The following is a 144179-nucleotide window of genomic DNA, read 5'->3' as shown; positions in this document are numbered from 1 at the left end:
ACTGCACATTTTGCATGACCTCTACCATATACTGTATATATACCTAGTGATGGAAAGCAGAAAAAGCATCCACTCAGATACCACTATGAAGACCCATATGGTGTTAGAGACTTCACTTCAAGCTGAACCTCTTCACAGCTACCAGATGGCATGAGCAGCCATATCAGCACTGACACACAAAAAGCAGGCTGCCTCTAGCCCAACGGCAGCTGTGCAAACAAGAAGTATACAAAAATGTTAGCTATGCAAGTCACCCTGGAGAAGGTCCCAGCTCAGGAAGAAAAAAAATTATCAATAAGCAAAACTTGCAGCAATATGGCTAACTGCAATAGGAAAGTAATGCATATTTTGCTCATTAGGCTGGTTGTGTGTGATTACAGGCCATGGGAAAGATGGTGACACTAACCTCTATGTAGTTCCAATGAGAGGTCATGCACCTCACACAGACACAAACACATGCACACTCAAACATGCACATGTTACAGGCCAATCTTTCTAACACACACACACACACACACACACACTCACACTCACACAGAGAGAGAGAGAGAGAGAGAGAGAGAGAGAGAGAAAAGCCATTTCAGTAATTACAGTGCCCCACATGACATCAAGTCATCACAGTTGCTAAGAGAGGATAGTGAAGCCGTCATGTTTCTGGGGAAACAATGCTTTGCTTCAAGTCTTCCCACTTCCAGCATTCCTTATTGCACTGTAATTATAAAGTCCTTAGTGAGCTTGATCTTTAGGTTTGCAGCTGAAACTTCCTGTGCATTGACCCCACTCTTTACAACAAATACACCTACCTGCATATTTCTAATTTAGCTCATATGCAACATTAATAAAGCTTAAAAGACACAGTCAGTCAGAGTATCTTAAGATCAGGCAACAGCATATTCTTTAAACCCTGGCTTATTTTGAAAGGACTAGCCCTAACAACAAACAACCAATAAAAATAAGAAAATCGTTCTTGATGCAGTCACTGCAAATATTACCCGCATCTACTGAACAAAAGAGTTTAGTCACAGTGTTGACAAGTCCATTGAATTTCCATGACACTCAAATTTAGGCAGTGGTCTCTGTTTCTGTTTACAAGCTGGATCCCAACATTTAAATCCTTGTCAAACAAAGTGCTCATTTTTTTAAATGCTGGTTTTGCAAAAAATTAATTATAGTATCCATCCTTTCAATGTATCACAAGGGTTTTTTTTTCTGCACTTCTTTCCATAACTCAGACCACTTGAGAATGCTCAAGGCCTGGAAGAGTTTTTTTTTTTTTTTTTTTTTGCTTGGCACAGATTCATCAGGCGGGAAAATAATGGAAACAAAGAAAGAAAAAAATTGAACTTTTCCAAAGACAATATTTATCAGAGAAGCTTCAGTTCTGATCGTATAGTGTTTGTAAAAAAAAAATAAATAAAAAAAAAATAAAAAGGATTAAATAAATAAATAAATAAATAAATAAATAATAATAACTACCCTACAATTTCTGCCACTTTTTAGTGAGTTGGGTTCAGGCTGAGTATTTCTTCCCATCCTTCATGTCTGTGGTGAACGAGTAATTAAAGTATATCACCTACTGAAGAGATGAACTGTATCTGGACAGCCAGACCACCATAAAAAGATTTTGTCATTTTCCACTTGATGATAATGATGTTGATTTTAAGATGGACAGATAGAAGGTTTTGTAAATAAAATCAAAGCTAAAATCCCACTGTTAAACAGATATTTGAAAACTCAGAGTATTCTACACATGTCCAGATTTTATTCTTTGGAAGGAAAGCTGATTTAAATAATAATAATAAAAATAATACTTTGTCAACCAATGTCGCTCAGCACAGAAATCTTCCTACAGTCTATATTTAGCTGTGCTTTTTCAGTCAGAATATAAATGTGGAACGTGGCTGAGCTCCTCTGATTTCCAACACCTGCACATTTCAGCTGCAGAAAGGCAGAGATAAAGCTTCATGCTGTAAACTACATCTAGGTCAGCATACTGCACCAACCACACTTCCCCAAGCATGCACAATAAGTCAGGAAACACCCCTCCTCTTTCAGAAGGCAAGTAGCTCAATGTTTTATGCATGTACACTATCTGCAACAAGTCAGCAGTGTATGCTGCAAAAAGGTTTTGTGTTTATTTATATACATGTGCCACTTGTATGTGTTTTTCTCATGTGTTACTCTTATGAGCTCATCGATAAATATACACACTCACACTTCTTTGTGTGACAAGTTTGGAGGCTAAATATTTATGGAGTTGTGTAGATTGGCCCAAACATGGTTGGTCCCTGCTTATTTAGCAACAAATTTTAATTTGAGGTACTTTTTTCTTCACTCAGACATCATGAGGTACACAAACTTTTGCACTGAACTGTAACTGGACAAAGGAATTTTATCTGTTGCAATATTTAGACATTAGACAGTTTTTTCTAATAATTAAGACTAAATAACTAGCAATCAACTTACAATTCTAATAAACAATATTATTTTCTGTTTGTAAGGTTTATAATTCCATTTTTTTTCGTCTGATAACTGCACAAAACTGCACAAAAACGAAGCATTTATACTTAAGGGGAAATTTTTTAAGGGAGTTGTATTTCTTTAAGACATACAACAAGTATATAGTTTGTAATCCAAATTGGACTTGAACCTGACTATTTATTGGGGTCCCTATGTAGTAAACAGTCCAACACGTGTCATGTGGCTGAAGGAGGCGAAACAGGAACTGCAATTTGACCCAGATCTGAGAGTTCACTTCCTGTTATGCCTAATCACAGTGCGAGATGTTTGTGAAATGAGACACCAACACTTTGCTAATGACTAGAAGACTTTTGTCACAATGGCATGTAATGAATAGCAACAATACAGCTTCATCCAACACATAGAGTGTCCCTTTTGGTCCAGAGATTTTGTGCATACAGAGAGTCAGGCATGGTGTAATTTTGACTGCCTGTCAGCACCACACTTTTGAAAATCAAAGTGGTGTGAATTGTGGCCGTCATGCTTTTCTTTTTAAAGTCAGCCAGTGTTCCACGTACACACCAAATGACCTCAGGGGCTCCACTGGTGAGAAAACAGAATTCAGCCATTATTTAAAAAACATTCATTCTGGTGTCTGCATTAGTGAAGTGAAATGTTGTGTGTAATGTTAATAGAAAATGAATGGAGGGCTCTCTGGGTTTCTTTCCAGCACATTAGCTTGCAGGAAGCAGCTCATTCTAAAGTCAGGGGTATAAAAATCAACTCATGCTAGAACTCCCATTGCCATCCATTTCAAATATAAACTCATGTTGCGTTGATGCATAGCAAAGTAATTATCTCATGATGCATAAAACAAACATATTTCTGTCCTAGGGCAAGATTTTTTGCACAACACTGGCTGCTGCGTTCACTTTTAGTTTGGGGTTATTGAAATGTGAAAGTCTATAAAAAAAATTTACTCACTTGCAATCTCAGAAGCTATGTTTGTTAAAACAAAAATTATATTTAATTTATTTAATTAATTGCTCCCTTTGGCACATCTAAATCCATTGCTTGTCTTGTTTAATGGAAAACAAAAATAAGAATTTGCCAGCATTATATCTTCTCATTAATATTAATTATATTCCAATTATTTACGACTGATTAATCTGATTGGACAAGAGTCATTACACGAGTGGTGATAATGGAATAAAACAGCACTGGATATTTCACTATACATATCATTCTGCATCAGAGGCGTTCTAGCAATCAGTAATTACAGTAACTGTCAGTCACCAGCATGGGTGAATGTAGGTCAATATCCAAGCACTTTTAGCAAGAAAACACATATGATTGTGATATGATATGATTTATGGCAATTGTACAAATTCATATAAATGCAAAATTACACTTAAAATCGAGCTGTTATACTGAATATCAGCATGACTGTAAAGCAGCAGGTGTACCCTCATGCCTACGTCTGCATCACAAGCAGCTGGTCAGTGACTCACCTGCCCTTCATTTCACAATATCACTCGCAATCTTTCACTTGCTGGTCTAGACATATTTTTCTGTGTAAGACGAGATAGGTTGATAGGCTTATTAACAGACTATAGTAGCAATATCTTTAGTTGTTGTCACATACATTAATTTCTCATTTAATAAATAAATACATAAATAAGATATCTTAAGCATAAGCTACATTAAAGGCCTTTATGGTATTTGTTTGTGGCTTAGTTACACAAATCACTTAGCAGCATGACTAGGTTTTGTGGGAACACAGTCTCGAATAATGGCTGTATAAAAGCACCCCCAAATAAAACAGCAGAACAAGGAACAAATGGAACCATTTTCCTATCAGCCCGAATGGGGCAATCAACACTCTGGTTACTTCGTTTGTTGAATGCATTGTAGTGTCAGCCTTAGCATGAGCATAAAAATATAGAACTGTAGATTTGCTTTATCTTGTTTCTATGCCTCCTAAAAAAAATTCTCTATCCTGTGCAAGCCTGATTGTTCCCAAGCAGATCAACTTCCACTGTTTGGTAGGTTCTACATTAGTCAAACTGTCTCATTAGATTTTCCTGTTCACATAGCACAGGACTGCTGCACTATCTGACTGTATCTGTCCAAGAAGAAGTCAACATGCATTTGTCAACTTCCAGGGTTTAATTACACAACACTAGCCACACAGCTTTCATTTTAAAGAAGGTTAAGGTGACTGTTAAGCTAACCCTTACCCCTCTCCACCCTTTTGGGAAGAGCTTAATTTATTAATAACTCATTTAGAAAGAAACAATCATCCTTGTTATACTAATTTGAGTCCACTTATTCTATTTCTAAACAAAAGGAGAATAGGAAAAAAGTCAAAGGTGGCACAGGACAAAAATGATAAGTTAGCTTTAATAGTTATAAGATTTGCATTTTGCACATGACATAGAAAAAACATGCATGTTCTGAGGGAAAACCGGTGGCCTGAAACAAAAGAAGGTAAAATTGTATACAACTGTTGTTTTTATAATTTAAGTGTTGCTCTGTGAATTTACACAAAGTGTAATTTGATTTAGCCACATATGTGTCTCATGCCATACATCTCACCACACCATAAAGTATAATAGTAAAAAAATAAGCTGTGTTTATGTTTTAATGTTTTAAGTTCTAATATTACTGTATGTAGGCTGAATCTCTTTTTAGGCAAAGGAAGTAGGTTTAATGCGCATCGCTGAAAGAGCGAATAAAGCCCCGCTGTTTAACACCTGTGTGCTAAAAGCCTGTGTTTATTAGTTCACTTTAATGAGAGCTGACATGCTCTCTGCCCATGTGTCACAGATCAGCTGGTATCTAACGAGGGATAAAACAGAGAGTAGTGAAACCGCTTCTGAAGGCCATCGAGTAGCAAACATCCACAAAATTTAATTTGCCAAAACAAAAGCCCTTTGGAGTTTCCCAACATGTTTGACTCTTACTCAAGATGGATTATATGAATTAATTTTAAATCCATTATATGGCTTAAGATTAATCTTATAACATATTTTAACATATCTTTATTTTGGCCATGTTTGTATATATGTTTCTGTGTAAACACTATACAAACATATATATATATATATATATATATATATATATATATATATATATATATATATATTCACTTTTCTCCCTGGATATTATTATTATTATTATTATTATTATTATTATTATTATTATTATTATTGTTGTTGTTGTTGTTGTTATTATTATTATTAAAATATCTTTAGGCCTATTGGGTCAAGGGGAAGTTTTCCTTTTGTTATAATGCAGTGAGAACAGCTGACCAGTAATTAAAAATCATAGTATAGGACTAAAGCAAAGAGGGATTCAAAGTCTGTGTTTGCCAAGGCTGTATATTTTAACAGTAACCTGCAGGTCACAGGGGTAGGATTTGGCAGGAGCAGGAGTTGAGCTACTGCTCACAGATGTGTAGCAGGTCATCTGCAAAGAGACAGAAAGCTCCATATAGTGTCTGCTTTCCTCACTGATAGTTAGAGTGCTCAGATTTACCCAAATATTGCAAAAGGGCAGGACAGCAGAAGCCTAAGCCTAGCTTTCCTTAAGCTAAGAGAAATAAAAACTTTTACAACAACATGATGTCAACACACACACACACACACACACGCACACGCACACACACACACGGGGGTAAATTTCCCCCTCTCTAATACTGTTTAAAGTTTCTTAATATTTACATATTTATAGTAGGAACTTTTTTTAAGCAAATGCTTTCTTAAATCTTTAGTTTCCTGAGTTGTCTATTGAGTCACACACACAACCCTAACTGTTTTACTAAGTGAGCAATACGTTCATCACTTAAAATAAATGCACACAACATATGGTGTACTTTTTCACATTTTTTTAATTTTCATTGTTTAAATAAACTTCATTTTTTTGCAAGATAATGAAGACAATAATTACACCTATGTGTGTGTGTGTGTGTGTGTGTGTGTTTGTGTGAGTGTTCACAAAATGTAAAAAGAAAAAGAAAAAAAGAAAAAAAACAACAAAAAACACAGAAAATATAAGTAAATATCAAAGAACCAATAACTAAATAAATAATGTTACAACAACAGGAACAGTACAGTTTATTAGAGTTAATTTACTTTAAAAAGTAACAAATTACACTATGCATGGTTTATGTGATATAACTTCAGCTTTAGATTTTAATGAAATTTTAAAATAATGTGATATTTGTCATATCTAATTATTTAATGTTATGTACATTATAAAATAACAATTATAAATACAATTTAACTAATTAAATTAATATTTAAAATAAAAATATTATCTCTCTCTCTCTCACACACACACACACACACACACACTAGCACACAAGCACACCTTGTTAGCTTACACAATTAAAAGGCCATACTTTTATGTTTTTTGGTCATGTGTACAAACTACAGTGTTCTGTGTACAAAATACAGTCAGTGCAGTCACAGACAGACAATTACACATTACTGTATCCGCCCTAAAATCTCTATCTTATACCTCCACCTGTAAAACCCCTTCAGAATATGAAAGTGTCAGACAACAGTTTTCACTAATCATGAAAAAAAAAATAATAAAGAGGGTTCTTTATTAGGGCAAATCATTAATTATAAAGAATTTTAGTCAGTATGCCAATAAGGATGCAACAAAAGCTCAACACAAGCGCTCCCTTGTGGTATGTAAGTAAAAGGGAAAAGGGAAAGTACTTTTTTTAAAGCAGTCAGGACAGATACAGTATATACTGTACCTTCCTCTGTTATCTTAGATTTCAGGCATGGTAGTTAAACGTTGCCAAGTTTAATCATAAATAATATTTCATTGTATTACAGATCTGCTTTAAGATGCTGTTAAGAGGGTTGTTGTAGAGCTACATAACTAATGTACCTGTTAGTCCAAATAAGACTCTGAACTCACAGCTGGATCTAATGGTAATAAAACTTGCTGAGGCATGTGTTGCCCCCACACAACCTCTTGCTTATCTTTTGCTGTCTCTTATAAACACAGCCCAGCCTGTAGCACATGCTGAAATTCACAAACACCTACCTCCTTTTTCTTGGTCTAGTTACATCATGAAAAAGGTGCTGTACATAGGTGATCACATCACTCTGTTTAAACCAGTTTCTTCAGACTGTAGACTAAACAAACCGACAACTCATCCTACACAGATAAATAATGGTGACAAAAATGCTTCTAATGGGAATGCAACTAACTAACTGACAGGAACCTGCATCCAGTACAGATGCCTGGAATAACTGGGCGGGTATGTTTGTACAAGTGGCTTGAGCTGGACATTTTTCTCAATGAAAACGGCACCTTTAAAAATCACATGGCCCAACCCTTCGTTCACTGACTCTGACCCAGCTTTCTAGAACCACAAAATGTTCTAATAGTCCACTGCCTCATCCCGCAGGAATGCTCATAAAAAAAAAAAAACATGGCACAGGTGCATCTGCTCTCGCCACTGTGGGTAACTGCACTTTATCACTTTGTGCAGTAAACACTGATGACAAATTATATGTACCTTTATATAATGATTTTTTGTTCTGTTTGGTTTTGCGTCGATAGCCATGTAAAACGACAGATGATTATGCAAATTCACCTATAAAATGATATTTATGATTGATTAACCAGTCATATAGGGCTTCAATCTATTTTCCTCATATTAAATTTCAAGTTTCCAATAACCAGATGTTATTGTGGGACTCTGCTACTCATATGGAAATTTTGCTCTGTGGAACTTTTCCAGCAGAGGAAAATAGAGTAAATGATATGGCACAGATAATTTTCCATCTTGCTTTTCCATATTTATTGATGACTACAAAACACTACAACCAACAAAAACTATTCCTTAACCTTTAGAATAGTGGAGGAAACCTGACGCTCTGGCTCATGTCAGAAACACTCTGCACCTGCTGGAGCTGGAGACAGGGTCTGCCTCAGCCTTGGCACAAATCAGTCAGCCGATGAGGTTCAGATGAGGACACTGGCAGCCGCTCCCCCACAAGCTCGCGTGCTGAAAAGCCTGGGTTCAGCTGAGGAACCTAAACTCTCTGCCAGCTCTTCCACAACTAAATCAGACTCAGGCACCCAGAGTTGGGAGAATGATTAGGTTTCACTCGCTGCTGTGTGTATTCAGCGTGATATTTTGAGTCCTATGGCTCTTTTTGAATTAGTGGCAAAGAGCATACTGTAGTTGTCTGATTATTACGGTACTGAGTACTTGAGGCCAGTACTACACCTCTGCACATTTCTCTTTAGTGAACAGCACAATGTAAATCAAAATAATTCAGTTTAATTGAACAAATCTTGCTTCTATTTGCTAAAAATGTTTTTATAAATGTGCCATGGAAGTATGTACTGTTTTGTATTTTAAAACAAGCACAGGGGCATGCAAGACTTATATAGATTATATAGATTTTTGACTACGAGTCACTAAAAGTCATTATCAGTTCTCTGTGTGGGGTCACCCATTCTAGGGATCAAACCCAGGCTGCTGGAATGTGGAAGGGAGTGTTATACAAACAAAGGACAAGGTCCCTCAGGACTGAATGAAGCTATAGGAAAATGGCAGGGCTTTTAAACCAATTAGGCAGGTGATGAGAACCAGTTCTGTCTATTTATTGTTCTCTAATTGAATGATATGGGCTTTGAGGGTTGGTGATTTTTCTCTCTGTGGTGGCAAGATAATAATAATCCTATAACCCATCCAGTCAACCAGGTACTGCAATGCTCTTCAAAACCAAGTCCAAGAGTCCAAGAGTCAACAGACTGTATACTGTACACATTGTGTCCATTAATGACTTGCACCGGTAAATAGAGATCATCCTTTTACATGCTCTTGTTGTGAACCTCATTGCAGGATTGAATGCACTAGCATTATGACTCACAAGCATTGCTGAACAAAGGCCTAAGCTGAAAGGATCCCCACTAGAAGGTGAACTAGGCCATGATCCGAGACAGTATCCTGTGGTAGGCCCTAAATTCTGAAGACACATTGAGACAAGATCTCAGCAGTCTCTTGGGCTGTAAAAAGTTTAAACCAATCAACGACCAAGATGAGGGAAGGCAGGTATGTTTGCATGATATTTAACTGAACACCCAATGTGGTCAGAAGTTAAGCTACTCCTGTGCACTTAACTAAATCGGACACATGAACTGGCCTAGCCACTCAGTGCATGCTCCTTGCGATAGGCTTTGACCCAAAAGTTGTCAAAATGTGAATGTGATGTGTAACCCTTGACACATCAGTTTTCTTTAGTCCACCAAAACCTCTACCTCTAATGATATAGTTCCTCTGGGTGAGGGTTAGATGGTAGGAGAAGAAAATGCTAGGATGAAGTTTTTGTTTATCAATTCATTGAGAGAAAATCACCCCTACCCAAACATCTGAAGCATCATCTGCAACAAGAAATGGGAGGGATGTATTAGGTAGGGCTGGAGCAGGAGCAAATGTGAACTGCAACTTGATCTTGAAAAGCTTTCTCAAAGAGTTCAAAAGAAAAGAGAACCCATCTTTTTAGTCAGGCCTGTAAGAGTTGCAATAATGGTGCTAAATTTGCATAGAACCACACTTTAAAAGTTTAGCTAAACCTTGTTGCTGGAAGAGGGTTGGGGCCAGTTTCTAACTCCCTGGGTCTTCCTGGGATTCATCTGGAGTTGGAGTTTGAAATTAAGTAACCCAAGAAGGGTACTTCAGAGACATGAAACATCAGGTTGGACAAAATATGTGTTCAAGAAGGAACTGAAGTTTGTCCCTTAAATGGTGGATATGCTCATGCAAAGACTTATAAATCATGTAGGTAGACTCTTTAAATCTCATTCATCAAAATGAATGAATCTTTTTTTTTTGAGTCATTTAGTTCATTTCGTTCTTTTGATCAGAAATAAAATAAAATGTTACATTTTCAATAAACAGACCCCCAACACATCTACATACACAAATTTTGGCTATAGTTTTAGTAATAAAAATATTACAAATTTTTGTAATACATATTATGATAAACAGAATGTGACACTTGCCATCATATCTTCTGGTCTGAGTCGTTCGTTCTTTTGACTCTATTGCGCTGTATAGCGTCTATAGGAGTCATGAAACTACTCATTCTTCTGAGTACGTTAAAGACTCGTCCAAAAAGAACGAATCATTCATGAACGATCCATCACTAGCAGCGAGTCAGGGAAAACCCCAACATGATAGAACCATCTGTGACATTTATCAGATAAAACTATATTATAGCATTGTGCTAATAACAGATTGTGATGTGCAGGGGCGCACAAGGGATTGGACACTGCCACTGCCAAGGGGTCTACCATCCAACAAGGGCCTACCAGCTTGAGGGACCAAGTTGACTATAAGGATGTAAAGCTTCTGGGTTAAAGATATTTTGGCCTATTCCTCCATGCAGATCTCCTCCAAAGCAGTGATGGTTTATTGCTGTCGCTGGGCAACACGGACTTTCAACTCCCTCCAAAGATTTGCTATAGGGTTGAGATCTGGAGACTGGCTAGGCCACTCCAGTACCTTGAAATACTCCTTATGAAGCCATTTCTTTGTTGCCTGGGTGGTGTGTTTGGGATCATTGTCATGCTGAAAGACCCAGCCACGTTTCATCTTCAATGCCCTTGCTGATGGAAGGAGGTTTTCACTCAAAATCTCCTGATACATGGCCCCATTTATTCTTTCCTTTACATAGATCAGTCGTCCTGGTTTCTTTGCAGAAAAACAGCCCCAAAGCATAATGTTTTCACCCCCATGCTTCACAGTAGGTATGGTGTTCTTTGGATGCAACTCAGCATTCTTTTTCCTCAAAATAGAAGTTCCATTTTGGTTTTATCTGACCATATGACATTTTCACAGTCCTCTTCTGGATCATTCAAATGCTCTCTAGCAAACTTCAGACCGGCCTGGACATGTACTGGCTTAAGCAGGGGGACATGTCTGGCACTGCAGGATTTGAGTTCCTGGTGGCGCAGTGTGTTACTGATGGTAGCCTTTGTTACATTGGTCCCAGCTCCCTGAGGGCATTCACTAGGTCACCCCTTTGTGGTTCTGGGACTTTTGCTCACAGTTCTTGTGATCTTTGTTACCCCATGGGGTGAGATGTTGCGTGGAGCCCCAGATCGAGGAAGATTATTAGTGGTCTTGTATGTCTTCCATTTTCTAAAAATTGCTCCCACAGTTCTTCACACCAAGCTGTTTAAGGTTGTGGACAGATGTCTTTTATACTGAAAGCAGATGCCATTAATCCAGGTAACAAGTGGAAGACAGAGGAGATTCAAGTTACAGGTCTGTGGGAGCCAGAAATCTTGCTTGTTTGTAGGTGACCAAATACTTATTTTCCACCATAATTTGCAAATAAATTCTTTAAAAGACCTACAATGTGATTTTCTGGTTTTTTTCCCTTATTTTGTTTCTCATGGTCAAGGTATACCTATGAAGAAAATTACAGGCCTCTCTTATCTTTTTAAGTGGGAGAAGTAAGAGAACTTGCACAATTGGTGGCTGACTAAATACTTTTTTGCCCCACTGTAGTGGCCTGGTTTAATGCAGTAAGGGCAACACTTCTCCATCATGACATGAATGGATACTGGGAAAACTTCTGGGATGGTTAAGCAGGTACAAGTACATTGAGCCCTGTGTCTGTGCTGGGCTTGGTATGTCCCCTCTGGCACTGGCAAAAAGGTTATCAGCCATGTGGTTAGGTCTATGGTTGACTCCAGATCACCAGCTGGCTCTATGGAAACTGGATGCAAGGGTCCATGAGGAGATGGCATAATCTATGACACTGAAATTCAATGGAAGGTAAACCACTTATTTATTAGTGCAGGAGTGTGTTAATCCCAGACTGCTATGGCCTTAGGGTTTCCAGAAAGCAGGGTGATGATGTAAGCAATGCTTGAGTGGTCCAAGTGAACTGTGGTTGGCTGGTGTTTAAATTGAGAGAGCACTGGGTAGGAAATTAGAACACTTCACTGGATTGTCATAATATCCTTGGGAATCTGGCAGGCAAGGTTTACTTGCTGATACATGCAATAAGGGTGTAAGTTACCCTGTAATGAAATTACCTACACAGCTGGTACTTCAGTCTTGAACTGCTAGATTAGACCCGAGTGGAGTTCCTCCAGAACTTTTGTTATCCTCTCGCTATCCTGACTCAAAGGTTCTGCAAAAAAAACAGCTCTATCTGGTTGCTTTCTTAACATTGGCTGAACAAAATTATGACGTAAGCAACAGAAGACTACTCACAAAAAAGATATCTTTCAAGAGGCCAGTTTTGTGGGTATAATTACATAAGATCAGGACAAAGAGATTTGAGAATTTTCAAACATTTGCCTATGCGATGACCCTCAGTACCACCATACATCACAGACCATCTTTTAACTTTGGCTCATATTTACGACTCCAGCCACGGTCCACCTCAACACCCACAGGGCCTATTAACTTAAACCTTAAACTACAGGGAAAATACAGGTGGCCAAGTCTGCATCAACCACATCAATCAGGTGCAACAAGTTCATCTGCTCCTGTGTAGCATGCACCCAACCCACCTACATGATAAAAGGGGCCAGGGGTAGCTCAGTGGGTCAAGGCATTGGATTACGGTTCGGAAGATCCCAGGTTCAAACCCCACAACCACCAAGTTGCCACTGTTGGGCCCTTGAGCAAGGCCCTTAACCCTCAACTGCTCAGATGTATAATGAGATAAAAATGTAAGTCGCTCTGGATAAGAGCGTCTGCCAAATGCCTAAATGTAAATGTATGTAAATAAAAGTAACCTTAGACAAAACAGTGTAGAAATGTCAGGCTTCAGTACCTTGTCGACTATGATGGCTAGGGACCTAAAGAGAGGTGCTGGGTTCCAGCTCACAATGTGCTTCATAGCTGGCTGTGCCAGCTCAGAACGCACCCAGTCTACAAACATGGCTGCCATAGACTACAACACACCTCCAACACAGACTCTCAGCCATTTACATTCATCTGATCTGCAAACTTGTTACCCATTTCACATATTTTCACAACCACAATATAAAAGGACATACACATCTCACATTCTGTAAAGTACTGTATATGTTCAGTGCCCCTTTAACCGTTTATCAATACTATGCCTTCAGATTCAGATTATTAGAGGTTTGATTCTGTTTCTGATTTTCTTGGTTTTTGTCCTGCCTGCCCTATATTGTTTGCTGTTAGTTTGATAATCTGTTTTTACGATTCTAATTCAAGAATTATTAAGTTGCTTCTGTAAATCATGTTGTCTCCATGCTCTCTGACACAAGGGTGGTCTATAGAACTGTTACCCTCGCTTGTTTTATCTGGCAACCTTTGATTGGTAAAAAGTGACATTAATTATCCAATAATAATAATGCTTGCATACAGGCTACAACCCCCAGAAATTGAAATCATAATGTATAGAAATTACAGTGTATAAAACCAGAATATCCCTAAGTCTAAGTAGATACAGGCTTAATTCTATCAAAAAAGGTCACACACATCACTGGAAGTGTGTTTCACTAGAACACCCAATTTCACTAGAAATCTGCTGCATTGATTACAGCACACATCTGCCAGGGCTTTATTTTAACAACTTCATGCAATTTCAGGGGATTTGTTTTTATCCAGAATTTCAGTATTTTCAACTGAGGTCTTTTAGGGGTCTGATGGGAATGTCCCAAAGACTTTCATTGGGACTAAGGTGAGGACTCTCTGGTGTCTAGTTCATGCATGAAAATGAGTCCTTGTGCTTCCAGAATCTTTCACTGTTTGAATCTAACAAATATTGGCATCATTGTCCTGAAATATGCCTGTACTATCAGGAAGAACACAAATTCATTTTTGGGATAATCTAGTCATTTAGTACATTCAGATAGTCAACTGGCTTCATTTTATTGCCATATAAAATTTCAGAGACCTGCCCAATTGAAGCAACAGTAGTCATTATGCAAGAAGGGTGTATAACTTGAAAAATACGGTCTGGAGTAGGATAAATCTGGACTTGTTCAATTTAATTAAATTCTATTTCATTTGAATAGTGTTTTTAACAGTTGTCATTGTCACAAAGCAGCTTTACACAAAGAAAAAAATTATGAAAATTAGAAAAATGAAAAAAAATTTATGGAAATGTGAAAAATGTGTATGAATCAAAATTATTAGATGAGCAAGCCGAGGGCGAAGGAGGCAAGGAAAAACTCAGCTGAGGCCAGGACTGTCTTCATAATAAGGTGGAACCATCCACAGTCACCACATGCATCCCAAGCAGACAACATAGGGCCTTCATGCAATGACATCTCCAACCAGAAGCGGGGCACCAGGACTAGTCAGACAAGTCCAGAGGGCAAAGGGGGTCTGGTTCATCAGCAGCTCAGGAGCGATGTGTGTAGCGCAACAGAGAGAGAGGAAGAGAGAAGAGAAGGGAAAGAAGAGGAGAAAGGAAGGAGAGATAACAATTAGTAATGTCATGTAATGTATAAGGCCACTGTATATTTAATGCGGAGTGCAAGCAGGGACTCTGGCAGGACTAGCTATGACAGCATAACCAAAAGGGAGTGCCAGAAGAAAATGGATCGTAAGACACTAGCAATTCACTCAAAGACTGTGGTGTGAGATCAATTTATGCTTTATGCTTCAAAAGTAGTTTTTAAAATCAATTCAAAATTTCACTAAGAGCCAGTGCAATGTGGATAAGATAGGAGTGATGTGCTCATATCTTCTGGTTCTAGTGATGATCTTGCTGCTGCATTCTGAAATAACTGAAGCTTGTTTATGCACATATTTGAACAAACAGGGTCACGGCGTGCGCCTGTGATGAACGTGCACCCAAATCTTGTTTCGCCCTTCGCTCAGTCCGAAGCTTACTAGTTGGGAGGCCTCACCTTCTGCTTGTGTGTGAAGGGGCGGGGGCGTCGGCAATAGGCACTAGCTGGTGAGCAATCTCTACTAATGAATCCCGGGCTTCTCCCCCAGCTATAAAACACAGCAGGGAGTTTAGGTTCGGGTCCGTTGGGCTGCCGAGGATCTACTGAACCGAGCTGTGTGGCGGGCATGCAGTAAAACGCGGAAGAGCAGCATGCGAGTGGGGCAATGTAACGTGCCCCAGAGACTTCAAAGAGGCGAGTGGAATACGCCTTTGATTGTCGCAATAAGGACAGCCGCGGGGTCACTGCCAGAGCTTCCACAGCTCTTTAACTTTTAAACAGAGCCCAATTTTGTTACCCTGTTGCCGAGGAGGAAAAGGCCGCTAGGAGAGGCCGCCATTTCGTGGCGTCACAGAAGACTTCCATCTGAGGCCACGCCTCAGAGAAAGCTGGAAGGGGCCAGTCCGGACATTTCACAAGAGGAGAGACATTACAAGTGTACCACACAGGAGCTGCCCATGCTGCCACACTGCCCGCCACCACTGATCACCTGCCTGTGCCTGCATGCCAGCAGGACACTGCCCACAGACCTGCATGTGCACACCTTCACCTTTTCTTCACTTTTTTCCTTTCTCCCTCCTTTTAACCCTTTCCCTCCCCATTATTTAAAATTAAAAAAAATCCTTTTTCATAAGACCTCACCTTGTGTTTGTGGTGCCATCCGTGTGCCAAACACATTACACCAGACAATAAGACAATAGTCCAATCAAAAGGTAATAAAAGCATGAACTAATTTTTCTGCATTGTTTAGTGACAATATATTCCTTATCTTGGCAATGTTTCTTTAATGAAAGAATGCTATACTGGTAGTATCTACATGAGCCTCAAATAAAAGACTGGAATCTATAATCACACCAAGTTACTGTTGCACTTGATGGAACAGAAAGGCCATCCATGTCAGGATTAACCTGAATAAACATCCAGTTAAGTCACATTGCTTAACTTTATTACGCTGGTTTTTCTCATCTGTTTTTGCTGAGACATATAACTGTGTGTCATTAGCATAACAGTGAAAACTAATACCATGCTTGAATTATGTTGCCCAGAGGAAGCAAGTAAAGAAAATAAAAGTAGTGGGCCTAAAACCAAACCCTGTTGCACACCTAAGTTTACTTAAGAACAGGCAGAATAGTCACCATTTAAATCTACAAACTGAAAACAATCAGTCAAAAAGAATCTAAGCCAGGAGAGGGCTGTTTTCTTAATTCCTACTATATTTTCTAATCTGTAAAAGAGAATACTATGACCAATTGTGTCAAAAGCTGCACTGAGGTCGAGTAACACAAGCATAGATCAGAGGCCAATAGTAGGTTATTTACTACTTTGTGATGTCTCTGTGCTGTGATGAGGCCTAAATCCTGACTGATACAGGATGTGTATGCTATTTCTATGTAAACATGAACATAGCTTCTACTGTTTTTTACTTTCTTTTCCAGAATCTTAGAAATGAAGGGAAGGTTTGATAGCCTGTAATTGGATAGCTGGCAGTGGTTGAGGTCAGATTTCTTAATAGTGGTTTAATAACTGCAAATTTAAAAGATTTTGGAACATACCCACCGTTAAGTAAAGAATTGATTATTTTTAGGAGGGGTTCCATTATTTACTGGTACTACTGTATCTTCTTGAGAAAATGTGTATAGGATCTAATACACAGGTTGATGATTTTGCAGAGGAGATGAGTAAAATTACTTCATACTTCTCAAGGGGAGTCAAGTATTATAGGTTCTGGTCTTATATGATTAGTTTATCATTTGCATCAATTACATTGTCTGGTTTCAAAGTCCTCACTACTGCATGTTGTTTTTTGTGATCTTATTCCTAGTTCATATGTATGAAATAAAAATCTTTTTTATTTTCTATAAGAATGGAGAGATACATCTCTAGCAACACTAGAAGAGGTTTTTTTTTCTTGTAACTGGAGCTACTGTACATTATACAAGGAATAACGGAATGTTAACTCTAAATATTCAGTTACCTGAATTTTGTGGGGTAAGTCAAAGTTGATAACTTTGGGAGATAACTGATAAAGCTCTGTGTGGTAGTTGATGTTAATCTACTGTATGTAATAAGAGGTCCTGGCTGTGTATGAGTGTGCTCTGAATTTGTGGTCTCTACATTCATTAAATTACCAATACAGATTTTCTGGGTCTGTCCACGTTTAGCTCTGGGATTGCAGGACCTTTTCCATTGCTCCCAAGTGAAATCTTTATTTGCTCCCTCAATAGCAAGTGGTTTTCTTATGACTAACAGGTGTTAGTCCCAGTCCTTACACTGTGCATGTGGAATTCCTTTTACTTTCAGTGTGAAACGAATCTAAGATCTACTGTTGATTCATTACTTTACAACTTCACCAAGCATTATGTGATCTTTGATCACAGTCATTCATTACTTTTTTTAAATCACATAACTTTGAAGGTTAATGGTTCAGGACTGTCTTTTCAGGTTCATATAATGTTTTATTTACTTGATGCAGACCAATAAATTGACCTTTCTGAAACTTAGTAATATCTTTTTAATATCCACAGAATATGTTTCTACATGGTTGTTTAAGAAAAGAGAAGCTACTCACTGCGTCAGTTAAGGTTAGAAGAATTGTTGCCAGCTGAAACATATTAATCATGGCAGTAATTATCCAATCAAAGGCTCTTAAATATTTCCTTATTTATATTCAAATGCCAATTTTTTTGGCCAGTATTAAATTGAGGAAAAATTTATACAGTGTGAAAAATTATCTACAAATACTAAAGGATATCAAATTTCTCAACAAGCATCCATCATCTATTTAAACATGGTAAGTCAGTAAATGTAATATACACTTTTGTTAACACACAGCTCTTTCTCCTTAAAGAAATAAATGATAAATAATAATAAAGAAAGAAATAGGTGATGGGACTTTATCTGTTAATCATGTAAATTCAACTCCTGTCACTCTCAACCTAACCAGTCTCATTGACATATACTGTATCAGACCGTCATACTGCTCCAAAAGAAACATTTACCAGACAGACCTTGTTAAGTTTCATTTTACTTTCAACTTCCCCTTTGTCCATACATGCCTAACACTCTAGGTCCAGACAATGCTAGAAACAATGACTGACAAATACTGACAAATCCAGGATCATAAGACACATCCATGGTGACACAAGGAAAGCGAAATCACTAAGGTACTGGAGCAGCCCAAAATACTACAACTACAAATATAGAGTGTCCAAATGTATAATCAGAGAGTACAATTAAATCTGACACAAATAAAACACAGAACTCTTTTCCTAATAATACTGAGGATTTTTTGCAGTGTATTATGCTTGGAGTTGAATGTTGAAGCAGCAGAATAAAATTTACAGACACTGAAGAGTCTGCACAAAATAATGTACAATTGTAAACCGCAATGCCCTATGAGTCTGTTACCTAATGTCTCATTCCTCCTTGTAGGACTAGTAATAAAAAGAAAATTCCACAACATGGCTTGAAGCAGACAAACTTTCACTTTTTATTTTTTTGTGTCTCAGATTCCCCAGTATGTGCCAGATATGTGTAATTTTGTTATATTCAATATCACGGGGCGTCATGCAGTGAAGTAACATTGAAATTCTTTTGGAAAATAATTTAATCTTGAAAAAGACATTACCAAAAATAATTATTGTTAACAGGTGGTCACATTTGAGTATCATGAATTCCCCCTTTTCAAAATGCAATGCAGTTCCCAGTTTGACACCTACTGGTCACGTGATTTTGTTTGTTTGTTTGTTTGTTTGTTTACATTGCCAGATGTCTTGATTTTTTTGGTCCTGGCCACACCCCCGTCTTGTCATTGGATTGTAGCCTTATTGTGTTCTTTGTGTCATCGCAGTCTTGTTGAATGCCTTATATACATATTTCCAAGCCAAAGTATCTTGTGTTCAATTTTACATTTTCATTGTTTTGACTTGTGCCTGTTGATTTAACTATGGATTTAAACATGTAAGTAAAGAACCTGCTTGCATGTTCCTTGTCCCCAGGTATTTCATGACCATAATTTAGTTTCTGACTTCATGTAATAAAATGCACAACAAGTTTAAGCCGCTTACTAGCATTAATTACAGAAGCATAGTATATCAAAAGATAATTCTTACATAGTGCCTACTAGAATGCATATTGCTAGCACTACTTCTTCTACTACTACTAATAAGAATAATATTATTTTCCTTGTGCTGTAGGTCATGGACCCATTCATAATCATAACATTGATTATTAATAAACAAATTAAATATGTCTAATAAGTTGTTTATGGCATGCTCCTAATCTTGTGGAATAAATACCTGTGGCCAAATAGTTAATCATTTGCCTATATCAGGGGGTTAATGTAATCAGTGGCTTGGGTTTAAACCCCACCACACTCCCAACCTGTACTTGAATGTTTTTGCCACGTGCCGGTGGTTTGAACTAGCCACATTTTATCCCATTTCCTCCTCTCCTTTCCTTAAAACTGTCAGTGTTCATAAGGAAAAACATATTGAACAGATGCTATTTTCTTTCACCTCATCTTTTTATATAGGGGTTGATGGATTTTTAATCTACAGAGAATTTTGTGCATGACATCATCCAAGGTACTTTAAACATAATATTTCACCAGATGCAGCTCTGTGGAGAATCATGGTTTCATTACTATCATAATTCATTCTTTACAACAGTCTCTTCTCTACAGAATATAGCTGGTTAAATCTACAGGAGCATGACCCTGTCTTTTCTTCTGGCAAAGAAAGTCATGCTTTTTTCCCTTGTGTTGCTTTAGATGAAGTAGACATGGCCGAGTACTGCTGCTTGTAGCATAGGAGAAGCTTGTGTGCAAATTCTTGTAACCACTGACTTTGCCAGATGAATGTTGGACAAAGCAAGGGATTTTACACAAATGAAGAAAAGTTGTTTTTAGCCAAGCAAACCACTAATGTGTATAGTGATTAGTATGAACAAATAGATAAGTTGACAGAGATCTTGCAGCATTGTTTGTTTTATTTAATGCACAGAAACTGCAAATTATCCGCTATGTATTTCCAGGTAGCTGTAGTTTTCAATATTTAGTAAACCAATGTTTTTACTTTTTACCTTGTGCCTTGTTTTTCCATAACAAAACCAGTTTAAAATACAAGAACAACCAAAGACAGCCAAAAGTGGTGACAATAGGAAGAAGTGTTTTAGTAGGACGATCACATGCCATAAGGCATAAATAAGATGGGCCAAGATTGGAGTACATCTGCTGCAAAAACTATAAAAGATGATGGATAACAACTGTTTGTAATGGGATCTCTACGAGATTCTCCTTTCTGCTCATCAGGAAATTGAAAAGTGTAATGTCATCTTCTCCGGTCAGTTTATTACAGTATATCTCCAGGCATGTCAAAGTGGCAGTTTTATGATTTGGAAAAACAGTATTACAAGAAATGAGCAAGTTGTGAATTATTTTTAGACTTACCAGAAATTACATTAGGTACAAGTAACCTTTACCCAGCAGCCCTTCTGTGTTTAACTCTGGAGGCGGTGAGCAGTATTTTTAGGAATGAGAGGTATTAGGATTTGCTACCAAACTTCCCTCAGCTACAGCCGTCTCAGTAAACACTTGTATTTGAGTAATTGCAGTGTTATCACATGCTGGACTGTGAATGCATGAGCAGTACTGTAGACACAACAACACACTCAAAATAAACAGCTCTACTCTGGTATGTTGGCTATTAGGAGTGTGGCTAACAGTGCACTGAGAGATGAAGCTAATTTAACTCCAGGCAACACAATTATGCCTAGAGACAAACTGTAGAATGTCCACAGTCGATTTGTCATAAGACTTTTTTTCTTAAACCAAGTAAGACTGAATTTTTCCTATCACCAATATTATAACCGATAGTGATCCTGCAATTAATAAACTACTTAGTAATGAAGGGTGGGGTGGAACATGGTTTTAGCACTGTTAGCATAGGCTGCTACCATGTTTAGTTAGCAACAAACTCCTTGTAATAACTTTTTTTATTTTTAAAATGTTAAAATGTTTAATTTTTTTTTTTTTTTTTTTTTTACTAGACTACAAGGCCAGTCAAAATTAATGTAAATTACACACATACACACACACTGTGAAAAAGACAGAACTTTAATTCCGCAAACAATGCCATTGGAGTCAAAATGCAATTCAATTTACATTCATATATATATATATATATATATATATATATATATATATATATATATATATATATATATATATATATGAATGTCAAATGCCATTGGAGTCAAAATGCAATTCAATTTACATTCATATATATATATATATTCAATTTACATTCATATATATATATATTCAATTTACATTCATATATATATATATATATATATATATATATATATATATATATATATATATATATGAATGTAAATTGAATTGCATTTTGACTCCAATGGCATTTGACATTCATATATATATATATATATATATATATATATATATATATATATATATATATATGAATGTAAATTGAATTGCATTTTGACTCCAATGGCATTGTTTGCGAAGTATAACACAATAGTATAGCGTGAGACCGATGGCAGCATGTGTGTTGGTGCAACATTTATTATCCATGAATTGAGAACATAATACAAAATCAAGGTGCTAGTAGTCTTGTGTTAAATAGTTTATTCAGTTTGAGTTATGGACTTTTCAGGCAGTCATAAACATTTCTGTTGGAATTTCTTGTTGACAAAGAACCGACAGGGGCCCTAGCAATCAATCAAAATATCTATATATTTTAGTCAGATGTTGACCAGATGTCACTGTATAACTGTATTTTACTGGTACCAGAGTCTTGTGCTGAAATTAAATTGAGGTTAACTCTAAATAAAATCAGTGCTAGCAATCAATGAAAACTTTGGACACTGTGGAAAACCAATCTCTCTTTACTCCTATACCATCACAGATGGATGAAACACATGTGGAACTTGTAACAAGAGAAAGCAAACATGGGTGCTAAGGGATCTGGCCTGCACTCTGACAGAGAAATAGAAGTAATGACTGACTGATGTCCCTGATAAAACTCCAATGTTTTTGTAAGTATTGTGTCCACAAGGTCTTGGGCGTCTGGTTCTAGTTAACCAGCTTATACATAGTACACACAAATTACATGCATCAATTCATCATTCAGAGTCAAATTAGCTAATGAGGTATTAGCATTCTTGGTGCACACTCTAGATCTATTGGAAGTAATTATAATTATAAAAATGACTACATACAGTAAAATAATGAACACATGCACTAAGACGAAATTGCATTTTTAGATTTAATTTCACCACTTTTATGCCCTTCTATTTTTTGTAATGTGTTCCTGGGGTTTTAATCTAAAATAAAATAGCTAATCCATTGCCTTATAAATTATGAATCTTATGTTAAATGTCCAGATGGCATGGTAGTGTAGTGGTTAGCACTGTTGCCTTGCACCTGCAGGGTCCTTGTTTAATTCCCGGCCAGGTTCGATTTCCATCTCTGTGTGCATGGAGTTGGCATGTTTTCCCTGTGGTTGGTGGGTGTCCTCCAGGTACTCTGGTTTCCTCCCACAGTCCAAAGATATGCAGGTTAGGCTAATTGGTGTTCCCAAATTGCACGTAGTGTCTGAATGAGTGTGTATGTGTGTGTGCCCTGCGATGGGTTGGTGCCCTAAGGTTACTGGGATAGGCTCCAGGTCCCCGTGACCCTAAATACAGGATAAAGCGGTATAGAAGATGAGTGAGTGAGAGCCTTATGTCTTATGTCCAGTAAGTTCATTCCTAATTTAAAGTTGTCACTTACTTTTTTAACAACTTATTTTGCTTGTATATCATTAATTATTGCTTATACTACACATATCACATACAGTACACTAATCAGACATTACATTTAGGCCAATACTGTAGCATTAAACCACTTAGGTTTTAGGTTCTTCTTGTGGCACCAGAGTGGCTCTAAACCGCCCAAGGCAGGGCTCCACAGGACCTCTAGGGTGTTCTGTTGTGTTTGGCATTGGACTATTAGCAGCAGTTACTTTGATCATAGTACATTCTGAGGTTTGTTTGTCCAGTGCATCATATGGATACTCAGTCAGATTGGGATCTGGGAACTGTACAGCCTGGATTGGCAGGATTGAGCTTTTTGCCTGCTATTGGAGGCTGTGGTGTGCTGAGCACCGAGTCTTCCCTGCAGATTGTCCTGTGTCAGATTTTCTGTGGGATGGGGCAAGGTGGGCTGTCCATTGGTACCCAAAGGTGTAGGTAGGCCTTGGTTGCCCATGATCCTATCAAAATTTGGCTGTTATATAAATGATAATCAATGCTATTCAGTTCAAATCTTGCAGTGATATTACTGTTGTTTGTACTGATAATATCTCTATAACCAAAATGACTGCATTGTGGACAGTGATTTGCACTGTGTCTTTGTATATCTATGCCGAATGAGTGTATAATTATGGCTATTTTATTAACCAAATCCTTTATATCTAATTTTTAACCTCCTGGCAAAGGTTACCTAATATAAACATTAAATATCCAGTACAATTTGTTTCTTTGTATTAAAGTTGCAATACAGTTCTTTCTTTTTTACAATGTTATGTAAATTAATATACCACTTTAGTGATGTGTAAATTACATTTTATTTGTACTTGCTTATATTGCATGTGCTTACAGTATTTACAAATAAATATATATTTTCGAAAATTATTTGACTGATATACAGTACTTGAATCATCGTGTTTAATGTATAGTCCATACAGGCATTTCACGGTAAACCCAGATGTAGGAGTAGTGTGAAATCTAAGTTCAAACATGTCATGAAAAATATCAGGTTAGACACAGAATTCACTTTAGGAGGAAAGAATTCTACCATTATAATATTACCCTATACGAGTAACATCCTACTACGTTACCTGCTGCACACTCAAACGGTGAATCATTCAGACAAGCAAAGAGAGCTTTCACAGGCTTATCTTGTTCAAAAGCCTTTGAGTGAAACAGGATATCCTTGTATGCATAAATAGTTTTGTAATTGTGTGTGTGTTTGTGAAAATGTAGATACAAGCCCATTTGCATGCATACAAACATACACACAGACACATATACGTTGTTGTCTACGTTGTGTTATCTAAATGTTACCCATCTAGAGATGATACTGATCTCACATGTTTGGTTATGTTTTTGCAGCTCCAGTTAACATTTGCCTTGGGAGGGGTAAGCCGAAACACAAACCTCGCTCCTCGTTTTTCAGAAAACACCTGTGGAGGTTTGATGTGTATCAGCTGTATATATGTCCAAAAACACTGTCCAGAACTCTGCCACATCTTTGCATAACCCTGACTCATTATTTTGCTCTATGTGTGCGGTCTAGTTGTCTATTTTTGCTTCCTTTTTATATTTTCTTTTATCACTTTGGTTCTGTGTGGGCCGTGTGCGTCAGTGTATATGGACAGTATGACAGCAATGACAGCCAGAGATGAGTCAGGACTAGAAAAACATTTACTCAGGTGGTGTGAACTCAGCAGTAAGAGAGTGAATTTTGCTGCCCTCCCTTACAGCACATCACATAATGTTGCTTTTTTTCTAAGCACCCTGCTTATAGGAGCCATGGTAAGAATCCAGATAAAACATGGCTCCTACCCTTTACTTTCATGTCATCAATATGCTTTTATTATGCTGCTCTGAAAGAGCGGAAAATGATTCATGCTGCTGTGGTACGTGGCAGAGTTGCAGCTGCAGGCTGCACCTGCAGCAGAAGTAGGGTGGGGAAACAAGCTGCCAGGCACATGCAAGGACAAATAGACCCACCCTCTCTCTCCCCCTCTCTCTCTCTCTCTCTCTCTCTTACACACATACCCACACACACACACACACACACATATACACACGCGTACTTCCCCACCCACTATTACAAGCTCAACTGAATTCCATAAACACAAGACTAGTTCAAGCTTTCTGTGCTTTACAAGTCTCAAGTCCACAAATTCTACAAAGAGGGAACAAAGGCGACTAACAGGACAAGGACCCTCATTTGTTTTCTGTTAGCTGGAAAGGCCCAGTGTCATGCTGGGATGGGCATCAGAGCCTCCTGAACCTTTATGACCTACCACAATAAAATCGTTGTCATCCAGCTGCTAAAAGCCTTAATTAAAGTGACACTTTACTGCAAAAAGGTCCAGCAAGCACCTTTCAGCTAAAGATCAGAGGGAGCAGAGTTTATTGTTGGTTTTGGTGATGGTGGCTGTGGGTAAATGTGTCTGCTCTTCATTATGAGAGTACTTGTTGGACTAGGCTGTTTAATTAACTGAACTGGAAACTCAAAACAGTATTGGATCAAAAGGCCACACTACAAGAGGTCTGTACTGGCATTTTGCTCATAGGCTTTAATGCTTTCACTGGCATTTAAAGATACTCCAGACACAGAAGCTTATGCAGGATGCAGGATCACTTGCACTGGGGATTTCAAAACTATAAAATAACACATTTGGAATTAGGGAATTATGTTGTCAGCCTTTCTGGAAAAGTTCTTGCAAAAACAGCATTGTCAAGTGCATTTGCAAAACCCATCAAGCACCATGATGAAACTGGCTCTCATAAAGACCTTCCCATGACGGCAAGACCAAAACCTACCTCTGCCTCTAAATGAAGTTCATTTAGAGTTACCAGCCTCAAAAATTACCAAACAGCACCTCTGATTGGAGCCATGATAAAGGTTTCACGAATCATGAGTAGCAGATACATCTCAACATGTTCAAGTGAGATTATTATATAAATAAACTAAACTCAGATTGATCACATTATTATTCTTTATCTCATGAAAACAGCTGCCAAGCATGCCACATCACTAAGTGCTACTTTCTTCACAATGCAACTTTATGGACATAAAGTTCTTTCCCATATGTAGCAGAAATATGTTGCGATATAAGCAAAATAAGTTCATAGTGTGGATTTGAAGTTGATTTTATTACAGTAACAGCTTTATTTTAAATGGATATCAATTGTCTGGCTCCTTATCTGGTTCCCCATCACATGCTGCCAAGAGAAGGAATCTGAGAATACAGTGGGCTTCATTCCCCAAATCTAGACAGTTGGTTATATTATATTATATTATATTATATTATATTATATTATATTATATTATATTATATTATATTATATTATATTATATTATCAATCTTCAATTGATGTTTATATTTTATTATTATATTGAAACATTTATACATGTTTCTATAATAATGTATTTAATAGTAATATACTGTCATGTGTGTTTGATGTTCATGTTTCTGTGAATAGACAACAGTTAACAGTCAAAAATATTATAATAAACATTTAAACTGATCATATAAAAATAGCGGAAAAGCAAGAATGTGGACTTACATTTTTAAAAAATAATAAAGAGGAAAACACAACCTGTGGTTTGTACAGCTTGACAGACCATATAGTCAGTTTTCAAAGGTTTATCAAATGGAACGATCTTTTGAGAAGCGGGTGGTTATTTAGAATTTTTTGGCAATGTGTTGACAGAAGTAAAACAGAATTGCTTCAAGGTCTTGTGCACATTTCTTGTGACACTTCACTGCAGAAAGTTATCTGATGATGGGGAATTTTGCACTAATGTGGTTTTCACAGCCATGCATCTGAAGGACCAGAGCTACACCCACATATATGCTCTCCTGACTGCTGCCGCTCTGAATACACAGCATAATGTCAGTAGTTCTCTGAACAAATCCTTATCATTGCCCAGGAACTCAGGAACTAAAATAGTATAAATACTATAAGTAGTGAATTTGTTGTATAACAGACTCATTATTCATTGTCCTGACAGTTTTGTGTTGCAAACAGGTGAGAGGCAGAGAAGCTGATGATATATTTTGCAGCCCAAATGGGAGTGTTTGTAAAATCAAGCAATCAGTAGGTGAAAGCAACAGGAAATGAAGCCCTCCCTAAATTTGTGCTCAACATGAGGGAGTATATATTGTACCATATTGGTTCTGCTGTGTACCAAAATGATGGGAGTATCATAGAGTGACAGCTTATGGATGTCTCAATAGCTATTGCTGCAGGCTAGGTTTACTTTGGCAAGTCCACTGTAAGCCAAACATCCTCCTGAACTTACGTTCTTCTGCATGCCATCCAAAGCAAGCAGAGCCCTGTAATATGTAAAACATCCAACATAAAACCTGTGAGGTAGTCTACAGATCAGGTAGGGAGGAAAGGAAGGAAAAACTGCAAGTAATTAAAACACAGTATATATTTGTTCCCTGCACATCAACCATTTATTGTTCTATAGATAATAAAAAGCATAAGTATAGCTAAGTGGAAGTAAGCAACCAAGAAAATGCAGACTACTTATTCATACATGCTATGACTGTAAGTGTGTGGAATAAATAACTGCATTAAATTCGTGCATGGTTTTGTGTGGTCTCCTGATTGGGGCTTTAGGGAAATTTACCCATGACCACCCATTTTTTAAACCATACAGGCTATGCATAGTTCGTAATGCATATTCAGGCAGTAAACTGATGTGCTTTCCCAATGCATGTTTTCAAATGCATAGTTCCCTATGCCTTCCTTAAAGATCATTAAATATAAAATTAGGCACTTTGTACTGTAGTGCATTATTTTCAGTATGATATTCCTGCCTACATTGTGCTCTTGGCACCTCTGTGACTAAGAAATTTACTGAGGCTCTTTTCATAGGTTTGATTTATTTCAGCATCCCTCCTAAAAATCCAATGCAATTTGTCCAGGGACCAGCTGCCAAAACAGAGGCTGAGCTGGTCAAGTTGGTAGACATTTTTTGGTAGCTGGTACATATAAGTAAATGGAAACTTTATGAATTTGTTTATTCGTTTTCACTACCTGCTTTGCAGTGCCTATTCTGGGAACACTGGGTCTTTGGTGGGGTGGGAACACACCTCGAATGGAAAACCGGTCAATCACAGGAGATCATGAATGTGCGCATTCGCAGTTAGGGCAATTTACAGTAAGTCTTCAACCTATTGGGATGGTTTTGGGAGCGCAAGTGCCACTAGATATTTTGTGCCCCTTAAAAACCTAATAGACTACAAGACGGGACAAAACCTGAGGTCTCCCCACAGGAGCCTAACTGTGAGAAGAGAAGGAAAAAGCACACATCTAACTTTATAAAGAAATGCAATTAGTAGAATGAACCGCACTATGACGAGCTACCAAATAAACTGCAGATCATTCATTATGCTATAAAAATATACTGTATATTTTCACAAGCATATTTAATTTGTATGTTTTGGGTAAAATTTTTAAGAATAGTACATATATAAACAGTCTACACCCAGGTGAAATGACACAATCTTGACCATTAATTGGGGGTGTGTAATGTCCTGATGATCATCAAATTAAAATAATTATATAAATAAGAAAATGTCAAAGCCATTAGGTGTCCAGTTTAAAAAAAAAAAGAAAGGGACAAAAGACTAAGGTATGCAGTTTTTATCTCTTTATGAGTATAATATTATGTATGTTATAAATAGGACATTAACACTTAATGTTTGTTAACTTCCTATATTGTTAGCTTACATAACATTTGGTATAATTATACTGTATATCCAGGGTAATTAAATAATAGTGTAATAACCTTAGCATAGTTAAAGTAAAAAGCTTTCCAGTGAGCTTGTGCTCCTGTGTCGTCTCCCATGGTGTCTCCTGTGGTGCTTACTCTCATCTTTTAAGCAAGAAGTAGCATTGAGACTTTCATCAACTGATCCAGAAAAAACAGATTGAAGCTGATCTCTACTGAGAGCACACTTATCGCACATCTCAATTTAAAATCTCAATAATTGAGCACTCAAAAGATGCAACACATAAAACACCCCAATGTCAGTCAAAATACACAGCAACATGGTCTAAGACATGGCATGGTCTGACTTCAATCAGCTGCCACACAAAAAATGGCGACGCTGAACCTTTCTTAGCATATTTGAATTGTGACATTGTCACCTCAATTTTGCAAAAAATTAGTAGCAAACAATTTGGCTATTTTAATTATAATAATACATACTATACTGTACATATATAAAATATTCAAAATGCCATGCAAAACATAGCCATTTCCACATTTTATCACGTTGCAACCACAAACATGTATGTATTTTATGGGGGTTTTAAAGTGCCACATAATTGTGAAGTGTAAGAAAAAAGATAAATGTTAAAAAAAGAAAAAGAAATATCCAGAGTTTCAGTAGCGAGCGGTACAGTGATGTAGTAGTTAGCACTGTCGTCTTGCACCTCCAGGGTCTGGGTTCGATTCCCGACCAGGGTCAATTCCCATCTTTGAGTGCATGGTGGGTTTCCTCTGGGTACTCTGGTTTCCTCCCACAGTTCAGAGACATGCATATTAGGCTCATTCGCATTCCCAAATTGCCCGTAGTGTATGAATGGGTGCGTGAGTATCGTGCCCTAAGCCTCCTGGGATAGGCTCCAGGCACCCTGAATACAGGAAAAAGCAGTATAGAAGACGAGTGAGTGTGTGTTTGTGTGTGTGTGTGTATGTAGGGTATGTGCCCTGCAATGGACTGGCACTCTGTGTAGGGTCTATCCTGCCTCGTGCCCTAAGCCTCCTGGGATAGGCGCCAGGCCCCCTGTGACCCTGAATACAGGATAAACCAGTTTAGACAATGAGTGAGCGAGATGAGAGTGAGAGCTGAGCTTATTTCCGTTTTTGTTGCAGATGACGCTGCCTACTGTTATATTTAATGAGGAATGCCTGTGACACAATGACAGTAGGACGTAAAAGTTGATGATGATGCTGCCTACGCTAAGATTTATTGAGGTATGCCTGTAACACGCTTATATTATGACATAAAATCTGATGATTGCCTGTGACATGCCCACATACTCTCTTACACTACATACACTATTTAACTCTACATGCTTTCTTTTTGTATAATTTTGTGGGTTTTTTTTTGTCTATTCAATGTATGTATACTGTATATACAGAACATATATACAAACATATATCCTGTAAATTGTTATGGAATCCTGTTATATTTTTGCTTTTATCTTTTTTGCACATCATAGCATTACCTACACTGTAGGTAGACATGTTGCACAATATTTGCTGTATATAAAACAATCAGCACCTTATAATTTGCACAATGACTATATTGCACTGCTAAACTGCATTTTATCCAGAAAAATATATACACACTTGAGAAAAAGAAAAACTTAATGCTAAATTTATTGCTATATGTTATATATTGATATGATAATCATATGATAATATGATAATATTAAAGATATTATATATATATATATATATATATATATATATATATATACTCAGCAAAAAAAGAAACGTCAACTGTTTCAACTGTTTTTACTTTCAATGAAGGGAGGCTCAAAATCAAAAGTACCAGTCAGTCTCTGGTGTGGCCACCAGCTGCTTGAAGTACTGCAGTGCATCTCCTCCTCATGGACTGCCTATTGCGGACAGTCTGAGCACTGATGGAGGGATTGTGTGTTCCTGGTGTGATTTGGGCAGTTGTTGTGGCCATCCTGTACCTGTCACGCAGGTGTGATATTCGGATGTACCGATCCTGTGCAGGTGTTGTTACACGTGGTCTTCCACTGCGAGGATGATCAGCTGTCCTTCCTGTCTCCCTGTAGCGCCGTCTTAGGCGTCTCACAGTGCGGACATGGCGATTTATTGCCCTAGCCACATCAGCAGTCATCATGCCTCCCTGCAGCATGCCTAATGCACGTTCACGCAGATGAGCAGGGACCCTGGGCATCTTTTTTCCTTGGGTGTTTTTCACAGTCGGTAGACAAGTCTCTTTAGTGTCCTGCGTTTTTAGAACTGTGACCTTAAATGCCTACTTTCTCTAAGCTGTTAAGGTCTTAACGACCATTCCACAGGTGCATGTTAATTAATTGATTATGGTTAATTGAACATGCATGGAAAACATTGTTTAAACACTTTACAATGAAGATCTGTAAAGTTATTTGGATTTTTACATTATTGTTGAAATACACAGTCCTGAAAAAGGGACGTTTCTTTTTTTGCTGAGTATATATAATATATATACTATATATATATATATATATATATATATATATATATATATATATACATACATACACTATTTTTTACCCTGAAATTTGTTCAGGGTCTATTTTTTTATAGATCTCAACACCGTCAAGTCAACACATTTACATTTACATTTAAGCATTTGGCAGACGCTCTTATCCAGAGCGACTTACTTTTTTTTTTTTATTATCTCATTACACATCTAAGCAGTTGAGGGTTAAGGGCCTTGCTCAAGGGATCAACAGCGACAACTTGGTGGTTGTGCGGTTTGAACCCTTAAGGTCAAGTTCAAGTAGGCTTTATTGTCACTTCAACCATAGACAGTTAGTACACAGTGAACATGCAACATAATCTTACAACATAAATTAACAGAGAAGCTAAACTAGCTAACTAAGAGGTCTAGTTAGCTGGCTAGCAGAGACAAGACAGATAGTCCTAACGAACCTGGGATCTTCCGAACCGTGGTCCAATGCCTAAACCACTGAGCTACACCTGACCCACCAACACCATTAGATGTGTGTCAACACCATCAAGTAGGAATTTTTTCCTGTTGGGATTTTAAAAAAATTGTTACAACAATAGTGTATTTCTAATAAAATATTACATTTAATACAATTAAAAACATTTTTATTAATAGGATTGCAACTTTACTTTTTTTTTTTTTAGGTAAATAGCAAAAATGGATTTTGTGTAATACCTCAGAGGAAGCCAGTTTTGTATCCTAATATTGTAAAAGGTTCTGCATTGAATTTTGGCAGTTAAAAAAAAAAAAAAAAGACACTTGGTTACACTTGGGATACAAAAAAAACTGTATTTTCAAGTAAATAAATAAATATAATTTAAATACAATGTTCTGAAAAAGACTATTATTTCCAAACACTTGTCCAAGCTAAACCGGATGAAAACTTGTGGTGTGTATATATATATATATATATATATATATATATATATATATATATATATATATATATTTTATATGTGTGTGTGTGTGTGTGTGTGTGAGTAAGGGCTTAAAACCAAGCAGTTATAAATAATTTAAATAAAAATATAATTAAAAAAATTCACCACACCCCATGGTCCCCCTGTCCCTTGAGGGGGTTGGCAACCTATCCCCGCCATGCATAACCATGGACAAGTTGTATTAAAGATAATAACACAAAAATAGGGTGATCTCAAACAGTTATTGATTAAGTTACATGGAAGTCTTAAAATAAGTTACACCATAATAAAGACAAGACTAGCAGACTGAGCACCTCAGCCTGTTCTAGCAGTGAAATGGTGGCTGATTTTTCCAACAGGTTTATTATTTGTTTTTTATCAAACTGCTATTTAATTTACATTGAACTTGCGTTACTTAAGTAGGTAAACATTTTTAAGGTGGGCTGTTGAAATAATTTTGCAGTAGAAGACGACTAAAAATGGCGGCTAAAACTTTGAGTCATGAATGCAATAATACACTAAAGCCTCGTGACCAGCAGAGGGCGCGCTAGGACTCCCTGTCAGCTGATGACGTGGATCGGTAAGGAGGAAAAACATGGCGGCGCCCGCAAATGAGCAGAGTAACAGTAATAACATTGATGTTTGTATGTCCAGGATAATAAGTGAAAATGCAGCAGAGCACGGAAGCTGCATGGATTATGTGGGTGAAGTGGTGGAGAGAGAAATTGGTAATGATTTAAAATCACTGAGGAAAGTCAGGGGGCTTGTTGAGAAACTGACAGCAGAGAACAGAGTGTTAGAGGAGCAGGTAAGAGCAATACACAGTTATTCAAACACACATGTAGGGAAACAGTTGTTCATGTATTTTATAGTTTAATTAATAATAATAAAAACTTCTTTAAAAAAAAGAGGAGCTTATTCCAGTGATTGTATTCATATTGTATTGCTCAGCACTGATCTACAAGTTAGTGCACTATGTTGGCTCTGTACAGTATTGTTAGTAACTATGAAGCTAGGGCTGTCCAACCTAAGACTGTTAGCACTGTTGTCTTGCACCTCCAGGGTCCGTGTTTGATTCGCACCTTGTTCTCCCTGTTACTAGAGCGGTTTCATCCGGGTACTCTAGTTTCCTCCCACCGTCCAAAGACATAGCTACAGACTAGGCTTAATTCCCATTGTGTGAATGAGCATGTGTGTGTGTGTGCTTTGTGATGAAGTTGGACCCCATCCAGGGTTTACCCCGCCTCGTACCCTAAGTTTGCCTGCAAGCCACATTACTATCACAGTGTGTGTGGTCACCTACAATAATAAGTCCATTATCATTTATATTTTTTGCAATATCATGTCTATGGTAACAGGGAACATATCCCATTAATAATGAGTTTGTGGAAACACACAATTTCGAGAGAAATAGAGTGAATTAGCATGGACTGTAGATGTGCCGTCTTGTAGTTACTAATTAAATATATTAGGGAATTTGTCTGAAATTATAGATGAGTATGAAGTCATGAATTATGCCTTGATTGTGTTTCATAAGTCTACATGAGCCTCCAATAACTACCTTGACTCGATATTAACATCAGTTAACATGAATTGTTATAGCTGAACTACCTGCCACCTAACACACAGTATAAATGCAGATCAATTCCTGCTCTCTGTTTCACCCAAATGAGGATGGGTTCCCTGTTGAGTCCGTTTCCTCTCAAGGTTGCTTCCTATTGCCTTCTCAGGGAGTTTTTATTTGCCACTGTCGCTCTCAGCTTGCTAATCAGGGACTATCTGACCATTTTAATTCATTCACATTCCATACAAACTTAAATAATAAGCTGCTTTGCGACAGTGACAATTGTTAAAAGTGCTATACAAATAAAAATGAATTGAATTTTGTGAAAATTGACCCAATCCTAATACAGAAAACAACCTGTTACATATCGTATCACTAATGCTTATATCAGCTGGCTCTCAGGTAATGCATCTTTAATATTGGTGGCACTCATCTGTACATGTAGGTGGTGACTGTATCGAGTTCAGTGCCTTTGCGTGTATCAGCTGCACTTGCTGCTGCGGAGGAGTCCCGGTCCAAACTGGAGACTTTACTCCAGAGAGAGAGAGTGCTGTCCAACATGTTACAACAGCATCTCCAGGGAGCGCAGAGCTGGGCTGACAGTCTTGGACAAACCCTTGGAGAGCTAGACACACTGGAGAGACACATGAAATACCTTCAGGTCTTATCTCGGATTGAAGAGCTCAGGTTGGTTCCCAAGATATGTCCACACACGCAGTACTGTTTTAAATTAAATTTTTTTCAGCCATCTGAATTGCATGGTTACATGATGTGATCTTTTGCTATCTTTGTTTGTGTTTAAAACAGTGACAATATTCAGCAGTTCCTGATGACTAACAGCATCTGGGAGGCAATCAGTGACGTAGAAAACATGGCCAAATTAGACATGAATCTTAAAGAGTCAGGCTGCACCCACCTCCAAGCATTCCTCAGAGAAACACTGCACTTCTGGCATAAGATCCTGAAAGACAAACTTTCAAGGTATTAACAAACATCAAATTTGTTTTCAAAGCAGATTTCATTTCTAAAAAAAGTTCACCTTGTGGCATCGATGCTGATTTGCAATGGCACACAAAATGGCCCAGTATCTGCCACACACAAAAAAGCATCAACACTCAGCCACATCCAAATCTTTCAAACTTTTTGGTGGGAACACAGACTTGATGTGTTGTGTTAAAAAGCTTTATTACACAAGGACAAGATTCATGTAACTCTTTCTTTTATTTAGCCAATAGTAATGTATTTTACTAGCAAATTAAATTTCATGTCTCATTCTATTACGTACAATAGCACATTTAGTAAATACCATGCAATGATGTTTACAAACACAAACCAAGTGATCAGACTTCAGATCAAGTTTTTAGTAGTTTGATGACAATACAGGAATCATTGTACGTTAATCAGAGTATGAGTTTTTGTTTTGTTGATTGTTGTAAAGAAACAGTGGACTGAGCTTTTTTGTTAGGATTGTAGCTGCTATGACCTGCTTAAAGAAAAGGCTTAGCTTAACTGATGAAGCTGAACATGGTGTTAGGTTTCACAGGGGTTCAGTCAGGTTTACTTGAGTCACTGTGATTGTTCAGCAGAGCTATAACTACAAAACTGTGATTTGTTGTGTGAGCCAGTTCTTATTTTTGATTTAGCGTTGGATCTCCTAACTCTCTGCTTTACCTTTCTTAATTGCAGTGATTTTGAGGAGGTGCTGATACAACTGCACTGGCCAATAGTGTCTCCTCCAGTTCAGTCTCTCACTCCACTGGCCAACGCTCAAGAGCTCAACAGCCAATTGGAATTGCTCGGTTCTCAGCTCATTTCTTTGCAGACATCGTATCCTCTGTGCTACACACACATGCACAAGATTTCTGGTTATTAGCTTATTTTCCCAGACAAGAGGTTCACACACTTTCGCAACCAGAGACATTTATCTATGAAAAATAATAATAACTGCTTAATCATTTGATTGTGTATGATAAAATTGTAGCCAGTGTAAAACTATTGTTAAAATATTATAGATGATCAGAAATTGTCATCCTTGTTTGGCTTTAACCAACTACAGTGATGACCTTATATCAGAGAATAAAGAGCTGCCCACGCACCCTGGCTTGTCTCAGACCACACCACTCTCACTTCCCACTCAGATCATGCTGCAGCCCCTCAGTAAGAGGTTTAGGTATCACTTCACTGGGAACCGGCAGACCAACTCTCTAAGCAAGGTCAGAATGTACCCTATTAAAGCTATAATATGAGCCCATAATATGATTAGGTATGTAATATCATTTTGCATTTGTAAACCAGAATGTAATGACTCATAAAGTTTTAATTTGTGAAATTATGAAAAGAGCTACAGGATTTTCAATAGATCATATCTGATGAGCAAAATATTATAGGGTAATTACCCTACTACAGCGCCTATGTATTAACCTGATTAAACAGTCTAAGATAAAGTTGTGGAGAACATATTTGTCAGGATTTAGTTATTTAGAAAAAGACCTAAATTTGAAACATTGCACAGAGAAGTGTGGCTCATCTCTGTAAATAAGAGAAAAGTTTTATCTGTACATTGGTCAGAACTCGCTATTTCAATGATATCTTGAAGTTTCATACAAAGAAAATTCTGTCTGTATTTCCACATGTCTGGATGTCTGTCCAGGCAATTTTGTCACAGCATCATGGCAAACTGGCTTGACAGAATTTAATGAAACTTTTCCAGTCTCTCAGTATTTTCCTGAAGACAAATCTGCACAATAAATTAAACCAAATGTTGAGTAGATGGGATTTTATGAGCAGTTTTAGTGGGCATGACTATACTCAACAGAGCCAATCAACGCAATAGTTTACAGTAAATACACGGAGTATGCGGGAGACACAAATGACCATAATGCTCCTACAAAGCGCCCAAATCCTTTGCAGACCATTGTATATTTCTAATTGGTCTATTATGGCTTTATTTATAAGGTAAAGGACACAAAAGCTTTAATATATATAAATTTTTATTATAATGGAAATTACACAGAGAGAGAATGATTACCACAATTTCAATCACCTTACATCACCTGTGTTAGCCATATGACTTGGATTGAAAACCATCTTAAGCTAAAGAAGAGAAAAGACAGACATTATGCAAAGAAATATTAACTGTAGTCCTCTGTCTCCTTACAGCCTGAGTGGTACCTGACTCAGGTCCTCATGTGGATGGGGCACAATTCAAATTTCATGGAGGAGAAAATTCAGCCCATTTTTGACCGTGCTGGTGCCAAAGTTAATGCGAAGGTAAGAAAAGTCAAATGCATCATGTTTCAGCGACCAGCATGTTACTCTGCAAGGGTCAGATACATGTGGAGTCTCTCCTGTGTTCATTAGGTGGAGCTGTGCAGAGGGCTTCTTACACTGGTGTATGAGAAACTGGCCCAGGATGCCCCTAGGCTGCTGTATGATGATGCTCTCTTCTGCCATCTGGTGGACGAGGTGCTGCAGTTTGAGAAGGAGCTGCGCTCCACACACGGCTACCCAAACAACTACCCTGGAGCCCTGCACATACTGCTAGAGGAGAACATCTTTCAGAAGTGGCTCAGTGTTGAGAGAAAAAGTCAGACATCTGAAAACTTAGCATGCTTAGGGTATTTAAATAATGGCAGGAGTTAAAAAATGTAATTCATATGTGTGTTGATGTTTAGTGGCACTGGAGAAGGTGGATGCCATGTTGTCTGCAGAAGGGGCCTGGAGCTCTCAGTACAAAGACATCACTGATATGGATGAGCTTAAAGCCCCAGACTGTGCAGAGACATTTATGACCTTATTGCTTGTCATCACAGGTACAAACCTTTAATTGTTATTAACATATAAACTTATTCTAGTTTTAGTATGGTTCATCAATTCAGAATGTATTATTATACCACACACTGTGAAACCCTAAAAGAAGAACAAAAATATTTAAGGTCTATTAGTTAAACAGTACAGGTATCTCTGTACTGATAATTCTCTGTTTTATTATTTAGGTTCTCATCCTAACCTCTTTTGATAGGATATTTGGATCTCGCTTTTTTTTTTTTTAATCTGAAATATCGGTATATCTTACGCATCTTTCCTTCCCAGATCGATATCGTTCCCTGCCAAGCTCTCGAGCTCAGCTTAGCTTCCTCGCTCTCCAAAGAGAGCTGGTGGATGATTTTCGCATCCGTCTCAACCAAGTCATGAAGGAAGAGTCTCGACAGCCACTGGGTGCCCGCTATTGTGCAATCCTGAATGCTGCCAACTACATATCTATGGTTCTGAGTGACTGGGGCGACAATGTGGTCAGTACCTATTTTCGAAAAATGAGAAATAAATCTCTCTAATAGAGTAAGGAATAGGAAAGTAAAACTTCTTCACATTTCTTCGTTTTCTTCAGTTCTTCCTACAGCTGCAGCAGGCAGCCGTGTCAGTCGGAGAGGAGGTGCTGGGGGCTCTCGGGGCTACAGAGTGTGGGCGCCTGGCCTCCCTGGAGGACTCCCTATTTGAAGGACTGCTTGCACTACTTGAGAGACTTAAAGGAGACATGTTGGGCCGTTTACTAGATGCAGTTATGAGAGACGTGAAGGAGAAGGCCCAGCCTTACTGCCGAGACAGGTACTGTACACCATACAGCTGAAACATATGGGCCTTAACTGTACATGAATTATTTAATATATAACAAATCTGTCTGTGGAGGCATGAGAGAGGCACATGATCTGATAACTGTCAAGATTAAAATTATATAAATGTCTAGCAGATAATTACAAAATGTAATTTGTGTTTGTTGTAGGTGGATCTCTTTGCCATCACAGTCTGACCAGGCTACCATGTCACTGTCCAGCTCTGCATGTCCCATGCTGCTGTGCCTGAGGGATCACCTGCTCCAGCTGCAGCAGATGTTGTGCTTACCTCTGTTCCAGATGTTTTGGCAGGGCTTGGCCGAGAGGCTAGACCTCCTCCTCTATCAGGATGTCAGTTTAAAATCATAGAGCTGATTATCTCAAGTAAAATACTTTCAAAAAATGACCCACAATCCTATTAGGCTTGTGTCTAGTAGTAGTAGAAGAAGAAAGTGGCTCTGCATTTTTTCTGTCTTTATTTATTTTAAATGATTATGTATCATACAGTGTCAGAATCACATGTAATCAAGTTATAAAATAATTTTCAGTTCAGGAATTGTAGAGATTACTGTGCAAAAGCCTTAAGGCACCCATTTCCTTATATTAAATGAAATTAAGTTATGTTAGTTAATTTTAATGATGTTGATTAAATTAAAGACATGAAGCTGCAAAGTGCCTAAATATACAGTTTAAAAAGTGGTTGTTTATCCAACAACCTCAACAGCACCCTCATTTCCCCTCTTATCTGTACTAATCACTCAGCAATCAGCATCACCAGTATACTAATTACTGTACCAGCCTGATCATCTGTCATCTGCACCTGTTTCTCACTGGTTCATGTCTTAAGTTCAAGACTTTTGCACAGTACTGCATGTGTGTGGTGTAGTCATGCAGTTGAAGCTGTAAACTGCTCTTAGTTTCTAGCAACATCAGAGGTGACAGCGGTATCTGCTGTATTTGTGTACTTGTTGAAACAACAGAGAAGACGCCTGAAATAATGTTTGTCTGCGTATGCTATTGTTGTATGAAGAGGCAAGAGAGAATATTGAAGACAATCATTTGTTTCTGGTCATGGTTCTGGTCTCATTCACCATGTTTCTGGTCTCATTCACTGTAAAATTAGAAAGATAACACCAGCCATGTATTCGTAACTATATTTCAAATATTTGGCCAAGCCATTCAGCAAAAATATACTTAAGAAACTAATCATTACCTCATGTAATGTACTCATTGTTTTTTTGTGTTCACAGGTAATTCTGTATAACCACTTTAATGAAGGTGGTGCTGCACAACTCCAGTTTGACATGACCAGAAACTTGTTTCCATTGTTTGGACACTACTGCAAGAGACCTGAGAACTTCTTCAAACAGTAAGTATGGCAGAAATATGTAGGAAATTCAATTGTTTCAAATGACAGCAATTGATGGTCTTTTTTAGTTTGTATCAAGTAGTTTTACTGAAGGCTTCTCATATAAATCCTTTGTTGTCTGTCTTTGTGCCAGTGTGAAAGAATCCTGCATCATTCTGAACCTTAAGGTCGGCCCGGCTCTGTTGCTTTGTGACGTGTTGAAGCAGGGGGAGGAACGAGAAGAAGAGGCCTCCCTGAGACCCCAGGAACCCACGCCTGAGTCAGCTCTGAATGAGCTGGGGGTATATAAACTGGCCCCTAGTGATGCACAGATCCTCCTGAATCTGCGCTCTGCCTGGCTTAACCACTAAAGGATGAATTCTGACTAAATCACTAGCATCAGTGACCTTTTAAAACTAAGACAAGCAGCTGGTCAAACAACATCCTTGCCTGCTTTCTACATGTTTACATAAACTACAAAATAAATCTTTCCATCTTTCCACCTAGCCTAATCATTTAAAAAAATGTTGGAAATGTTGAGATTGCTGTTTTAAGCGATTCAAATAACCTGTAACGTGTAATCTTTTGAACCACCAATAAATGCACAGTGGTTGTGAATAATATCCTATTTATTTGGCCTTAGAAACATAACATTGAATGCTAGAGTATATTATGTAATATCCAATATCTTGGATTTTTTTTATACTGCATATAGGCATGTTTAAAAGTTAGTTTGATTCCATGTTTTTGTGTAAAAATATAATAAAAGCAGATAAACAACTATACAGAAAATTGTAGCTCCACTTTTAGCAGCATTAACTTGAAGTGTTTGTTTCCTCTATAATTTTATGAGGTCTTGACTTTGATTAGGCCATTCTAAAAACTTGATTATTTTATTTTATAGTCATTCTGATGTAGATTTACTAGTGTGCATAACCCATTTTCAACCAAGCTTTAGCTGACAGTCTCGCATTTGCCTCTAGAATACTCTGGTATACCGAGGCGTTCATGGTTGGCTCAATGACTGCAAGGTGGGCACCAAGGTCCTGTGGTTTCAAAATCAAGCCCAAATCATCAACCCTCCACCACCATGCTTGACAGTGTGAATGAGGTGTTTCTATGGAAATGCTGTTTTGTTTTTAACAAACATAGTGCTGGACTTTAAGGCCACACAACTCCACTTTGGTCTAATCTGTCCATAGGACATTGAAGCCTTGTAAGTTGTTCAGATGCGGTTTTGTGAACCTCAGTTGTGCTTCCATGTTTTTTTGTTTGGACAGAAGAGGCTTTGTCCTTCTAATTGTGCTTTCATAGACTTTAACATTCTCAGTGAGGCCTGTAGAGTCTGAGATGTAACTTTTTTTTTTTTTTTTTCCTGGGAAGATGAATGGTTTCCACTGTTTAAAATTGTTTATAATCAAGACCATTGCTTGTGCCTTTATAATGTGTTAACACACACCTGAATGCTTCAGCCCAGCAAACTGCCAAAATGTCTGCTTTTATGGAGGTCTGCACACCTGCTGATGATCAGTTAATCCAGGGCTGATGATTAGCATCACCTGGCTGCAACTTACCTTCTTAAATCCTGGAAGCAGTAAGGGGGTACTTAGTATTGCCCACATGTTTTTTTTTTCTTTTTGGCTTCACTTCTGTTAAATACAGTAAATAATGACATAATGAAAAAATTATATCTTGTTGTTCGTCTGCGGTTGTATTTGCCACATAATAAGAACTGCTACGATCAGTTGATTTTTATTACAAAAACACAAACAGGTTTTCCTTTTTCCCAGTGTATAGAAATTTGTTTATATAGAGTATATAAATATCAGACACATGATACCAATCCAGTAGCTAGATATTAGTTCGAGAACTACTGGAGAATTCCTTTAGGACAGCTACATGGTTAAAGGTTCAAATAAGAAGAGAGAAGAGCCAGTCATTTAGTGCTCTGTCCTCCAAAGTGGCTCCTGATGCATAATTAAAACAGCGCTCCAGGTCACACAAGATCTGAACACTCGGCTCAAAAGGTATCTGCCAAACACAAAAGCACAAACATCAGAGCGAAGCTGCACTCCGCTGAGTCCAATAATATGTGAAGGGTGGTAGCATGTGGAAGATCTTCATGGTGCCTACCTCTGTGATAGGATTTCCCTTTAAATCAGGTTGCAGCAGGTTTCTTAGCTCAGTACAGATATGCCTGGTTTTCTCCAGCAGAATCTGATAAAAGCAAATAAGTATTACTGACTACAAGCAAAATAAAACCATCACTTTTGTTCGATGCATTGTCCCATATTTAGCTAAGAAAGAATGAGTATTTGTGACACCCGAGTAAGCGTGCATACGTTATTATTAGTTGCTTTAATGGTGGCCCTAATGCTCAATGCTAAAAAAAAAAAAAAAAAAACATTCAGTTTGTTTAAACATTTTGGGCTTCATTCATTTTTCTCGCATACCTTTTTTAATTTGGAAATTAATAATATATCAACTATTGATTGTCAACATGCTTAACTGTGGGTTGAGAAAAATGCGCCCCCAAAAAAGTCTTGTTTTTACTTCCCATTAAAACTACAGATGATTTAATCAACACATTTTGACAGATCATTGCATAGGCCTTTCCCCATATCCCATTTAATTTCATTAATGTTAAATAATATCCCTCAGTGTGTGTTCTACTCAGACAATCACTTTCATTATCATTATTTCATCATCATTGAACAAAAAAATTATAAATAAATAAATAAAATAGTGTCATTTCATGGGTTCTATGAAAGATACAGTAAAGCAAATAATTTCTAAAAAAAAAAAAAAAACATGAACATTTATTGTTGCTGTTGTTTAAATTGTTTACTCTATTTTTATTCAAATCTCTCATCTTATTATTTCTCATTGTGTTGGTAGTTTTATAACTCTCTACCCCAGGTTTCCTGTATCTTATTGAAAATCTGGGTGCAGGTCTCCACACAAGGCAAGTGTAAGCTCTACTTAATACCGCCTGTTTAATTCAATGATCTTTATCTTTCCAATCACTAGTAGCCATGGCTCGTATTTGATTAGGAATAATGGTCTGGTAAATGTGCTTATTACGAATAAAGCACATGGCTGGAATTATGTCATTCACCTGTTTCTGTGTGCTGGTGCTGTCTTTAACAGGGCTCTTGCTGCCATGTTCACTCTTCTGTATGCAGCTGAGAGAGACGGTCATGCTGGGTGTTGTAGAGGCAGACACAGTCGAATCCATCTCAGCTTCCACACACACTGAGATCAGCTGGGCATGGAGGGCTTTCAGACTAAAAGTGTGTGTGTAAGTGTGTGTGTTGGAAGGGGAAGCAAAACTATACATTCAAACCTTGCAAGTGAAAATTTTAAGGCAACAGAAATTCTCTAAATCATGTTCTCCCATGGTGTGGCCTGTTTCACTTATTTCTAAGGGAAAGTGACCTGAACTCCATTATATACTGTAGGTGAGGGCAATGAATTTATTATTATTTTTTATGCAGCCAAAATTACAAGTTATAATAAAAGTTTAGCTATTTTAAATATCAGCACTTTTTTTCTCGCCACCAGAAACGCTATAGTTTGAGTTACTTGCGGCATTTGAAAAATTAGCTTAAAATAACAGCGAAAATAACAACAAAAATGGCCTTGTTGTTACAAAACCTTTGTAGAGGCTGGTAAACTAACCTGTCTGTACAGATAAGTCTGTGTCCAGCCTCTATGTCAGTGGCAGCCGGCATGTTAGGCTGTGTGTCAGACATCAGTGCTTTTTTCAGTGCAAAGACCAGCATTATCTGTAGACAAAGAGCATCAGAATGTTGTCTATGCTGTTTTTCCATAGTCCATCTGTTATGCCTTATAAATTCATTTTAATTATTGTTTGTGAAATTTACTACAGGTGAGTTAAGGTAGTCACTTTATTCCTGTAGTATTAGGTGTTGTACCTTTTCGGTTGCTAGTCCAGAGCCGGCCAGGGTGGGTTGATGCCACTGAATGCAGAGCTGGTGTGTATTCAGTGTAGCCCACGGATACAGATCTGACATCTTTTGCTGCGGATGACAAACATGTGGGTGATAAATAGCTAGAATTAGTTATTGTCAGTGTATGAATAGGACCTTTTTACCCATTAGTACCGAGTGGCAATAAATCTGAAGCACACTGTATACTTGTATGGTTTTAAACTACAGCAAATGTTATGAGCGGAGATGTTATGCTGCGGTGGTCCTGCGTTGTGCACAGTGTTCCATTTTTGTAGATAAACTATAAAACAGATGTGGCTATTTAAAAACTATTTAGTAGGGGTGTGAAGGTGCACAAAAGACATGGTTTGGGCAAAAATATATGATTTTTTAAAATTTATTATAAATTTAATTTGTAAACAGTTGCAAAGTGAAGACGATTTCCTGAACATAAGGAATGCACAAAAAGGCACCTACCTTTCTTTCTTTAAACAAAAAAGACCTACATCCATGTATCTAGGTGCTACATTATTTAAAAAAGTAGCAACACAATCTAAAGCAAATAGTGCAAACAATTGTTTTATAAGGAAAACTTAAGGCATAGTTTTGATCTGACCTATTTTTTTTAAATAATTATTAATAATCAGCATTGGCTGATGTTTAAGCATATTAGTCTGATAAAGAGTCTAACCATGGACTCTAGCTGTTGTTGTTTTTTTCGTTTACTTCCCTTTATTCCCTTAAGAGATTTGAAATAAACTTGTTAACCTGACTTTTTAAAATGTTACAAATTCTCTATCTGTGAATTGACATAAATATTTTTAAACAAGTCCTTAGAGACATTTTGTTTCTTTAATTTTAATGAACCAAATGAATGGAGAGAAATCCCATAGCGCTAGTTTAAGCTAGACTGTAATCACTCATGTGATGTCACCGCATGTCCTGTTTTAAATGGTATGAACTGGAATAAACCTAACCGTTAAACCGCTATCAACTCAACTCAACTCATCTTTATTTGTATAGCACTTTAACAACAAGAATGCCCCAAAGTGCTTCACATAAATAATAAAATTATATAGTAAACCAATGAAATAAATATAAAATAAAAACAAGATAATACTAAAAATTACAACATTTTATGAAATAATAATAGAGGAAGATAATTAAAATCACATGCATATCTAATCAAAAACAATATGTAAAATCAACATCTCGTGTTGGTTTAAATACCAGAGAAAACGTGAGTTTTAAGACTGAACTTAAACACCCTCAATGATGTGGCCATATACTAGTATATATTAAACTTCTAACTATGCTTAAAAAAACAAACATTTCATTTTCAAATGACAACAGATGGTCAGCACATCTCAGTCTGTATATACCTGTATAGTCTGGGGCTCCAGTATGAGGGCAGATGGAGGATCAGGTATAACACACTGCTCTTTGTAAGTTGCTAGGTGATCACTAAAGAAGGTGTGTAACTGAGTGAGTTTAAGAGTTAAAGTCGAATCACCAGCTGGAGACATAAACTCCTCCACACTCTGGCCTGCCACTGCACAAAACACACAGACTATAGAATAGTGGTCTAACATAACTTATCATATGCATTAAACACTTGTACTGAATTATGGATGGTTGGGAGTCAAACCATTTTTTTTTGTTTCTGTTACAAATTCTTGTTCATATTGATCACTGCTACAGTAACAAATTAGAATTATAAAGTATTGTTTATTTCATTTATTTGTTAAACAAAAGGATTAAAAAAATTAATAAACCAAATAGAATTACTATTCCTTAGTATGTGTGGCTTCCACAATAAACTCTCACTCCTCCCAAAAAAGCCTTTGACCAACAAAATCCCTAGAAATGTGAGTCTAACTATATAGGCTCAAACAGGAAATGCATTTAAACCCTTGATTTTAGTGAAAAGCAAATACTTATCACAACCCTCGGACACAATCGTCAGACAATAGAAATAGAACCCAAAAGAGATAAGGCTAAAACATGTGGACTGAAGTACTGTACTTCGTTGTGTGGAGATGTGCCTCAGATTGAGAAGGTATTTATAGTAGCGAGAGAGGTGCACCCAGGTGATCTCATGGCATCTTTTGACTTTTAGCTCACTGTCCACATCTGGAACAGACCTGGGGTGAACTTTCATGGGCTCCTCTATCCCACCTGATGTTTAACAAAACCACATAAACACACACACATCTCAGTGATACATATCCAGATTTTAAATAAAGTGAATATTAAAAACTTTTTTACAGTAAATCCGTACACATAAAGATGGTTCTGCTATGGTACATGACAGTGTGACAATATCACATGAAGAAAATACGAGATGACTGAACATGAGTACTTACCACAAGGACTGAGTAGATCATTCAAGGCAAAATCAGCAAGAGCTTTCAGAGATATAAGAGGAATTGGGCCTTCTGTTGCTGTAGTAATGCCACACAACTGGCCATGATTTGTGAGAACTTCCAATGTCTATAAAACATGAAATAATCGTAGACCTAAATATAAAAGCAATCAGGGTGTCATTACAACAAGGTGTATTACATTACATGTTTTAGGGTGTCTCACCTTTGCAGCAGCTTTCAGACAAACCCAGAAAAGAAGTAAGTCAGTGTGCACCACATGAGTCCGGTCTGAACCCTACGCACAAAAACGCACATACATAGTTCATGATATGCAAAATACAAATATAGTGCATTTCTTTACTGATATTAATGTCAGTAAAGACCAAAAGCAAGGACATGCTAGGACTTCAACCTGTAATTATTTAACATAATAATTATTTATTTTAATAATGAAATAGTAATTTAGTCACAATATTCAGCTGTGTCTCTTAATATTATTTATTTACAATTTTTTCAAATCATCCTTGGGGCGTAGCACTGTGCGGCCTGAACCCGCCCACTTTTGTTCTTAGCGAATCAATACTGTTTTTAAATATTTGGGCTCATGTGATTGGACCATTCTCAATGAGTTAAATATGAGAGAAAATTCTGTACATTTCTTTGCTAAAAAACCCCTTCGCAAGGCGATCGGACGAAGAAAGAAAACAAGCTGGACCAGATCGACCTGATCATCTTATTAAGCAGCAGTCAAGTGATTGCGGCCAAGCTTACACTTTTTCAGCACTTCTTATGGCTATTATTAATGTATCGCTTATGGCGATTATTAAGTTTAGTTTTGTTTGCGCCCCCCCAAAAATGTTTTTTGAACCAGCCACCACTGATTATCATCATCACCTCGTCTGATTCAACAGGTGGTCGAGGTTCTGCATGGTCAGCGAGGGTACTCTGCCACTGCTGCAGATAAATCAGAGCCATCTCCATATAGCACATGTGGATCAACCTGACAGAAAACAAACACACAGATACAGAACTACATAAAATGTCCTGCAGCCTATGTTAATTAACTAATTAATTAATATCAATTAATGGCAGTAATACATCTTGAATAGTGCTGAATAATAATGAATAATTTTTCCCGCACTAGTTACTCACTTTAGACTGTGGCTATGAGAATGGGCCAGTGTGATGCTTTCCAGGAAGGTTTCCACCACTGTCTGGTGTCTGAGTGTGCCTATGGACAACAGGATCTTTTCCACAGTTCCTACAGGCACATACAGTACAGACATAATTAACGACAGACTTACTGTACGCCACAATGCTTATACCAGCTAAGATTTACAATATTCTTTTAATAAAAGTATTGAAAAATTTGTTTGGTATGAGAGGTCATGCATCTGCTTTGTGTGAGGTTACATCACATCACACCACCCCAACCTCGCCTTGGAATTAGAAGATTCCATATGATGTCTTGGTCAAAACTGAGTTTCCTATTCTGTGATAATGTATTAACATAAAGTGAGGTGTTGTGAAGTGATATGCATATATTTTTACCATGATATTGTTCTTCAGGTAAATAAAAAGGCATGATTATGTTTTTATATATGGAGTTCAAAAAGCTAAATAACTGTTCCGAATGCTGATAAAAACCAAACTAACATTTTCAAATTCCCCTTAGTGTGTGTGAGTGTGTGGGTGCTTGTGTGTCCTGCAATGAATTGGCACCCAGTTCAGGTGTACCCCACGCATCCCCCAGGGCCCCTGGGATAGGCTCCAGGTCTCCCATGATCCTATACTGGATAAGCAGTATAAGGTATGTACTGTATAAAAGGGAAGAAGTGAGTGAGTCTGTGATTGGCAGGTTTTGTGTCACATGTGACACTCTATGCCCATCACAGTGATCACATGCATGCTGTGTTAAAACAGCATGAACAAACTTGTGAGAGCCATGAAGCAAGAGAAAATACATGTCAAGCTGATTTTTTTGCACAAGAATAAGGTCCAAATATAATGCCATAAATGAGTCATATGTTTGTGCACATTACTTGCAGTCTGATAATTTAATTGCAAAAAAATATTTTAGTGTAAATATAAGACCATGTAATACATACCACAATGGCAAGTTTTTGTTCAAAATAAATAAAATTTCTATATTTTACTATGTGCACATCCAGGTATGTTATTCCCTACAAAAATGCACAGTTTACAAGCCCTCCTTATAACCTGTGCTCTTACCTTTGAGGTACAGGATATTAGCCTCCAGCTGCGGGTCCCTGCTAGCTGAGGCTTGTGAGATGATGAGTGCAGAATGAAGCTCCTCCTGAGCCAATAAGCACAGATTCTTATGTTGCTCATCGTCGCTCACCATGGCCTGCTGGGCCAAACACCAGCCTGCAATACAGGAGCAATCCAGAAATCACCATGATGGATTATAAAGGTAAACTATTAAGAAGTAGTGTATGTAAAACGTAGTCAAATTAATATATTGGTGCTGGTATTACACATTTCTCTATTTCCTATGAATAGTATTTGCATCTATTTACAAAATGAAAGAAAAACAAAATAATGCTATAGCTCAGGTCTCAGGAGAATATATTATAAAAGAGTTTACCCAAGTGCATGGTTGTCTTGGCCAGTAGAGTGAGCTGTGGATAATAAATGTTCTTCCAACCTGGAGTGGAGAGTGGCCCCAGACCTTCCCCTGCCTTCTGCATAACACACTCCCCTAGTGTTTTCAGCTAGAAATACAACAAAAAATGGAAACTCCAAAGGTTGCAGATGTTAAACGTTACTGTACATGAGGGTCAGTAAATGATGACTGACCTGCTGCTGCAGTAGCTTCTGAGTGGTCTTGTAAAGTGCTTGACCATCTGATCCCCTCAGTTCACTCAGCAGCAGAGTGGCCTTAACAAGGGACAGACCGGCATGTAGAGAAAGGGTATTTCGTCCAGACAGCAGACTAACTGCCTCCTAAACTCAGAAACATAGAATATTTCACTTAACTGCTGTTCGACACATATAAAAAACATATAACGATTATACTGTACATAGGGGCTTCATTAATCAGTAGAATATAGTGGAAGAGTGACAAGCCTGCAGCATAGAGACGCTCTCCTCCGGCGCCCTCCCACAGTGTGTGTTCAGCGTAACCCCCTGAAGGAGCAGCAGAGCCTGAGTGTCCGGGTCTCCCCAAGCTTCAGCATCAGCTAGGCCTTGTCTGATCAATCTGTCTGCCTCCACACTGCTGTCCACACCTGCATGCGCACACACATCTGTGTGATCTCTTCACATCTAATGCCTGCAGTGTGTGGTCAAGTAGTGACTCGCTGGTGTTTTGGGACTAAATAATTTACCATGTTTGTCAGATTATACAGTATCTTGAGGGCAAGATTCATCTGTCTAGTATCTCTTTGTTACATCACTGTATGATCGCGCTACACTCCTATAGAACTGGGCCATAACATTCCATACTTACATAATACCTATAGAATTGGGCCATACAGTTCCATACTTTTAGGATTTCCTGCTGACCTGGGTAGATGACAGTGCCAGGGATGTGAGCAGTGAGGCTTCGGAGCAAAGCCAGTGTGCAGCGCAGCCATAGTGAGCGATCGATACGCTCTAAAGCTCCCACTTCAGAGGGCATGTCCAGTAGCTGAGGCCTGGTATCTGCCTCTGCCTCATGCAGCTATACAGGAATAACAAAACTATTAAGAACAGGTTACAGTTTTCCTTGAAATGATTGAAATGACAACAGTGCTGTATGAGAATTACTAAGTTAGAGTGAGTTTGTGAGGAACACACCCTTTTAGTTAAGAAAAAAGAAAACAATCACGTATTTGATTTACACGAACACTTAAATGGCAAATACAGTATAACATCAAATGTAAAAAAATGTTTATTTAGTAAATATCAGGTATAAAGCTTGCAATACCTACTATCATTATCTGTTAGAGCAAGTGTCATGCAAAACAAAGTAGCAGCCATTTAAGAAAACTGGGGAAGCGGGCCCAGACCAAGATTACAAGGGAGCAGCAATTAAACTGTATTTGTTTTTACATTACCTGTTCATGTTTGGTTATGATACTGGACTGCTTAAGCACAGAAGATGGGCATCTAATGGGCAGTTGATGATTAGTGTCATTCTGGAGCAACGGAGAGTCTTGCAGTAACCTGAGAGCAGATGCCGCCTGATCCGCACTGCAGCAGAGGAACCACATGATGATCATAAAGCACACATATAAATACCGGTACCTAAACTTTTTTAATGGTTTCACCTGGAAGCAACTTTCCCCTGCAGCAGGTTGACACTAGAGAGTAGTAGTCTGATCTCCACAGCTAATTCCAGCTCCTCAGGGTCTGTATAGATGTGCTGAAGTTCAAAGAGCTCAGAGTTGAGCTGGTTCAAGACCACTTTGAGTATCTGAGCCTGCAGAAGTACACAGAGCCATAAAGACATACAGTATACCCCAAAAATACAAGGTTTAAGGTTCAAGTCAAACCAGGACCCAAGTGTTCCCTTAATGTTTTGTGCAGTATACTGTAGTACAATATTTTCAAAAATAAATTGACATCAAAAGTTGGGACTAGACATCCATCAGCCATAACATAATGACCACCCGCCTAACATCGAGTAAGGTAAGGGACCACCAGCACAGTAATGTGTAAGTTAGCCACCAACACAGTAATGACCTGTGTGTTCTGACACCATTCTTTCACAACCAGCATTAACCTTTTCAGCAATATTAACTAAAGTAGCTCTGACCCAGTCATCTAGTGGTCACAATTCAGCCCTAGGTACAGTAGCCACAGTTATGATATCTTGTTACAATGCCACCTGGAAGTAGGTGGTAAATATTAGACAATGTGTTGATGTACAAAAACAATGGCTAAATGTAAGAATTTGAGTGACTCTGACAAGGAGCAAATTGTGATCGCTACTTGACTAAGTCAGACAAACTCCAAGTCTGCAGCTCTTGCGGGATGTTCCAAGACTGCAGTGGTCAGGACCTACCTGTGATGGGCGCCCAAGGCTCACTGATGCACTTAGGGAGCAAAGGCTAATCTGTGTTTTTTTTATTTTTTTCAAACAGTCCTTAAGCACCATACAGTGTAATAAATTGACTTTTAAAATAGTCACCTTTCATGAGATATTCTTGTGAAGGGTCACAGGGACTAGAGCCTACAGTATCACAGAGAACTAGGGGCACAATGCAGGGTACAGTCCGGAGGGGTGCCAACCCATCACAGGGCTCAAGCACACATGCTCACACACTACAGTACAAAACAGCAATCACTGCATGTCGTCGAATTGTAGGAGTAACCCGGATTACCCAGAGGAAAACCACCATGCAGGGAAAACATGGAAACTCCACAAACAGAGTTAAGGAAAGATTCAAACCCCCGACTGTGGATATGTGAGGCATCAGTGCTAAGCCCCATGCCGTCTTCATTGTATTGGTATAATTTTAAATGACACCAATAAGTTTGTAAAGCTTAATTTCAAACAATGTTTGATTTGGCCACATTCATAAACCTAAACAATCACGTCATTTATAAATGGGACTATTTTGAGAAAAGAATAAGCCATGACCTTGACTTGTCCTGGAGTAAATGTGGTGTTTTGTAGCTGGAGTTGCAGGCCTTCAGGCTCTGTGGTCTTCAATGAGGAGCTGGTGGGAGACTCATCACTACTAAGGTTACGCTGGCTGGAAGTACTGGAGCTCCTTTCCTGTGTCTCCAACACCTCTGTGCGTCAACACACGTGTACATGTAGAGCATGTTTAAACGTAGCCGCCTTTTATTTAAACTATTACCATGCTTTCTTTTACATTGTTATGGGAATAATACCTGTAACTGGGTCAGGTAGGCCATGAATCGTACTACTCATGGCCACGATGAGCTGAAGTCTGGCCAGATGAAGGCGGCAGGTCAATTTGTTGGCATACAAAGCCATGATGTCTTTACTAAGTCTTTTGTTCAACAGCTCCTCCAGAACCTGCAAACAACAAAATAGTATGTTGTTTCTTCACATAAAAGAGAAGTTCTTCATCCACTATGTAAAAATAAAACATAACAAAACCTCGTTACCTGAAGATTACAAGGGTCCATAAGAGGTTTCTCATTCCTAAACTTCTTCCATGTCTGGGAACACAATATACAAGAGGAGAAGAGGATATCCTTAATATATTTTATAGCTATACGTATTCTATTTTTAATCACTTGTGTTATAAAAGGTGTTATACCAGAGCTTTCTCTGCTTTAGTGTAGCTGTTGTAAGGCAGAAGGACGTCCTCTCCACTGCTGAGACTGTGCACCTCTTTCACTGCGTCAGCAAAAAGACTCAGCTCAGTTAACATCTTTACCTGCACACAAAGAAACAGCGGGGCATGACCTGGTAGGTTACTGGCAGCACCTGTATGTTTCATTCATTCATTTCTTTCATGCTTCAGCCTGCTCAGATATGAGGTTGGAATGCACTTTGGACAGGATGACGATCCACTGTCCACTAAGAACTCTGCCAGGACAGTAAGCTGAACTCAGGATCGAACTGGGGACCTTGCAGGTGGCAAAGCTACCCACTGGGCAGTTTTTTTTTTAATTGCCTTTTCCAAAGCATACCTCCAGCATCAAAGCCTTCCTGCAGTGTTCGACTCTCCTTCCTCTCACTGCCCACCAGGGTTCTACACAGTTACTGCACTTACACACCTTCAGTATTCTGCATCCTGCGGTGAGATGTGGGTGTCGACACACTTTGCTGGCTACATACTGGTAGAGAACCAGAAGAGGAAGTGCCTGCAGGCAGACAGAAATATAAAATTAACTCATTGGCATATTATGGAATGGCGCAAAGTTCTGAATTGTTTTAACCAATTATGGAAATATTACAAATCCAAATCTACAATAACTAATTACAGGTCACGCTCTCAAGGATTTTCAGAGTTACAGTGAATTCCAAAAACGTTGAAGTACATTGCTTGAAAATTTAAACAATTGTAAAACATAATGAATAAATATTAAAATTGTCAATGTCTGCTATTTATTATAACAAGAAAAAAGTTGTGAGCATGCAGAGTTTGAACCGGTATTTAAATAATAAAATATATATTTCATAGGACCCACTAACATGAATAATTGAACACAATTGATCAATGAAGAATGCCTGCGAAATAATCAGTGCACTCTATTTAGTCAAAAATATTATATTTAATCATTAAAAAGTGTTGATAAATAAGAGTATGGTTTTGGGGGTTATGCTGTTTCATTACTGGGAGGTGATGTCCTGAGGTGTACAGCCAGTGACACACAAAGCCCAGGCTGGCCACAATGCTGCTGATCAGAGTCTGATCCAACCCTGAAAAAACATTCACTCCAGGGATGAGCTCCAAATTCAACTTGTACGAAGAGTATTCCAAATCATTTTCAGGATGAGGCAGGGACGCCCTCAAGAGAAACTGTGCAACACACAAATGAAGTAATCACCAGTAAAATCTGATTCTAAACATTTTACATGCAAGAATGTTGTCTAAAATATAACACATTAACAGTGAATATTAATACTCTTGAGACCTCAGATGTGATTATTTAGAAGATGCTGATTAATTTTAGTTTAAGGTTAGTATGAAAGAAAAATATACAATGAGGGTGTAATAAAAAAAAAGTAAGCCCTGATAAATTGCCCAGTATAAGAGAAGTAAAACACTAGCACTGTTATTGGGACAAAAAAAAATCCTTTATAGTGTGTGTTTTTGTTCACATCATCCATTATTGATTATGCTTATATAACAGCATGTCCCTGAATGTTTGAATCCATATTTCTTACTGTGCAAGCACTCATAATAAGTAGTCCATAGCTATTTTTTGTACCTTAAAGAGCTTAGCAGAGAGAAGGCAGCAATTTGTCCGTTGGCTTATGTTGGATGTTAAGATATATCTGTGGACAAAAGTAAAACCACTGCATGAGCAAAACTTTACTAGAGAAAACAATAAGACAAATATTCCACTTTTTTAAACATACTGAGCAATCTTAGCAGACAGCAGTGCTCCCTGGAGACAGCCCCATATCCCAGCATGCCTCAGTGGCTGTTGAGTGACGTTATCGCCCCATGAATCACCATCCCAGGATTCTAACACATTTGTGGTCTGTAAGGAGCGATCCAGAGCCTTGCTCCAATGTAAATGTGCAGCCCTGCACACAGATTATACAAACATACAGACCGTTATAATAAGAAAACAATTTTTCACTAACTCAATTAATTGGACATACAGTACAACTTTTTACATATAACGAATAACTATACTGTAGTACATACTTTGGATTTCCATTGTAGAAATGCAGGTTCCCAAGATCATGCAGAGCTTGAATTTGCAGTGAGTTATAACAGTTTGCCTGAAGGTATTCTACAGTGGTAAAGAGGAAATGTTTAGCTTTGAAATCAATATTGTATGTGTTAAAAATGATGCGATTTTCAGATAGAAATTCTCACTGAGAGAGCTGTTATAAGAGGCCAGGATGGCCTGGATGTGCGAGGGAGCTAAGGGCGAGCTGTACACAGAGCCCACAGAGCTGTAGTCTTCATTGGATAGGTCTGAAGGACCGATGGACGGGGCAGTGCTGGCTGCTATATTAAACTCCACTCTGCCGTGACAGGAATCCTTACAGAATGGCACCTCTATTGCTAGAGAGTTTAAACATATAAGAGAGCAGATTACTTATGCAAAAAATATAAAGCATTAAGACCCACTGTCCGAATTAGGCATGCACAGTCTAAACGCAATGGTGGGGAAAAGGAAGGCTTGTACAGTATGTGTTTTTGGAAATTTAAATATGTCTTATCAGAGCAACAGAGGTCTCTAAACAGGAGGTACAGGAATAACAATTTATGCCCATGTCTAACTTGACTCATCATGATTTAATCTCAGCTGGATCTCTTAAGATTGGTCTTTTAAAAAACTAACAAAAGAAATGTCCTGTGCTCCCTTTAAGCACACATAACAATGTTCATCTTTACCTTTCTACATCAATATACTGTAATTATGTATAAACCCATTATTAGGTGTCACCCAGATAGTGCATGTTCCCTTGTTCTCATGTTTTCTTATGCGTTTTCTTGCCTCAGATTTTCTCACCTAAATCCAGACTTCTGTAAAGGTTATTTTTTAATATATAAATAAAATTCCAGTGCATTCTAACCATACTTCTAAGGCAAACTTCATGAAGGACAGTAAATGGGACTCACAGTGCTGTGTGTCAGCTAGCAGAAGCATGAGCAGTGTGCGGCTGTGCTGGAAGGCACGGAGCGTGTGACTTCTCTTGGCCAGGGAATTTCTGAAGCAGCGCAAAGTGTCTTCAATGTCCAGCGGGACAGAGACCACACACATGGCTCTTTTCCTCTCTGCAGGCATGATAAACAAGCGTGTTGTGCACCATCTTGTACAAGTTAAACTTGCATTTTGCACGGTCAAGTGAACACCAAAATAGTGCACACTGGTATTCAGACTTCATAATTTAAAACACTATGGAGCTAAGCTCTTGATTCATGTCGGTTTTTACCTGCCAATTCCAGAGGTTCTGAGGCAGCACTGCTTGCAGCATTCTCATGCCAACTCTCCAAACTTGAACTTAAGAGCAGCTGCTTGCCTGCATAGTTCCTACAAGTCACCTATGGATAAGCGTCAGAATTATTCTAATGCACAGAGAATAGATGGCATCTGTCGCAATTATAAATACTGAAAACATCTGTTCTACCTTTTCTCCAGTGACCATTTCCGTGTAGGTGAAGTGTGGCTGAGGGACTGAAGGTCCTCCAAAATAGCTTATTCTTTCCAGCAGCATTCTCTGAGCATATACCAGTACAGGGGTTATCATATGAGTGTAGTGTTCCCTGGAACACAAGACACACGACATTAGCTTCCTTAGTAAGTGATTTTTTTTCTGAGGACGTTCTGTAACATTTCTAAGAAATAAAGACAGCTCAAACAAGAATTACAGTATGTACAATTTACAACCAGGCAAGTAGATTTTTACTAGTGTCTTAAAAGCTTGTTTGTTGTTAGTAACCTCAACCACCTACAATACCAGCCAACCAACAAGAATTTTATAAACTGGTATTTTATAGCTTTAATCAATTTAATTATTTTGGTCATTTTCCAATTCCCACCCACCAGCTAACTCTACCTTGCAAACCATAAGACCTTTTTAAAGTGTATTTTTCAGTATAATGCACATCAAGAAAAGCTTGAAAAAAATCTTTGATGCATGAGCTTATAGATACCCATTATTAACCAATGTTGCTGTGATTGATGAGATAAAGAGAGTAATTCTATTCTTGTCATCCAAAGAGAAAAGGCAGTTGTGCTCCATAATCTCCCAGCCATGAATAGCTGAAGCACCACTGGGACATTTTTCATATGTCCAAAAAGTTTATTAAGTGGTAAATAAATCATGGCATAACGCTATCATAAAATGTTTCTTATCTACAGGATAACAAAATAACACATATTGACAGCAAAAAAAAGTGAATTATTTGGAAATAACTTGTACACAACAGGAATTCCGAATCGAATGGTCAATATTGGTTCGCATACCAATACTCAGAATTGCAATGATATATTCCATGTGACAGGTAGATATCAATGCATTTATTTTTATTCTCTCTACATTGCTCAGTGAGATGACTCACCGTGTATAAAAGTTGTAGAGCAAGGCAAGATGAGCCAGTGTTTCCCATTTGGCTTGGTAGAAGAGAAGCTCCAGTGTGTGCAACACAAAGTTCTTCATCCACATCAGATCTACCAGCACTCCATTATTTAGAGGCCTGGCCTCCAGCTCTTCACCTTCCTCATCATACACCTTCCATTGCTACACACAAAGAGATCTTAACATCAAACACCAAACCTATTAGTATACAACTGGCAGTGTTCAAGTCTGCATTGAAAATGACCTGTAGTTTATGCATCATGTCCATGAGCAGCTCTGAAGCCAGAGTCAGCAGTGGCGTGAAAACTGTATAGAACTGATCCAGTGTCAGTGTACTGGGAGTCTCAGAGCTTTGGGTACACTCCACTAAAAATGCAATAGTGTTAAACTGATCCCAAAGGACCTCACACACCCATTGTAGAGATGTCCAAAGTTCTCCACGATGGGCCAGAACCTGCAGAAATATTCAAAAATCACAATATCACTAGCATCCAAGCCAAAGAAAGAAAAGTGCTTTAGGATTAAAAGTGGGCTTGGTCGCACCATGGCTCTCCTGAGGTGTAATGAGGCCTTGTAGACTGTGCCCAGTGGGTTCAATAGGATGTGGCGTGTAGAAGTTTCATTTGTTTCACTTTCTGAGTCACTGGACAGTTGTGTGTGTGGAGTCTCCTGCTCACTCTCCGTCTCACTTTCCCCAGACCCCTCTCCAATGATGTATGGTGTCCCTAACAAGATTTATTTAGCTCATAAATCTAAAATCTAAAAGACTAATCACAATACAAGAATTCCAATATTCCAAAGGAATACACTGTATTTCAGAATTTTATATTTATTTAGTTACCAGGACCAAACCTGTTTTAGAAATGTAGCACTAATGTAAATGTTAAACGAGCCTAATTAGTAAATTATTTTACTTTTTATCATGTAAAAAGATCCACGATACACAAATCTATCAATTGCTCAACAAGGACACCCACCCTGACTTTTATCCTTGGCTCTAGAAATGATGGGTTTGACGTTTGGAGGGCTTAACTCAGGAGGTTTTGGGTGCTGGGAAATACTATTCCATTTCACAAGTGCTCCAGTATGTGCCAAAGAGAAGACATGCAGAGGCAACTTGCTGTAACTGTAGTTTTAGGCAGAAAGAAAAGGAAGTCACAGTGGTGATAACTGTAAGCATGAGAAAAAAAAATCTCTTTCATTTCAAATAAAAATAGTATAATAATTTTGCCGCTTAACTGTGCAATTAATGAAATAAAATAAATAATTCCTTACAGCACAATAAAACATTTTTGCATATACAGTACCAGTTAGGAAGCTGGGGTCAGAGCGCAGGGTCAGCCAGGATACAGCGCCCCTGGAGCAGATGGGGTTAAGGGCCTTGCTCAAGGGCTCAACAGTGGCAACTAGGCGGTGCTGGGGCTCACAACACTTTTGCATTACTCTGTTATCTATCTATCTTTATATATAACCCAAAGTAGTCATGTCATGACAGAATGCATACTTTAGGAGGCCTTCAGAATGTAGCATAATTAATAAAAACATTTCTTTCTTAAAATTTAGACATACACTTCATACAGACGTTAATTTACACAAACTCAGGAGCTCTAATAGGATACGAATATTGAAAAGTGTAAATGTTTAAATATTTCCTGTGACAATATAGGCGTACCAGTGTTGGAGAGGTGTTAGTGGTTGAAGTTGTAAGTTCCTGCGCAGCAGACCCAGATGGGCTTGAGCCAGCGTCAGGTTAGTGCAGCATCGCCAAGGCAACTCGTCTGAGCAGACCTTCCTCATCACCCTCTGACACTGGTGCCTTTCCAGCAAACCAACGTGTTTCATTATCGTCTCCACTGCCTTGAACTCTCTGGCAGAACATACAATGCATCAGCACATACTGTACTACACAGGACATCAAATAAAGAGAGCAAAGGAGTCCTATTAGAGCTTACTTCTCATAGTTTGAGCTGGATATACATTTTTTCTGAGACCCATTTTTCTTTTTATTACCCCCGTTTATCTGGTAACAAACATAGGAACAACAGTACGAAGTTGAAGGATTCTTGATGTTTATTAGATATTAATGAAAATGTATATGTGTAAGTATGTTTACCTTTTTATTAACTTGTTTACCGTACTGTATGATAGATAACGTGAACTTCTTCTGATCTTTCTTCGGTTTCTCATAAGGCTTCTCAGGAAACATCATCAGACTTTCATCTCGACTGTAATCAAGCACACATTTTAGCCACACAACCAGACAAGTACACAAATATGTGCACACATACAGACACATATACAGACCTCTTAATCCAAGTGAAGATTTCTCGTCCCCACTGTATTAGCAGTTGTAACTGATCTTCCTGCAAAGCTTTCTGTAGCAGGAGCGCAGCAAGCTCCATAAAGCAAGACATCCGTTTAAACTTCATCACTGTTGGGGAACATACATTACAATAACTGTTTATGTTTAAAAAAAAAAAAAAAAAAAGGAAAAGTGTTCAAAACTGATCAATGTTGTATTTTTGTGTCTTACAATTTTTGAAGGCATTCCTGAGGGAGCTGGAACCAATGACCTTATACAGAATTTTGGGATCCTCTTTTCCACTAAGGTCATGATCAAAACTGTCTGCTGCTTAAAGAAAAGGTACTGACACTATAACACTGATTTAAACATTTTTAACATTTTAAAGATAAAGATATAAATCAAAAGGACATGCTGTTAAAGAAAATGTGGGGCAGAGTTATTCTACCATACAATAAGAGTTTTGTACCATAAAAAAGTTTAAATCATGGTTTTCCTGTCATGTTTAGGGAGATCAACACTTCTGTCTCAGCTTTATACCTTCTCTGTTCCAGGCTGGGTTATCACTGTCTCTATATGTCCCCATATATTCATGCTGCTTTAGAGCCTTCAACTCCTTACTAGGTTCATCCTCCGGTGCAGTCTTCATCTGGAGTTTATGTACCTGACAAACAAAACACATCTGCTATAATTTACTACAAAGTCTTAAACCATGTTTTTTTTGTGTGTGTAACAATGCTAGCAAGTAAATATATTATTTACTAAAAAATAACTTGAGGAATTTGTGCTTATGATCTAAATTGGGTCCACTACATGTTTGTTTTTTTAACTTGTTCAAGGCCTTTACCAGTATGAACCAATAATACTCAAGGATGGAGCTTGGACAGTGGTGGGTCAGTTTTTCAAGATCCTAGGTTACTGATGAGAACATGATTGTCAAGTTAACACTACTGAATGCTTAAGCAAGGCGTCAAAGCCTTAAAGGTTTCAGCGGGACATATCATGGCCATCCCTGGGCTCTGAATAAAAGATATATAGTATCTGACTGTATTTGTGACATTATACATTATATTCATTGACATTACTGTACATCTGCTGATCACTGCTATATAGATAAGACAAAATAATGTATCCACAAAGTTTCTCCTATCATAAGAAACAAAGCGATAGTGGTATCAAGGAGTTAATTGCCATTAATTATTTCATGCAATGACCATCAAACATTTAAAATTGAGTTAAATTGAATATTGGGATTATTAGTCATGATTCAGAACGAGTTATACATTTTTAACAAGAATTCACCCTATCATGCTGCTGGAGACTCTCAGTCATCTCCAGGAGAAGATGCTTGCCCTGTTCCATCACTAAAGATGCCATACGGTCCTCTTTGAAGGCTTGCAAGGCCTACTCAGATAAAAATACAATGCTTAAGAATACATTTTTAGGTTAATTTATTTCTATAGTTAGTAAACAATGGAAATGAGTAGAATAAGTGAAGGGAAGAATTACAGATTCATCTAAACAATTTCTATTTTATTCTAACTTCTATTCTATTCTAATGTATAATCTAAAATAGTGCACAAAATATACAGGTATGATTAAATGTTACGAGAACACTTCTTGCCTTGGCTAAATAGTGTGTGATGCAGGCCACCATATGATATAATGATTCAATCGAACTGACAAGTTGTTTATGTTTCAATGCGGATGGGATCTCCTGCAGCACCATCAGACACTTCAATAGCACCTGAAACAAGCACAAATAATGGTTCATAATGTTTCTAAGGTTTCATAGTTAAATAGTTGAAACGTAAAGACTGCAAAAACAATAGGTTCACTTTTTTAACTGATTTATCAGTAGGCACATGTGACAACACTATTACGATTGTAGCCAAGGTATTATTATAAAAGATTTGCAATAAAATAAAACATACACAATCATAAAACACACAGGGAGTAATGTTTTAGGAAAATATCCAATTGCAGCAGATGCCAAAGCATTTATTCCCCTTTATCATCATTTTCTATTATTCTTACAACATGGTGATACTGGCAACTCCTTGCAAAAATGCTTAATAAGCACCTATTTATTTTATAGAATTTTGTATTCATATAATAAACATTATTATAGAATACTATAAAATATGAATGTTATATACATAAAATGAAAAAGAAAACCCTTCTGACCAATCAAATTCAAGCTTTCAACAGTGCTGTGACAAACATCTTTATCAACCCACCTGAATCACATGGTCTGATGGGATCTGATAAAAGATAAGTGGTGCCAGGAGGCCATAGCAGCTCACTACAGCCTGCAAGGCAGCACTGCTATCATTAAGATGTAGAGACAGATCTACAGCCACCATCATTCTCTCACATTCTGCAAGTCTAGCCTCCTGTGGCAAAGATTAGGAGAATAGGATAAAAGAATATTTGCATTCTATTAGCCACAAAACACTCACTTTTGCATTTTGCTAGATGGAAGGTAGTAGTATGGTACAAATTCACTTATGAGAAGATATGAGGAACACATGAGATGCAGGTGATAAGGCTCTAACCTGTCCCCAGATCAAAGGGCTTCCATCACCGAGGGCGTCACAGTATAATCCCCTCTCCTGGATGTGGATATCTGTCTGCATGAAGATTGAGATGAGGAAAAGCTGCTGCAGTAGTGGAGAGGAGAGCTTCAATGTTTTTGGGCACAATCTACAGGGACAAATATAAAACATGCAAGGTCATTGATGATGTTTTCAGAACATTAGATAGATAGTCTCCATTGATAAGGATGACTAACTTTGTCTGGGCAAGCCCATCAGAACATTCCTTGTCCACTGGTTCCTGACATGGTCCAGAATCTGCGACTGGTGGAAGAGTGAAGTGGCTCCAAATCTCATTGCAGGCTTTCTTGGCTGATGCATACTGGCCTGTTTGGTAGGCCACCTGGAGCAGAAAAATTAAAACATTACTGGTGTAAGCCTTATGCCTTATACCGCAGATTTATATGCACATACTGTACCTGAGCCAGATGTGCCCAGGCTGTCAACAGAGGCAGGGGGAGGGAGACTAGCACCGGCCTGGTGGTATCTCCAATACTGGATCCAATTAGGTTGCTTTGAGCGTCATAGGCTGCCACAGCAAAGACATACTTCTGGTTGGGCTCGAGGCCACTTATGCAAAACAGGCGTTCTCCTCTAGAAGGGATCTAATTGGATCAACAGACTTAATATTTGCATAGCAGAAAATCACAAGTACATTCTTATATGCTGTTCATAAATTACTTATTAGATAATAATATAATATTATATAGTTGTGATGTGATGCATTCCAAACAGCCTTGTACAAATATTATAATCACTGAAAAGCATTAGTTTTATGTACACTGAATTGGCATTTGATTGATTTTAATTGCCTTATTTTAACATTTTACTTCTTGTTTCAGTGTATGTGGGAAAAAAAAAAAATTTCATTAAGGAGCATAAAGCGTACCATTTCACCAGTGCCAACCAAATGGCAGTCTCCAATCCGCACTTTCAGGTTAACACCTTCTACTTTTCTTCCATAAATACGGTACCAGCAAACCTGCACCAAACCAAAGTGAATATTTCAATTATGTTTTTGCCTCTTTGCCTCTACTACCCTATTGTCCCTAATGTTGTTAGAATAAAAGAACTGTGTTTTTTTTTTTCAAGGTATGAACAACAGCCCTGTACTGTATGTACACTAATGGTCTTCATGTATCTAAAATCAAATTACATATAGTATTTGATCAAAAAGATTTCCTACACTACATTTACTGTTAAATAGTACATGCAGAAGATACAAAGTATTCAGTTAAGTGTACAGTTCTAGTAAGGAGTGTCTGTATACAAAAATGAACCTGTTTTCTTATCAGCAAAGGAAACTGGTCAGGGTGGAGTGCGAGGTGGCTGGAGTCAAATGCAGGGCAAATCTATAAGAAAACATGTTCTAGGAGGGGAACCATCCAAGCACAACAACAACCAAAGCTACACTGAAGTCGTTTAAAACTATGGTGGTTCAGTTAAAGCTCAGGCCTCAAATCCTGATGGAATCCTCCTCATTTTGGATTTCAACACTTTAAAATGTGGAAAAGTTCAAGGATGGTAAACACAAAGAAAACAAAGGAAAATGTTCACACAGCAGTGGTGTGGTGAGATTACCTGCTCCTCTAGCGCATATGGTGCTGGTGTGAAAGTTAAAGCTCGGTTGCTACGTGACAGCAGCACAGGAGCTGGAGGAGGTTTGCATCCTTCTTGTTCTCCTGAACCCATTTTTGCAGAAGTAACAGCGCTGACCAGCTGTTTCTCCTCAACCCCTGCTTTCTCCAGTAATGCCAAAGCCTCCTGAACAAGGACAGCGCAGCAAAACAGACATTACAACATTTTCCACTTGTAAAAGATTTAAATAATGATTTTACCTTCTGACCTCTAGCAGCTTTTTGGTGGCTCCGTTAGTAGCATCTTTCTTGTACGAAAGTAAGGCCTTCTGTTCCAGAAACAAAGCTCTGGAAATTTTATTTTTCTTAATCTTCTCTTGCAGTCCGCGTTCTATTACAAATAAGTAAGAACATTACAGCACAGCTCAGACCAAATTCTGTTTTTACTGGAAAAGACAATTGTTCTCGACAATTTAAAAGTGACAGTGAGTGAGAGCTAGATGGGTTACCTAGTTTGGTTCTCTTTGTATGTAGAGAATTCGACTGTCCTAGTTCACTCTGCATAAGTGGTTTCTTTCTCCCCTCAGGATACTCATCATCTAATTCGGAGAAAAACAAGTCAAGTGCTACAGTATTAAACACACTAACACATAAACATCATTACTATTAGTGTGGAATGTGGAAGTAGTAGTCATGAGTAAGGGGTGAAGGATCACCTACCTGGGTAGATATCTAAGAGTTTGAGAGATACTCTGTGCTGGAAACCCAATAGTTCCATATGCATATCCATTGAGAGAGATCTCATGCATGAACTGCTGGTACTCTCAACCTGTCCATCCCCAGAAGATCTCAGATGTTCTCCATTAAACTTCTGAATAAATATTACAAAATCACAACTTTTATTTTTCAATATATCCAATGCTTTGTATCAATTACATTCAAGTATAATTACATAAAACATGCTATTTTATAATTAAGTTCTTTCTGGCGACTTCACTGGAGTGCAAAGTTTGCTCATAACTTCAGTTCAAAATTGCCACAGCTGTCCAAAAAATCTGACATAAACATGTAACAGAGGAATTACTGTATATAAAATAAAGAGAAATCATTGTGTATATCTTTTAATCTGCATCTTCATATAATCTTGATGAGTTCTATGGGTTTCTTGTTAACCAATCATTTTTGTATGCATTCTTTGTTTAGCTATCATGTTGGAAATGCTAGACTCCAGTGTAGTGCGTGGTACGGTACTACCTGTAGATATACGATGTCAGCGATGGCAGACGCATCATGAGGGAGACATACAGTCCTGCCTTTTGATACACACTCAAGGCCTTTCTCCAACACCATCCAAGCCATCTCAAGATGTTCTGCATGTGAGTTCTGGAAGCATGTAGGTACTAATTACAATTACACAATGCTTACACCTAAATACTCAATATCAGACCATTTCATTATCGTACCATACTAGGTGTGGCTGTAGGTTTCTCTACAGGGGTGGATTGCTGAGTATCGCCTTCATTTGAATCTACACAGAAACAAGCAGCTTAATGGAATTACATATAGTTTATTTAAAACGATATTCGATTTAGTCTAGCAAATTAGAATTTTTTAGTCTCATACTAATTCTAATAAGTGTCAGTTAAGTCAGGAAAATAGTGTGGATCTGAATGCCTTTTGTTAGGATGGTCAGCAGAGGCGAGTCTTCACTGCCCTCCAGCACTGAGGCCAGTCTAAGAGTCATCTCAGCCACTGCCACCGGGTCTACATCAGCCAGCTCACACTCATAGGCCACCTCACACAGAAGGTACAGGGTCTGGACCCACTGCATAATAAAGCCACAATTAACTGCATTAATTAATCACACAAGTGATGTCTTGCTTACCAACTAGTTGTTTCTTTAAGTTTAGGTGAAAGTTGGAAATCACATTTTTGACTTAGAGTGTACAGTTGAACATGATTTAATTAATTTAATTTCAATATAAAATGCATTCTGGACCAAAAAACGCAATAAATCTAGATAAAGTTTACAATATACTAATGCTTATTTTGGTGAAGTTCTACAGTATGTAGTTTGCAGTCAGATTTTCATCAACATACATTGCCTGGGTAAAAAGTCATCATTTGGATTTAAATTTATTAAAAAAAAATCTTTGCTAATTAGTGCAGAGATTAATATGTTTCATCACCTGTGATGACAAAAGGAAGAAACCTTGAGAGGAACCAGACTCAAAAGGGAAACAAACTGTCCATGGGAATTTTAGTCTAAACCTATAAAGTGACTGCAGTCATAAGGCATCACAGAAAATCTGCCTGGAAACGCAGTCTGTGGTCGAGGAAAACATTTTACTGTGGAATATGTTTCAGCAGGATCAATTTATCGGACTGCATTAAGCTAGGAAAAAAAAGATTTCTGAAATGATGCGAATTGGGCTAAGAACTGTGCAACATATCAATTAAATCTGGAAGAATAGTGTTAAACCATCAACTTCACAGGTCAGGGGAAAAGAAAATCATAAATGGCGTGCTCGGAGATCACTTGGTGACGTGCCCACTGTACGGCCAAGCTTCTGGCAGAAGTGTTATGATCTGGGTTTGCTTCAGATGGTCAGGTCTAGGGTCAGCTATGTTATGTGACAATAAAATAAACGAAATGATTGACGGTATGGGGATGTTCCATGACAACAATGCCAAAATTCAAACTGTGAAAGAGTGGTTGTGGAGGCATGAAGAATCTTTTTCACACATGAATTGGCCACCACAGAGTCCTGACCTTAATCCCATTGAACGGCTTTGAGATATGCTAAAGAAATCTTTACAAAGGGGTTTGAGTTTCCTGTCATCAATACAAGATCAACACTGGAAATAAATGTTGTGCCGTTGCATAAAGTTGTTGAAACAATGCCACAGTGAATGCATGCAGTAATTAAAGCTAAGAAGGTTCCAACGAAATATTAGAGTTTGTGACTATTTTTTCACCAAGCAGTGTACTTCTGACCAATATATAAAAAGTTCTGGATGCTTTATGCAGCTATAACTAGGAAAAAACACTAAAAGGTGATGTGGTTTACTTTAAAGATACTGACATCAAGTTGAACCAGGACATCAATCGGGCTTATAAATACTGTACCTTTTCTGAGAAGTCCTTTTTGTCTATGTAGCACGCTGGGTCATAGTGTCTGGCCTGAGCTCTCTGAAACACAGGCTTACATTTTGCCCAGAGGAACAGTACAATATCCAGCACCAGGTCCTCATCTGGTCTGATGTCCTAAAAACAGATAAATAAACTCTAGTATACATAAGGACAATTAGCAACGTTTCACCACTAAAAATACAAGTTACACAAAATGGCAGAGCTGTGTGTATCCGAGAGCTGACCTGGGCTGCCTCACACACGCACACATGCAGAGTCTGGACCAGATTTAGGAGCTCATCTGTCATGCTAATTGGCCCAGAAGACTGCTCTTTATCTGTGAGTGAAAAACACAGAAAGTGGTTTGGGTTGGAAAAAAATCTGGTACAGAAGAATGTAGAAAACATCCACAGTATGAGCGTGTATGAAAAGATTGGTGCAGAGCTATTTGTATATTACAGTATATGATAACTTGTCCTTTTTGCAATCAGGGACACCAAATATTTTCCGTATGATCACAAAATAATTTGACTTTATGTTTATGGAATAAAACTCAACAGATTGTGCTGATATGTGAAAATAATCAACAATAGTGTGATGTAGCCTGACATGAAGAGTTAGATTTTTTTTTCAACAATAGCATGTTACATTATGTTTTACTCACCTTCTACCACAGCCAGTGTGAACAACAAAAACGGATCTTGGTATGTTACAAAGACCAGAGACTAATACCATAAAATCTAAAGAATTCCTTTTTCACAGCAAAATTTAAACATTTAAAATGTTGCTACCAGACTGAATCTCAGCCATGAGGTCTTTGTTTCCCAGCCGAACCCTTTGACTGGACATGAAACGCTCCATAGCCTCCAGCAGAGTAAGCTCCAACTCAGCCTTACGGAAGACATGTCCCTCCAGGCTCTACCAAAACATTGAATGCACTGCTAAATGCAAGGCAAATCATTTAGAAACATTCCTTGATCATTTCAACAGCTGACTTACAGACAGTATCGTCACAAGGTTGTCTGAAAGACTGCAAAACATGTCCCACTGTTCATATCTAAACAGCAGCTTCACAAACTTCACTGCTGCATCCACTGAAATGTGATTCTCACCTGCGGTAAAGATTAAAGTAGCCATTAGCTACGCATCAGATCCACCTAAAACACAGAACGACTAAAAATATTTTAAGATTTACCAGCTAGTGCCATCTCCATGAGAGAGTAAGTAGGAACAAGGGCATTCAAAGACAAAGGCAGGCTCTCATTACGGATGCGAATGGAGCAGCTACCATGTCCTAAACCACAAAAGAAATTTCAAACCACAAGCTAAATCAAACAGTGGATCATTTATATACAGGATGGATCAGACAGGAGGGATACCAGATAGTATGCTGACGCCAGCTGACATGAGTTCAACTGTCACCTCCTGTATATCAGGATCATCTGGTATCCCAGTCTGCAGGGGTCTGCGGGAAGTGTCCCACAGCGCCTCCAACAGCGCCAGGAACTGAGCAGCACTTCCCTCAAACAGCTCCATTAGGATGCGCTCGGTGGTGGTACGTGGCCATGGATTCTAGAATGAATGTGAATAAAAAAATAAAAAAATTAATAAAAAAAACAGGGTATGACAAGTAAAAACTTTTCTGTCATAGTATAGGAAGTAACCATGGCAGAAAAATATGACACTTACATTCTGGCCATCTCTGAGATTGGCCTTCTGTTTCAGCCGGAAAAATCCTTTAGGTTTCTTCCGAGATTCATACACTGAGCGTTTAAACACCATGACTGCTACCTGCACACCAACACAACAATGTTCTATTAAAAAGCAAGGACAAACACATACTCACAACAACATGGCAATAAAACAGGCACCATAATGTATGCTATTTTTATATCTTAATGATATAATCAACAATATTAGTGGGAGACAACTGATTCTAAAATTATATGATTTCTGTTCCTAGATTGCTGTCCCTTTAAGAAAAGGATAAGATGTTCTAAATACAGTAATGGTTAAGACATGGACCTTACAGAACTGACAAGCAAATGCCCCAATGGCATGGTTTTGTTTTAGCAAACATGCTTTTAAAAGATGAGTTTCATCCCTACTTTGATGGTGGCTTCTTTAAAAGCCCGTTTTGTCTCCTTTGATGATGGGAATCCACTCATCTTCTCCAGCTTCCCTAATTCATCTATTTTAGCAAGAGCTCTTCTGGCAAACACCTGGCCAGGAAAAGACACAATGCCACAATGCATAAGAGAAATTCAAAACTAAGCCTATATCTAAGAAATGGAAAGAATATATGAGCACAGTTCTTGTATCTCTATGGATTTCATTTTTGAGGTCTTCTTAAAAAATTAAGAGTTATTTTAAAACATTTTTCAAGACTGAATCTACCAAAAGACATGCATTTAACACAAATCTGTAACAGGGTTGATTTTTTTTGGATAGTGGTATGAAATACAAAAAGGTGATTATTATTTTATTATTATTTTAAGTAACAGCAATGCAGGTAGAATGACAACATGTTTGAGCTCAATATGTTTACTTCCATTCTATAAGTATGTAAAAACAAATGTACATTACGCATAACCTATATTGATTGACGTATTAAATATGATCTTTCAACATGGTATTTTAAAAGGATTCCATAAACCATAATATTTTAATTATGAATTTCCCAGGTAAAGTGTAATTAGAATGTACTTAAACAGGCCAAAGGGGTTGTTGCTACAGTAGGTTTTATTAATAATTTTACATTATTCATTTAAAAATTTACTTAGTTTATTACGAAGGACATGTCACAGATGTTCGTAGATTAATGTCATTTACCATTCTTCGGAAGCTGTGTAGGCTGAGAAGTAGAAATTTAAGGGAAACTGTAACACCATGTCCTTCTATCCGATCATTAATGTTCTAGCCTCATAAAGAGACATCAGTTCTAATCATTGAAATGGGGAACTGACCTCTCCACGCACAGCAGCCTGGCCATCATAGTAACATTCAGAAACACTACAGTAAAGTGTGGCTCTCCAGGGCAGGAAGCTGGGAGTTAGTAATGGGATGGATGTCTCCAAACACACACATGCCCACTGTAAATACTCCAGAGCCTGAGAGAAAGAAACACATTGGATTGTTTAAAAGTGCTTAGACTACACATGCTGCAGGACATGTACTATGCATAAAAGCATGCATGGTTGATTACCTGTGCAGTATGTCTCATGGACATCAAGAACCTACATATGTTATAGATGTATAAAGAACCTGGAAAAGTGGAATATTATTAAATAAAAAAACACACATTACAGAAATACTTTATGCTGCCTTACTTTATTACTTACCATTGTACAGCAACCAGCACAGGCTCTCATGGGGCAGGATGGCCTGCATCATGATACGCAAAAATGCTAGAATGCTAAGCAGTTTTCGCATCCAAGTGTAATCTGGTTGCTTACACCTCTCACGTTCCAGGTAAAATACACACAAGCATTCCCCGTACAGAGCACGGAACTAAGAAACACACAGGCAACCAGTTAACAGACTCAACAGGCCAAACCTATTTGGTCCAGTAATATTGGACTAGCTTTTACAGAGACATGGCTAATTCAAAAATGTCTAACCGTACGCTTTGCTCCTGCAGTATGATAACCATGCGGGAAGAAGGCCTGCTTGAAGTGCTCCACATCTCTGATGTTTTCCAAGCTGGCAGTGGAGTACCGGTGGAGGTAGCGAGTGTATCCTTGCCACAGGGACAATCTGTAAAACTACACACAATAATTGTAACACAAAAATATTTGCAAATGACTTGGAGTGAGGTTTGAACCGTATAAGGATGTGGGAATAACTCCAAGCTGAGTTCCTGTAATGTGTAACGACTGTGTGTACAATCCTCATAAGAACACGTGTTTCTTCCTCAAGTTGCCAACAGAGTATCCGCCAATTTTCAAAGATCAGGTGTTCCACTTGCTGAATGTTCATGAGAACAAATGCAGTGGGCTCTAAGCCACCTCAGCTGGGATTGTCATTGACAGATGTATGAATTTCTTTAAAACATTCGCAAGTCTCATCATCGCACTGTGCTTGAAGTCTTTTGTAAATGTCAATAGGTGTTACAACATCATTCAAAATTTATTTCAACACAAGCCCAGTTTGACTTGAACATCCTTCTTACAATTGCTTATTTTATTAAGTTTATCTACATTACAGATACAGTAAATGACTCAGGTATGAACAAGTGTGTAAATGAATGTGCATCGGTGAGAATGAGAGTGTAAATGATTGTGTTAAGGAGTGCACACAGTGCACCATGATGAAACTGATCATCTTTAATCAGCAGCACACACCACATTTAGTGCATCTGCTGTGTTAAGTATAAGAATGACCTCCTGGTTCATACAGTATCTGGTAAAACATCATAGAACTGATCTTTTACAATAGTATGGAAAAACTGGAAATAATAGAGAAAAGATCAAGATCTTACCTTATTCTCAAAAAGAAAATCTGCTACGTCCAGCAGATTCTCCTCATAATAAGGGCTCGGGAGACGAGGCTCGTATTTCTTCCAGATGTCAAACAGTTTCAAAGACCTGATCTCAAAAACAAGATGAATTAGCCAAAGATTACATTTAAACAAAAGCATGACCTTAGGGGTTTATAAGGAAGTAAAATAAATAACCTAATATAACCTATATATATATATATATATATATATATATATATATATATATATATATATAAAATAGATAGATAAAATAGATAGATAAATGGATAGATACTGCATTAGGTTAACGTTAGACAGCATGTTTTTACCCTCGTGTGTGAGAGTCACGAATTCTTTTTATATACGATTTAAATCCTTTTAAATCCTTCTCAAAAGCAGAAATGACGGGGTTAGATGTATCTAATGCGCCGTAATATGCAGCTGGTAAAGGATCCATTTTATGTCTGAATAATCATCGAGTTCAACCGGTGAGCAAAAGTTTATTAATGTTGCTATGGAAACGAGCAGGCGCAGCACTACGGCACAGCGCGGGAACAGACTTAATTACGTCACCCGCGCCGCCATCTTAAAGGGGTCAAAATACCGAACTGAGAGAGAACTAGCTAGCGTTCTAGTCACAAATATATATATATATATATATATTTATGGCAAGCCGTTTAGGAAAATATTCATGAGAGAATTGAATGAAAACTCCATATATATTGATTGAAAAGTCTGAATATATTGAATGGATTCTGAATATATTGAATGGATTCTGAATATATTGAATGAAACTCGATATATATTGAATGGATTCTGAATATATTGAATGAAACTCGATATATATTGAATGGATTCTGAATATATTGAATAAAACTCGATATATATATTGAATGAAACGCGATATATATTGAATGGATTCTGAATATATTGAATGGATTCTGAATATATTGAATGGAACTCGATATATATTGAATGGATTCTGAATATATTGAATGAAACTTGATATATATTGAATGGATTCTGAATATATTGAATGGATTCTGAATATATTGAATGAAACTTGATATATATTGAATGGATTCTGAATATATTGAATGGATTCTGAATATATTGAATGGATTCTGAATATATTGAATGAAACTTGATATATATTGAATGGATTCTGAATATATTGAATGGAACTCGATATATATTGAATGAAACGCGATATATATTGAATGGATTCTGAATATATTGAATGGACTCTGAATATATTGAATGAAACTCGATATATATTGAATGGATTCTGAATATATTGAATGAAACTTGATATATATTGAATGGATTCTGAATATATTGAATGAAACATGACGTCATCGAAACACAGCGCCACCTTTAGGAAGGAGTTCGCGAGAAACTTGGTTCCTGCGATTCTGAGAAATGAAGAGATGGTCAACACGTTAGTGAGTGCGTGTACGGCCCAAAGTGGTGCCGTAAGCCTCACTCAATATCAGATTTCCACATTCGAATACGTTTAAACCCGCCACGAGTTGTTATTACTTTTTCCTCCCTAATGTGTCACAGCTGCGTTTGGTTTTCCCAGTTAATTTGCGTTGTATTTAAGCCCAGCGTTTCGTCGTGAAGTGGGCTATTGCGGTCAGTTTCTTTGTGGCTTGCTCTAATTAATTTTGCCCTCTGTGAATGTTCTTGGCTACGAGCTCGCCTTATGCCTAATTCTGTTGTTTGCACATCAACTGGACTCTTAACTGCTTCGGCTTGATTGCCTTTGTTTTGGGCTTGAATACGAATCAGTGAGTGTAACCGTCTTCACTTTCGCTACCAAACATCACTTTATACAACACTAGTGTAAGTACTCGGACGTGGAAAAGAGGAGGAAATGGACTTTGGGCCGTACACGCACTCACTAACGTGTTGACCATCTCTTCACTTCTCAGAATCGCAGCAACCAAGTTTCTCGCGGACTCACTCATCCTTCCTAAAGGTGGCGCTGTGTTTCGATGACGTCATGTTTCATTCAATATATTCAGAATCCATTCAATATATATCGAGTTCCATTCAATATATTCAGAATCCATTCAATATATATCGAGTTCCATTCAATATATTCAGAATCCATTCAATATATATCGAGTTTCATTCAATATATATCGAGTTCCATTCAATATATTCAGAATCCATTCAATATATATCGCGTTCCATTCAATATATTCAGAATCCATTCAATATATATCAAGTTTCATTCAATATATTCAGAATCCATTCAATATATATCGAGTTTCATTCAATATATATCGAGTTCCATTCAATATATTCAGAATCCATTCAATATATATCGCGTTTCATTCAATATATTCAGAATCCATTCAATATATATCGAGTTCCATTCAATATATTCAGAATCCATTCAATATATATCAAGTTTCATTCAATATATTCAGAATCCATTCAATATATATCGAGTTTCATTCAATATATATCGAGTTCCATTCAATATATTCAGAATCCATTCAATATATATCGCGTTTCATTCAATATATATCAAGTTTCATTCAATATATTCAGAATCCATTCAATATATTCAGAATCCATTCAATATATATCAAGTTTCATTCAATATATTCAGAATCCATTCAATATATATCGAGTTCCATTCAATATATATCGAGTTTCATTCAATATATTCAGAATCCATTCAATATATTCAGACTTTCATTCAATATATATCGAGTTTCATTCAATATATTCAGAATCCATTCAATATATTCAGACTTTCATTCAATATATATCGAGTTTCATTCAATATATTCAGAATCCATTCAATATATTCAGAATCCATTCAATATATATCGAGTTTCATTCAATATATTCAGAATCCATTCAATATATTCAAACTTTCATTCAATATATATCGAGTTTCATTCAATATATTCAGAATCCATTCAATATATTCAGACTTTCATTCAATATATATCGAGTTTCATTCAATATATTCAGAATCCATTCAATATATTCAGACTTTCATTCAATATATATCGAGTTTCATTCAATATATTCAGAATCCATTCAATATATTCAGAATCCATTCAATATATATCGAGTTTCATTCAATATATTCAGAATCCATTCAATATATATCGAGTTTCATTCAATATATTCAGACTTTTCATTTAATATATATAGAGTTTTCATTCAATTCTCTCATGAATATTTTCCTAAACGGCTTGCCATAATATGTATATATATATATATATATATATATTTTTTTTTTTTTTATTATTTTGCATGTTCTTCGTGTGCTTGGTGGGTTTTCTCACACAATTCGCACATTAGCCTAACTGGCATTCCCAGTTTTTTCATGTGTTTATGTTGACTGAAGTCCCACCAGAATAAATACAAGGGAATCACCATTGCCCTCCACCGTCCCTAATTGTACTACAGAGGTTACTACACTGGTGGAATATATTTATTATGCATTTATGCATGTGAGTTTTTTATAAGTGACTTTATGATCAGTACAAAAACAGTTACATAAGGGGAAATTTTTTCAGTGATGTGATTGAATAAAATGCCATGCAATAAAGAAAGGTTACTGTTAATTACCAATACAAATTACAATGTACACTTTGAAATGTCAATAATAACATTTATTCTATGAAAACTCTGCAATACATGTGGTTCCTGTTATTTTTTTACTTCAAAGTAGGTTTTACTTCACTATACCTTGAATTCACTTAAATTCTCTCAATGTTAATACCTTCCATTTACAGAATGCATCACATCAATGACATCCATCTATTATCTTAGGATTATATGCAGCCTCTTTAATATACATCCATGTGAATTAGTTGAGGCAGCATGATGCTTAGTAGTTACCATTGACTGGTTGCACCTCCAGGGTCTGGGTTTGACTTTCGCCCTAGGTCTGTGTGTGTGGAGTTTGCATGTTCTCCCCATGCTTGGTGCATTACCTCCTGGTGCTCCGGTCCAAAGGCATGCAGATTAGGCCAAAATTGCCCATAGTAATTAGCATGTGAGTGTGCGGGTGTGTGGGAAGCCTGATGGATTGGCGTCCCGTCCAGGGTGTACCCCGCCCCGTGGGATAGGCTTCAGGCCACCTGTGGCTGCCGTATAGTGGTCTTGACGGTAAGTTAGTGAGTGAATTAGTTGTTACTACAGAAATATTAACATATTAGAATGAGAAGATTGATATGAATTTGATGATTTGAAAAAAATGTCTGTGTTAATCACTGGTATTATATATAAAATACACCAGGTTGTCATTTGGCATGGCTTGACAAAATGTTGAAATTAAAAAAAATTAAAGGGCTGGTAAATATGTTTCAAAATTTAAAAGTGCTGGTAAAGAAGTTTGGATGGCTGCTGAAAACCTTGTGGTTAAACTACCCTGGTCTGCTGATTGCCTGCAGCAGGGAAGGTGACGCACTCTGACAGGAAGACTGACGACAGATGGTTTCTGGTTTTCAGTGTCATATAAATAAAACACAAAATCACGTTTTGTTTTTCTGTACCCAGAAGTTCCGTGCAGGTGAATAGGCTTAGGAAACACAAGCTGTCGGCTCTCCTATGCCAAGAACTTCATTAAAAAATATTAAAACAAACAAGCAGACAAACAAATTAAAAGAAAAATTCAAAAAGCTCATTAAAAATGAAGAACTAATTGGACTATGATTGCAGAAGATCAAAATCTAAAATATTAATTGAGAATCAAATAAACCTTGTTTATAAATTACTTATAGGCACTTAATATGCTTGACATTTCTTTGGGTGGGTTCTGATTCTAGCTTTCTGAAGATGTTCTATATGGAAATGCAAAGTTAAAATTTTTTATGGTGTTAGATGACACCTTTGCTTTTCAAAACCTGTATGATTTCAATTGTACCATCTCCACGCTTCTCCAAATTCCAGAAGAGCTTTTCTTCTCTAAATATATTGGATTATATTGTATTCAGTTATAGTTTTAAAAACATCCTGAACATAAGATGCAAAGGTTACTGTTTAAAGATAAAAAGATTAACGTGAGAGAAATAGTCCCTGTCCGCTTTGCTAAACAGAAACTGTCCAAACATCTGTACTTTGTCTTTATCGAAAGGACAGATAAGCATATGAGTCAGGCGTCCACTGTGTTTGTTTATGTTGTCAGGAGAAAAGTTCACAGCGAGGACAGGGAGAGTGTCCTCTAGTGGCTGCAGTTCAAATTTCCTGGACCTGCCTCCAGGAAGGAAAAGTCCTAAAGGCGTGGCTTGATCATTGTTGAGACACACACCTGTAACCGAAAACCATTAAAGGACGCTGCTGTAAGTGGCTCTGCAAATATAATTATTTTTTTAAATGTAAAAAATGTTATAATGTATATAAGAGTTTAACTTCCATTATATAATGGATATTTCTGTTACAGGGCGGCGTCCGTTTAACTCTACAATTGAGGTATGTGTTTATGATGTTTTTGCCTTTGTAACCTGTCCTTTGTCAAACAAGACAAACATGGCTGCTGTCAAACTATAAGCTGTTGATCCATTTTACCCATCTCACTCATTAGTTTTAATATGAGGCTGTAATAAAATGCATTTGTTATTAATAGGAAGCTGAAATAACAATATAGTCTTAAATACTACTTAAAGATCATTTGGAAAAAGATTTCTGTTTAGTGTTTATAGTAGGTTGTGTGTGTAGGTAAACAATTAAACCAACTCTAAAAAATATTCCAGTTATAAAGTAGAGTGCGCAGTGGACAAGATTAATTTTGACAATTTCACATTACTGTATTAGGTGGCAAAAACAACATGTACCAACGTGTTTATTTCGTTTGCTCGGCTCTGAGCAGTTTGGCTGATTTGAATGTATATTTGCATTAACCTTTTATCTAGGGACACACACATCAACAAAGGGATTTTATACACAACATTCTTTGATGCATTTACACTTAGTGATCATTTTTATGATGAACACTTTATTTGAGTAAGGCCTCATTTTGCTCTCAAAACAGCATCAATTCTTTGTACCATGGATTCCATAACATGTTGGGTGATTTTGCATCATGCAATTCTTGCAAATTTCTCAGGTGACCGGTCATGCTACCATGCTGTGAATCACGAGATCTACCAACCCTCAATGGTGTTGTATTGGTTTTTAGATCTGGCGACTGGGAAGGCCAGTGAAGAACATGAACTCATTTGTTAGTTTGAAATATTTTGCTTTGCAAAATGATGCATTGTCATGTTGGAAGTAGCAATGTAGAAGATGGGCAAATTGTGGCACATTTTACCATTTGTGTTTCTTAGCAAAAATCAAGGTTAATCAGTCATGCCTTGAAGCTGTCCATTTTTGGATAAACTGCTCCCACAGCCATCTCAACTTTTTGTTCTTGGCTAACAAAATTGAATCTGTTTTAGTATTTTGATGATGTAGCTAATTCACCCCAAATGTTGTGCATTCTGAGATACTTTTCTGCTCACTACAGTCATTCAGGGTGGGTAGCTGAATTACTGTAGATTTTCTGTCAGCTCAGACCAGTCTGGCCATCCTCTTCTGACCTCTCTCTAATCAACATGGTGTTTCCATCCACAGAGCCACCACTCACAATATGTTTATGTTGATATTGCATCATTCTAAGAAAACTTACAAGACTGTTGCATGTGAAACTTCCAGGGTACAAGCATTACCTGAAGACGCTGGCCCATATCTACCTGATTTTATGCATCCACACAATTGGCTGATTAAATAATGGCATGAATACATCAGAGTAGAGGTGTTCTAATAAAGTGCCTAGTGAGTGTACACAACCTAGGACTATAATTTAACATACTTTTTTTATATAGAATTTATATTTATTTTGTATTGGTTCCACTTCATCATTCTGTTCTCACAGACAGACTAAATCTGACCATTTACAAATTGTGGATTTCTGATTTACTGTGCACAGCGTGAAAAGTTATTTAACAAGAAAAGGAAAGTGATAACAACAACAAAAACAACGCTTAAGGTGTGGAACTGGAAGCTACAGTGGATGAGCTCATCTTTGCACTCTCCACTAGCAACACAATGGAACACACCCAGTATGCTGACGAGTCATGTGACTCTGTGTTTACATGGCAGTAGGAGTTCGTTGAAAGCCATAAAAAGGCAACCGCAAAGGGCACAGTAAAACCCAACAAGGTCTTAATCAAATAACCACTTGAGGCAAAGTAAAGGGAAAAAAAATTAAGAAAGAATTACCGCACTGATACACAAATGTAAGATATATAGATGAATATAAATAATATATAAAGTGCTCCCTCTGTTCAGATTACAAAATGGTGGAGCAAGCACTAGAAGTAAGCAGTGCCATTTCCCCTCAGGCTGGACCTGGTGAGGTGGAAAACCACATTCTCTCTGATGCCAACATGAGGTAAAAAGAAATAAAAATCCTCGACTAACATGCGAAATACTGTATTATCTGAGCAAATTATTGTTCATATTGAAATTACACCTTTAAATGATAAAAATGGTTGTCGTAGAAGAGTTACTCAAGCAATTGGCCGTCAGCTGGCTCAGATCGGCGATGAACTGAACAGCAGATGGAGGGAGAAGCTCCCACAGCAACGACACCTGGACTGGCAGGTTTATCCAAACGTACTGATCTGGAGAGCCATCAATAGGTAAATCACATCATTTTGACATACATGAGGTCAAAGACAAGTAACAAAAAGAGGGACACAGGAATTAATCTGTGGTTCACCTATTAAGATAGATACAATGTGCCTGTAGAAATAACATGCAAATTATGTAATACAGGAGGATCACTGGTATCCTTCAGTGGTCGACGTTCATGCCGATGGTAAGGCTGGTTCCAGAGCTTCACGCACAAGCTTGCCAAACAACTATGAAGTGGATCAACTGGGTAAGATTTTTTTCTTTCTAAATTATTTATAGGATAGTAATAGAACAAAGCAGAATGTATAATATAAAGCCAATGTACTTCGTATGAATATAAAACATGATGGTTTAGGCAAAACGTTCTAGATGAGGGATTGGGTACCGAGTGCCTCAGTTTTGTGCTGCTTGAATTCAGAAATTTATATTTTTCTTTTCACACAGGTAAAGCCACATTTTCCTGATTGGTCCAGCAAGACAAAATGTTTTCTCGCTTCTGCTGCCCTGCTAGTAGCTGCAACTGTCTTTACTGCTACCAGGATTTAAACCAACACCCAGAAAAGGGCCAAGAGCGGGTCTTTGGCGGGTCTCGGAGTGGGTCAAGATGGATTTGTGTTCATTTTTTATATGATTTTGTATGATTTTCTACAAGATGGTTTTCTACCTGATTGCAACCTGAGTGCTGGTTCACATGATTTTTGTAAGTTGTTTGACGCTGTTGTTGGTTTACAGTAGGGTCTGTTGCTGGTAAATTGGGCCATATTAATTCTCTTACCTCTTCCTCTTCTAAACAAATGCTATACTATTATAGGAAGCTGGACTTTCAATTTGACAATTTCACTGCAATGCAATTATAATAAAAGCTGTTGAATGATGTGATGACTTATTTGTTGGTTTTTTTTTGTTCATTTGGAAAACAATATCTTGCAATTTGTTCTTGTCTTTCTCCAAGTTAAACATTTTACACCACTCTTTCATAAATGCAGAACCTTTAATTGTCTGTCATATTATAATCCTATAACGATACAAAAAGTGTAAGCTAACAAAAATTGTCAGTGAAGTCTGGAAACCTAGCAACATGATCTTATTAAAGTTGAATTAAGCAGCCATTTCCTAAACATCTCTCAATCATCTTGTGGAAGTACCACGTCAATGTGTGTGTAGTTCCTAAATGCCTTCATGTTGCACTTTTGCAGTGTTGCCCCTAGTTGTTTCCCAGGTCCCACCTCATAGGTGTGAGGAAACTCCTGCCCCTGAGTCCGTTGATAAATCTCATGCAGCGTCTGCTCCCACTTCACCGGTGACACCAGCTGTTTGGCCAGCTGCCGATGCACATGTTTTTCATGCATGTAACGCTTTCCGTCAACGTTGGAGTGAATCGCAACCTCAGGGCGACGCACTTTTAACTGCCGTAGCACATCGACTACAGGCTGCACGGCCGGCTCCATGAGTGGTGTGTGAAAAGCTCCGCTCACCGGCAGCAGCCTTGTCCGAGCAAAGTGCAGCTGCTTCGAGTTCTTCTGGAGGAAGTCTAATGCCTAAAGAAAGCAGGAAAAATCAGTTGTCTGGTAGACACTGGCATCCTAATGTATTATAATGCTGTTATTGTGCCAGCTCAATGGACTAGTTCTTACCTCAAAATGCCCAGCGATGACCCGTCCATCTGGAAACAAGTAGTTTGCGATGGAGCAAACAGGATTCTGTATTCCCAGAGACAGACAGTGTTCTCTAGCTTGAAGGCAGGCATGTTTGTAATTGGCTTGAGGTCTACTGATTACAGATAACATTCCACTCGGGGTTGCATCAGAGGCTTTCTGCATGGCTTCAGCCCTAACCTTCACTGCAAAAAGGGCTACACAAGACTCCACCATCAGTCTCAAATTACAAGCATGATGCAGGTTAGATTTACATATATAATTAAGATTTTATTTCCTGGATCTAGAGAATAAACATACATGATTTTTACCTTCAGCAAAGTCCATGGCGCCAGAGAATACCAAAGCAGTAAACTCCCCAACACTAAAACCAGCAGCAGCAACGCAGTTCTCAATTGCCTGAGTAAAGAAACATCTGTTACAGATCACACATCAGGTTACACATGACCACCATTTTCTACATCTTATTTAGGTAAACACATCCCCTTCAGAAAGACCGACTAAATTTCGACTAAACCTAAAAAGATTTCCACCCATTCTGGTGCTTAATATAGCCCACACCTTGACAGATGTCACTGTAATGAGATAATCAATATTAATTCACTTCAATTGCCAGTGGTTTTAATGTTATGCATGATTGGTGAATGTATACCAATGCATTGTTTAATAGAGTTGCACATGATTTTAAACACCATCTCAGTAATCATCAAACTGTAGCTAAGGTTTCTAGGGCACACATACCCCATCGAATGTACAGCATAGACTTCAAATTCCAACAAGATTAGCTGGGGGAAGCACTAAACAACATAGGACAGGGTGAAAGGAAGCATAAGTGGTGGGAACCTGTGCTGTAGATAGAAAGAACCCGGATGTCATTTACTTACTTCAAAGGGGTGTGGCTTCACCTGCTTAAGAAGACTAGCAGGTGGTTACCAAAGCACACAGAAGAGGCTAGATAGGTTGGCACAGCTCAACAGGAACTAGGCAGAGTTGAAAGCAATGTTAAGAGTCTTTTAAAATGAGGAGTCACTCATTAGGGAAGGAAGCATTTAATGTTGTTTTTGGGAAAGCCTGGACTGAAGTCGGCTTTAAAGGACACCCCGGCGGGTGCGATCTATAGGTGGCGGTGATGCAACCCATATAACCCACCTATATCCTAAGTGGTACTAAGATGAACCAAAGGACACATATATTATACATGCACCACATGGACAAAAGTATTTACACATACCTGCAATGACATTGTATCGAAATACATACTTTATACTTTAATATGAAGTTGGTCACTCTTTTGTAGCTATAACATCTTCCACTCTACTTGGAAGGCTGTTCCATAAGATTTTAGAATGTTTTTGTGGGAATTTGTGCCCATCCATTCTGTCGAGCATTTATGAGGTCAGGCACAGGTATTGGACAAGAGGGCCTGGCTCGCAATCTCAGTTCATCTCAAAGGTGCTTGATGGGGTTGAGGTTATGGCTCTGTTTTTAGGCCCGTCAACAAGTGCTTCAACACCAAACTCATCAAACCATGTCTTTATAGTCCCTTTTAAGCACTTGGGAACTGTCATGATGGAATTGAAAAGGACCTTTCCCAAACTTTTGGAAGCATAGCATTGTCCATGATGCCTTCGTATGCTGAAGCATAAAGATTGTCCTTCACTAGGGATAAGGGGCCTGATTGAAACAACTGAATTCAGTAATTAACAGTTTTGGCCTAATATTTTTGTCCATATAGTATACTTTGCGCAGAATTTTGAACAGAATTTCGAGAATACATCATGAGAAATAAAAACCCTTAATGCTGGAAATAAATAAATAAATAAATAATACATTAGTCCAAATCAAAATTAACATTTTACAAACAAGTAGTTTTAGAATTCTTTGAAGTGCCCAAGGACATTCTGTGCTTTTTGTACCCATGTCGTTGTTTTGGTGACGTACTCATCTTATTGTGTAGTACGTCACTTCCGGGAGATAAACGTAACGTAAGATTGCTGGGCTTTGAAACCTTCGGAGGATAGATGGGGGAAATGCATGCTAATTTAGACTACACCGGGTGTGTGTGTGTGTGTGTGTGTGTGTGTGTGTGTACACTTACAGCAGGGTTTTCATGATTAAGTCTTTCCACTGCGGCTAAAGACGTGACGAACACCGCGGGCTGGCAGTGCACAGTCTTCATCAGATCCTCCTCGGGTCCGTGTAAGCACAGTGAGAGCAGGTCGTACCCCAGCACTTTCTCCGCCACACTGAACATGTCCCTCACGCTACTGTACTGAAGCAGTCCTCGGGCCATGCCTACAAACTGACTGCCCTGCCCGGGGAACAGCAGCACGGACACTTCCCCCGGGGCTTTCCTCGCTCTCCGTCTCTCCTCCACCGGCTGAGTTTCATCCGGTTTCTCGGCATGATCACTGAGTCTTCTGCACTGAAGGACACACCGCCGCACTGCTGCACTCCGACACTTAACTAGAGCAATCAGACTCATCTCCGCAGGCCCGGGCAATTATTTTAATAATAAAGAAATGCTGTAAGGCATACTGTAAACGCGACACATGCATCTGTATCTGTTACTATCATTTTAAACTATTGATATACCATGCGTCTTATTTTTCTTCTTCTAAAGTAAATATCGTACATGTAATAGCACACTTGGCGCCCTCTAGAGGTTTGGATCATTTTCCTGTTTCTTTTATTTTGTTCTTTTATTGTTTTGTGCTTTAAATAATAGTATTATTTACATTTATATTATTGAACATTGATTAAACTTGTATAATATTTATCTAATTCACTGAGTTTAAAAATAAAAACGCACGAAAACGTCTATGGTTGATATAAAGCTTATAAATGTGCATTCTGCCGCCCCCTATTGGTCAAAATATGATATTTACAGCATACTAAGACCAACCCAGTCATACCCATTAAAACGCCTCTATGATTCAGATTCAAAGACCTTTTTTTATGACAATGATGCACGAACTCACTGTGTGTATGACTGAGATTCAGAATTCCACTAACTCTAAAGATTCACTGACTCATATTTGACTCAGATTCATTTTTTCACTGGCTCTTACACAATGTCAGACGATTACTTGATGCTGTCTCATTGTCTTCAAAGCTCAATAGAAATTAAATAATTTACTTTGTTCCATTAGCTGAGTAATCATTGAACATCATAACAGTACCTTTGACATCCTTTTGTGCCAGGCCATGCTCATCATGTGGCCCCAGGGTGACCCGTCTCTGAGAAATATTAGTGTGGGAAATACCTTCATCAGGAGCTTGCACAAATCCATTAACAAAACTGTTTATGACACCTTCTTCATCTTAAGATAGATCCTGTAATGCAACTTTTGTGTTTTTGGATCTAAATAGCATGTATGCAGCATGTCTTGAATTCTGTGTTGGCAAAAGAATCTTAATTATGAATATTGATAATTTGATGTTTTTATGATAGTACGTAGAATAAAAGTCGGCTTCAAACATGTTTAAAAACATGATAAAAAAGTAAGAAGTGAGTTTAAATAACAGATGAAATTGTTTCAGAGCGACATAGTGGTTAGTGCTGTCGTTTTGCACCTCCAGGATCCGGGTACGATTCTCACCTCGGATCTTCCTGCAAAGAGTCCTGCATGTTCTCCCCATGCTTGGTGGGTTTTCTCCAGGAGCTCTGGTTTTCTCCCGCTGTCCAAATTCATTCGGATTAGGCTAACTGGCATTCCCAAATTGCTGTGAGTGTGTGAATAAGCATGTGTTTATGTGTGTGTGCCCTGTGACAGATTGGCACTCTAAACATGGTGTACCTCACCTCTGTACCCTAAGCTTCCTGGGATAGGCTCCAGGCCCACTGCGACCCTGTATACAGAACTTATCATCTATACAGCATAAAGTGCTATAGACGATGATTGAGTGAATATGATAGTTTCCTGACCTCACCATCACATCTACTGTATATCGGGTTCTTCCCCAAACTGTTCCTAGAAATTCAGAACAACCCAATTGTACAGAATGTCTTTGCACATTGTAGCATCATAATTTCCCCTTCACTTAAACTAAGAGGCCCGAAGCATAACAAAAAGTCCCTGTGCACAAAAACGGGTTCCATGAATATACTGCGTTCCAAGGCTGGATTAAAAGCACTCAAGTGGCCTGCACTCTAATACAAAAAAAGTGAGCTCTTGTGGATAAGTTTTCCAGAATAACTTATAGTATCATTCAAGATTAGTATGTCTTAAACAGAGACAATACCCTGCTAGAACAAAAATAATCCTTAAAACATCTGTAGCTTCCTAAGTCGGTGAGCCTCTTCTACAGTTAAACATAAAACATTTTCTTCTCCAGAGACATCCAAACACTGCTTAATGGTTCTAGAGTGTACTTTTTAAAAATCCTCCACATTGATCAACTGTAACATTAAAACCATCTGCCTAATATTGTGTAGGTCTCCCTTGTGCCATCAAATCAGCCCTGACTCAACAAGTCCTCTGAAAGAGTGCTGTGGAATCTGAAAGATGTTAACAGCAGTTCCTTTAAGTCCTGTAGCACCTACATGAATTGCTGCGTCTCTCTTGCAGGTTCAACCTCACCGAGATTTTCTTTTCTTTCTTTTTTTTAAACAGAATTCCAAAAAAAAGCATTTGTTGACACAATCCGCAAAACATGACCTTAATGTTAACCTTCATCAATGGTTAAGTATTACCTTATAGATCTTTTATTACATTATAAAGATGTTAACAGCAGTTCCTATAAGTCCTGTAGCACCTACATGAATTGCTTAAGAGGCTACTGAAATTAGGTCACATTACAGTAGGTGGTATGCGTCCAAGTAACATTGACATGAACGCCAAGACTCAAGGTTTCCCAGCAGGACATTGCCCAGAGCATCACACTTCCTTCACCTACTTCCTATAGTGCATCTTTGGTGCCATCTCTTCCCAAGGTAAGCAATGCACACTGTGAACTGAGCTCATATTTATATAAAGTACCCTGCTTATGTATACCCAGTTCTCTTAACAAATGTAACCTACCATGACATTCAGGGCTAGGGCAAAATTACCATAAAACTAGCTAGCTAAGCAATAAATCTTGCTTCAGGAAAGATGCCATGAGATGGCTGTATTTATCCACTACTCTTCTCGACTGTTCTTGCCTCCTTGATACTTTTGCCTCAGTAATTTAGAGCTGCCTGTAATGTCATTAACATCTATTGCTTTTCTTTTTCCTCAGAATATGATAATGTATTAGGTCAAAACCATGTCTGAATGCTTGAAGTTACATTAACAACGATCTGTTTAACTTCATGCTTAAGTGGCTTTAATAGACAAATATTGGAAATGTGCACACAAACAAGGCAAATTATAATGAAGTCATCGCTGCGATGTGTCCACTACGCAGTTTCTTCCTTAAAACATGTAAATTTCATGAACTCCAGTTTTTCATGTTTACTTACATCTAGAAACAATCTTAAAACACGTAGCGTTTGAGCAAATGTTAAACTGATTTTATTGACAGAAGAACTGTGAAACAATACACAATCAAGTGGCAGATCTGGCTCCTTGCAAGCCCTTGCATGGCAATCCAATTTATTGAACTACAGACGCTCGATTATACAAAATTGCACCACTTCGATTAAGGCTTTTAAGTTTACATTTGGCCACCCCTCCACCCTCCCACCCTCTTCCCCAACTTTACAGTTATTCGAAAGTTTCATACCAAATACTGCGTCTCTCTCGCAGGTTCAACCTCACTGAGATTTTCTTTTCTTTATCTTTTTTTTTTTTTTAAACAGAATTCCAAAAAAAGCATTTGTTGACACAATCAGCAAAACATGACCTTAATGTTAACCTTCATCACTGGTTAAGTATTACCTTATAGATCTTTTATTACATTACTTTTTTCTTTTTTTTTCAGCTAACTTCAATAATGCATACTTAAAGCATTCATGGTGCACTTGTCTTAGATTATACTGAGTTGGGAAAAAAATGCTGGGAAAGACACAGAGGCTGTTGCAGAATAAAAGATGGCCTGCAATTCAACTTGTCCATCATTATGTATCATCATGCTGCACAGATCCTTCAAATCTCATGAATGCTTTATAGATGCCTCATTGGAGTGCACTGGTTACAATATGGTCTTTTTTTTTTCTTTTCTTTTTGTTCCCTTTTCTCCCTGCTCAGAAACACAGTGTCCCCACCCCAATATTCACTACAGTACTTCCAACAGGAACGCAAACAAAAAACAGTTCAAACCAAGTTTTACAAAAGTCAAACAGTCACTAACAGGCAAAGTTTTTTTTGTTGTTTGTTTTTTTTAATCTATACTGACAGGACCCAAAATGATTAGTTGCATTCGCAGGCAAGAGAAAGGTCAGGGCAGATTACAGTTAGAAACACATCAGTAATATTACTCGATGTTTTTCTATTAAAATCTCAATTGAGTAGTTATAGTCAATTTTATAAATCATTACAACAGTGCATATAACTCTTTGTAGGTTGGTAATGATGAACTCTAATAATATGGCGTTGAAGTCTAATAAAGCTAAATAAAAAGCTCCAATAATCTTAAATGTGTCATTCCTTGAGAATTTATCAGCATGTTCTAACACTAGAGCGGCTGTTCATTATAATGTCATGTGGTTTACTGCACAACCTTTATTAATTCGTAATGTAATTGTGTAATGTAATTGTGAATATTTATTACGGTTTAAAAAATGTTAAATACTTAAGATGTCACTTAGTGCTTTGAGTAAAGTGAACATTAAATTATTCCTCATAAGTTGTAAAACAATTTATTACTTTTTTAATTAATTAACAAATGTTACAGTTGATTATTCATAGACAGAGTTTTTTAGCATTCTTTGTGTTACTACATGTTTATAAGTTATCAAGGAATTAACAATTGCACATTATTGGAGCTTACAAAAAGACTTATTGGAAATCACCAACTTGCAAACAATTAGAAGCACAGTTTTAATAAATTATTAATCATAATTGTCTGTGAAAGGGATTGAACGGTTCATATCCTATCAATGAAAGATCACATAATGCTAAGCTGATTTATTCTATTTCACTCTGTCAAGGTGAAGCATAAGCGTCCCTTTCAACAGTGCCCCCTCGTGAGCACCCCAATCTGTACAAATGTCTCTGTAAACAAGACAAGAAACCTGGTATGACAGATGGATTGAGATTTGTTTTAGTTGGATTCGTCTGAGGAAAAAAAAAAAGAAAGGAAAAAAAAGATCTAAATACATATTTGAAGGCATTTGAGGCTAAGAACAACATAATAGTGACAGAAATCATTATATTTTTTAATTTTTACACATACATGTATCCACAGGTTTTCCTAAAGATAAAACTCATATCAATAGTTTATGTGATATACCATCTTGGCAGAGCAAAAAACTAGTAACTTTTTAAAAGAGAAAAGGCGAGAAGGAGAAAAAAATTAGGATGAAAAATAAAACAAACAAACAAAACAAATGTTACAAAAGACAAAAATCTACAGAAAGAAATGCACAGAAACCAAGGAGCAAAGTTAGCTGTACGAAATGGACTATATAGGTGTCTTTGGACTTCCTCTCATCTCTGGCTAAAATAGTGGTGCTTATAAATATCGCATCATTGTAATTGCCATGGCAACGTGCACAGTCAGGTTCAACACACGCTCCTTACTTTTCCAACGGTGGCTGACTCCGTTAGCAATAACACTGTGTGTAGGCTCTGTGTTTTTAAAATTCTTTTAGGACTTTATTTGTTTATCCATGTAATTATTGGTGTATTTTAGTTGCATACAGTTAGAATATATATTTATATATTTATAAGTAAAAATCTTTCTTGCAACTCTGGAAAGTGTTGGTTATTTATGTGCAAAAAATATGATACTGTAGCCTTGAATCTGTCGGTTGGTTTCTTTAAAGGGGCATCACCACACAGGAAAGTCCATTCGATGTTAGGTTTTAGTAACGTCGGAATGCTGGCACTGCTGACAGAAGCAGCAGCAAATCAGACCTAGAGAAAGAAGAAAAGGGGAAAAATAGAGAGAGAGAGAGAAAGCAGGGAACAAAAAACATTGTCAGAAAATTAAAAGTCAAATCAAACCCTTTAATTATTATAATTTTGTATTCTCTTGATTACTGGATTTATCCTAAGCAGGCAGAACTGATCCTGGATCAGCTGTGACTTCATACTCACACACACAAACACGTTACAATCTGTTCTCAAGTTCTCACCTGGCTCAGAGCAACAGAACAGCTGTGTATTAGAGCAGCTGACAGGTGGATTTTTTGCGTTGCTTTCCAAGTACTGGGGTTTTCCTGTTGATTTGCCGGACCAGGTCATAGAAAATCTACACAAAAACACAGCACATTGTTGTCATTATTCCATAAAAACTTGAAAGCGTTGAATAAAACAGTATGTGTTTCGATTCGGTTCAAGTTACAGTGTCTTAGTACAACCACTTTTAAATTTACAAGCAGTCGCCACTTACTGGCCTGGAGAGTGGACCAGAAGATTTCTGAGAAAAAGATTAGCACTTTCTACATGACAAGATTAAATTTTATACATGACATAATTCTTTTTAGAAGCTTTTAATAATTTATAATCTGTATAAGTATGCAGCTGCTTAAAGTAAATGAAACGGTAAGCTTTAGTGCTATCAATGCTCAAAAACAGAATGAAATTGACAGACTGTTCTGTCACGATAATTTACAGATTTACAGATAACCACACTGGGTCCCATTTCCGCCATCGCAAACTAAGAATTTGAGACTACAGTGGGCTGAAGAACACTGAATCTGAACTGTTGAAGAATGAAAGGAGACCAGGTGTATTTTCTTACATAAAGTCCAGCCCGATGGAGTTCTCAGGCTTGTGATTGTCCAGGTCCTTTGCAATTAATTTAATGGTGTAAGTGATGATTTCCCAAACTTTAAATACCCAACCTCTATAGTCTCTAACATTTAGGTATGTTCTGTAAGAATTCTTGGGTATTCTTGGGAAAAAATATATACTCAGCAAAAAAAGAAACTTTCCTTTTTCAGGACTGTGTATTTCAACAATAATGTTGTAAAAATCCAAATAACTTAACAGATCTACATTGTAAAGGGTTTAAAACAATGTTTTCCATGCATGTTCAATTAACCATAATCAATTAATTAACATGCACCTGTGGAATGGTCGTTAAGACCTTGAACAGCTTACAGAAAGTAGGCATTTAAGGGCACAGTTCTAAAAACGCAGGACACTAAAGAGACTTGTCTACCGACTGTGAAAAACACCCAAAGAAAGATGCCCAGGGTCCCTGCTCATCTGAGGCATGAGGACTGCTGATGTGCTAGGGCGATAAATTGCCATGTCTGTGAGACGCCTAAGACGGCGCTACAGGGAGACAGGAAGGACAGCTGATCATCCTCGCAGTGGAAGACCACGTGTAACAACACCTGCACAGGATCGGTACATCCGAATATCACACCTGCGTGACAGGTACAGAAGGGCCACAACAACTGCCCGAGTCACACCAGGAACACACAATCCCTCCATCAGTGCTCAGACTGTCCGCAATAGGCAGTCCATGAGAAGGAGATGCACTGCAGTACTTCAAGCAGCTGGTGGCCACACCAGAGACTGACTGGTACTTTTGATTTTGAGCCTCCCTTCATTCAGGGACACATTGTGAAACATTTTTAGTTTATGTCTTATGGTGTTGACTCTTTTAGTGTTCATACAAATATTTACACATTACGTTTACTGAAAGTAAAAACAGTTGAAAGACAGAGGACGTTTCGTTTTTTGCTGGGATCAAACTTTGTTCAACTTATTATTTATGAATAATGATCTTCATATAAATAAAACTTCTGGTGGTAAATTGCCAGACTGGGATTTTCACAGAAACAGGGTGAATACCATTATCTAAAATATCTTATATTTATGTTGTAATACAACTGAGCAGTTAATGGACTTGTTCAAGGACCCAAAAGTGGCAGTTTGGTGGATCACTGGTGGCTCTGTGGTTAGTGCTGTAGCACCTAAACAGACGCCACTAAGCTTTCAGTGTTGGCGCTTGAGAAAAACCATTAACCCTTATCTTATTTTTTTTTACTTTTTTTCAACAAGTTGCTTTTGGTTATCAATAAATAAATAAACAAATAAAAAGTCAAAGTAATAAAATGCCAAAATGAACAAACAGGTTTTAAAAGTTTTTTTTTTTTTTCAGTTCACTTTTACTAATTGACATCTCCTAACTCTTGATCCTTCCAGCCCTGCAGTGCAAGTAAACAAGCAGCATCAGATAAGTCTGCCATTGTCATGAGAATGAATTTGCGCAGACAGCGTGACTGGCACGACCAGATGACAGTGAGGCTGCTCAAAATGCATACATTCGCAAGCAAAGAAAAATCACACCTTCAGTAATGTGGCTTACTCAAATCACATCTGTTCCAGTCCATGTGGAGCAAAACTGGTTCAATTCAGTATCAAGTATTAGTTCATTAATAAATGCTGCTAATTATTCAATTTCTCAGATGGTTATAAAACAGATTTGAGATTTATCATAAAGGTCTAACAATGTTACAAGAATCTTACCCTAGGACACTGGATTGAGACATGAGACAACAGCATTGCCAGATTTTAATGAAACTGCTGTATTAGCATTAAATTAAATCAGATAGCAAAATTGTAATGCAAATGTCTTCAATGTGGTACTGTTCTACATTCGCACAGGCCTTGCACATGAGGCATAAACTGTATTTGAAGTCATTTGCAAAACCCATTTTTGCATCGTGTCTAGATTCTGGAAAACCAAAATTGACATACTAATTCATTTTCTCCATTTCACTTACTGGAAGTTAGGGTGGTAAATATAAGCCCTATTATATATTATGATATATGCTTTTATTAATTTGAAATCATAATCAACCAATCAGTTAATCTCCATTTTATACCTAAACAGTGGACTGCATTTTTTATTTGCCTTGTTCCTTCAATAATTCCAATACTCCTGTTTTTTTGGTTGCTGTGTTCTAATTTTAGCTTTGATGACGCTAAATTTTGTGTCCATGTCATTTATTGCGAATTATCTTTAATAATTTGTGAAATTATGGTGTTGCCATTTCATACCTGTCTACTTGCCAGTAAAGTTAAAATGCAAGCAAACTATACTGTACATATTGATGAGTGGTGGTTCTGTGTAATCCTGGCCTCCTGGTACTGCAGCTCTTTTAATTTACACCTCACATAGATTATCCTGGAGGCTTAAGACCTTAAGGTGTTTGCGTGAGATAGATGAGAGAGAGAGAGAGAGAGAGAGAGAGAGAGAAAGAACCACGTAGTGGTTTGTTCATATCCTTGCCGAATACATCTGACTCAACTCCTCAACTAACTACGGGGGGGGATCACTTAACCATGCTGAGACTAAATGACAACACAGCACAAGAGAAAAGCACCAAGAGGTGTTTGTAACTGATCAGAGCCGCAGACATACTTTAGCAGTTTGGTGCAAATTCTTAGGCTGGGAAAAGGTAAACATCGTTTTTCCACTCGTAATTAAAAGCAGCCTGGCTGAAAGTCTTACACAGACTGTGATTGATGGCCCGGCATTCCTAAGAGAGCAAAGTGTCTCAGAATAAGATCTCACTTTAGCCCCGACTGTAGATGTAGCTTTGCTGAAGAGGTGTCTGGATTTCGTTTACAAAAAAAAAAAAGCGACAGGCGGGCATTAAAGGGATTTTTTAGATGCTGCTGCTTTGTCAGAAGTAAATGAAGCTCACTACACAGATGCCAAAGCGATGATATTAGATCATTTCTTTCGGCTAGCACCATAGAGCATGAAACCTACTCCAGACTAGAGTTGGGATTCCGTATCATCTAGAGTTAGTAATAAATGCTACCAGCGTTGCCTGTCTGATCAGTCAAAAAATGAAGGCTTCATGCTGACGTTACACAAAACGGCACTATACTGTTGAGTCAGCAATAGCAGAGCCACGGCCTGCGTGCACACAGCTTCCTCTGTGTTTATGTGCCACAACCAACAGGCTGTATGACTAGGGGGTTTATTAAGTGAGGGCACAAGTTAGTCTCAAACACCATCAGGTGATCAGCAAAACACTGGAAAGTCCAGCACAAGAATACTGTTGTGTTCAAAGAGATTGTCAAACTTTATAACTATTATTTAGCATTTATTTTTATATGTATTAACAGAGGCAGGTTAAAATTAACTAAGGATTATGAAAGACCACATGGCTTACCTCATTGACGTTAATCTTGGACTTTGCGGAGGACTCAAGGAAGGCACAGGAGTTCCACTGGCGGGCCAGGTTCTGTCCCTGCTCCTTTCCCACCACTCTCTCATCCTCCAGATCACATTTATTCCCCACCAGGATCATCGGCACCTGCAGATAGTAGGATGGTAGATAATGGATAAAAAGGTCCACGTCTTTCACTTCTCTCTACCTCTAAACTGTTATTAAAATGGTACCATGAAACATTTACCAGTCTGTCAATATTGTGCATCACATTTGGTATAACTTAATATTTTAAGGAATGTCTGATAATTCAGTAACAGGCAGCGTTCTCCAAGACTCTGGAGAAATGACAGATTCACATACAGTGTAATGGACCAAAAATTGACATTAGGACATCCAAATACATGGCAAGCTTATCGAGCAGTTCATTTATTGTAAATGAGTTTTTGGCCCGTCCGGGTGCACAGATCCCCATAAGATTATTGGGAAATCTCTCAAATGGTCTGTAACTCTTAAATACATGCCCATCACTGAAACATACCAGCACATATTAGGCAACTACAGTCTCGCAGTTTAGTATTGTTAACATATAGCAGTTTTAGAGAATGACAACTTTTACACTGTTTCCCCCCCCATAAGGATTATTTTATATTTGCATTGCGTTAACACCAAAAATAAATTGCAAGCATAAAGGTTAACAATTAGATTTTTGTAGATATTTCTACCTAGTTAGACCTCACTAACATCTTTGGTTTACTTTATTTAGCTTAGCTGCTTTTGGGCCGACTTGGCAAACCACTGCTTATGGTGTTAACCTGATCGCGTGAAACCTGAACGGGGTGATAGACCACCCAAGACTGAATGAATCGTCTGGATTAAGCTGTGGAGTAACGTTGGTCCTTTCAGCTCTCTTTGCAAAGTGAAGTTGATTGGGCTGAATGGTGAGAACTGTCACCAAGCTCATGTGCCGGGGTCCTTGTCTGCTGACAAGACAGCTGTGCTTCCCCTATTTTAGACACCAACAGCCACCAGTGGTTTGGTGCCAACTTGTGGGACATGTTTTTGTGATCGCTATGAATGCAGAATTTGTCAATTTCTTACTAGACTATTGACATCACTTTAAAGGTCACCCTGACTGTCAGATGCAGAATCTTTGAACAGAATTAAGAAAGTGAATGATACTAAGGTAATCTCAGAAAGCAGTGGTAGACAGTGTCAAACTGTAAAGGAAAGATATAACCCATGGTTTAAAATGAGATAGTGGACAGTCTTTACAAGTAAACTAATTTGCATTTGTTAATTGTCAAAAGCTAAAGAGAATGAAATTAAAGAATTTTTTAATATATAAAAACAGTGTCTTAAACAAAAATTTGGTCCAAATAAGTACTGCTTAGGTTGTAAAAGCAGGTGCATTATTTAGGGATTTTTGAAGAGCTCGATTCTAAAACATTTTAAGAGAAGTTAGATTTCCTCTCATTTTCCAAGTCATTCAAAACAGCTGCTAGGAAGCCTGAGAAGTAAAAACTGAAAGTGATTAGAAACCCCCTGCTGAGCCAGACAGTGCTGAAATGGAAGAGGAAGCTTGAAACTTTGAGATTAAAAATTCAGACGAAACGCGGCCTCGACTAAAACTCTGACGCCCCAATTCAGTTTTCGGTTCAGCTCTGTGGAGAAGTGAAACTGTAAGATCAACTGAGACCTGGCTGTACAGAAAGCTTTTCTAATTCATCTACAGGCAGGAAAAGGACTGAAATAGCACACACCAGAGGGGGCTCATGACACCTTCTTCCTTCTCGGAAACATTCTGCGCAAGCCCGATATGTACAAAACACACTTGCGCGTACGCCTCTTTCACTGGGAGTCATTTCCTGAATGCGCACACAACATTGTGTATACACCACAGAACTGGACTTTGACCAAATACGACTGCAAATATATAACTAGCACTACTTGCAATGATTATAAGGACTAAAAAAAAGTAACACGGACAATGGTTTTATACACCGATCAGCCATAACATTAATTCCATTCGTTTTTTTCTTAGTTTTTGGGTTTCCCTTGTGCCTTGAGCTCTGGTCCCTCAGGGTGTGGCTCTGCAGGGCCTGGGAGTTGGTGATGTTGCGTCACTGGCAGTGGATCCTTTGGGTGCTGTTGATTGCAAGGTGGGGTCTCTATGAATCGGACTTATTTGTCTAGCTCATTCCTTGAGTTTGGAGGCCAGCTAAGCGTTGGCCTTTGGCCCCACAGGCATGGGTGAGCCTTGCGTGCCTGTAATGCTATCGTCATAATATGGCTGATCAAGTATACGGTCCCATGTTGATGTATTTTAATAGCCAATGCCCCAGTTCTCTGACAATCCATCCAAAAACTACTGTTGTGATTATAAAGACAAGCAAGCTATAAAGCATCACCCAGAAGAGTCTGGGTTTTCAGTTTTCCGTTAAAGTTTCATCATTTCATCTTAAGCAGATTTTCACTGCCACTGTTGCCTCTGGCTTGTTAATTAGGGAGTTAAATCTACATTCATTTGTGTAAGGCTATTGTGTGATGGTGTTTATTGTTTAAATAACTACACAGATAAGCTTGAACTGAAATAAACAATAAAAGAAAGTTCAAGTCTCTAAAATGGAAATGGGAAACAACTATCACAGCCGTGTGAGATTTAAGCTATCTAGTGAAGAACACAGCCTGGAAGAGAAGATGATGATGGGCAACTGATGGGAAGCAGGGTTTTATAAAATGATGAGTGAACGGCTGGATGAATGGGGATGGGCTAGAAAACTCACATCATCAGTGTCTTTAACTCGCAGGATCTGTTCTCTCAAGTCCTGCAGGTCATTGAATGTAGACTGTGCAGTTATGGAGTATACTAGTGCGAAGCCCTGGCCGTTCTTCATGTACAGGTCCCTCATGGCTGTGAATTGTTCCTGTTTAAAAAAAAACATGAGAACTGTTAAAGACAGCAAGATTAGTAATTCTACTGTGGACAACAATGTGATCATTAAACAAAATAAACAATACAAATTTTCTAAACTTTTGGTCCCTCTTGACTGGACAAAAATAATTCACAATGTCTGCCAAACTCCCAAAAAAAAAATAAAAAAATAAAAAAAATCCAATACTTACAAAAGCAGCATGCATTTTCCAGAACCAGGCATAAAATCAAATACTGGCTGTATTTCAGTAATTAATAAGGAATTAGCCACTATTTATTAATGTCCTAACAAGTCGAATACTTAAATCTGGCTTTAGTCCTGGCTTTTAGGTTTTAGTTTACTGTACACTGAACTATTGTCCTCATTTCTCTCATCATACAGTACGTGCTTGGTTGCTTAGTATGAAATATAAAGTGTGAGAAGGCCAGTGGATATAATTACTTGTTTGCCCACAGGACAGGGTTGTACTTGTGATTTACTCAGCAGAAATAATATGTGCATGTGCCCTGACACAAACATCACTGCGGCTGAAAGGGTGAATAGCTCTGCAGCCTGGAGGACGAATGTGACAAACATCAGGGTTTTTTGTTTTTTTTACGGCCCTTGTTCTGTGGGTCTACATACTACAAACACTACTACATACAAAACCCTGTTCCTTTGCCTTTCCGAACTTTACATATTCTTACAAGGATTGTGGATGAAATCTGTCTGAAAATCGTGGTGATGACCTAGGTCTTGTATAGCCTGGTAATTATTAACTGACTCGCTCATCCCATGACCTATTTTACATCATTTCAATTTACTCTATATAGTTTAATTTAAATTCTGCAGCTGTATACTTTATGTATTTCTATTTCCAGTGCTGAGTGTCACCCAGAAGTAATTATTCTCTTTTGAGTCTGGTACTCTCAAGGTTTCTTCCTCCTGTCACCTTGGGGAGTTTTGTCTTTCCCACCGTATGTGATCTACGTCTTTTCCAGGATAACTAAAAGCTATGCTTTGGATGGCATCTGTAGGTAAAAGCACAAAACGAGTAAAAATTATCCAAATTAATGTGAGGACTGCACTGTTCTTAATAAACATCCTCTTGAGACAGTGACTCTCTAGGTGGATCTTCGATCAGGTGATTTTTTTTTTGTCATTTTGGTTCTTCCCTGTTTGACTGGGAGGCAATTTTGGAGCAGAAAGCTCAAGGACAGTGTTAGCCATCTGTTATCAGGGCTCTAGGGCTATAAAGCAAAGAAGTGGTAAACAGAAAACATGCCTCGCTTTTTCTCAGGGGATGGGGCCCTTTCTACTCTATTTACCTTTCTGCACACCTGAGTGAGTAAGGAGGAATCTCCTCTGTTAACTCCAGTGGTCTATAGGTGCAAGATGCAATAACAAACCAAACACAAAAACAAATTCAAATAAAACGGAACACGAAAACCAAAAACATAATACCAGGAGGAGGAGGATGTTTACGATAGGAAATACGAGCCTAATGATACAGTATCTACGGATGTTTTTATTTGGGCTTAATCTCATCAGTAGAATTCATGTTATTTTAGAAATGCTATCAGTTTTACATGGCATAAATATAAGCACATATAAAAAAAATCCTAAAGAAAGCCACCGAAAGAATTCATTCTCATTTAACAAACAGTTTTACATTAAAAAAGGCTAATTCATCTTCTTTGTGATAGTCATACAGCCATGTTTAATGAGCAATGATCCTGCTATCTGGCCTTTCCGTTATGAGGTAATGTTGATGCGTTTCTGAACAAGCTATTATGTTTTTTTGTTTTGTGGTTGCGTTTATGCTTTAAAGATGTGTTACAGGCCGCCACAAAATACTAAAACTCATGCACGTGACAGAACTGAAGAACTTTCTCTAAGCTGAACTCACCATCTATGAGTGATGAATTAATGATGATAAAAAATGATGAATTAATTTTTTTTTTGCCTTAAAAAGAGCATCATAATGGATAAATAGAAAAGTACTATTTTCTAGATTAAACCAAATATGATTTGCTTTATGTAAATATAATAATAATAATAATAATAATAATAATAATGTGTGTCTGCATTAAAGTATGAGTAATGTTTGGGTAAGTGGAACAGCAGACAGAAATCCATCTATACTAACGCAATAACATGCTGCATTTAGAGAGTTAGACAAGTCCACTCTGAAATGGTGAATAAGAATTTCTGGATCGTGTTCTTTACCGTCCCTGCAGTGTCCAGAATCTCCAACATACACTGCTGGCCATCCACCTCTACTTGCTGCAAAGGAAAAAGAGGGGAAAAAAAGGAAAATGAAAAATGACTCAAGTGCATACAAAACAGACACTGATGCTTTGCAGCATGTTTAGACTATATAATGATGTTACCCATAAAACACCGCGACACTCTTATCTAACTTCCTGCTGGCACACAAGCAACGCACAAAGCAACAAGCTAGCCCACAGGGGGCTAAATATTCTCTTACAGAATGGTTCAGATGGGTAATTTGGCTCCTAAAATGTTATCAATCTAAAGCAGGATCTAAAATAAACCTCATGCTAAAGCAGAAATGCATTATATAAGCATGAAAGAAATTCCTGGCTCTGATTTTGGGGCTTTCCATGTCCTCGTCGCTTGGACGGTTGACAGTACTACACTGGCTCGTATCCAGTGTCATACGGCGTTCTGTCAGCAAACGGTAAACCTCACCCACAGGAAGTGCCCCTGGGGCACTAGCATGCAACGCGGCAAGGAAGAAGGGTGGTGACCCACATGGGACTTCCTGTTAGCATTTGAGAGAAGCTGCATTTTTTTGTCACAGCTGTCATCTCAGGGCCTTGTGGTGTGACCATTAATAAACACAAATGACAGTGAACATGACAGGCAGCAGATTTATGCATGGCCACAGTCTTTCCTTCCTCTCTGATCTGTCTCGTTACCCATGTAGCTCAGGTAAATCACTGCACAGGAAAGGCGAGTGGTGAGTCCATTAAATGTGACCTATAATGCATGCACAGGGACAGTATTGTGCATGCATGCATGTGCACGCGCACACACTTTCTGGCACATTACAGATACAACGCCTAGTGACAAATTCATGTGCCAGCATCATTTGTTGTGGACAAAGGGAAGTCTGTCTAGTGTAAGGAAGAAAACAGACTGATAGTTGGGGGGGAGTTTAGTGATATAATAATTGCTCAGGGAGAGAGAATGTCCACAAACAAAACCAGGAAGACGTCTCATTTGTCAAGTAACCACATAGAATGCAAGCAGAACATGGAAAAGTATGATATTTTAAGAGAATTTACTTAAAATCATGTGTGATTATAAATCTAATGATTTTTAAGTTATCCTCCTTATTAACTAGATTTGCATTAAATCGCTAATCGTACGACCTTAAGAACTTACTCACCTTTCTATACGAGTCTTCTATTGTGGGGTCATACTTCTCCACAAAGATCCCCTGAACAAACTGAACAGTCTGAAAAGAGAGAGAGCAAAAGTTAAATTTAAATTCATCTACAGCATTTGGCATTTAATTATTTTATGTTACACAGGACACAACACCACTAAGAAATTTACCAGTCAAAGTTTAATTACCAATTTTTTACAATTCTGAGATTTAAATTTTTTTTTTAAGATTAGCTCAGCACACTGATGTCCTGTTTTACTAGGCATTACGAGGAATGAGAATGAGTGTGGGCCCTCAGGTAGGTTTTATTTACTTCCTTAAAATCAATGATCGGGACGTTCCAGACAGACATCTAATAATTCATCAGGCAGCAAAAGTCTGAGTGAACTGTAAAGTCTGAGTAAACTGTAAACGCTCCTCTGACATTTGGAAAGAGCTTAGATCACTCATACCTGATCAACACATTTCTTATCATTTTAAATTGTTTATAAATATTGTCAAAACTGTCTTAATTTATTTTTTTTAAAAGGCAAATACTTCAAATTTGTTTTGTACTGTTACATTGCGTAACTCATTGTCAGGTCCATAAGTATTTGGACAGTCGATTTTCTATATTTCGCTTGTGTACACCACTACAATGGATTTTAAACAGAAGCAAAATGTGACTGCAGTGTAGATCTTTAATTCAAGGCATTGCATTAATAATTATAAATATCAGGTCTTTATATATATATATATATATATATATATATATATATATATATATATATATATATATATATATATATATATATATACTTTAAGGCCAGGCTATTGTGGCCACTGCTCTAAGTTTCTGCTTGTTTGTAAGTTTTCAAACTGGGTTGAGATCAAGTCCAGTTGTTTGCAATAAGAAGCTTGTGATGTTTTAATTGAGCGTCTTGCTCTATTATGTAGCTGTACTGTAAAGCTCCATCCTATCTGTTTTGCAGCATCTGAGCAGAAACTATAGCTTCAGAATTTATCCTGTTAACTTCTTTCAGTAGCCACATTATCAATAAACACCGGGGTCCCAGTTCCATTGGCAGTCATATACACTCATGCCATAACGCTGCCTCATCCAACAGCTATGATATGCTTCGGAACATTAGCACTTCCTTTTCTTTTAGTTCAAACTAATTAATCGTATTTCTGAACTCGGCAGGTTGTTAGGAGAATTTTTTTCCTGCCTAAAAGTTTAAAAACTTTAAGCATTCAAGGTCTTAAAATTGAAACCAAACTGGAAAAAATATATATAAATATTCAGTTGGAATATTTATTAAATTGTGATATAAAATCAAATTTACCCTTTTATAATTACTGAATTTCCCCACAAAACTGTCACTAATTTACCTACAAACTGTTATAAAGAACCTTGATTTGCTATGAATTGTCAAGACCTGTCAAAAACCGCCATGATAACTCACCTGGTAAAGCAACCTAGATACACATGTTTAGGATCCCTGTGACTGCTAAAGCTATGAACTGCCCCATATACAGTGTAGAAGCTAGTTAATCAGACCAATTGCTGTGTGCAGGTTTGGATTTAGCCATTGGAAGAGATTTGCTTTACCACCTGCATGAAAGGTTTTTAACGAGCATCCCATAGTGACAGTTCCAAGCTGTTCACATTAAGACTTAACAAGGAATTTGTCATACCTTTTCGACTCTAGAATTTCTTATGAAAAATACACAGACAATTTTATATCTGCTACAAGTTGGCGATGACATTTAAACAGTGTCGGCCGGTCAATAAGGGGCGCTGGGGCGTCGCCCCACTTAAAATTAGGCAGAGCAGAATTCTACTTTAACATGTAATTATTTAATTTTAAATAATTCAATATCCCACTGTATTTCTTAATATAATTCGTTTACAATTAAAAATAAAATAAAACTATATCAAGTTCATTTGTGTTTCTGTACGCAGGGCGCCAAAACGAGTGTCCATGTAGGCACATGCATGTGATTTGAGTCTGAGCTCTAATTGGATTTTTTCAAATCATCCTTGGGCACTGTGCGCCCCAAACCTTCCCACTTTTGTTCTTATTAAATCAGTATTGATTTTAAATATTTGAGCTCATGTGATATTATGTGTATTTAATTTTGTTTGCGCCCCCCAAAAATTTTTGCAATACCAAAAAAAATTTTTTTCTCCAATACCATGTAACAATGTACTAAATGCTTTCTGAAAAAGGCTGCTTTCTAGGGTATCACAATCACACCATGGTGGAAATATGGAGATCAAATCTTACAAATCAGCAAAAAGATTATAAGAGTGATTTATGCTGACTACATGGATGGTGTTGTATATCAAATACAAGGACAGCTGATAACACATCTGGGAAAAGCCCTAAGATTGAGTCAATGACATTTCAAAGCTATAACTTGCACTCTGATTAGGAAAGATACTTTTGTTTTGATGTTTTTTTACACAATGTGCAAACTGCATCTATATAAAAAAAAAACTATATCTAATATTATTGTTGTTACATGCATTGCTTGCATGGTATAAAAAAACATTATTTCTGCAATAGTGCTAAATGGAGAATGTAGACAGTAAAAAAAAAACTGTTGCAAATTTACTTGTTTATAATTGACTTAGAGTGACATGCCGCCCCACAGGTCCAAACCCTAATCCAAAATGTTTCCATATAACCGTCCAGACTGAGGAAGTAAAGATAATGTCGGAGACCTCTGATCATTCCCTAAAACACGTAACGACCCTATAAGACCTCAGCAATGCCTTATTAATGACTACAGTGCACTGATAAGTAGCTTCCCCCCAAGCAACGTTTATATTAATCTTTAATCATTAACATGTGATTTATTAAGCAATGAAATTCCAAGCTGATTTTTTCTTCATTTAAACTTCTTTCATTGACACAGTAGTGAACTTTCACATTGAGTTATGGTTTCCTGTTACCCAAAATGCCGTTCGAGAAGATCTCAGCAGGATTTAGCGCTCGCCTAAAGAGAGAAAGTGAGACGCTAAAGCCATTCTTTAGGATTCCTTGCTCCTCGTCATCTGTATACCCTGCTTAAACTGATTCCAAAGGTTGTAATTTGATGCGAACACTGCCATCATGCTCATCACTCATACATCACATTTACATTTCATAGAAACTTCCATGATTTCTTTTGATTGAGTAAAGCTGCTTTACGATTAAATTTAATAACTTACTAACTAATCACTAAATAGTCCAGTTGAGAATCTGCTGTAAGGCAGCGCTGCGTCACATAAGTACAGTGAAACCTTGGATTACGAGCATAATTCGTCCCGGAAGCTGCCTTTCATTTCAAAACACTTATAAATCAAAGCACCTTTCCCCATAAAAAAATAATGGAAACTCAAATTATTTGTTCCACAGCCCAAAAGAATAAATACATAAAAATAATTAATACAAAATATAAAGTGAAAATAAAACACATTAACCTGCACTTTACCTTTAAAAAAAGTAAAAAATAAATCCCGATAAATAAGTGTTTCCATTTATGCACGCAGGCGGTGTGTGTGTGTGTGTGTGTGTGTGTGTGAAGCTAAGGTAAGAGGAGAGGAGGAATCTCACACACATACAAACACAAAATAAAAGATGTTTTACGCGCATACATGTGGTCATAGTGTTATAGTAAAAAGTACACGCGTGCATGGATGTTGATTATACCAGTGAGAGACGAGCACCAAGACCCAGCAGGGGAGACGATTACCTATGGTTCCGCAGAGCAAAAGAGAGAAAACCCGTTGGCAATCCGAGGTTTCACTGTACATTGCATGCTAGATCTTTTAGCTTTAATATTTTGTGGATTTCTCAAAGGTGAGAGACGACCCATAACTCCATACTGAAATAACAAGACACCAGCAAACAACAAATTCCCCCAAAAAATAAAAACATGACATGCTGATATAACTAGAATTCATGTGTTTGACAGCGAAGGTAAAATATGAATGAATAATCACAAGATTAATCATATAAATTTAAATGACGTACTGTACCGACTATCAGACGTCACGCTGTGGAAATGTGATTTTAGCATTATGCTACTCTGCCGTAATATATTGCTGATGAACCAATCCTAACTGCCAGCACAATCGCAGCAGACTTCTGATCTACACTCCACTAACTCAGTGTCTGTGTGCTAATGACCACGCCTTCAAGTCGGTGTGTTTCTACCTGCTGCATCTTTTTTAAACTCCAATTATACATTTCCAGCCTTTCTATCAGAGCCTGCGCTGTGAAACACAGATCGCTGTAAGCCACACATACAAAACGCACCCACATATATATATATGTGTGTGTGTGTGTGTAGTGCACTGCTCCAACGAACAGGTGTTAAATCATGCAGTGTGTCTGAATGCAAACCCTCTGGACGAGAGCCTGACCCACAGCTTGAGTGAGTGTGTGTGTGTGTGTGTGTGTGTGTGTGTGTGTGTGTGTGTGTGTGTGTGTGTAGCAGGTCGATAGTAGTAGGTCACTACATGAAGGCGATACGTGCTGATGCAGGATCTAGCTGATGGATGCATGAAAGGGTGTCGACAGAGAAAGACCATGTGAATGTAAACGTGTGAATTTTGTATTCTTACTGTACTACAGAATCTGACATACACATACACACACACACACACATATCCTGGTCTGTCACCATCTACTTAACCAAGGTCAACAACTGCTAAGTAAACATATACTGACAAGCTGTCAAAGTGTGCCATATATGGACAGAGAGAGAGAGACAAAGAGAGACTGGCATATAAAGGCAATGTACACCAGGAGACTGAGATTGGAGAAGAATGCTGCATGTGTTAGTGTGTGTGTGTGTGTGTGTGTGTGTGTGTGTGGGCGACAGACATTGCTCTGTTCTCAGTGATCAGATGAAACCCATTCCACGCTGACGAGGGAATCCTGTCCCTCTCCATACACAGTGTGTAAAGATGGATAGGTTTTGAAATTGAATTCAGGTGACACTTCGTGGAAGCACTGCACCCCTTCCTCAGCTCAATGAATTGGAAACAGATTTAACCAGATAAAAAAAAAATTCTTACACACACAGACCTCTCGCACAAACCCTCCGTGTCGAAGCCTTACAGTTCAAACAGCCTAATAATAATTCACGCTACTTTTATTTACCACTTATGTTTATCAGCTCAGTGAAAACAGCCTCAGCAGTACACACAGACCGTACATCATCGTTCAAACTCTGCCGTCTTTTTGTTTTTCTCTCCCTCGATCTCTCTCTATCAGTGACACATACAGAACATGCTAGAGACCAGAGTCGCATGAAATCAGCGATTTAATCTACAAACGTCTAGGTGGCAATTAAGGCAAATCAATTTAATCTTCCGCAGTTTGTTGGAGGCAAGTGTCCTCAAATGTCTAACGCAGACTAGGGGGTTTCATTGAAAAGCATAATTGCTTCCCCACCCCTCCAAGCTTATGAAGATTTTTTCCTGAACCACTGAGGAGCAAGACTTTGACATGACATTGACGTTGTTCTCAGAGCTTTACACGACTCAAGTTTTTCCTACGCACAGCTAACAATTTATCCACAGAGCGAGGGATTCTGCACAAGAGCGAGTGAAAATCATCAGCATGCACATGACCAGTGGTAATGTGGACTCACACCGGCTAGTGGCGATTATGGTGAGTGTGTCCTAGATGTCCACACTGTACCCCATACAGCACCTCTCCTAACTGGTGTTTACATGCTGCTCTTCCATTTACACAACCGGCACAAAGAGTGTTGAGCTTTACACACACACTTTTACAGCTCTTGCACTATTACACTGTTCCAGGACACGAGGTTAACCGGACGACGTAATGATCCAATTTTACAGACGGCTTTCAGCCAGTGAGCATGAAGCAGAGGAGGGATTAATGCGAGTGCATTTACTCGTGGAGGGCTTTTCATGCAGAGCTGCACAGAGCCCCGAATAGTGCTAATGGACAATAAAAGTCTGTGTGCAGTGCACAGAGAGTGCTCTGCCATCGCTGCAGAGAGGAATGGTCATTAACACGTCCCGCTCAGACAGAAACGCGAACACGCTTCTTGGTGGAGGTGACCGGGTCGAGCCGCTGTGGCAGTTTCCCAAAAATCTTCTATTTAAAGCCAGCTTGTTGAAGTGTTAGGAAAAGATAAAGTTTCCATTAAATGGCTTTAAAGCCGTAGTTTGATTCGGTGTGATGTATTTTCCTTTTAAAACAGGGAATAAAAGCTAATGGAACTGTGCTGTCGATAGGTCTGAAAATAAAACAACGAATCCTCAAGCATAACAAACTAATGCCAACTTCTTTGAAATTAATAAACGCCAGCCATTTTTAAATCAAACAAAAGAGAACAGTGTGAAGGAAAACGCTCACATGACGACCATACACGTCCTCCTAGAAGTGACTTTAAGGTGTTTTTTTTTAACCCGAGATATGATGTTTATTACCTTGAAAGAAAGGGAAAAAAAAGGCTGAAGAACCAATTTTCTATTTCAGAGACGCTGAGAACTCTGACTCATCGTTAACGCAAAGCTCATCAGGATATCGCTTATTTTAGTTTAGTAAGTTATAACCACTTTTAATTGATGCTGAACCGCTCTTTATTCTGTATTTTTGAATGAAAGCTTGCGGTTACATTTCTGCACTGTGGATGAGAAGGTGTATTAGTGCTGCACGTTCTCCAGTTTTAATTCCCCTTTTTTAGATGTACTTCCTTGAAAAGTCTCGAGGGTAGACGCCAGTTTTGGCATTTCAGTGAGCGACGGTGCCTGCTGTGCCGTTACTATAGCTCATGAAAAAGTCATTCTGCTCCATCTTTGACTCAGTGTAGTGAGCCTAGACAAGCAGCCAGCTCCGTTCTTACAACCCACTAGTGACCCGGCTGAGGACCTGCGCCCTCCAGGGACAAGCTGATTCTAGCATGACCGCCTAATTCCTTGGCGCTCTCTAGTTAACACTTCTTATTCCGGATACTGAAACAAAAGACACAGAATTGCACTATAGCACTGATTTAATTTGTACTAATCTAACCAGTAAGTCACCAGTGAAATTCAATTAAATTTTATTTTTATACCGCTTTTTTTTTTTTTTTTTTTTTATACCGCTTTTAACAACGGTCACAAAAAATTAAAAAAAATAAACGGTCACGAGGGAAAACTCCCTGAGAGGCCAATAGTGATGGAAAGTTTGGATCATTTTAGTGACTCTCACTCGGAATCTCATTCATTAAAGTAAACAAATCTTTTTTTTAAATCATTTAGTTAATTTTATTCTTTATCAGAAACAAAATTTTTATTTTTAATAAACAGACCTCCAACACATCTACATAGACAAATTCTGGCTATAGTTTCAGTAATTAAAATATTACAATGCAGCTAAGGACATATCATGATAAACAGAATGTGCAGCTCACCTCTTATATCTTTTTGGTCCGAGTCGTTTGTTCTCGTCAAGTGGCTCTCAGAAACTATGCAGTGCATTTCACAGGAAACAAGTCATTCATTCTTTTGAATCAATTGCACTGCATAGGGTCTATGGCAGTCACGTGACAAAAGAACGAACGACTCGGACTAGAAGACTCTGGGGTAACTACTCATTTCTGTAACGGCAAATAACCTACGGAGGTTTTGCCACGCTTTGTGCATGCAATCCCAGGGGGAAATGAACGTATCACTCTCTGAGACTAATCGTTCTTCTGAGTCACGTTAAATACTCGTTCAAAAAGAACAAATCGTTCATGAACGACCCCCATCACTAGATGCCAACAGGAAAAAAACCTTGAGAGAAACCGGTCTCAACAGGAAACCCATCCTCATTCGGGTGATATTAGACAGATATAACAGGGATTCCTTTTTCCAGTGTGATCAGAAAGGTGTTTAGGTAATGCGAGGTCCAGTTTTATTGTTGGAGGCTAATTGAGGGAATTTCAGTCCTAAACTATTGAATGCAGTCACATCAACTGCTTCTGTTTGAGAAAAGGGGCATATGACGTCTACATTGAAACACGATGCACTGTTTTATTTTGTGCAGTATATATATCCAGAAAAAAAGAGAAAAAAAAAAGATAAATAGTACTTACCAGTGCAGACTTGCCGACACCTCCAGAACCGAGGACTACTAACTTGTATTCACGCATCATGCAGTGTGTCCGTTACTCACCTATGGAAGAAGGGGACAAAAAGAGAAAAAGAACAATTTTAACATATTTATCATTTAGTAACAGGAATACACCCAGTACATATTTGATTATAAACTTAAATACAAGCTGCGTATACGCCCCGTTCGTTTTACATCATATGTCTATACTGAAAATCATATCTATTTGAATATTAATAAACATTTTTTTCCAGTTCCTAAGATCCAAAACAAAATGCGTGTGATCAAGCATGCTATTTTTAATTTGTTATAAAAGTGCCAATGTCAGCAGTCATGGGCTGCGTGTTACAGCATGTCGAGTGGAAGTTTGGCTGTCAAACCCGGTAGATTTGCAATGGAAAGTGAATGGCTTGAAACATGCTTTTAAAAGGAAATATGGAGAAAATCTCAATACATTCCTAGACGATGAACAACAATATGCCATAACAAAACATGCAAAAATGAATATTATAATAGACTGTTATTAAAACAAATTATCAATTCATTAGCTTGAAATGGGCCTATATGTGAGAATGTGTGTAACTAATATTATTCGCATCAACAGAGCTACTGCTCCTAACCACATTAGACTGTAAACAGAATTAGAGAAGTATACACGTTTCTATATGCTGAATATAACCATCCATGTTGATAAATCTGAAACATTGCGCCTCTTGGCATAGCGCTCACAATAAATTAAGAGGAACTTTATCACGACAACTGTATTTTTGTCAGTCGGATCTTAATAATCAGGAGTACAGCCGGGTTTCAGCCTGTGTTACCGAAGACATATTTTAGTAAACGTGGAAATGAAAGTGGTCAGTTAATACTGGGATACGATCATAAAGTGACCAGTGTACTAGAAATAACAAATAAAGATACTTAATGTATTTGAATTAGGGCTGTCAATATTAACGAAATTTTAACACACTACAATTTTTTTAAACATTAAAGTGGTGGCTCGGGTGTATATGACTCTAGGTTGTTGATCGGGGTACGAGCCCCGCCGTTGGTGGGTTGCCACGCCCCATACTTTTCAGCCACTGTATGCACTGTATAGATCTTAATTTAACATTTGTTAAATGTTAATGCTTCAGAAATTATAAAACTACGTAATATTTTCTCTGACTAGTTTATCATTCATTTCTTTATTCCAAGTTTATAACACAAGTCAATCTTAGTAATTTAAAATTGTGATCAATTCTAATTAAATCACAGAACATGACTGATTAACTAGATTAAAAAAATTTTTAATTGACTGACTGCACTAACAAAAAATATATAAAACCATTTACCCAAGATATTAAGCCAGTTCAAGTTTCTACAACAGGAATCTTATTTTAAAGCGACAAGTATGACTGTCTGGTATACAGTAGATTTAAAGATACTGTACAAGAGACATAATCTGTCAACTATCAGAAAAAGGCGAGGCCCGCTTCGTTTTAAGATGAAGTGTTAACCTATTTACTCGCTACTAGAGCTGAATGTGTGAAATTTCCGCAAACTGGGTGAGATGCGGACTTTTATGAAGAGCATGATGCAGACTCGCTAGAAAAAGCAGTGACGCGCCACCGCTCTGTGCTCGGTCTACAGGTTACAAATTTATGTCAGGTCTTTTTGGGTTACTGATCAGATAGGAAGGTAGCACCTTAAATACTCACATTACGTGAAGAACACAAATATCTCAGTTAATCGTTTGTTAAAGCACAACGTCGCTTAGCTTAGACACACATTAGACCACAAGCAGACTATCTGGCACTTAGCTATGTTCTCTTTTTTTTTTTCTTCTTTTTTTTACTTCCTTTCTGTTATTCTCCATCTAGCCCCCGCTGCGGTTGTGTTGAGGATGCACCGAGCGTCATGAATAAATGCAACATATACTAATTCAGCCATTGTTGCTCGTCTGATCCTCTCCAGAGCTGATCGTTCATGAGGTTTGGAGGACAATCAGATGAAAAAAGGCCTGCAGATCAGATATGAGTGGCCTTCAGTGGGCATCAGTGCCAGACAGTCTGACGTTGTACCCTCAGAGAGGGGCAATTAAAGAGACGCACACAGGTCTCAAAAAGCCTTGTTACTATCGAGTCAAATTTGTGCGAGACCCCCTCTGTCTGATTGTCCCTTTAAGCTGAGCCTAAATAGCTCCGAACCAAAGAACAAATCATCTGCTGTCGACTAATGCTCTGCTTTCCATTTACATTGGCATGAGGAAGGCAGCGAGTGAGACGCGGGGAGTGGGAGAAAAATGGGTTTGTTCAGGGAAACGAGTTAAACAGAACGGGAAGAAGAATAAAACCCTCTTTTGTGACATGCTCCATAAAAATGCTGGAAAACAAAATGTTCCAGTAACAAGCTAGATGCTGTAATTGTGACAGAGAAATAGTCCATGTGGTATATACACAGCCTGGACCCCTTACCCCACCCAAAATAAATAAATAAATAAAAAAGTCGCTGTTTCAGGAGGGTTAACTCATTGGTCTGCATCAAGCAAAGAAAGCATGAAAATGACGAGTTTGATTAAAAATTGTCCAACATATTATTATCCTGGAAGAACAGTGCTGAGCCGCCGACTTTCCTCAACAAATGTGGAATACAAATTATGAATGACCGTGATCGGGGCTGCATTGTAACAAAACAGAAATAAAACACAGCTATGTTTAACAGTAAACTTCTGAGCATTTTCTCACATAATGTGTCAAGAACTCACAATTACTGGACTAATTGGACAAACAACAAATTAGAAAAAATCTGTTCCAGTCTAGACTAAAGTCTAAAATGAAGTCAGCAGACGACCTGAATGACCACATCAGTGCATATTAAGAAACGTAACATTCTTGTTTTATTCTTGAACCAAACACGTGCACCAGGGCGAATTTTATTTGAAAATATACAGTCTGTGAAATTATTTAGCCAGAAATATATATCTGGAGTTTGTCAATTTAAGTATTTGCTTATATTTTATACATTTTTGAGGTGATAAAACATCGGCATATATCCTCTTAATTAAATCATTCGCAACAATACTTGCTGTTAACCTGTATCCATTTGTTTGAATACGATATAGTACAATTAATAGGTACATACTGCAGTTAAAATCATAATCGCAATCAGTCGGAAACATTGTAATGTCTTTTTTTTTTTTTGCTCCAGTGCAGAGTATTAAGCACTTTTCTTCAAACCAAAAGATAAAAAAAATAATAAAAAATAATAATCACAGGAAGTTCTGGTGAAATAAATCAGTCCTGTTTATGAGCAAATATGACTTATGACACATTGACTTAAAACATCTCACAGCCAATGTTACAATGTTAAAATGTAACAAAATACAACAGCATGGCTACTTTGAAGATTAATATAACAAATCTATATTAATCCTGAGAGAAATTGCTGATTATCACTGACGCACAATTCAACAGTCCTTAATTCTGAGTAATGTAGTTTACCTAAGATGAACTTGAAGAAAAAAAGGCTAGCTTGTGAATCTGAATAACTTTTCAGTAACAAAGCCCGGCATCTTTCCAGTACACCTTGACTACTTGTAGAATGCAAGAAAATGCTGCTTGACTGTTGCAGCAAATATTATGACCTTATTAATAGTCAGAGCTAATTTAGCAGTCCGCCTGTCTTCGAGTGTGGCAGTCTTAGCAGTCTTTATTAATTATTGCATTTAGTAGAGTAACAGGATTTGCTTCAGCTACACTACTGCTTAGAATAAGTGCGTTTATTTTTTTTATTTTTTGCTTTTGAAAACATTTTTAGGCAAAGTGATTCTAAAAAAACATTTGGAATAAAACAATATTTAACTTCTTTTTGTGCAGTGCTGTTTTTTTTTTTTTTCACATCAGGTCATATGGAAGCTGTGACAGAAATCTGCGGAAGAACACATGAACAGTGTGGATAGAGACATAATCAAATGCTCTCATATACAAGATGATGTGAAAGAAATAGCTTGTGACATTCTCAAGATGATCTAAAGCCTCCAGCTCTAGATGTATTAGCAATCCAATCAGAAATAGTAATAAAAGATAAGCATTATTTAATACAGATTAGTGTCATTTGCTTGAAACGTGTATGAGCGTGACTTCAAGGGGTACAGATGTACTCTTGAGTTAAAGAGAAAAACTGGAGAGTGCTATTCTTTAAAGAAAAAAAATAGTAAAAAAAAAATGCTAGTCTTTAAAAAAAATAAAATAAAATAAAATTATGGGTGTTGTGATGTAGAGGACGATTTCCACCACAAAGTTCATAATATTGCACACAGCACACCTAATAGTGTTTTATTCCTCATTTACCACAGCAGTTTATGTTTTTATGTCTCCATTTATAGTTGCATGGAATGGTTATCCCTTATCAAAAAATAAAAAAATAGCAACAAATATTGCTTCCTCAATTCCTGTAAAGCAAGGGACTACAAATAGGAATCACCCATATATATATATATTTTTTCAGATTGTTTCAAGTCTAAACAAACAAATAATGCACTCCTACCGTGTGTGTGAATAGTTTAGAGCGCACCACCTGTAGAATTATAGAGAAATCGCAACATTTGACCACCTTAAATGCAAACGTATTTAAAGGAGCCTTCACATTAGGCAAGATTCCAGGAACGACTGCCGGCCCCCGGGGGAAAGAAAAGAAAGAAAAAAAAATTCCGTGCTTCCTTCCAATGACATGATGATGTCATTGTCTCCATGTAGGTTTGGTTTTCAGATCATATCATGGACCATTTTTTCCAGTGGACCTCCAGAACGACTTGGTCTTACTGATCAGAGTAAACCAGACCTTGGGGTCAAATGTTCTTAAAAAAAAAAAAAAAAAAAAAAAACACACATTCTCGAGGCCCTAATGTGAAAATACCAAGAATTTAAAATTAATTAAAAATCAATCAATCAATAAATGAACAAACAAACACGATTTGAGTGACACACGAACTACCAGACAAGACATTTGCGATACGTAACTGAATTGACTTTTCTCCCTCTTCATCTCTATTGAAGACTCCTGTTAAAAAATTATAAATAAACCGATCGCCTTACAGAAAACTCCACCTCAACAAACAAACTCTTACTGTAAATCTGTCACACAACACACCGTCTTACAAGCCCTTGTGCAAGTTCAACAACTCCTCCTGACCAACCAGAATTGAGAATTTAACAGCACTGGCCATTTACCTGAAGATAAAATGCTCCACAAAAGGTGAACCGTTTTTCTATTGCGGCAGCGAGACAAATACAGAAAGACATGAAATCAGCTTAAAGCAATTTGCCTATAAAAGTGTCACTACTGCAATGAGAATTAACCTAGTGGGTGGCATTGAGTGGGTAGAACCTTGTTCTTTTTTTTTTATTCAGCAACCAGGCTCTCTGAAGTCAGCTTAAAGAAATTCAAGTACCTCTAATAAAAGAAGAATTGACTGAGTAATGGACTATGGATTGACAGTCTTGCTGCATGACCGACAGGTAAATGAGACCCTGATGAGAATTTTTCCGAGCGTTCTCATGTCGAGCAGTTGCGCATACTTTCCCTTACGATTAACAAGTTAAATTATAACAGGAAGTGGTACAAAACCGCCTCATTTCTTGTGGGCTATAAAATGAGCAGTATCAAGGCTTTGCAGAAAATATCACTCATTATCGAAAGAGCTAGTCAGAAACACGCGTATGAGTAAACCAGCAAATAACAAGTGTGTGCATACATGCTAGATTAAGTTCTCCTCAGGAGTAAAGTCACGGAGCACTGATGAGGCAAGATCCGCGTCTTGGGCCTGCTGGCACTTGAAACACTCTTTCAGGCGGCTTTAATCAGAGTTTTCTTCACAAATGAGATATTGGGTTGTAGAGACTGTGCTTGTTTGAGGAGTTTTCACACCACTCATTACTTATCTGATTCGCACAGCACATCAGATAATCCTGATGGCTCTGAGGGTTTTAGTCCATTTAAAAACGTACCACCGCACTCAAACGTCCGTTCTATTCGCTGAAAAATTCATGAATACAATTTAGACTGTGCACGAGCCAAGCAACAAAGACGCCACTTGCAATACTGTTTATTAAGTAATTACCCTAAACAATCCAACAAATCTTATCTGAGAGGGGATGATGCTGAAACTTTCAGGTTCACTTTATCAGTTCTGCTCGTATCAAATCTTCTACATGCATATGGGACAGCCCCCGGTTATGGGAACTGGATCTATGGGAAACCACACACAAGCAAAGGTCAAAAGTTTGTTTATGCAAAAATAAGGAATATGTACGGGTTAGGACTAGAGTTGTGAGAAAAAGTTTGTTTGTAATCGCCATCTTATTGTCAAGACCACTCCCAAGTGCAAACTCGCTCCGTTCACCACAGTGCTGCTGAATTCTCAAGTCAGTTCTGATACAGCTGTAATTTCAGTTGGAACTCAAACTGCACAAACTCGATCTAAATTACACCAAAACCTTTTTTAAGCATAAGGAGAATCATGTGTCAGATTACTGTTTCGCTTAATTAACGAGTTAGACCTTCCATTTTTAAGTCACAGACAGTCTAAGACAGCAGGCCGGGTAATCACATCACCCATAGTTGGTTATTTTCCTGTACGAGCGCACCACATATGCAAAATGTATGAATATTAGAACAGTGTATAATAATAGCAAAAAAAAAAAGGTTACGATATTGAGTTTAAGTTTTATTTTGTGCTTTCTTTTGTTGTGTTTTTTTTTTATTCTTGGCTTGACTACACTGCTGCAGTTCATGCCTTTGCTTATTCCTTATATTGATGTGAAGATTATACTGTGTATGAACCCCTGCTATGTTTTTTTGACTACGCTCTGTTTTTCCCTTTTTAATGTTGATTGGTATTTGATGACATAATATTTTGTAAATAATTGTGTATAACGTGGCTTTGAAGGAGGTCAACGCCATTTTGTTTTCTGTTTTTCTCCTGGTTGTAGTTAATAATGGAGTAACGGTAGGGTCTTGTTTTGCTGTTTCTTTTCTTTTGGTGCAACAGCTTTAGGTGTTTCACTTTGGGAGTAGCTCGAGGGAAATTTGTTTATTATTTTGGCCTTGTCGAGTTCTGAAACTTTTTCAGCCAAATTTTGGGGATTCGCTTATTTTACCTTTGTTGTAAATAAACATTAAACAAAGCACTATCGGTCTCACCCCTTTTTAATTTATTTTTTTATTTTTACCCTTTTTTTCCCTCCTGTTACGGCCCGCCATAACACAGCACAACCTTGCAGATAACGACCATTTTCTGACAGGAATAGGTCACTTCTCTATTCATTTTTGCATTTTCGGTTTCTACTTTGTCCACAACTCACATGAACCCTGTATTCAGAAAGAAACAGCCTCTTTGTGACCTTAGGAATCACGGGGCAGCCTGAACGAGAGCGTTCACACGGACAACAAAGCACGGAAAAACAAACAAAAAAAAACCCACAAGATCCAGGGAAGCTGGTTGAGTTAGTGAGAGGAAAGCTATACTTTAAATCAATAAAATTAAATGCAATGATTCTAGTGAAAATTTTGACATTTCTACATGATGTACAGATTTTGAATCCATCTTTAAAGCAGGGCGCTAAGACCCTGTGGAGGGGTGTTAATAACAGCATCTTTGTAAAGGTCAAATGAAGAGGCATCCCCATGGGGATCGATACAAACTTCTCTCTCACACACACACACAAGTCTGTTATATATAGTCTTACAACACCAGGCTGCTGTCTATGGGGAAAGAGGGGGAAAGCCCAGGAAAGCTGAAACTGAAAGCATTAGAAATCAACATGTAGCATACTGCAAGATCTTCCTCTTTACACCTGCATTCTCTCAGGAGTGATAATCGCACCTTGTGGCATCACCCAGAAGACGACAGGCTCTCTTTAGAGGATGGGGTTCTTCTTAATGTCTTTTTCTTAGCGCAATCATGCCTGTGGCTTGATTTATTACTTTCGTCTACTGTTCAAACCTTCCACTTCGTTCCAGGTACTAATCACGCAAAAATAAAAGCGGTTGAGGACACCAACCTTCCGACTGTTTCTATGGCAACACTGTCAGTATAGCAATTTTAAAATGTCTACCAAACTACAGACACATGGCGTATGACACTAGTGCACTAAAGTGGCCAAGCCATTTAATATTTACTTTGTAGCTCGAGAACAGCTGGGCGAGTTCAGCTAATCCATGATGGGATTTTAATCTAAGGCATGTTTATGAGGTAATGCTATACTTGCAATCCTGCTCCTCTGTTTTTACTTCCTTGTAGTTAGATCAACAGTTAGATCAACATTAGAACCGGATCTCCTCTGTATTATGTTGTCACGTGTTCGTCCGTCTGCTTTAGTCACAGTAAAGTTCTGAAGAATACAAATGTGATGAGATCTTTTGCAGGATTAACATAAAATCACATTTTTATGAATATGACAGAAAACTTTAACCTTTACATGGTCCAAGGCAATTCCTCAGTAAAGAGGATGTATGTCAATAGACACAAGGGGACAGAGCGTACCAGGTGCATTATCTGGAAAGCAGGAGTATCCAGTAAAATCAGCCATTATCGTTACCAGGGGTAGTGTTTATTATGAGAGTGAGTCCTTTCATACTCGGCTCGGAAAACTGCCAAACCCAAGTGGAACGCTACATTACTGCACGTTTTCTCACTACTGCGTACTCTGGAGACTTTTGGACAATGGAAAAGAAAAGAAAAGTGGAAACCCCACAGTACAATCACATGCACAGTTCTTCGATGCTGGATCGTCTTCATGTGTTAAGTAACATTTATGTTTATCACATCAGTGAGTGTGTTTAGTAAGTGGGAGGGATCCATGTCCGACTGTCATTAAGATCAGAACATGTTGAGGTCACAATCACACCCTCATACACTTAATACGGTGAAGCGTTCATGTCATACCGGGACTTTTGAGTGAGCAGATGGGGCATCAAACAACTTTAAGAGAACAGTCAGGCAAACACCTGCTGGTGTTATTTACTCAACACTACTTAATAAACATAGACCCACCATTTTTTTTTCTTCTGAACAATAAGGTCAGAGTTTCACCTAGTGTTAATTTCGTCACCAAAAATAATGATGAAAAAACATTCGCTGGCGAACTTTTTTCCTGTGACTAAGACGGGACGTCGCAGATATCAATGAACAGGGACAGTGATGCAATCAGCATGAAATATCGTTGACGAAATAGAGACAAGACTAAAATGGGTTTAAAAATATCTAATAAAACAACTTTATTTTAGTTAACATTTAACTTTCGTTACAATCCACTGCAATACGGTGTTCATTCATTATGCTGCATATCAGGAGTAGTTTGCGCGTGCAGTGACGGGACGTTACAAGCTCGGTCAATCTTTAACTCTTCGCTGTCACAGCAGCATCACTCAAGGCGATATTTGGGCCCAGTTTCTTTATACTGAATCGCTGAAAAATACTGAAAAAGCGTCGGTGTGTAGTAATATGACATCGGAGGGGAAACGGTGGGGGGCAAAATAAAATACCACAAACCTGAGGAGACATATCAAGGCAAACCATAATAATCACCCAGTTGTACAGCCTTTTGTGGTAATTATGTTACCACTTAACATAATTATGTTGTGATGTATTTTATTTTATAGTCAAATCATTGCCAAAAACATTACTCTAATAGGTTAGCAAATGATTGTGATTTATAGGAGCTACAGTATCCCTACAACAGTCCAGATGTGTAAATTCATCTTTAAAAAAAAATTATAATAATAAGTAAAAACACTGTATTAATACATTTATTGTTTTGTAGTTAAAAAAATATGTACAGGAAATTTAGCAGTTGCTGTGATGGGTAAAAATAATATAATTAGCTGAAAACATCAGCTGAAAAGATACATTTTAAAATGTTAAGATAATCATTTAGTTAAAAAATAAATAAAATGTTTTTGGCTAGATTAGATTGACGGTAGGATTAATTAATAATAATAATAATCTTGACTTGACTAGACTAAAATACTTGGAGGTTCTTTCGACTAAAACTTGACTAAACAAAAATAGGATAAGACTAATTAAATCTGATAAAAACTAACAGGGACATTTTTCCCGGGACTAAGACTAAAATTTTAAATAGCCGACAAAATTAACACTAGTTTTACCCACTTATTTTCTATTGAATTCACACATCAAATTTTATCTTGATTTAGTCATCATGACGTGGAAATAGTCTCTACCACAAGCACCTTTTACACTTTCTACATCCTTTTCCCTTCATTGAAGTGACGTTTGTGCCAAATATATTTTATTCACAATTGGTCTGATGACCGCTTTAGCTGAGAGAGTTAAAAAAAAAAAAAAAAAAAAAAAAAAAAAACAGTTCTCACATCTCCTGGGTAATTATGGCAATGAGTTACTAATCGGAAAATACTACAGCTAAACCATAGACTTTGGCAACTCTGTGCAAATTGTCCCAGATCATTTGCATTAGACTTGTGACGGATGCGCTCACGTAGGAATTTCTTGACGTGCGCAAACAGCTAAAAGGTGCTATGATGTAATGTAAAGTATGTTTAGTATCTGTACACATTCACATCCTCAAAGACTGGAAACTACTGAAAGTTTGTACAAGCATCAGATTAAACTAATGCTAAATGATGATACAACGCAAAAAAAAAAAATCAACCATTAAAAAATCTAAATGTGATCTAATTTATAGACTGTGACAACAATAAAAAAAAAAATTTGTTAGTAGGCATGTTTTGATTTACATGTTGATGTTCCCATGGAATCACTTCAAAGAAGATCTGGGTTACATCACCGAGAAACCAAATTCCAAGTCGCTGAAAACTGTATACTGCACAGCTGTGCTACACTCATGCTATGACCTACGAAATGGACATTACACATTACAGTGGGTGGAGTACATGACAATATTTTGTATTTGCTCTTGACACATATTCAAGCGCTCTCATGGTACAGGTGCAGAGGACAGAAACATGCATTTATTCATCGAGGGTATAAAAACTGTATAAAAGGACACCGATATGAGCATAATCTCTCCTACTTGATGAGGCCAATCCAAGGAAACAAGCAGCGCTTAGGCAATCTATCCGACAGCTAAACAAGTCTATCCTGAGAGCTGACAGAAAAAGCAGAGAAGCAGCAGACTCGGATGAAGCGATCTCACAGAGCAAGCCCTGAACAAGCTGCTCAGCTGACATGTGCCAGTAGTCAGCTGAGCTCTGAAGGAGAAGCACGTATCAGTGCTGAAGCAGCCTGGGCATGTTAAAAGGACTGGCATGAGGCATTACTGGCATTAGCAAGAGGGCGGAGAAGGGGAAGAGAGAGGGAGAGAGAAAGAAGCGGGCTGCAGCTCAGCTCACACGCATGCATCAGACAGAAAGCAAGAGTGAAAGAGAAAATGCAAATTACCCAGGTTGAAACACAGATAAGGTGTAAAAGTCCACAACCTCTTTTGGCCCTGACATTTGCGTGACGCCTTACACTGAACATTCAACCGATTGCCTGTAGTTTCCTGTGTCTTTGCCCTGAGCCTAATGATACTCGGTTTCTGGGAGAAAAAAACCCAGATTGGAGGTTTAATGTCACTTTGACCCCGGCTCGTTATGTCTTAAAGAGGAACTACAGCCATTTTTCATGTCTTATTATTCAACCCAGGATGTGCTAATCTCTGGTCTAGGTTGAGCAAGCAGACAACGCATCCAGAGTTTCAATAGATATGTTTTTTAAATTCATTCATTTATCGACCTGAGAAAAAAGAAACTCCATTCCTACTCACTTTCTTTAAAAGAAAAACTTTTCACTTTTGGTATGTTTCCAGAGTCGGAATAATAAAGCATATGAAAGTAATCATGAACTAATCTTTAGTTCTAATGTTAGGATGCTTACATGCGAGCTAAACAGCGAGTAAAAATAAACATGTTAGCCAGACTTGTATAAATGTCTCAACGTCTGGCAAGAGAACGTCACGAAAGTCAAAGACATTCTGCCTTTTTGTCAAGGGTGCAAACATATGCTTTATCGCTAGAGACGTTATCAGCAGTGGATAAATATCATGGCTACGTAAAGTCACTGCTCGCAACGAATCAAGCACTCGCCATTTTCCATTGTGTATAATAATGTACATAATCAGCCTGTCAGAGTTAATTAGGCCTCAGGGCAAGCAGAAGCTGGGACTGGGCTTCACTTCACTTTCCTTTTTTCAGAGGACTCACTACTACGTTACGATTTGTCCACTCCTATGCAACATAAGACAGGCAGAAATGTCAGATACTGTAATTGCATTTGCAGCAGTCTCACCTTGGTGAGATCGAGATGCGCAGACACATACTTTGGTGAAAATACAACTCAACTAAGTACCGACACAGGAAGTCAGAGGACACCAGAGAGCTCATTCCACTATGTTATATTAAAGCTGTAGGAAGCCGATAGAAGCTGGTATGGAGAAAGGAAGTGGGATCCCATTTTAAAATTTCAGTCTTATCATCAGACTAATTCGTTTACAGATGCAAGTTAAACACTAGATTAAATGGGTTTGGGTTTAAATATGGAAATTCCGATGCACATGTTCCCAACTCTGGTCCCGGACTATCCAGTGTCCTGCCAATTTAAGCATTTTCACCGCTTTCAGGCGCTAAGCTATGTTGCAAGTTTTAAAAGTGAACATTACTTTTTTTTTTGCAAAACATACATTTGGAGCTCTGCTATTAATCAGTATTATCGATGAATTCAAATTTATGGATTATTTTAAAAGTCGCAAAATGTAAATGGCGGGACCAGAATATTTGAATATTAGTTTGAAGGGATGGCAATCGATTTTTTATTTTGAGATTCGAATATTCCGAAAAAGAAAATTCGCGCTTGAATGACTAGCCCTTGCAGCAAACTTGTGTCATGCACACTCGGTCCGCGACCGGCACTAGGACTCGGAAATAATACGGTTGCGAACCAGGAAGCATAAAACGAGACAAGGCGGCACATCGCTCAGTCATTGGGTTTGCCCATGGCGCTTTGGACGCTTTTGCCGAGTGTGTGTTAATAGGACGCAGGTTAAATTGTTTTTATCCTTTGCTCCCCATTTGAGAGAGTCCTTAAAACAATCGCGTGATTATCCTGCCTACTCGTGTTATTCCGCGTTTGGGTTTACCATCCACGCTACAAAGGGCTAACTGCCAAAGCTACGTTTTCTGGTCTACTCAGGTTAGTTCATGACAACTTGCCTGTATCCATATTACACAAAAATGCGAGAGAAAAAAAAAAAAAAAAAAAAAAATGCACTCCCTTGCGTCCGCAGCAGTTGGATGAACGGTTCTAGACATAAAAATGCAACAGACAGAGACACACAGAGATTCCTGCCTTTATTAGAGATAAGAATATATTCAGCCCCCTCCCACCAAAGCTTTAAATATTCGATGTTAATCACTACCGAATACTCAAAGCTCAAAAAATGGTATTCGGACCAGCCCTAAAAATTTGAGATGCAATTAATAGGATATATCGCCCAAGCTCTACATAAGACGGCAATGAAATCACAATGAAGAAGGCTGCAACATGTTCGAACAGGTCAAGAGGTCACTCATTCCTCCAGTCACAGCGTTTCACTGGTTACATAACAGGCAGAGGTGATTAATGGTGACTCGTCCAACAAGGCCACCTCATGGCAAGCTCTCTTTTAGAGGCATGCTCTCACACAGACTTGTGCATGCACACACACACGCACACAACTTACACAGCAGTTAATTGGCACACAGAGTATACTGGCCAGCGGTCAGTACTGGATTATGGTTACAGAGGTGGGATATACCGGCGTATTTCTGACTAAAATAAAGAGGGATCCCCATCACACGAGCCAACCTGACGAATCCGAGACACGCTATTCCCCAATCAATGAAGTCCTGTCACTGTCGAACTGGCCAACAGCTGAGCCCATTACACTTCTCTCAACCCCTCATTTCCATCCAAGCAGCCCTTGCTGGATCCCAGGCAGCAATTAGACAAGCGGATGCTCACCAGGATGGAAGCTTTATGCACAGGGAGATGAGAGCGGACCCTGCTGCTAGGAAGTCAACAGAGGCCAAGCCCCACATGGTCTTAAAGACCCCCCTTGGTGTTTTCTGGCGCTATTGACCCTCTGGCTCGCAGTGCCAGAGTCGCAGAACGCCTCTTTAATGAGGAAGGGGGGAGGGCCAGCTGTTAAACCATCGCTGCCTCGGGCCAGGTGGGGTGGCAATAAATATGCAAGACGATCGCGGTCACCAGGCAACAGGAGGAGCAACAGGATTGGAGAAAGGAGACAGACAGAAAGGAGGCTGGAGAGGAAAGGAAGTGACCTAACAGCAGGAAGGGAGGGGTTTAAAGTTACGCCTTATTCACTGACGGAGGATCAAGCGCTCTCCAGACAGACAGCCTCCGTCTTCTTTCAGGCTTTGCGCAATGCATCTTAGGCGCGGCAAATGCTTGATGCTGGATGTCTCAACCAGCACAGTACTCTGACTGCTACCATCATCACCACCACTACCACCAGAACTTTACTCTGTTCATGCTCCACAAAGGCTGCATATAAAATGCATCCAGTATCCTAGACCATGAGAACGTGTCATTGTTCCAGTGAAGAAAAGACTTTGAAAGGTTTTGCAATGGCGACAAATTATAAAGTCGATACAAGAAAGGCTCACACTACCCAGCGTCTCAGGCTCTGCCACAAATGAGCTATGATGCTCCCTAACCCCATAACCATTTGTCATGTCCGTCGAGACAGGCACTGTCTAGCTCCAAGTAAATAAAGAAAAATGCATGAGCATACCGTATCAAATAACACACAAGTTAGGACAACAAAACGCTAACACACATCAGACTAGAAAACAGAAAAAAAAAGGGATTAGATATTAACAAGCCCGACACCTATTACACAAAAAAATATGTATATGGTTCCTTAATATTTTTTTCTAATCGTAATTGAATGTGAACTTGCGTTAAGCAACACTACAAAGGCCAGCCGAATTGTGCAAATGTGTAACGAATGGGGTAAAAAAGTTACGCTTTCAGTAACCTATTCTTTTTTTTTTTTTTATGTATTATGGCCAAATAATTTTTTGAGACATTATAAAAGGTCATGACTGTAAAGGAGAAATGGGTCTACTCAACACAGCCCAGGATTACATCTATAGGGGTGTCACATTAAAGCTAGCCCGGGGGGGAGGGGGGTTGGGTGTCGGTCAGTTTATCACCTCCCAATTTGTCATTCCCTAATAATAAATGGAAGATACAGTATAGCTGTCAGGGATGAATAAACTATTACGGTAGAGAAGAAGACACTGAAATGCAATTCAGGATGACGTGTTTTTTTTTATGCATCTTGGAAACCTGGAAACGACAGGACAGATTCTGAATAATTCACCGTGTTACATTTGGATCACTGGTAATGCTAAATGGTGGAGGAAGGGTGACCGAGAGTGTGCCCTGCACAACCTGTGAATTCCCCAGGCAGCGGGCAGCTAAATTTTCCTTTCCGCAGACACTCTGGGGCCTGACTTCATCACCCACACCAAACTCACACTGGCCCTGGACTCCGAGCTCATGTCTAAGCAGCTAGCGTAGGCACAACATGATACGGCCGAACAAGAGACGAACACATGGCTTTCTTTCTATCTGAAGTCCTTTAAAAATCTTTGACTCCCCAAATACACATTTCATATGGAACGCTGTCACACACTTGGTCTTAGCAGTCCAACCCGCTTGCTAAACCTTTTCCGTCAATCGACAGCCAAGGATTTTCCACTTAGGCACTTGGATTATTTCCACATTAGAAATGGTGACATCTCATCTGTGCAGTGCCTACACTATGCATTATAGCCTGGAGGTAAAAGCCCAGTTGTATGGTATTGCTCCTGTACAGTTTTAAAAAATGCAAAAAGAAAGCCCATGAGACAAGCAGCGCAAATCAAACATTCAACTTAAAACCTAGACACTCCTCGCCAAACATTGTCCACACTGGACTGAGAGATTTAATTCCCAGCTCTGCTCCACCAACTTGCGCGACTTTCAGGCGTGATAAATATCTTCCCATCTAGTAAAGCACACATCCACTGAATACCTGCTTAGTTTTTCTGTCCAATAGTGTTCTATAGGAGCGTAGTTATCCTCTTTTATTCCTTTGTGTTTTCCAGTTATTAATCCTTGAACAGCAGAAAAGAAAAAAAAATAATAATTCTATAGGCCTGTCTTGAGGGTCTTCCATGAATGAGAACATGGGCGTAGGCCCCACTTTGGCGAGAGGAGGTCTGAATGACGACATGCTTAAAACATTTTTTCCAAACGTTTAACGGTGGGGGGAAAAGTTTTAGCCCTGAGAGTGTCTGGTCTTAGATCATCTTTGGACAAAAAGAACAGGCAAAAGACATGCGACTATGTAGAATCATCCACTCAGGAGGGTGCAAATCTGTAGAAACATCTCAGTAAACTTATCACACAACCACAAGGCATATTGAATGTAATTGTCGCCAATCAGGCTCAAAATGTGAAACGTGCACCATGTTCTTTCTAGGCGACAGCTCAACGCTTAACGACCCTTTGTGCCGATTCCTCTGGATCTTTTTTTGATGGATATATGTATGCGAGAAATAGTATTGAGGGAATACTGTCCATGATGGGGAAGAAAAAAAAAATAGCAAAAGCATTTTCAATTAGCCTTATGTAGCCTATTCAGTGTGACACAGAGGAGAAATAATTTTCATGGAACACGAGAAAGAAAAAAATGCTGATGAAACGAAACTGCAGATTTATCCATCAACACTTTTTCTAATGTTTTCAGCTCTGGATAAACACGAGCACAAGCTGCTCCTCCTCACTAAGTGCTCAAGCACTGCTTAGTTATAAACAGCCTGCGGCGGCTGAAAGAGCATTCACAGTGCCACGTCGTATTCTTGTCAACATGAAGCGTTTAAATTACCTGTATCTGTCGATGCTAAATGTTCTGCATGTCTACATTAAAACGGTTTATTTCACTAAGAGGGGAAACTGCTCTTTGCCTTCCTGCTCCACCGGCCCCTTTTCCCTCGGTTACTTCTTTTCCACCTGACCCAAAAACTCTTATGTCACACCACAAAAAAACTGGAAATGGTAAAAAATAATAATAAATTGGGGGAAGAAAAACATAATTGCACACAACAGGTCAAGCTACCTAGATCGGGCATTGTTAACACTTAGAAGCACACCTTTCATAGCTTCTTGTTCAGGAAGAAAACACAGTCTAGTAATGTAGCCTTGCTTAATGTGAGTATTCCAGCATCTGTAGATACTCCACGTTCTTAAATAAAGGACCTGATCCTCAGGTGGTGTAACTTGTTTTGTGGATAAATATGACTTCAGCATGGATTTATTAAATGAAGCTTTCAATATTTGTGGTTTATTGTCAAAGCTCTGCCTGGAAATCCTAAATACTTATGTGATAAATGTGCTTAACTTCAGGAAAGAGAACACTGAGACGGTGACAGTCCGTCGTGTTACAGCGATACGGCTCAAGTTCCCATAATGACACCGGATTGATTTAGAGGGATTTGAGTAATATGCACGTAGAAGTAATAAACCAGGAAATGAATGAGAAAGACTGCTGATAGTTCATATTTGAGCAGCAGCTTGGGGCCACATGCATGTCTGTACATGCAGATGAAGAAGCATCCTCCTGCGCAAATCACAGCCTGCAGAGAAAGGTTTAGGATCTCTTTAGCCACGCCCGGTTTGAGACTCGTTAAAACAGATACCTACTGACTTGTTTGGGCAACAGACGAGTTCAGGGCGGATAGAGAAAAAAGAAAAAAAAACTTTTGCCAACCCGACATAGAAGCAGTTGTGTTTTACTCTTTTATACAAACTCCAGCCTTACTGACCATTTTTCTAGTCTCCAGCAATGGGTGTCGAGGAGACAAAAAAAATGAAAAAAAAAAAAAAGACAGTCAAAGGAATACATCATCCCACACTGGGTTTCAACATGATGCATGTGCTTTTACAATGGGACTCAAACCAAATAAGAAAGAGAAAAAAAAACTTGGAATAAAAACTACAGACTTGAGAAAGCACAGATTTCCCTCTACAGAAACTTGCACAATCAATCAAGCTCCCAGCCCCAACTTTAAAACTTCAATGCCTCAAAAGGGAAAGCAGGGGGTGACCAGATGTGAGAGCTAGCCAAGACACACACACACACACCCCTCTTTTACAGAATATGTCAACTCTTGTGTCTTGTGACGGCCAGGTGCAGGAAGACACAATAGAAAATTGTGGTCAGGGACAAAATAATGCACACAACAAACACAGTCCGCTCATAGAAACATGGACAGTGCGGAGAACATTGGGGCTGGGCAATAAAGCTCATTTTCAATAACCTTTTGTCAAATGACTTTGTCTTACTGTTCAACCAATGAGGAAAATGCCACAGCATCACTACGTGCTACGAGGGAATCTGTTGGAGATGTGACACAACAGTCACTCAGTGAACTAAATCTCTCTCTCTTTCTCTTCTTAAAACAAATCAGCAAAATTAGCCGTTAAAGGTATAAAGAAAGGATGAGGGGTTACGCTCCTCAAGTGCTGAGTGGTTTGGTTGCCCAACAATCAAACCCAGTAATAAAGCTGTGAATCGCCTGCCCATTCAATATGACTTCTGGACATTGCGATTTAAGTTTTTAAACTATTAAAAGCATCTAATAAACATTGAAACACGTTGTAAGTTTTGGTTTAATAGTTTTAAATGTCATACAGAGCATTAATCCGACAATCTGATAAACTGAGAATGTTCTGCCCCACTCTCCAGTCCAGTGGCGCCAGGTATTGCACCAACTGGGAAAGAATTTGAAAGTAGTAGTAATAGTGCTAACTTTGCAATATCATCCTATATTGTTTAAAAAGTCGTCAATTTTACATTATTTAACGTTTGTAAGTTTAGCTAAATCATTTAAATAGTGGGAATCGATTCTGTAAAAAAAAAGTTATCAGAATCGACCAACAAAAGATTATCGCACAGCTCTTAAAAAGTGAGCTAGGCAGCTACATAAGTGCATATAAAGAGAAGCATGATCACACTGACATTGATGGTTTTCTTTTTAGATTATTATTTTAAGCTAAATCTTATTGTTCCTGATATATATAATAAAGTTGAACTTTTTAAAAAATGCTCCAATATGATACCATTTTCATAAAAAAATAAAATAAATAATAATAATAAAAACATGGCGATTTGATGAGCATGGCCTACTGAGGGTCGCCATCAGACTTCTGACACGAGGAGCTGCTGTCCGTTCCTCACATGGATACAGGAAGCTTGTTCTGGTGGAGATTAGGACGATCTCCAAGGCGATCTCCGTGCCTTAAAGGCACCCTGCAGTAACGGAAAACCACAACAGCCCTGCCTAATAATCACCCGACTACCACCTTTTGCGAGTCGTCTGCGTCAGTGTCATACACGGGGCTTACATCGCTGCGACGCAGCTGGGAGTTGATGATGAGTTTGCGTCTACTCCCTCACACTCTACCCTCCCAGAGGAAACCACAAACATACTGACGTCTCATCGATCAACAGGCAGCTCCCTGGTCTCAAAATAGTGCTGACTCAGAGAAAAGGAAAAGGGAAAAAAAAAAAAAAAGATAAGTTATATCAAACCTGAACAGAGAACAAGGCATGGAATATAAACAGTACAGTATGTTTGTGAGGCTCATCCTGGTGTGCACAAGCACTTGTGCTCACTCACACACAAACACACACACAACTACATCAAGGGCGTTTTCACTTGTGGTTTATAAAGTACTTGAAATTCGAGGAAGGGCGTTATCGGTTTCATGCAGTCCGAACCGCAAATCAAATTTTCTTCTTAAATTTTGTGCGTGCTTAAAAGTTCGTGAGAATACGTTCTCCATCATATTGTTCTTATACATTCTGGGGTTTCTTTGTATTATTTTGAATTAACAAACAGTAAAGTAAAACAAAGTTGCATTACACCAGTGAGTCATTACTGGGTCCGTGAGCACCACTGAATAAAAACTGGTCATTGTTTAGCTACGTGTTATTAGCTTTGTTTGCCAAAAGCTACAGACTCTTTCCTAAAGGCTCCACCACATGACTATACATCAATACATCATCATCTAACTGATTAAACACAACTTCATTTACACTGTAATTAGTGTAAAACTGCTTGTTTGATTTACTACACAGGTGGCTCTTCATTATCTGTGACCAACTCAAACTACAAACACACTACAGACAAACATCGAAGAGGTCTTGTACTTCCTTTCATAATTTCATTTTCTTCACACTCACTTCTTTACTCATAAATAGACTCATCATATAAACTAGCATACTTTTTATAAAAAAAAATTTCCTTCCATTAGGTAGTACTTTGGAAATAAACTGACAGTATGAAGTAATAATGTAGGAGAAGTTGATGATTTCTAAATGCAGGTTAATTTAAAGCTGTGTTTTAAGGTCATCTGCATTTCATTTATCCGGCTGCAACAGGAAATACCCTCACAATTTCCGCCGTGAATAAGCTGATGTGTTTTTAGTGACTCCTATACAACTCTATAAAAGTCGACGCTTGCAGAGCTGAAAACCTCAAAATTGTGTTAAATAGTCAAAGCGCACTTTTTAGGCATGTGTGTTTGCTATATTTTGACGTAATGCAGCTTAGCTGTATGTAGCAGCCTATCAGCTAAGAGAAAACCACACACACACACACTCTAACTCCTCGTCCTCTCATAAGGCTTCATTTCTTTTGTCATGACTGAACAGTTAGTCTTCAGATTGTAATCCAAATACACACATTTCTCCTGTGAACAATTTTCACACAAACACAAATATCAAAATCATTCATTGCAAGTGGATTCGCCCATTAAAAAAAATTGCAAGTGTGAAAACACCATGAGACAGTGAAGAGTCTCCTCCTTTTCGAAAGCAGTAGAGACAAGCTGTATTGTTTGTTTGTTTGTTTTTTTATCCTTACTCGAGTACGCGGGGGAAATCTCTTAGGTCTTACCTCACTAGATGCCTCTGGCTCTCAGCCACACAAGGTAACATACTGACCTGAAGAGCGTAAACTGAACAAAGTGGCCGGCAGACAGAGAGCGAGAGTGAGAGATGCGTGGATAAATGAAAAAAGACATGGAGCTGATAATGAAAAACAGGACGGTTCATGTCTTGTGTACTTTGTTCAATCTTGTTGTATCCAAGTGACACCTGTCTGTGTGTGTGTGTGTGTGTGTGTGTGTGTGTGTGTGTGTGTGTGTGTAGCACACACACGTGTGTAGGAGCATGCCAAGCATAGCAGAGCAAGTATACACAAATCTTCAAGATGATGTCATCACAGGGAACATGATCATACAAGCATTAGAGACAGGCCTCTCTCAAAAGCTACTCCGGCCTCAGATCCAAGTCAGAGCATTCATACACACACAAACACACACACACTTACATACACACACCCACAGACTTCACTGACCCTGAAACTCAAATCCACTCAGACAAGAGATGAGCATGGTAATCGATAGCCCTAGCGCATCACTGTAAAAAAGCAAGACACCATGATGAGGCCGGTGGAGTAAACATGCAGACAAGCTTTCACTCAGACGTAGAAAAACCAAAGCGAGAAATTAAATAAAAAAATGTTGTGCACACTGTAATAACGGAGTTCAGACTCATTATGCAGTGTTTTACATGAACCTCTTTTTCACATCAACACGCATAAATCGTGGTATTTAAATCTCCCTCATTCACAAGCACTTCATTTATGTCCCCCTACTAAAAAAAAAAGTTTATAAAGCAATGTTATAAACAATTATGTAGTGTATGTATGTTATGTTAATTAGAAAAGCTAAACTAAATATTTTCACTGGGATTACTCAATAAGTTCACGTCTGGAATAACAGCGTTGAATTGGTACAAGTGATTTTTTTTTATGTGCTGCGGTCAATTTAAAACAAAACTTTGAATAAACCTCCATCCAATCTATTTTTTCGATTTCTTATCCATTAACACGATCGAGTATCGAACAGGGAGTATACTTGGCGGATGACGAAAGTACAACATAGCGTAAACAAACTTTTCATTTTATTACAGTTAGTAAAAAATAGATGATATAGAAATGACAATAGATTTAAAATCTTGAACAAGGTAACTTTTGCACAATTACCTAACATTTAGCCACCAGTCCAGTGGAAACCGATACCATATAATATTTTCACACCAAACAAAATTTTGTGAAATTAGTTTAAAAAAAAATTAAGGGGTTGACATGCAGACATGTACGTGGAAAAAAAAATTATCATCATTGATGAAATGAAAGCTTTAACCTTTTAACTATTTCTACAATCTTTTTTCCCGTCAACCACAGGTACTTCAGCTGATCTCTACATGAACATTCTTGGGACCCTAAAATCGTGTCTCCTGAATAGCAGGAAATCTTTCTGCCTTTTGAATCCAGATAAGAAAAGTATAATTACTTTTCAGACTGTGGACACTGATCCAACAAGATGTGCTTTTATATGGTCAAAGCTTTAAACCAGATTTTGTTTAGTTTTTTATATTTACCAAGTGTTTTCCCCTGCTGTGAACCAGTAGTAATAGTATTTTTCTTCAACATTGAGATTAGTCCAGGCTTCCCAGTCATTTCCAATAAATCCAGCTTTCTGCCTCATAATTTGGTGCAAGAATTCAGTCTCAGCCAATCATGCTCCTTCCTCAGTCAGACACACAGTGGATGAAAAACACAGATGGGAAAAGGATGTTCTCACAGAGTTCACTGATTAGTGATAAAACCAAACATTGCCTAATGTTACCCCCATGTAGGGCAAATGTGCAGAAAGAATAAAATTAATTCCAACAAGAGAGAAATTATCAGATCAAATATTTACATGGAAAAAATTTACCTATTAAAGGTTTACCCCACACAACTTTTAGCGAATGAAAAGTCACCCCTATCAGGCTGGATCAGGAGAGACAATTCCGACCGAGGTCTTTACATGATGCGTTATTATCCTGTAGAGTCCATGTGAATGCACCTCCTAGCTTATGTGATCTCATATATGTGGAAAAGGGCAGTTAGTATTTTCCTGCATCAGTCTGAAAAGAAGCAGGGTGTGGCTTAGTGGGTCTCGGAAGAAGCACACAACTCAGTTCGCTGCTCAAGTTGGTATCTCTTAGCAGGGTTAGCTAATGAGCGGATCAACAAGCAAACATAAAAATCAGGTATAATAATAATAATAATAATAATAATAAAAATAATACCGTCTTACTTTCACTGTTTTTGAAACCCTTCTTCTTCAAAAAAAAAAAAAATTATTCTTGGTTTAGAAGTTTTTCTTAAGAAAAAAAAGGCCAGTTTAGTTTCTTTAGACTTCGTGATGGACCCCTTAGTAAGTACTCCCAGAAAGGCAAACATATATAAAATACAAAGCCTGGCATGGTGAGTATTTAAACAACCACTAATGGCTTTTACCTAATGGTAAAAGTTTGACATTGAGAGTTAACTGAAGACAGGTGTAGGAGCTTCATTTCACTTTTTATTTAAGCCTGGCTTTATACATTAAAACTAAAAGCCTGTGCAGGAGTATGACCATTAGAACTACAACAGCGCACTGATATTAGGTGGATCGTGCAACCTGAATATAATTATATAGGACGTGCTTGAGGGGGCAAAAGATTTAAACTATGAATAGGTGGCAATGTTGAAGCTATTGGTTCCAATGCAAAGCATATGCAGTTATTTACTTTGTAAATGGCACAACCATTAAGAAAAGCACACTCAGCATCTGGTATACTTTCAAAGTCAGACTTGACTCTAGACCAAACAACGGCAGCATTTACAGCAGGGAGTCCAGAGAAGCAGGTTCACCGAAGTACAAAAGAAATAAACACAACAGCGTCAGGAGCCTAAACGCTAAGGGGCTAAAGCCATTTCTTCCTTTTTTTTTTCAATTACATTAAGAAAAGCAATTAAGCTCTAAACCGCCTTTCATTGCAAGCAATGGTTATATTGTATGGTGCACAATATTATTAATATCAATTTATTGTCGGCACGGCTGAAATCAGAAAAAGAAAAATCTCCCCCTTTAAAGAATACAGGAATGATTAGCTCACTGCTTGGACGAGCGTCTTGTAAACCTCTAATCTCTCCCAAATGATGCAGCAGTGGGAGTCTCTACACATCACTGTGAGAGAAACTCAACAAAACATTTCGACAGGTCAGGCAACGTTTGAGCTAAACCATGGGTGCACGGTGTAATGTAAGCAGACATGGTAATCTCCCTAGCGGATTGAGTGCATTAGAAGCTAGTAAAACTCCCACAAACCTTAAAGCAACTGCCTTTAAAGGAAAACACCGTCCTGAAACACAACAACATTTGCGATGAAACTTTTGTGGTGTTTGACGATTCTCATGCGAATATTACGATCAGTGTTGTAGTTTCTTTATTTTTGTGAAACGCTAGAAAATGTTACAGGAAGAAACTGTTACAATGTTGCCTAATGCAAGCAAGGTTAATGTCATATTAACGAAAATTAATTAATTACCACAAGCAGTGAGAAAGCGAGCCCAGTTTTTGAGCAGTGTACAGAAGAGACAGTTAGAGAATCAGAAGACAACATTATTAAAATCATCGCTCTCTGTAAGCAAAGGTGCACTTCTACTAGTGCCGCTATAAGCGAGCAGCTAAACAGCATTGTAAGTATGAAAGCATGTTGCAAATTAAAACAGAGCAATCTGTTCACAAAAGACATTTCAACAACAAAAATCTTTATTATAAATAGTGTTATGCAAGCTGCAGGATTTTTCCTTTAAGAGGATTCAGAAAAGGTATCTGGGGTCTCTCAACATAAAAAAGTGTTCCCCGCCAATCATCTGGAGACAGAGAAATCAACTACAGATGATGCCATATCAAACCATGAGCCGAGACCAGGAGAGGAGAACTGGCTGTGTTTTCGTGGGGCAAAGACGATGATACAGACGAGATATTCATAATAACCGGAAGAAAAAGAAATGTATTCCATTAACTTTCGTAATATTTTGCATTGTATGCTTTAACACTGCAGACTTATTTAACTTCTTATCTGGTTTATGCCTCAGACTAACAGAGACAGCTGAGACCCAATGAAAGGGCCTGTAGTGGAGCTAAAATCCAGTGGAATCAAAAGCATCCACATTCAAGCACACACATCCCTGAGGTCACACTAAATACCTCTCTAGCAGAGTAAAAACACAGCCGTGGCAATTGCACAAAGGCCTCGATGAAGCCAGCCAGCCAAAGCATGCACTGTATTCCACAATGGTATGATTTGGTAAAAAGGATATGAAGCTTGGTGGGATATTTTTAGAATGCTTGTTCAAATGACACAATTCTCTCAAATAGAATGAAAAGGCAACCGGGACTGACCTTGCTATGTTTCCTAAGTCCTTACAGATCTCTGCTATCGCTTTAACATGAAATGAAGGTAATGGGTAATGAAAAGTATATTTGCAGTATAAATGCAATCAGTCTGTTAATTTAGGATTTCTCCACAGTATAACTGCCTATGCTTATACTACACACTTGTGTCCCTTACCGTCTTCTGTTTATGTCCCTACCCTGCTCTCTGACCCCTGAGCAGCTCCTCATTCCAGACATTCTTCTTCTACACCTTCAGCAGAGACCTCCCAGACTTTGATAGATATATTTAAGCATGTTCCTGAAGAACTTGCGCCAGAAGAAAAAGCATGAACCAAGTATAACAGTGTGTTCATCATGGCAAAGCTCTTGCCGCAGCACCCTAAATACCACGGGTTCTGAGTAATCTGTAAGAAAAAGTAAGTTCAACATTCCAAAAGGAGAAAATCAACATTAGAAGCATATGATTTGGCTAGTCGAACACAAGAAACCATTGTACGGATGGTGATTGACTTTTGTAAGACCTCCTCTTCTCCACAACAGCATTGCTGTTAGTAAGGTGGAGTCATTTAAACTCAAATGTCAACTAAAGCTCTCGAATGGCAAACAACAACAACCGCCATAAAAAAAGTATTGCCAGGAAATTTAACACCCCCATGGACCTCACACACACCCAGAAAACTATCGTTTCAGAAACCTGCCTTAAGTAAAATGGTACTGCTCCAGAGGAGCCAGTAACACATGCTATCTAAGCACGCTTTACCAACAACAGACAGAAGAAATGACCTTCGGAAGGAGGTTGAAAGAAATTACCCTTCTTCCATCCCTGCTAATTCACAACCAGCAGCCAGTTCTTTACTGTCCTACAAAAGCTGATAACCAGTTAAGAGGTCTAACAAATGCTTCCTCCAAGACATGTTAAAAGCTTCTTTTTTAAATTGCACCCAGAGGAAAGCATAATCTCGAGTCTTCTACATATGTGAGCTCACAGATGCCCACTACTCACGATTGTTGCTGTTGCTGTGATTGATGCGTGTGGCAGAGTAGACCACACCAGTCAATCCCAGAGTTATGACTCAGCAAAAAGAAGAAATCTGATGATTTGTACAATATGGCGATTGTCCTAATAAAAACCCCAGCTCAAATCCTACTTTCAGCATCTGATATTGTGGCTGATTTGGCTAAAATCAACTACACGAAACAAACTCACTGAATGGCAATGTCCTTTTTAAAAGAAATGCGTGGATTAATAAATAAGCAGAACTACTGATCCAGTGAAACCGGACAAAAAAGGAGAAGTGGTGTATAAGCGAGTCAGCTACATGCATCGCAATAATTCTGGTTACTTTACTAGCTTTACAGGTAAATGATTTTTTTAAAGTTATTGATAAAAAGTATAAAAGACATGGTCCTAGCTTGTTATTAATGCAATAACAGCAGGGCAAAATAAATAAAAATAAATAAATAAATAAAATTGGTTGCTGCCAAAGAAACCTTTTCTGAAGCTAATTTCAAGCTCAGGTGTAGAAGAGGCCATGTAATCATGTCAAGATAGCATGTGCCAGGGACAATACATCAGAGGCAGACTGTTCATGAGAGACACAATGACATGTCTATCACCTATCAGAACTTGTTTTTCACTCCACCAGTGTTATAGTCTGCGGCTGTCACAAAACATTTGTATGCTCGTTCGTTTGATTCCAGGTGAAAACCAAGGCTGTCTTCTCAATACACGCCTCATTGCACTTATACAAAAGCGAAAAGTCACTTATGGACATTTTGAAACTCAGTAACCCCTCGATAGCTTGAGCTACATAGGTCATTAAGGACAATCTTCAGTTCTCCAAATACCCAGTCGCTAGAGAATCAAAGACAAAGTTGTCAACACAACAACTATTTTTCTCTGGAGGTCTGCTGACAACGTCAGATGTCATGATTAACACGAGAAAGGGAAAAAGACCAGATGCATAGCTATTAATGGCTCTTCTGTAAAGAGAAATGTGTGAGGAACCAGAAATTATATTTGCATTTGCCGCAGTGATTTGGAGAGAGGAAAAACGTATTTTCGATAAGCATGTTATTATGGAGCATACAGTAAAGCACATATTAACGTGATGCAAAATTTATTTAAAAATAGTCCAAACTTTGTGTTTTAACAGCATTGGAGAAAGAGGAAGGGAAAACTGTAATTATAAATTCTATAAATACAAAATATGACATTTTATCTAAAATTGCAAATTCGCACATATAGTACATCTCAACTACCCTGTGTGAAATGCTTGATAGCTGTGTATTTCTAAACCTTACAGTTACTTTCAAAAAGTCATAAGAATTCCCCGTTGAAAAAAAATGCTTTAATAAGTATTTTAACAAGCTTAAAGATAAATGTTTTAAAAAGCTTTACAAAACATTTAAAAAGTTGCAATGAGTCCCGGTCTCACTGGCTGCTGTTAAAACAAAGATATTATCTTATATCAATTTAACACCTAACGTTTTTGTACTCGAAGCCTAGGCAGAGAAAACATCACTGTGATACAGTACAGCACTGAGGACAGAAGATCATTTTCTTTTCTCCACAACAACGTTTTGAATGTTACCATGGCTTGTATACACGCCTACAGAGGGGCCGAAAAGAGCAGCTATATGAAAAAGCACAGCTCTGTGAAAAAGCAATTGTAGCAATAGATACCCCTCGTTTAAACACTTAACTGCTCCCATCTAAACCTCATCAGCACCAAAAGAACTTCGCCGGAAATGAAGAAATGCATCAGAGAATATAAGTCATGACGGATGGAGAAGTAATCCAAGCACTGCATGTCCGATCCATTTTACTGGCAATTTTTAACTTGTTCCTTATATATAATGTGCATTTAACACAATAGTTGATCTTAAAGATGAAGCTTATTGAAGTAAAGCAGATGTAACTCAGTGGCTAAATGTTAGACTTTAGATTAGTAGAGTGCTTGTTCAAATCTGAGGACTATTTACTTATTTGAGCAAGGCCTTTAACCTACAGCCACGTTGTACATATGAGCTAAATGTAAATTACTACAGATAAGGGCGACTGCCAAACTCCAGTAATATAAAATGTAAGCTATCTTGAATGGAAAGCTGAATTGAGGGAGGTTGTTTGTCACTTAGTAAACTTGATGGTAAAAAAAAAAGAAGAAAAAAAACACTAAAATGTCCATTACCCACTCTGATTTAATAAAATGCCACCTTTTGTTTTTGAATGACAATGTTGAACTTTCCCAAATGGCCAAAAGCACACAAAATCAGCATGGAATTTACAAGTCAATCACCTCACCTAGGTTACAGGTTGTCAGGGCAAATGGAAAAACACATATAAAGCAATGCTTAGGGCAGAACGCACCTTTGACATTTCCACCCAAACTGTTCTGTCTCTAAACAATGCAAATAAACAAAACAAATCAGCCTTTGCCACGGGAATCTTGTACCAAACCCCACACAAGAATCTGTGCATGACTTCTAAAATAAATCGACTAATTAATGAATCATATGCTAATTAGTATACTCTTCTTGAGCATTTATTTAGATGAACTGATAAGTTAACCTTCATCATTCATTTAGCTTTAAATAATTATTACTACAACAATTTATGTTCATTTTTAGAGGATGCAGCAACACACAAAAAGAGAAGAGACACATTTTAAAAACTGCACATCTGAAGTCCTATCTGGACTAGTAATTATTAATTAATTGGCCTAGTAATTATTACCAAAGCATTTCCGGGACTGTAGTCCACCCACATCTGGCATGTGAGTAATATGGACGGTGTGTGGAAAGATCTAAAAAGCTTAAACTATATTTTACCTTCTATAAATAAATGACACGTAGAAAAACTCCAGGTAATAACCAGTCTGAAATGCAAATGCAAAGAATCAATTGTATCCCCAGGGAAAAGGGGTTTTCTTCAGTCTAAATACACTCCAGGAAGTGTACTAGTTTCGAGCCTTTCCCATCGAAACCGTAGCAATTTAAGAAAGCAGAACAATAAAATAAAGTTGATGTCAGAGCAGCAACAAGTCAGGTGGTTTAGGGTAAGTTCCTGAGTTCTTAGAACAGGTACAGCCTACATTATGGTCAGGTCACCTACTATGTAGATGAGCAGAGGAACGTGGAAAAGCCACAAACGCAATCAGCACTTATGATGAGAGTTAAACAGCCAGTTTCTGATCAAATGCGGAACTTGGCACACATGGAAATTTAATCGACACCCCTATGTATGCTGTAAAATCATTCCCATCTCTGTGATTTATATAGACACTGGTTATCCCATGCAAATTGAACTTAAAACAGATATCCTTTATCCGCATTAATTAACAGACAGAGTAGTGAGCAAGAGTCTTGAGCCATGCCTCATTTCTTCATATTTTGCTTAGTGAGTCAGAGTCAGGCTTTCTTGTATTTCTACAGGTCTCCAGCCGTCCTGAAGGACGTTTTTCGCTCTGATTTTTACTTCAGTCCCTGTACCTGACAAGTGTTAGGGGAATGTTTTTTTTTGTTTGTTTGTTAAGCCCCACAGTGACCTACAAATCATTCGAGCACAAAAAAACATCTAATTTAAGAAATGAACCAGTGAGAAATAGGTACAGAGTGATTAGTATACTGGTGATGCTAAATGCTAAGTGGTTGGAACAGACGACAGAGGAAATGAGGGTGCTGCTGAGGTTCTTACATAAACCATCATTTTTTTTTGTATCTTTAAACTCTTCACAGCCTATCACAGTAAAGCCTTTGTTCACATTTCTTTTATTTAATTTGAAGAAATAAGCCTTTTGACTAAGTACTGTAGGTCTGAAAATCTATCCAACCAGTACTTAACTAGCACTTTCCTCCTTTCATATACTGACACTAAATAAATTACTATCACTAAACCTGCAGCTATGTTTAGGGTTTTTGTTAATAGATAGCTATTAACGCTTTTCACATCTGTTTTTCATATCAGAAAACAGCTAAAATAAGAAGTAAAAATAAAGAAGAATGCAATAGATGTAAATATATTGAGGGCACTGTAATGGTGACAGCACTTCGCCTACTCACCACCCACAGCAGCCCTGCTTCTTCTCGCCTACAGGTTGGTGATGTCCAAGACAATTATATAACTTGCCTAAATGACCAACCTCCAGCACACTTACGCACGCTCATAGCACTGCCCAGGTGTAAGAAGTGTCTCTACATGGCTGAGTCACACCTGGACGCTGGTGACAAACCGCTGGTTGGGATGAAGAACACAAGAGCAAAACGGAAGCAGGTAATTGAATCAAGTCCAGCTGACTATACTCTGTCAAGTATATCTGATGCATGGCATCTAAGCAGCAAATAATCCACTAATTTTCATCTATCTTAGAGTTGAGTCACTTGCTTCATCATTATTACAAAATGTAACTACATACAAAATAGAATCTAAGCCATACTTTACTCAGCTGTAGTTACCCGTTATTCACGCAACAACGCTTCTAGCCATTACCCGGAACATCTACAAACAAACGTGGCATCTCACCTGCTCTCACACATGAACAAACTCACCTAATGAGGAGTTAACGCTATTTCGCTACAAGACTAAGCAATATTTTTGTTTTCACTGAACTGGCTACTGAATAGGAAAGCTGGAGCGTTCATACAAAGAACTTTTCTCCAGTGAAACTCTTGACCTTGTTCTGTTTAGAAGACCTCCTTAAGTCCACAACATGTAATGCAGAAAATTGTGTTTATGAGGTTAATGTTCCTCTGTAAACATAAAAATAAAAAATAAAAAACAGGCCACAAAACAAACTCGGCTGAGCAGTGCAATTATAATTTTGAAATCTGGGGAAGTCACAAGATTTAACTATAATACCAAGAAACTAGAGAAAAAGAATTTAAAAAAATAAAACAAAGTGTGAAAAAATTTTGAACGCTTCCACACCCCTCCTTACGATCATGCGCTGTTGTCTATGTAGTTACTGAATAATAAGCCCATTGGCCAGAAAATGCAAAGAGGTCAAGGGCATTTAATTAAACCGCACATGAAAATCTGCAAACTGTTACTCAAAAAGAAAAAAAAACAGTACACACACACACGTCAAATCCAACAATTCCTTTTCTGAAAATGTTACACGTTCCAACACAGCAACAGCGAAAACGCTTTGATGGAGACATTGCTGACAGTGAACTGCTTAGCTATTTAAATAGTAGACTTTTTTGTGCAAAAGAGACAAAGTGTAAATCTGATGCAATCAGGTTGAGAAACAAGCATACGTCTAAGCTACTGAATGAAACTGAACTGTGGACCACATCTGTTGGTGCCTTCAAACATGTTTGGTTCCCTTTAGTTCAGCCATCGTGACCAAATAAAGGAAGGAAAGAATGACAAGGCCACCAGGTTTCACAAGGCCCTATGGCCTGAAGAGGAAGTGAGCCAACCCCCACCACCATCCCCTCTTTCCCTTCTTTTCCTCCCAGGAGCGTCTTCTTTCCTCTTTACTCCTTCTGTTTTCCTAAAAGTCACAATCAAGCAACTCTCAATTCATGTTGAGATTTTTGGTTTTTACTAACAAGTTCGTTAATGCATTTCACTACATTTCGTACTGTGTATGTTTGTGTATGTGACAAATAAAATTTGAATTTGATTTGAAGCCACAGACTCCAAGCTAGTCTAATATTTGGTGTCTAACTGTATCGTCGTCCACTTTTAGGGAGATACCAGATGTAAATGCTAGATGCAAGTAATTATCATCATACAAATCTGAGTACTGGTTGACTGATTATCGCCTTGTAAAAAAAAAAACGACATTGCATTCGACTATTCCTTACTCCTAACACACTGGAAAAAACTACAAAAATAACCAAAAATAGTATTGTTTGAACTTTGACACAGGATTCAAATTGTCAACTAATTAAGGGTGTCCCTCTGCAAAAGAAAAGTCAGTGTGTCTTCAATTTGTTGTTCCAAAGGAGCCTCTAAAGCAGCATTCCTCTGTGCCCAAGAGGGCCTACTATCACAGGGATTTCCTTCCTTTCGCTCCAAGTGGGACAGCACCAGGGGTTAAACTATAGCAGGGCGAGGCCATCCCATTGGCCCTACTACTCATTGATCAGCTGTTAATAGACGTCACTAGAATAATTAGGTATTTAAGACCTGTGCAAATTTAATGGAACGTATTGAACACGATGCTAAAGTTTTTGTCTCTTTTAGTCACCACTGCATAAACAGAGCGCATTATCAAAAGTGTTTGCGCAAAAAAGGGCGAGTCTGTGAGCTGTAAGCAGCTTCTCAGGAAATGAAGGGGGGTTCTGTGTCAAACTATCTATCTACACTGAACATGACATTATCTCACACTTCCTTGGTTAAAAAAAGAGGACATGATAAATTACAAATTTAAAATAAAAGAAAAAAACATTAGATTGTTGCTCATTATTTGCCACACCGGATTTACACAAAGCACAAAAGCTGACATTTTAGATCACAAATAAAGGACACTTGCAATAGCTCAAGCATTAATTTAAACCCTGACAGACTCACAGCACGCCACCATAAAGCAGGAGGGCATTAAAAATAAATGAGCAGGCAACAGGATCCTGCTGACCACCTTAAACTCTTTTGATACTTCCCTTTCATTAGCTTGGACCTTTCCTTGTGCACCTTCTACCACATGAAATATGTCTAGTGTACCTTTAAAGCTTGAAAAGGTGGTTGATAAAGAGGTTTTTTTTTTAATCAAAGATTAAACCTTTTCTTAAAGGTAGAGACTTGGTGCAAGATAAATATTGAAAGGCACACAAAACAGTAGAAATAATGTAAGGTACAGTTTAGCACCCCTCTTCCCCATCAGAAACTGTGCTTTAGGGTGGAGTGCAACATGATCTTCACTCAAATCGACTACATATTTATATCAAAAGGATTATAAAGTAAAAACAAATAAAAGCCTTATTTGTTTGGTTTATATTCCATATCTGTTAACACTGTAAATCAGAATCGCGGTGATTTCTCTCTCTCTTCTGTGTAAAATCATCTGGACTTGGCCTGAGAGCTGAACTAGGTGGGGCCGCTGCTCAGATACACTCCGAGCAGGACACCGCGTTCAACAAACGCACCAAATCGAACAGCTTTTAACGCCAACGGTTAGGAAGACGGTTATTGGGCTAATACACACGTTTCTCTAAGTTTATCGCGGGATATTTCGTTCGCTGACATTTAACCGCTGTAGGGCTTCACACGCCCAGTTTCCCCTTTACAGTACTCATTCGTACAACTTTTCCATTTCCGCCGTAACTTCCACACAAGCGGCGGACAAAACGCCGAAAACAATGGGGGAAAAGCCCGTTTTCTTCACACAGCACCGCTGTTTAAACTCTACCGCTTGACTGAGGTGGCTGGGGGGAGAAGCACCAGCACTACTACAGCAAAGACACGGCGGCGTCTAGGAAGCGTTAGGAGTTGAATTGTTTCACTCAAGCTCCGCCATGTTCTCGCCGTTTGACCTGCTCTTCCGCAAACCGCGCGCTGCTGCTGCTGCCTGAGCCGGTCTCGCGCTTGGAGCTCGCGCTCTTAACGCACGCAGCTAGAATCAAAGGCCGCGCGCGATTACATCCTCGTCTGTCGCTATAAAAATATATTTACCTCGTTCGAGTCCTTTTGGGCAAAAATACAAAGTGACACATTAGAAAAAAAGCCGACGAACACGGTACTTACAGATTAGCTCCAATCCGTTTGCTCTCTCTCTCTCAGCCAGCCAGTCTCTCTCTCAGGCGTCTGACGGGTTGGATTCCGACGTGACGTCATGGCTCCGTTCTTGGCCCCGCCCCTCGACGCGCCGTGCCTGCAGTTGGATGCAAGGCGGGAAATTAGGGCTCCATACAAAAGCACACAAACGGTATTAACTACACTGTGCTTAAATTACTCTTCCCTAAAATCTCAATCTTATGTTACAGCAGCGGAATTAAAAGCTGCCTTTATATGTACGTGCAGATTAAAGTGATTAAACTTGGTTGACAGAAAGCTCAATAGACCTATTTGCACATTCTACTTCTTTCAAGATTCAAGAGACTTTATTTGCCATTTGTACACATAGCAACAGTGCACTTTTTTGTACAGAAACTTTCAGAGTCAGAGATAAAAAAAAGATAGATACAGTAGAATGAACATGTAATACAAGAATGATAAAATAATAAATAAAAGAAGAAGGATATGAGCTTACAGACTAAAAAACTAAAACAGTTATCTAGCATTATGGTATGTTTTAAATATGATTCACAAGATATTGGATCATTGTGCTTCTTTAAATTTACAAATTGCACTTTGTCTTGAAGGTTTAATTGTGAAGGCACAATTGCACAAATGTCAGTTTGTATACTGCACTTTGTTCTTTGATAATAAATAGGTGACAAATAGTAAACTCAATCTTATGCAACATGCACACCGATTATAGCAGGAGGTCTCTATATGATAGAGATATACCCTATATGATGTAAAGATAGACATCCTCTTTTGTTCCCTTGTTTCTTCTGACTGCAAAGAAGCTATTATTATTATTATTATTATTATTATTATTATTATTATTATTATTATTATTATTCATTCATTCATCTTCTATAGTGCTTTATCCTTTATTCTATACAGGTTCACAGGGGCCTGGATCCTAAGGAGACTTATGGTACAACCTGGACACCCTGGGCAGGTTGCCAATCTATTGCAGAATATTTTGTTGTTATTATTATTATTATTATTATTATTATTATTATTTAGTATGATTGTCTCATTTTCTCTCTTTCCATATAAAATGATTCTTCTTCATTAAACACCTTTTCATAACTGGCTATACCAGGATCCCTTAACACAAAGAAGCAACAGACGAGATGGGGGAAACACAAAGAAACCAGAGAACATACAAAAAGACATAGACAACTCCACACAGATAGTAATCCAAGGAAAAGTGCTCAGGCCACTTTACTTGTGGCTACAGCTCTACCTCATGGATCTCCTCATCACCCAATAAAACTATAATGCTAATAATAATAATGATAATACTGACTGTAATAACAACAAATTCAAGCTTTCATGTATTCTTTAAATCATGGTAAGAGATAACTGCCATGCATACAGCCTATCTCCGATCATAACGTTTAATACAGTTTATTGATGCTACAAAAGAGATAGTATAACCAAAAGAAAAAACAAGGAATCTGTAAAACATAAGTTATTGAAACTGCCCAAGTAGGATAGACCTTAGGATGCAAAGATATAATGCATAATGATTTGCTTTAATTACAATTCCATGATATACAGACTTCATCTAATAATTTTGTGGATTTCTCAATCTCAGTTCAGGGAACTAACAGCCTTGCACAGTTTCAAGGCTTTATAAATCCCAACACACCTTATCCAGCTCATTAGCTTATCTAATTACTAAGCCCTTCATGAGTCAGGTCAGACATGTGTGTGGGGAGTTAGGAAACCTTGAATCTGTAAAGGACCTGAGTTGGGCAAGCCTGCTTTAAAAATGGCATCCAACTAACAGCAACCCATAAAACAACCACTACTACAAAACATTATCTAAAACAGGCCATTTTTTGCTGTGTTTGCTGTAAGAATGATCTCCTGATCTTTGCTGATAGCATTACTCATGTAGAATTAGAGGAAAAGCGAGTGAAGAAATCAAACAGCTCAGGAATGCCAAATATGCTTTCCAGCATTAGGAATGCGCGTCCGCTCCCTACTGTAGGCCACCATCACTCACAGCTCTCTGTAATCATGTGGCACTCAGCTGTGCACACTGGGATGTTTGGGATTATTGGTGTGAATTACACCAGTGCATTTTTTTCTGCTACTACACTGAGGAAAAGATGTAACCACTGCAGCAACGTGCCACTTAAACGTCAGATATTGATGTTTAGCATTAAACTCATATTGCTTGTGAATCTATATCAAACATCCACAAACTTATGAAACATTAAGATGATTTCTAATAGAATTACTATTTTACTATGTACAAAGACAACTTTGTCCATCCACTTAGCATCACCATATAATTGGTTATCCATCGTAGCAACGTTAACAGAGTATATTGACAAGGAGTACTGACAGAAAAATTCCACATAGAAATGTGAGGTACAGCCAGCCGCAATAACAATCAAGGAAGCTAACAGGGAATCAGGAAAGCTAACTCGCCGAGACTGGTTGAGGGGCTCAGGGGAGTTGAAAAGATAGTTCAGATTTTTCATAACTGAGGTGCATATAAGTGCATTCCAATAGGTCTTGCTTATTAAAAGATTTCCTGCTCTGCACACTGAGCGTGAAGGTTGTCACCCGGAACCCGAGTACAATGTAAGCAATTGGGCCAAATTCCACAATCTTCATTCTGTGCAAAAATGCATTCCAGAGTTCACCTGAGACTCATATGAAGCTTCTGCAGTCCCACTGAACTAAAGCGAGTTGGTATCTTTCAAAGTTACAGTGCATTTAGTACAAATTTAGCTAGAACATGGTACTCACATTTCGGATGACAAACTCAAGAAAATGTAAAATGTCCAAGACCTATGGTAATGTACTTATATGCACCTCGATTTTGATTTAATACAGATTTGAAAACATCCGAATTATCCCTTTGAGTAGCCCACTGCCATGCAGAATCGAATTGTTTGAAATCTGTCTGTTTGAAAAAACTATAATGTTCTAGACCGGCCCTTTTTCTTTTCGAATAAAGATAGGTGAACTTTAACCTTTATAGATAATTATAAACATAAAGTTTTTGTTACAGCAGTTTTGGTAAAATTTAA

General features: G+C 38.1%; 5 protein-coding genes across 8 annotated transcripts; 2 read left to right on the top strand and 3 right to left on the bottom strand.

Moving 5' to 3' along the window:
* Positions 1–32982: 32982 nt before the first annotated feature.
* Positions 32983–40647, top strand: rint1 (RAD50 interactor 1). The gene is made up of 13 exons (XM_053508236.1): positions 32983–33206; positions 34408–34649; positions 34770–34943; positions 35649–35789; positions 36019–36175; positions 37122–37232; positions 37323–37548; positions 37637–37774; positions 38055–38254; positions 38350–38567; positions 38743–38923; positions 39823–39941; positions 40075–40647. Exons 1-13 carry the CDS (start codon positions 32994–32996, stop codon positions 40289–40291), a joined length of 2337 nt encoding a protein of 778 aa, XP_053364211.1. The 5' UTR covers positions 32983–32993; the 3' UTR covers positions 40292–40647.
* Positions 40648–41711: 1064 nt separating this feature from the next.
* cfap54 (cilia and flagella associated protein 54) lies at positions 41712–71481 on the bottom strand. Its single transcript, XM_053508692.1, has 69 exons — positions 71354–71481; positions 71025–71130; positions 70165–70308; positions 69886–70054; positions 69750–69808; positions 69511–69654; positions 68653–68766; positions 68234–68335; positions 67924–68116; positions 67740–67838; positions 67544–67656; positions 67336–67462; positions 66790–66881; positions 66542–66679; positions 65086–65236; positions 64875–64939; positions 64666–64794; positions 64132–64282; positions 63921–64010; positions 63681–63802; positions 63416–63598; positions 62724–62816; positions 62254–62439; positions 62032–62177; positions 61796–61943; positions 61478–61633; positions 60862–60984; positions 60540–60641; positions 59778–59901; positions 59469–59564; positions 59240–59366; positions 59049–59160; positions 58888–58955; positions 58608–58802; positions 57913–58061; positions 57479–57660; positions 57180–57389; positions 56919–57097; positions 55985–56120; positions 55790–55898; positions 55476–55631; positions 54723–54914; positions 54549–54636; positions 54254–54424; positions 54103–54169; positions 53505–53690; positions 52945–53031; positions 52482–52601; positions 52327–52380; positions 52087–52234; positions 51830–51984; positions 50514–50665; positions 50301–50436; positions 49768–49924; positions 49330–49490; positions 49060–49206; positions 48848–48974; positions 48472–48627; positions 47392–47500; positions 47134–47239; positions 46463–46534; positions 46240–46366; positions 45899–46051; positions 45256–45425; positions 43859–43963; positions 43602–43708; positions 43039–43207; positions 42054–42137; positions 41712–41951 (listed from the first exon to the last, which is right to left on the bottom strand). The coding sequence occupies exons 1-69, from the start codon at positions 71479–71481 to the stop codon at positions 41832–41834; spliced, it is 9042 nt and encodes a 3013-aa protein (XP_053364667.1). The 3' UTR covers positions 41712–41831.
* A 4786-nt stretch (positions 71482–76267) lies between these two features.
* Positions 76268–79551, top strand: bik (BCL2 interacting killer). Of its 2 annotated transcripts, none has more exons than XM_053508108.1 (6): positions 76268–76342; positions 76444–76472; positions 78330–78432; positions 78545–78682; positions 78819–78924; positions 79122–79551. In XM_053508108.1, the coding sequence occupies exons 3-6, from the start codon at positions 78338–78340 to the stop codon at positions 79221–79223; spliced, it is 441 nt and encodes a 146-aa protein (XP_053364083.1). In that variant the 5' UTR covers positions 76268–76342; positions 76444–76472; positions 78330–78337; the 3' UTR covers positions 79224–79551. The 2 variants fall into 2 exon arrangements, with proteins under 2 accessions (XP_053364083.1, XP_053364082.1); XM_053508107.1 differs by having other exon boundaries at positions 78542–78682.
* Positions 79552–79684: 133 nt separating this feature from the next.
* Positions 79685–83458, bottom strand: mcat (malonyl CoA:ACP acyltransferase (mitochondrial)). Its single transcript, XM_053508106.1, has 4 exons — positions 82431–83458; positions 80644–80731; positions 80312–80529; positions 79685–80215 (listed from the first exon to the last, which is right to left on the bottom strand). The coding sequence occupies exons 1-4, from the start codon at positions 82815–82817 to the stop codon at positions 79802–79804; spliced, it is 1107 nt and encodes a 368-aa protein (XP_053364081.1). The 5' UTR covers positions 82818–83458; the 3' UTR covers positions 79685–79801.
* A 2349-nt stretch (positions 83459–85807) lies between these two features.
* rap1b (RAP1B, member of RAS oncogene family) lies at positions 85808–141224 on the bottom strand. Of its 3 annotated transcripts, none has more exons than XM_053508541.1 (8): positions 141097–141224; positions 106971–107050; positions 98898–98966; positions 97709–97765; positions 95351–95491; positions 92568–92711; positions 88557–88672; positions 85808–88335 (listed from the first exon to the last, which is right to left on the bottom strand). In XM_053508541.1, exons 2-7 carry the CDS (start codon positions 107028–107030, stop codon positions 88586–88588), a joined length of 558 nt encoding a protein of 185 aa, XP_053364516.1. In that variant the 5' UTR covers positions 107031–107050; positions 141097–141224; the 3' UTR covers positions 85808–88335; positions 88557–88585. The 3 variants fall into 3 exon arrangements, with proteins under 3 accessions (XP_053364516.1, XP_053364517.1, XP_053364518.1); XM_053508542.1 differs by lacking the exon at positions 141097–141224 and adding an exon at positions 141025–141064; XM_053508543.1 differs by lacking the exon at positions 141097–141224 and adding an exon at positions 129571–129693.
* Between the last annotated feature and the right edge of the window lie 2955 nt (positions 141225–144179).

The sequence above is a fragment of the Clarias gariepinus genome, chromosome 12 (genome assembly GCF_024256425.1).
Source record: "Clarias gariepinus isolate MV-2021 ecotype Netherlands chromosome 12, CGAR_prim_01v2, whole genome shotgun sequence".
Lineage (NCBI taxonomy): Eukaryota > Metazoa > Chordata > Actinopteri > Siluriformes > Clariidae > Clarias > Clarias gariepinus.
The sequence above is the reverse complement of the archived record's forward strand: the minus strand, read 5'-3'. Positions and strand labels throughout refer to the sequence as shown.

Excerpts from the sequence above, each read along its gene's own strand:
- rap1b (XM_053508541.1), bottom strand. The coding sequence starts at position 107,030 with ATGATGCGTGAATACAAGTTAGTAGTCCTCGGTTCTGGAGGTGTCGGC. Across the intron at positions 98,967-106,970 it reads GTGTCGGCAAGTCTGCACTG|ACTGTTCAGTTTGTTCAGGG; the intron begins GTAAGTACTATT and ends CTCTCTTTTCAG. Across the intron at positions 97,766-98,897 it reads TAGAAGACTCGTATAGAAAG|CAAGTAGAGGTGGATGGCCA; the intron begins GTGAGTAAGTTC and ends TTTCCTTTGCAG.
- bik (XM_053508107.1), top strand. The coding sequence starts at position 78,338 with ATGGTGGAGCAAGCACTAGAAGTAAGCAGTGCCATTTCCCCTCAGGCT. Across the intron at positions 78,433-78,541 it reads CTCTCTGATGCCAACATGAG|AAGAGTTACTCAAGCAATTG; the intron begins GTAAAAAGAAAT and ends TGGTTGTCGTAG. Across the intron at positions 78,925-79,121 it reads CTATGAAGTGGATCAACTGG|GTAAAGCCACATTTTCCTGA; the intron begins GTAAGATTTTTT and ends CTTTTCACACAG.
- rint1 (XM_053508236.1), top strand. The coding sequence starts at position 32,994 with ATGGCGGCGCCCGCAAATGAGCAGAGTAACAGTAATAACATTGATGTT. Across the intron at positions 38,924-39,822 it reads ACCTCCTCCTCTATCAGGAT|GTAATTCTGTATAACCACTT; the intron begins GTCAGTTTAAAA and ends TTGTGTTCACAG. Across the intron at positions 39,942-40,074 it reads CCTGAGAACTTCTTCAAACA|TGTGAAAGAATCCTGCATCA; the intron begins GTAAGTATGGCA and ends TCTTTGTGCCAG.
- cfap54 (XM_053508692.1), bottom strand. The coding sequence starts at position 71,481 with ATGGATCCTTTACCAGCTGCATATTACGGCGCATTAGATACATCTAAC. Across the intron at positions 64,283-64,665 it reads CTGACATCGTATATCTACAG|AAGTTTAATGGAGAACATCT; the intron begins GTAGTACCGTAC and ends ATATTTATTCAG. Across the intron at positions 43,709-43,858 it reads CTGGACTAGCAACCGAAAAG|ATAATGCTGGTCTTTGCACT; the intron begins GTACAACACCTA and ends CTTTGTCTACAG.
- mcat (XM_053508106.1), bottom strand. The coding sequence starts at position 82,817 with ATGAGTCTGATTGCTCTAGTTAAGTGTCGGAGTGCAGCAGTGCGGCGG. Across the intron at positions 80,732-82,430 it reads TTAATCATGAAAACCCTGCT|GCAATTGAGAACTGCGTTGC; the intron begins GTAAGTGTACAC and ends TTCTTTACTCAG. Across the intron at positions 80,530-80,643 it reads CGCCATGGACTTTGCTGAAG|CCCTTTTTGCAGTGAAGGTT; the intron begins GTAAAAATCATG and ends AGTCTTGTGTAG.